The following is a 144,179-nucleotide window of genomic DNA, read 5'->3' as shown; positions in this document are numbered from 1 at the left end:
GTTGATTGATCTAGCGCTTTTTTAAAAACTAAAATTGGTAGATTTTTACCAAAAAAAGACTGACTGTTTTACCATAAGGAAAAGGTGCTTTAACAAAGTAGGTAAAAGTTAGTTATAATATTTTTTTAAAGCATAAAAAGATGATTTATGTTTATTTTATTTATTTCCTTGTTTGTTTATTTTTAATGTCACATTTGGCTGTTGCTAGATTATACATAGAATTATCTATTCCTCAAACAGATATATATGCGAATTTTCCATATTATGGCTGCCTAACCATGAATGCAGGTATTTTCCAGGAAATATGAAAGGAATGGCCAATAGCATGGTGGCTTCAGGATGATAAGAAGAAAGGTTGTGGGTGGCATGGAGGTGCAGCAGGTAGTGTCGTCTTCTCATGGCTTCGGGGTTGCTTGGTTACTGTTTGTCTGTAGCTTCTTTGCATTCTCCTCCCACCTAAAACATGCAATTAAGTCGGTTGGCTTCAGGTAAATTATCCCTAGGTGTTTATAGGCTCCAGATACAATAAGACCCTAAACAAAACTGATAGTGAGAAGAATATATATATGGCGGCATGATGACTTAGGGTCCTGGGCTTGATTCCCGCATCTGGTCTGTGCGCATGGAGTTTTCATGTTCTCCCCGTTCTTGGTGGGTTTCCTCCAAGTTCTCCTGTTTCCTCCCACAGTCCAAAGGCATGCAGATTAGGCTACTTGGTGTTCCCAACTTGCCCGTAGAGTGTGAATGTTGACCAGAGGTCCTACCAAATAGGAATAAATACACTGGTCCCCCATTGGACTACAGAGGTTCCTTTTGGATGGATGTGTGTGTATATGCATATTGGGCTAAGCTACAGAAGTAGGGTGAATATGTGGCAAGAGTACAATGGGATACTTTTTCCTTTCTGTCCCTTTCTAAAATGCCTTGCCAAGACCTGGCTACAGACATTTAAAAAAAAACAATTTATTGTCTTAATAAGGGCTAATAGCATGATGGCTTCAGGATGATAAAAAGAATGGTTGTGGGTGGCATGGGGATGCAGCAGGTAGTGTTGTCTTCTCACAGCTCCAGGGATCTCTCACTGAAAAACCTAAAACATGCAATTAAGTCGGTTGGCTTCAGGTAAATTATCCCTAGGTGTTAATAGGCTCCAGATACAATATCCCCCTAAATAAAACTGATAGTGAGTGGTATTTATATATACTGTAGGTTTCAATCATGAAAGCACATCCTAAATCAAGAAAAATTCATAAACTATTAATATTATACTAAGATTATAAGTGATAATAAGCTGCAACGTATTGAGCTAAGCTACAGAAAAAGAGTGAATGAGAGGCAAAAGTACAGTAGGATCCTTTTTCTTCCCTGTCCCATACTAAAAATGCCTTACCAAGCCCTAGCTGCTCACATTTTCAACTTTTGTTTGTTTTATGATCTTAATGACGTCAATGTCCTTTTCAGTAAGTGAAATGCCTGCATCACTGTTTAACTCAGAGCACTGGTCATTCTAAAACTTTCCACCAAGGAAGTTCTTTTTTTCTCTGGTTGCCATAGCTATGTGTTTTAGCTTTTATTTCTCTGTACAGTGAAAGGAGAATCAGTAGCTCTGGTGTATATTGTCTAATGGCCATTTAGATTGCATTTTTTTTTTTACACAATGTTTCTATTTTTAAAATAATTATAATTATTGTTTTTCTTTGTTTATCAGGAGAGAACACCCTCTAATTTATCTATTTTTCAATCTAAGAATTAATTATTTAACTTTTATTAGACAAAGTGTAGTGTTGCCTTTGTTTAAATTTCCATGACAGCTGTACACCACCAGGATACAAAGATTGTCTTCAGGTCATTTTTGTCCTGGCAGATCAAAAATTGTTTACACACCACAAAAACCAGAAAGACACACACACACACACACACACACACACTCTCTCTCTCTCTCTCTCTCTTGCTCTCTCCCTCTCACATGCACACACTCACTAACAAACACACACCAGTGACATCAAGATAGCCAGCTGCCCATGCCTAGGACATTGCATCAAAGTTCTGTGTGTTTATCACACCAGACATCAAAAGATAATCCTGGAAAAAAGAAGTTTAGAGAACCGAAGAAGGTAGCATCCATCCAACTATTTACATATTTACAGAAACCCTCCAAATTTCTACTGGCCTACATAGGGCTGCTAAGCATGTCTTTAGGTCCGAGACTACAACTCAGTACCCTTGTGACCGTATCCTCACATCTTATGAACTCGGGTAGTACCACCTAAAAAGGCATAATGAGATTGAGGAGTCAGCCATCAACTTGGAATACAATCAAAACGGAATCACAAAAAGACGTGGACAACCCCTGGTCTTTTTCCATAACTTCAGTGATGTTCCCTTGTGCAGTGCTTTTGTGATATGGAACAGGATCACCCCTACCTGGATGTCTGATATGAGGAACAAGGGGGAGCTATGTGGGGGGAACAAGGGAAGGCTACCCTATCTATTGTCGTGTTCAAAAGTTAGTAACCCCTTTTTAATTCGATGTGTTTTTGTTTAAAAACATAATAAAAATCATCTGATCATAGTGGGTCTCAGTGTTAAGCAGATCTACCGGCCCACATAAGGCTCAGACAAAAAACAACAACATTTTATTCTTTTTTTATGATGCCATTATTTAACAAATATGAATAAAAAAAATAAAACCATGTGTGCAAACCCCATGATTCAATAGCTTATACTGTCGATCCACTTTTAGCAGCAATAACTTGAAGTAATTTTTTCCTGTATCGCTGTGAAGGAATTTTGGCCCATTCTTCTACAACATTGCTTCAGTTTATTGAGGTTTTTGGGCATTCACTTATGCCATATCTCTCTTAAGGGCTTGCCACTGCATTTCAGTTGATGTTGAGATCTGGACTTAATAGACCATTCCAGAACCTTGACACCAAGTTTTAGCTGTTGGACAGATCCGTGTTTGGCAGTGAGTATGAGGTGTTTCTGCTGAAATGCTGTATTCACCAAACATGGTGATGTGTAACAAGGACTGTTCATAGAAATTTCGTAGAAAGTCCGGTGGTTTGTTCAGATGCCATTTTGTGAACTTTAGTTTTGCTTCCATGTGCTTTTTAAACAGAGGAGGCTTTCTTCTGGCAATCCTACAAAACAAACAATACTTGTTCAGTTTTCTTCTAATTGTGCTGTCATGGACTTTATTTAACATGCTCAATGAAGCCTGTAAGGTCTGAGATATAGCTCTTGGTTTTTTGTTTTTTTTTGTATTTTTCTGAGCATTTTATGGCCTGACCTTGGGGTGAACATGGTGGGTTGTCTACTTCTGGGAAGATTCTTGTATGCTTTCCATTTGTGGATAATCTTTCTCGCTGTAGAATGTTAAACCCCGGATTGTTTGAAAATGGATTTATAACCCTTTCCAGATTGAAGTGCAGCAACAATTGCTTCTCTAAGACCAATGGTTATGTCTTTCTCTCTTGGCACTGTGTTAACATGCACCTGAATGTTCCAGACCAGCAAACTGCCAAAACATTTATAGAGATTTGCAGAACTTCTGATGATCAATTAATTAAGGGCTGATGATAAGCGGCACCTGGCTGCAACTTACGTTCTTACATGCTGTGGAAGCAGTCAGGGGGTCCCCAGTTTTGCCCACATTTTTTTCCTTTTGGCTTCATTTTTGTTAAGTAAATAATTACAAGGTTAGAAAAGTTATATGTTGTTTTTCATCTAAGGTTATATTTGCTAATAAAAAGACTGTATTTCTTTTTAAATACTGATTTTATAAACTCAGTATCACTTTTAAATGAAGTGCCCACCACAATGTATAAAATAATCCCAATTTTAAAATAAATAAATACATTTAAACCTGAAATAAAATATGTCTCAAGGCTAATAATTGTAATGAGCAAAGTAGAGCAACTTTTAGAATGGAGGTATCAGCTGGACATTTCCTTAACATGTCTAACACTGGTTCTCTATTTACTGTATGTGCAGTCAAATAAACATAAAACACATGTGTAAAGTAAATGTAGAAATATTTCTAAATTAATTTTCTGTCAGTAAATATTAGACAGCAAAATATCCCTGTAAGTTGCATTAATGTGCTTCATGTTCTTTTTCTTTAATATAATTTTAAGTACCTTATTTAGGTTATATGAATAGATTTTTTTATTTTACTGTGTCTGTCTTATCAAGGTCTTTTGAATTAATTTTTTTTTGTTTTAAATGATAGCATTTTTGTATTGTATAGATACCCAAATCCTGCCCAGGCACAAACACGCGCACACACATTTGGTCAGGAGGAGCACTTCGTAGGTATACACAATTACTGAAGACGTGTCAGCTTCATGCTACACTTCCTGTAAGTGAGATGGGATAGTAGGGCAGTAGAAGCACCAATGATTAGATTTATTTCTTTATTGGTCAAAGGTGTCTTAATGGCTGTTGCTATGATTGTAAGTACTGTATATTAAATGCTGTAGCAGTGCAGGCCACTTTACAGATAACTTCACTGTTAGACATTACAAATTAATTTGTGTTAATCATCTAGTCTTACATGGATTATTGCCTTGTGTACTCTTATTTACACTACACACTACAGTGCTTTTTCAATGTTATTGTAATGATGAACATATGCCCTATTTCACCGGCCAGTTTACAATGTTTTCATAAAGCTTAGTATTATAATTACCATACTGCCTATATGACAGAAATGTGAAATGTTTATCTTTTGTATGTATTATTTAGCTTAATTTTTTAATCTAATGTGTGTATAAACGTGAATTATTTTAACAATTTATCTGGCTCTGTATGAATATAATGTCTGTTTTCACTTCTAGTATCTCAGCACAACAGGTGCCTTCCTTCAGTTCATAATTCTTTTGTTCATTTACTGATTTTCCCAACCATTTCTTTAATTTGATTTAAAGTGTAGCAGTATATATGTTTGTATGCCGTGAAACACCGTTAAGTTCTGTCACATATCCGTAGAAACTACCTTCCTCTTTTTAAGACCAAAAGCTTGAATATGTTTAAAAACCTGATTTAATATGTACAACATTACTTGTAAAAATCTCTTTGCCCACCCATGTTCTACTGAATAACAGTGGCCATCTGGGTCAAATTTGCTGTACCTGAAACCTACCATCAAAGTCTATTCAATGTGTTATAAACACTACTCATTGCACAATGTTTATATGAATATGAAGTCCAGAGATCTCAACCACTGAAATCTGAAGAGCCCATTACTGCACACTGAGTGGCCCATTAGCTTAATGGTTGTCTAAAGTTTCACTAGGGATGTACGGCTGTTATGGCTGAGAGCTTTGTGTTTTCCTTTTTATGACTCCTTTTGGATTCACAATACCCAAGAATAGGGATAAGAAAAACAAAACAAATGTAAAGGTAATGGGATACAAGTGGTACATAGCAGAGCTCTGAAGTGAGATAGTGGGCCACCCAAACACTTATGGGAGAGAGGCTCTCACTCGCTCACGCCACGCATGTAAATATAAAGTAACCCTTCTGATCATCCTGTGTTGTACTAAAGATTGCCTCGATTTTGGACCTACTCTCCAGAAGCTAAATGCAAGAAGGTTTTGTTGTTCCACGACCACATTCAGCCTGCACACCAACTGACTGCATTAATTTGATCTCTATGTGTGTCATGCTGACTCATCACTAATGACTCATCATCTTTGCTTTTAAGCACCTTGTAAAAGAGCAGCAGAATTAAAAAGAAATAGGTTATTGGATTTTGGACAGTGATCACTATGCTTATGTAAGTTACAGTATTTTCTACAATCTAATTTCTTCTGAACAGGCCTCAAGCATTATCCTAGCTATGATTTCAAATGACGTATTACATAAAACAAACAAACATAACTAATTAGCGATATACACGGTTTTCAATTGAGCATGTGTGTATCATTATTCACTTAGCGAATCAATAAACATTTTTCTCCATTTGCTTTAATGTGTCTACTTAAAATAGATTACACAGTGATTACGTCATGCTGACGCTATAGCCAGGTATATAATTAAATCTGACCTATGCAGTTAGACAGCTGTGATTTGCAGGTTTGTACATGTCTCATCTATCTCATGTCATTTCCTTTACTTATGCTCCCCTTAAATAAATGCCCAAAAGTAACATGGAAACCATAACCTGCGTAATTGAGCCTGCATATTCCAGTAAAAGAAAGCTCACTCTTATTATAGGTGACCAGAATGGCACTGTCAGTAAAGAAGTTTACCACATCTTGAGCTCAGAATTTTACCAGGTGAAAAGTGAAGAGCTCCTACAGATTGACCTTTCAGTTCTTGGGTCAGGGCAGTATATGTTCCTGGATGAGAAAATAATGAATCTATTATCATAGATTAACTAACACATTATTTACAAGCAGCAGAGGCGAAAAAATAAGGCTGAAAGAAATCGAAGCAGCTCTTGATATGCCCTGAAAAGTCATTGTTTTATGGAAACCTGGCTATGAAATCAGATTAACCCTAGTTGACGCACTCATGCCCTGATGTATTAAAATCATCATTCCTTAGTCCTGTCCCATGTCACTTCAAGAGAAATGGTTCAGCAGGTGATGTTCTTTCAGTTAAAAAAAAAAAAAAAAAAAAAAAAACATAACCTTTAAATATACTGTTATACTGCCTTTAGGTTTGATTGCAGCAAACATTCTCTCTAACACTGTTTTGACAAACATGTGACAATGTTTATTTTCATCTGAAGTTGCATTATTTTTTGGCTAACATTTTTTATTGATGATAGGAGAGTATAACCACCGTAAAGTCTTCTCCAGCACATATTTTACACATGTGTGAAAGTTATTCCTTATGCTCCCAGAACCACTCTTCTACATTTTGAGCATTGTCATCCTGGAAAATGCCATGTCAGCGGGGGGAGGGGGGGGGTCAATCTGGACTCATGAGAGGGCTCAACAAGATATTTTTAAATTGTTATGCTCTTTAAAAATTTTTCTTTTTTTCTGATTAGCCTCACTCCCAAGTGGTTTTCTGATGGACACCCTGATAGGCCTATTTAGCTATTTACTTTTATTTAATTTTATTATATATTTTATTTTATTTCTAATTCTAATTTTATTTGTCACATACACAGTCGTACAGTATACAGTACAATATGCATGACATGCTTGTACGACTGCGCATGACCTTAAAAAAAGATTATCAATAAGAAATAAACTATGAAATAAAATATAGAAAAAACTTTAGCTATAGAAGATAAAAACAAAATATAAAAAAAAATAAGTTTATAATCTAAGTTTATACTTAGTAATGATTTCTACTGGTAATTCTTTTATGATGCAACTGTTTATGTGATCTCTGATCACAGTCATTCATGAGTTTTTTTTTTCCAATTACTGTACCTTACTTCCACAAAGTTAACAGTTCAGCACGATGCTTCCAGGATCATAGTAATAGTGTTGTATTGTTTTTAACCCAATTTTAGGCAACGCAATTCCCTTAGTTGTTTTCTTTGCTTGATGCAGGGCAATAATTTAACCCTCTTAAAGCACAGTGTGGATCTTATCTGCAATCACAGGGTTAAGACATGAGAAGCTGCATACAGTTAGGGTTAAAATATTTGTTGACAGGTGTAACATATTAATCAATGCAGTAATTATCCAATCAAAGCCTCTTAAGTATTTGCACATTTAAATTCCAATGGCAACATTTTATTGTCTGGGCTGTGTATACCCATTTTAGTGTTTTATAATCTTAACTTCCTGTGCACTGCTTCATTTGGTGGAGACTCTTCTCAGGTCAAGAAAAAAAGTGCATCTTTTAAATACCCATAGTAACACAGGGTAAGTAATGTCCTTTAAGGGTCATTGCAAATCCTTCCCACCCTTAAGTGACTCTTCTACTTTCAGGGGTCGCCGCAGCGAATCATCAGCCTCCATCTAACCCTATCCTCTGCATCCTCTTCTCTCACACTAACTAACTTCATGTCCTCTTTCATTACATCCCTTAATCTCCTCTTTGGTCTTCTTCTAGACCTCCTGTCTGGCAGTTCCAACCTCAGCATCCTTCTACTGATATATATTTACAATCCCACCTCTGAACATGTCCAAACCACCTCAATTTGACTTTATCTCCAAAACATCTAACATGGGTTGTCCTTCTGATGAACTCATTCTTGATCCTATCCATCCTTGTCACTCCCAAATAGAACCTCAACATCTTCAGCTCTGCTACCTTCAACTCTGCCTACTGTCTTTTCTTCAGTGCCACTGTCTCTAAGCCGTAGAGCATTGCTGGTCTCACCACCTTGTGCTGTACACCTTCTCTTTCATTCTTGCTGATATTTCTTTATTGAAGAACACACTGGACACTTCTCTCCACCCGTTTCAACCTGCCTGTACCCGCCTCTTCACCTCCTTTCCACACTGTCCGTTGCTCTGGACCGTTGACCCTAAGTACTTAAAGTCCTGCACCTTCTTTACCTCTGCTCCCTGTAGCCTCACCATTCCACTTGGGTCCCTCTCATTTACAGTACACACATGTATTCCGTCTTGCTGCGGATAACCTTCATTCCTCTACTTTCCAGAGCATACCTGCACCTCTCCAAATTTTCACCTGTTTCCTGCTCTCGCTACAAAGCACAATGTCATCAAACATCATAGTCCATGGAGACTCCTGTTTAACCTCATCTGTCATCCTGTCCATCACCAGAGCAAACAAAAAAAGGCTCAGAGCCGATACTTGATGCATATCCACCTCCACCTTGAACTCTTCTGTCACACCAACAGCACATCTCACCACTGTCTTACAGATCTCATACATGTCCTGCACCACTCTAACATACTTTTCTGCCACTCCAGACTTCCTCATACAACCCCACAGCTCCTCACAGGCACCCTGTTGTACGCTTTCTCTAAATCTACAAAGACACAATGCAACACTTTATTACCTTCTCTGTACTTCTCCACCAGGATCCTCAAAGAAAATACTGCATCTGTTGTACTCTTTCTAGGCATGAAACCATATTGCTGCTCACAATGCTTACCTCTGACCTTAACCTAGCTTCCACTACTCTTTGCCACAGCTTAATTGTATGGCTCATTAGCTTTATGCCTCTATAATTGCCACAGCTTTGCACATCTCCCTTGTTCTTAAAAATCAGCACAGATACACTTCTCCTCCATTCCTCTGGAATCCTCTCACTCTCCAAGATCTTGTTAAACAGACTATATAGAAACTCTACTGCCACCTCTCCTAAGCACTTCTATACATCCACAGATATGTCATCAGGACCAACAGTCTTTCCACTCTTCATCCTCTTCAATGCCCTTCTCACCTCACTTTTACTAACATTTGCTACTTCTACTCTTTGTTCTCTTTCATTTTCCTCATTCATCAACTCTTTAAAGTACTCCTTCCATCTTCCTATCACCCTCCTGGCATCTGTCAGTAAATTTCCATCTTTATCTTTAATCACTCTGACCTGTTGCACATCCTTTCCATCTCTATCTCTCTGCCTCTGTACAGATCCACCTTACCCTCCTTACTATCCAATCTAGGATACAAGTCCTCATATACTCTTTGTTTGGCCTTTGCCACCTCTACCTTCACCTTATGCTGCATCTCCCTGTACTCATGACTTCTACCTTCAGTTCTTTCTCTGTATACACTTCCATACTTCCTCGTTTCATCACCAAGTCTCCTTGTCCACTTTGCCCTTTCCTGGTGATACACCAAGTACCCTCCTTCCTGTCTCCCTGATCACATTGGGTGTAGTTGTCCAGTCAACTGAAAGCACCTCCTGACCACCCATAGCCTGTCGCAACTCCTCCCTGAAGACTACACACCATTTTTCCTTTCTCAGCTTCCACCACCTTTTTTCTCTGCTCTGCCTTTGTCCTCTTCACCTTCCTCACCACCAGGGTCATTTTACACGCCACCATTCTGTGTTGTCTGGCTACACTCTCCCCTACCAACACTTTACAGTCACTAATCTCTTTTAGATTACAACGTCGACACAAGATGTAGTCTACCTGAGTGCTTCTGCCTCTTATATGTCACCCTATGTTCCTGCCTCTTTTGGAAGAAAATATTCACTGCTGCCATTTCCATCCTCTTTGGAAAGTCCACGATCATCTGTCCTTCTACATTCCTGTCCTGAAAAACAAATCTGCCCATCACATTTTCATCACCTCTGTTCCCTTCCCCATTATGTTCATTGAAGTCTGCACCAATCACCACTCTCTCACCTCTGGGGTGCTCTAAACTCACCCCAGATTTTCTACTTCTCTTCCAAATCACATCCTACCTGTGGGGCATAACCACTAACAACATTGAACATCACCCCTTCAATTTCCAGCTTTAGACTCATCACCCTATCTGATCCCTTTTTTTTTTTTTTTTTTAGAAAGAGCTCTAAAGCATTCCTAACAAACTCCTTTATTAGGATAACTCCCACTCCATTTCTTTTTCTATCCACACCATGGTAAAACAATTTAAAACCTAATCCTAAGTTTCTAGCCTTGCTACCTTTCCACCTGGTTTCCTGGCCACACAGTATATCCACCTTTCATCTCTGCATCATATCAACCAACTCCTTAGCCTTCTCTGTCATAGTCCTAACATTCCAAGTCCCTATCACTCCTTAACTCTTGCCTTTCCTTTTCTCTCACTGCTTTCAAACACCCCTTCCTCCTCTCGTTTTTTTTTCCACCAACAGTAGCCCAATTTTCACCGACACTCTTAGGCCAACAGCACCAGTGGTGTTCGTTGTTGACCCGGGCCGCGACCGATCCGGAACGGAAGTGATATTTGTGATTTGCATCATTTATTCGCAAATGTTTTTTACATCAAGCATTATGTCTTCCCACCCTCAGTGACATCTATTTAAAAAGTATGTTCGAGTAAATGTCAGCTAATTTTTACAGTTCTGAGACTGGTCGTTCTAAAAAAATAAAAAAAAATAAAAACTATCCTCTGCAGAGGTAACTCTTGGTCTTCCTTTCCTTGGAAGGTCTTCATGAGAGCCAGTTTCATCACAGCATTTGATGGTTTTGGTGACTGCACTTGAGGATTCATCCAAAGTTCTAGAGATTTTTTAGATTGACTGACCCTTATTTCTTAACTTTACTTATCTGAGAGTAATATGGTTTTGTACAGAAGTTGTAACACTAATTGGGCTATTGACTCTAAAGCACATTAAGAAGAGAAGAAAAGTGACTAATTAACTCTTGACAAGGGGAACCTGTGAAATGAAAACCATTTCACGTGACTACCTCATGAATCTGATAAGAAAATGCCATGAGTGTGCTAAGCTATGATCAAAGATAAAAATGGGTACTTTGGACAATCTAAAAATGTAAACATATTCTGGGTAACACTTTTTTGTTTACTACATAATTCTATCTTTGTTCCTTTATAGTTTGAATGAGTGTTATTGTACAATGCCAAAAATAATAGGAATTAAGAAAAATCAGGAAGGAATCAGGTGGAAAAGATGTGTTTCAACTTTTGACTAATATTGTATACATAACTATACTACAGTCATTGCATACGTGCAATTTTGATTCAGATAAGTTTGGAAATAATCCATTGCAGGACTTCATGTCACACCTGGCTGTGTCATTCTATATGCAGCAATTTCTTTAATAAAAAAATATTTAGAAAATTTAAATCTGTGGTGTGCATTGTACTATTGTTACTATTTATATTGAGTACTGTTCTGTCCCATTATATAGCACATCATTTAATATAAATACATTTTAATGTGGAGGCAGTTGGCCAGTAATATTTATTGCTATTTTGACTTTGATGTGGACATATGAAATAGAAAGTGAGCACTAAAAGCATCTGCTTCAAAACAAAAGCTCCATGTAAAACTTGGCAGTAAAACAATAAATAAATAAATAAATAAAAAATTCAAGTCAGCACACAAGTCACGGTTAACAGAGTAAACAGATCACTTAACTGGATTGGAAAAGACACTCCATTTAATTTCTAAGAATCCTGTATTTTAAATTAAAACCACAATGTGATTCAGAAAATAGAGTAGCTGCCATGGAACTAAATGTTCAGAAACCACCAAAAGCATGTATCTGGGTTATGTTGTTTGCACATTCATATGCTCTAAGGAATCAATGATTTGTTTCTTTATTGTTTGCCTATGATGTGGCGAATTCATCATGAAGTATTGACAGCTAAAACAAACAAAATCAATTTTAAGCATTGATGCCAATGCTAATTTCAACATACGTCATGTGGCCAAAGGTATGTTCACATTCACCATAACACCATAACTTTGTATACTATTGCATTAGGCATGTATCTGCATGACATCCGTGATGTAAATGTTGTCTTCTTGTAAATAAATGGGCACAAATTCCCATAGCTATATTCCAAAATATAGTTGAAAGCCTTCTCAGAAGAGTAAAGGCGAAAACCGCTGAGAAAAATCTCAGTTTTTAACATACCCGGCTACATGTGGACATGGACTTAATGAAGGGCCACATTTGTACTTGTGTCACCACTTGATCCAGTTTACCAACTTTCTTTTGTCTCTAGAACTTAAACTTTGGCAGATCAAATTGATCTACCGCTAACAGTCGACAGCCAAAAAGAACCAAATGTCCAACATATGCCATTCCATATGTGTTATTGTTCTTCCTGTGTACAAAACAGGTGATTTTACTAATTAGTTCTATTCTATCTAAAATAGAGCCTGGGCTCTTAATACATTGTTATTGCGACAAGCCAGACAATATTACATTCTGTCCTCACATTGCATTTGCCTTGTTTTCCTGGATTTGGTCTCTATTTGAAAATGGTGGTTTGATTGGGGTCACAGTTTTGATTTTGATAGTCACAGATCACAACATAAGAACTTGTCACCAGGCTCTATCTTAACTATGGCTTAGACTGATGATCAATGTTGGTGATTTAAACACTGCTGTGTTGATAATTTGGTTTGGTGTCTGCATTCCTTTTTTGTGGCCAGAAAATTGTGTAGGTGGAACCTAAATGAGACCTACCTTAAATAATAACCTTCAAATATTCAATCATCTTTGCACTTGCAGGGTACAAAGCTAAAGAAATTCAACCACTCATTTATTCCTCGCAGCAATTTACCATGACCAATCTGCCTGCTTGCATGGTTTGGACAATAAGAGGAAGCAAGAACATGAGGGGAACATGCAAAGCTCTGTACTAAATACTATTAAAACATTTAAGTGTTTTTACAATGCGATGGAAAACTAACATTTAAAATCGCATTAACTTTAACTGACAATTTAAATGAAATTTTGTTCAATTGTGTGTTGTCATAGAGACCTGCTTATCTCATTATTCCTTATTAGTGCACATAAAATTCACGCCAGGTTAAGCTGTTATTTTCATCAGCATTGCTTCTAATGCCAAATTTGTAGCCTAATGTGTTTTTATTCTTAAATACAACAAGGCTTCTGACACAACGTACTTCTTAAATAACACCTCACCATCTGCAACATCTGTGGCCCAGCTCTGCAAGGAGAAAGAAGGATTGTCGAGGCCAAAGTGAAAGAGTTCTCATGCTCTGTGTGTGTTTTCTGTGCAAAAGTGTTTTTACAGTAAGTGAACTGTGTGAAGCATGTGGCTGCCATTATCGCCAGTCTCCCCTGTGGTCACTGCTGAGGTGTGGGACAGCATCTGGGCAGTGGAGAGAAATCACTCAGACACTCATGCAAAGTTAGTGATCCCATAGTGCTTAGCATCAGATTTCAGAAATATGCAATTGGCATAAGAGCAGTTTTAATAAAAGTAAGTGTTGCCAACATTTTAATCGAGAGCTTCTTTTTTATCATTTAATCAAAGCTACAAGGGTAAGTCAAAAATTATGCACACTCTGGATTAAAACTGTTGGCCACACTGTCTTATCAGTGGTTTCTGGTCGAGGCTGCTGCCTCCCCACTCACTTGTTACATCAGTTCACTTGTAACTGCAGTGCGAGCAAAAATGGATGCCCCATTTTACATGATTTGCATGAAAAAAGAGCAGCATGCAGTTATTCATTTTTGTGTGTGTGTGTGCGTGTGGGTTTTGACGTAGTGCCGTTATTTATTAAATATCTTTTGCACAGTATGGAGAAAGTGTTTGAATATCTGGCATACAAATTTGAAATGATACACTAAGGAGGGTGACGTTTCTTAAAGAGAATTATTACTGCAATCATTACCATACATACTGTAGATGGCAGAATATGGAATGGTAACATCCCCAATCATTGACCACGAAAAAGTTCAAAAGTAATCCATTAGCTGGAAAATTAATGCTTACATCTCAAAGCTGAAGCCTAAACTTTGGATTGAATGCAAAGGAATTTTTGTTTGGGAAACTACAAAAGCTAGTTGGCAGATGCTTAAAGTTTATTGATAAGCAAATATATTATGTAAAAAAAATAAGTTAATTAAAATAAATTGTCAGATTGCTGATAAAATTTCTGACTCCCCCTCATATTTAAAATGTAAAATTGAAAAAGAAAGCATGTCTTGGGGCTTATGTCAAAAAGATTCTGTATATAAAATTTCAACATGTTTTCCAGCCATATTATGTCTAATTTGATTGTTGGAAATTTTTTATAATTTGTAAAACCTGAGAAAATAAATTGTACAACATTTTTACCAGACTTAAAGTTTGCTGAGTTACCTCCCTTCCCTTTACTATTTTGTTACTCCCAGCTGTCTTTATCTCCTGCTCGTTTGTCTTCAAAAGCATGCTTTATTGGGTTGAGAGCAGTTGACTGGCTTTATCCGTGAAAAATATTAAATTTCTTTGCCTAAGAGTTTGATAAACTCTTAGGTAGCTTTCAGTGTATGTTTTGAGTTATTATTCATCTGCAATACCATGTGGAATCCTATCAGTTTCGCAGCATTTGCCCTCTAGTCCAATACACTTCAGCATTCATCCTGCTACTTTTATCAGGAGTCATGTCATCAATAAACACCAGTGAGCCATATATCCTTATTCTGGTTAAGTTAATTTTGGTTTCATCACTCCAAGGAATCTGGCAAAGTCTAATCTGGCATCTGTTTTTTTAGCATTACCAGTGGTTTGCACCTTCTTGTGAAGCATCTGTATTTACTTCGTAATGCTATCTCTTGACTATAGACTTTGACAATGACAAGCCTACTTCCTCAAGAAGTAGAAGTGTTTTGACATGGCTAGATGTTGTGCAAAGGGTTCTTCTTCACCCTAGACAGGATTTTGCAGGGATCCACTTTAGTTATCTTCTATGGTTTTCTTGGCCTTTTGCTGTTGCTGAGCTAAAACAAATACACTAACAAAAGCACATATCATACAGGTTAATGACCCTCTTAAGTAGACCAACTTCTCCTGAGTACACTGAGTGTAGTAAAATAATCTACTATCATCTGTTAATCATGGTTCACTAGTGTTAATGGCAACCCCTGTGGCATTCAGGAATGTTTTTAAAGACTAAGAAGTGACTATTTTCTGCTCTGTGGTTATATTTTATTTCTTTTTATTTGAATCTTACAAATAAAAGGAAAACAAATCACAAAATATATGGTTCATGTTGGCTCTGTCTGGAGCCTGAAAATTTGTGGAGATATCAACATACCAGATACAATACTGTGCAAAATTCTCAAGTCACCCCTCATTTCTTCATATTTTGTTTCCAAAGGGTCAGGCTTTTTTGTAGTTTTTAATGTAATCTTGAGGAATAGTTCTCCAGGGTCCCTGAAAGACTTTTTTGGCTCTTATCTTTGGCAAGTTTTTGTCTCTCATTTTCATTCCTGTCCATGTACCTGACCAGTTTCAGAGGAATGTTTTTGTTTGTTAAGCCACACAGCGACCTATAAATCATTCAAGAGCAAAAAAAAAAAAAAAAAAAAAACACATCTAACTTAAGGAATGAACCAGTGAGAAACATGTGCAGATGATGACAGATGATCAGGCAAAACAGGTTAGTAATATACTGCTGATGTTGAATGCTGAGTGTTTGGAACAGACAAGAGGGGAAATGAGGTTGCTGCTGGGGTTGGTGTAAAGGTTAAATAAATATTGCAGTAAAACATATGTTCTTATATCTCCTAGATTAGATTTCAACCTACATAACATTTGCACAGTGCTATACATATACCATATACCATAACATCACATAGCACTTTCACACAATGTTTACTTTTTTATTTTTTAGCAAATAAGGAGTTACCCCCAATGTTCATGAAAAAACATGGTGATAATTTCTCCTAGCATCCTCCTCATTGAACACCCACAAGAAGCTCTGAACTCTTCCAAATCTATTCAAACTTCATTTTAAATATACGTACATGCAATTTTTTTTATATTCATCATCTGCACATCTTGTTTAAAGCCTCCCATGTGTTTAAACCCTCTTTTCTGTGATAGAGCCTATTCCATTAATGTCTTCATGTTATATAACCTGTCTTATTACCTTCCTTGGTTTTTGCTATTCTTAATATAATATGACAGGATTATGGCTACAAAATGAGGTTGAGCAAGATGTGTGAGAGTCTGGTTGTGGCATCTTAAACTTGCTGTCTGGAACCTATTTGAATTCTTGAATACAATTGTATTCTGGAAACATTTCTGATCTGCAGCCAGTAGAAGGATAAATGAGGATAAATATTAAATATTGTGAAAATAAATTTACTGACTGTCAACATAGGCAGATTTAATGTTGTGCAGTTTTTGTATACACACACACACATACCAATCAGGCATAACATCAACACCATTGCCAGGTGATCCGAATCACATTTATAATTAATATGGTAAACAGTTCAGTACTCATAATAATCAGTAAACTCAATGATCAACAATATATTGGTGACAGGATCATGGCTATACAAGGCTTTCCCATGCCTACAGGGATCAAAGGCTAGCCTGTCTTGTCCTGTCCCACAGAAAAGCCAAAGCAGCACAAATGGGCAGAGAAATGCCAGCCCATTGTTCTTGGAGCCTGGCAGTTTGTGTGTCTATAGTCTCTCAATAGTGAAATTAAATTGTTGAGTAAAAGTGATTTTATGAACAGTTATATGGCAGATTTAATAATCTACTTTAAAAACTACTTGCTCAATGTAAACAAACCTGCACCAATAGATATTAATTAGAAAAGCTAATCTGAATATTCTGGGATTACTTATCATTTTCACAGCTGAAATAGCAATGCTTAAAGTTATTTTTTTTCTACGCTGAAGTCCTTTTAAGACATACCTCAATCTTGATCCGATTTACTTTTTAATTTCTTCTATATGCATCACTCTCCGATTACAGAACAGGAAGTGTACTTGGCTAATGACAAAAGAAGTACAACTTAATAGTGCAAAGTGTAAGATACTCAAACTTACAAAATTTTGTTTCTTTGTAATTATAAGTTTGTTTGAGAGTTCTACCGTACAGAAAGCCAGCAGACATGTACGTGGGCTTCAACCTAAAATAATAATATTACTGATTACATTCAAGCTGATCTGCTTATTTTAGCTTTAACCTTTCAACTGTTTATGCAACCTCTTTTCCCAACTGGTCCTTTCACTAGTATATAACTGTAACAATAAAAACAACAACAACAACAATAATAATAATAATAATAATAATAATAATAATAATAATAATGGTAATAGTAATACTACACTACTACTACTAAATAATATAATAATAATAATAATTATAATAATAATAATAATAATAATTCCTGTTTGGATATTTTTGTCCCAAACCAAAATACAAAAGGGAATAATTTCACATTTCTTTAGCTTATATAAAAGGTGGTTGGACAGCATGCCTGACATATATGTTATTACTCTGTCTGGTCCTTAATTTAATAAGGCATAAACCAAATGGATGAGCTGCAATAAAGTGGCTATTTACTTTTCCCACTGTGAGGTTGTAATCCAATACAGCAGAGCAGTGGAATTTTAAGAGTTGGTCTGGGTCACTGGCAGGATATCCTGCCTGTGGTGCTACCTAATGACTTACAATCCACCAAAACTCAGCTTTAACTGCACTTTAGATGTATGAATATTTAGATGTGTGTGTGTGTTTGTGTGTATATATATATATATATATATATAATTCCTGCTGTGTCCAATAATATAACCTTTGACATAATTTTTTTGTATGTCAACCTGAAATCCTGCCCTCGTGCCAAATTGATTTTGCATGATAGCTGATAGCGATAGTTTGCTAAATAGCACCAACATTCAAATTTTTTTGTGTTGACACTGATTGTGTTTTTCACTTAAATATAATTTATTTATAATTTATGTATGTAATAAAAACTCATTAAACATAATATAACTTGGAAAAACTCTAAAAACTATAACAGGTATAAGAATATTTTACACAATCATGCGCTGATGGGAAGTGATAAGCAGCATTTGTTCGCCAGTGACTCGTCTCTGTCATCTGTAGGAAAGAAGGAGCTCATTTGTTTGTGTACATTGTCAGACTACAGAGGATGGAGGGGTATTGTCTGAAGTCAAGCTTTTTAACTTTGTAAGCCCTATCTTGCATGGTCATTTCACACCTAAAGGTAGCCCTGCCACTCAAAACACTGGCAGCTAGACATGTCAACCTATGTGGATACTGTCAGTAGGACATTTAAGATGTTAGGAAGCATCTCAAGTTTCCTCAGTGAATCTTCCAAGAATACTGGTTTAAAAACAGGACTAGTATATTTAATAATAATAATGTAAAACATTTATTTATTTGTATTTTATTGTATTAGTAGTTTTGTCACTAAATAATTACTGTGTTAATATTAATTAATAATTACTGTGTATTAAATAATTAAAGTGTCCTTGATCTCTGGAAATGAACACTCACGCGTACACATAGTGTATAGTGGTCGTTGAGCCAATAGTCTTTTATTTATTAACCTCCCAAATATAAAGGGTATATGCAATTCTTAGTTCAATTTTAAAGATACCAATTGCAACTAACTAAGTTTATTCATTACATTATTCAATTCATGATTGGCAAATTATGATTACCTTTCCATTTTTACACAAAAAAAAATATGACCCATGCATGTAATGTATGTGACCAAATAAACCAATGCATGAGAGTCTCTTTGGTGGAAAACATAGAGTAGCCCCTGGCAGCAAGTCAACAGTGAACTCCCAGGCTCTGTGAGGCGGAGTGTGGTGGCATCATGCTTATTAGAGATCTATGCCAGATGAGGGTAATCAGTGGGCACACATTCCATATGTGTAAGGGCTCACTATTAAGGTGGATTCATGAGTGACCCACTGAAAGGGAAATTTGGTAAGTAATGAACACAAATTGTGTAAACTTGTAAATAACAGGGAGTTCTGCTTAACACCTTGACTAAAGTTGGCTCATATTCACAAACATCAGTAGGACTTTTTGTTGTAGCTGTTGGGTTTGATGTTGTTGATTACTAAAGAACAGCTTTGATGCTAACTGTTTCCATTTGTACACTAATCTTATTTTCTGCTGCATCTGATGGAAGCTGCAGCAATTTGTATTGAAGAGTTGAATTTGAATCATTGAAACATTTTCCTGGTCTGGATTTAGTATGGCACTTGGAACAAGGGACACCATGACATCCATGAAGGTGGGAGACCATGAATGGGATGCAAGCACACTGCTGGTCACCTGTACATGCACATACGTGCACACACACATCGACAGCTAGAGGCAATTTAGCATAGATAATAGACTTACTGGCATGTTTTTGGAAGGTGGAAATAAACTAGACAAAGGAATCTGGACAAAACTTTTGCTGTTGGATGAACAAAAGAATAAATGTCAAACAACAGAAGGTTTTAAGACTGGCATAAATGCATGTATTTGCATAGTGAGGATTAGGGTATAAATTGTCCCATATGAGGGATAAAGTTTTATGATACTTTATGAAAACCTAATGTGTTTTTTTTCCCCATTTTATATAAATGACTATTCTGTTCAAACTATGTATGAACACCAATCCCTCCTCTTACTTTAACTTTAAACTTTATAATAAATTGATATTAATTATAAGCCTATGTGCATATAAACATAAAGAAATTCTTGTTATTTGGCATTTTAAATGATTTTCACTGACAACAGACAGAGGGTAGAATGCTACAAACTGTCCTTTGAAAATTCCATATGTCAAAATCATTTACACTGACATTTTCTGCCTGTTACTCATTTCTAAGAGATAGGACTTTTCCTTTGTTCTTGTTTACAGAGAAGCATGGAGCAGTGTTATAGTCCTGTATGATAATTATATCTGACTGATCGCATTTATCCCAGATAGTTCGCTAGTTAAAAAAATGTATCTTTATGCAAAACAAGGAAAATTTCAAATTATCTCTCTCTCTCTCACTCTCTCTCTCTCTCTCTCTATATATATATATATATATATATATATATATATATATATATATATATATATATATATATATATAGATAGAGTAGATAGATAGATAGATAGATAGATAGATATATGGATATATATGACAATTCCTTTGAAAAGAAAGCAGATATATTTGAATATCATATTATTGAGCATACTAATTATTAGGATGATTATATATTCAAGTAATTCATTTAATCATTCACTGTTAGTAGCTACTCTATCCTGATCAAGTATGACAAAATCCAGAGCCAATCCCTGAAACACTATGTATGGATAGGGTGCCAATCCATCGCCGAGCACACAGACATACTCACATTCATTCACACACTATAGGCAATTTGAAAACACCAATTAACACAACCTATATGTGCTTGGACTTTGGGATTGAAACCGGAGTAACCGGAGGAAACCCACCAAGCACAGGGAGAACATGCAAACTTCATGCATACAGAGATGGGAATCAAGCCTGGACGGGAATCGAACCCAGACCATGGAGATAAAAGGCGACAGTGCTAACCACTACACCACCGTGCCATAGGAGTAATTTTAAATTAAAAAATATATATATAATTTATTCCCAAATTTAAGGGCACCAATTTAAGGGCTTGGGTCACATATTTTGAAAAAGGTTTTTTCATGACATCTTTGTCAGACTAAAATAGAAAACCAAAGCACATTCAGAACATCATGGTGGTCAAACAAGCTCTGATTGAGTAACTGAAAATCATTGCAACTCCTGCCAAGGTCAAAAGAATGTTTATATAAACGAAGAAAGCATCCCTTTAAATTTGGAAATAACTTACGGTGCCCAGCTTTACTTAACCAATCATCCAACCCTAGTTTCAGGTTAAACAAGTGTGGGAAGGCACACTGCTTGATTCATCACAAATTCCTCCCCCCACCCACCTGGATTTTATGACCTAAATGGCTCCAATTACCCAGTCACTGACAGACAGACAGATGAGATGCTGCTCTGGGGGTCTGTAGGTAGGACAGCCTGAGAGATTGACATAAGAGGGACGAGTGAAGGATGAGAACGAAGCATAGGATGATGGAAAGAATGGAGCTGATGGTAGAAAAGGAGCATACAGAGAAAGAGGGCCCTGACTGGGCTAAGATAAATCTCTCACCAGCCAAGATGGAGCGAAACCTTTGTCACCCATTAGCTGAGACATCATCATTGGCGGTTTTCTCCACCTTGTCAAAGTGCATGCCTTCTTTGGCCTCGAGGTTCCCATCAACTCTTCAACCCTTTGTGCCACTGAGCTTTTTCCATAGCTTTTAGAAGAAATAAATATGTGTGACCAACAATGTTGATGATGTTAATAAAGCATGTCTAATCAGAGTCATTATACAATGGAAATATATTAGGGAGAAAAAACATCTGATTTTATTTTAAAAAACCTCTGGGCATGTTTTTTTTTTTAAATGAAGGGTTTAAGTTAGGAGCAACCATTTAATTGAGCTTGAAATGCAACACAAGAAGAAGGAAGCTTTATCCAGTGATTTACTGCTCTCTGATATTATAAATCCATACTGTAAATTTTTTATAGTTTTCATAAAAATATTGCTAGCATTTTTTTTTTTTTTTTTTTTTTTTTTTAGAAAATAGGGGCAGGGCACATCTGGATTTTGTTTCAATTAATAAAGGGTTTCAACTGACTGTGAATTAGGTGATGACAGAGAAGACTGTGTTGTGACATGCAGAAAAGAGAAATCTCATAACTCTTTGGATGGATTAAAACAGTAACTACATTCATTGTCTAGCATCAATTGCCATACCATGCTCTCTACTGTTTTCATATAACTCATATAGCATACCAAAGCCTTTCAGCACTATATTCTTTCAATTATTTTTATGCAAGAATCAGTCATGTAAGACCCCTGCATTGCCATGATACAGCTATGAAATGAACCTTGAGAATGAAATTAATATAGTGCCAAAAAGATAAAAATCAGCAGCATACTTGTGGAATCAGTCAAAACAAGAGTACAAGTGAGAGCAGAAAATCACTTGGTAATAAAGATTATTTACACACACTACAGTAGGTGTTAAGTCTTTACAATTTAATCTGTGCTGCTATCAAATACACTTCCTGAGAAAGGTTTATGACAAAACTCATATAAGTTATTTTATCTCTCAACGCATAATGCTTCTCTACAAGGCAGGAAGTGCATAAATTAGGAGAGTCATTAACACCATTTAGCAGCAGGACTGTACTCTGTAAATTAAGTGTGAGAGCGAACTCAATTCCATGCCACTGCTTCCTATCCATTTAAGCATCTGTTATAATGCTGTCTTTCCTGTTTATTTAGTTAAAGAATAAGAGAGCAAAGGAGATCTTGGCTGGTCAGCCCTTCAACAAGTTCAACAATCAGAGAAAAGTTCTTCATTGGAAACAGATGACGGTTCTTCTACACACTAACAGGAGTTTGATGAAAACAAAATGTGGTTAGCTGAGCTGCTGGAGACCAGAGCAGATCATTTAAACCTTTCAACCAATATGTCTTTTCATCTAATTTAGATTTGTGTTCTTTTATCTAATCCAGCCTTGGATTATGGAACTGTATAACAAACCTTCTTGTGCAGAGTGTTGATAAACAGTCTTGGTCTGCCTTCTACTGATGTACTCAAGTTTATTAAACTCTCAATCAAACACAAGTTATTGTGAACCGTTTAGTAACTGAGATCTTTCAGTCAAAAGTTAGGCTTGAAAAAACATTAAGCTTCTGTTGTGGCACAAACCTCCTGCTGTTCTTTTTATCTTTGCACTAATACTAGAAAAAAAAAAATCATATAAAATCTGTGATGGAGTGGCACCCTATCCAGGATGTACCCCCCCTCGTTCCCCAAGTCTTCTGGGATAGACTCCATGCAACCCCACAACCCAGTATACAGGATAAAGAAAGAAAGGTATACAGTATAAACAATGAGTGAGTGAGAGTAGAAGAAGTAGTATTACCATCTTCACTATAGGCTTAAACAGCTCATCTTTACACTCTACACTTTACACAAATGACACAAATTTGACTTCCCAGTTTTGTCCAGTTGTTGCTCAGCATTAACACTGTAACACATCATGTTACTGTAAATTACTTTACATGCATATTATAAGGTATAGAATACAGTGGATTTTTTTTTTATTAAAAAAATCTCTTTTAATGGAATATGTAATAGAATAAGTTACTGAAGTGGAGGATCAAAATGGACATGAATCCCAATATAATACTTTGAGGCTTAAAACACTAATGCACTACTTGTATATAATGGTTTATACAATTTATGAAGATTTCCAGTATAATATACTGCCTGTGTCTGTGGTTTATGTTACGTTTCATAAATAAACATACTATGTGTTTAGTAGGCAAGACGGAGTGAGCTGTTTAATAATATGACTAGTGTTTTCTGAAGAACTGCACTTAATTTAGAGGGCAGGACAGTGGAGAGTGACATTCCAGTTAGAGAAATGTTTCCACTCCCAATGTTAGCTAATGTAAAGATACAGACCTTGTGGGCACAATTCTTGTGGTGAATATTTTTCTTTATTTCTTTTCATGCCTGTTGACAAAATGCTGTTCCAAAATGATATTCCCACTACAGTTTTGACCTTTTCCTTTCAACCACACTATTGACTAATCACCCCTCTGTTGACTAGCATGACAGGAAACAATGAATGAGCTGTTTTCCCTCACTCCTTTTACCTCTCTCCCAATAATTACTCATCTACAGAAAACAAACACAGGTTCATGGCGTTGTTAACAGTGTTTTACTGCTTAATTCTCCTGTGGGGCATAATTGTTATACTCACCAAGGGGAATCAGATGGTTTATGGCTATGAGCCTCAGCCAGCCATACAGTTCATCTAAGTCTACCAGCCTTCTTAGCCCAGCTGTTTTGCTGGTGCTGTATGAGTTGAAACTGATCAACATGTCTCCATACATGGCTCCCTCTGTCCCTCCCTTTCTCATTAACTTATCTGGAATGTCTGGCATCTCTTGCTCCATACAGCTTTTTGTGTGTATGCCTGTGTGTGAACTTTTCCTTAACTGCATGTTTGGACTGACTCCCAGCATTTAAGCAATAGCACTGAATAGGAAAAGGTGGAGGGGAAGGTGTCTAAACAAGATGCACATTGTTGAGCAACTATACATGCTTGGCACAGCTGCACTACAGCACTGTGCTCAGCACAGAAGCTCAGATGTTGCTGTGTGGATGGGTGCTTCTGATGGAGATAAGCAAGTATTTGGCCCTGGCCTGCTGAATTTTGAATGAGCTATGCTGGCAGGTAAGGGGGATATGGCTTAACAGACTATGTCCCCGTATTTTCTCTTTGGTGTGCTTCTCACATAATGTTTAATAGGAAGAAATGTTGAATGAACCAGACTCAATAGAGAACACATCCTTATTTGGGTGATAACAGATAGCGCAACCATAAGATAAGATAAGATCATTCTCATTGCCAGAGTGCTCCAATTTATGACACAACATGAATAAATGAAACAGGTAATGCAGGACAACAAGTTTAAAAACAATAACAAACAAACAACAACAACAAAAAACAGAACAAGTTTTCCTATTAATTTATTGAGTCTGTCAGTGTCAACTGCATTCACCCTGCTCTTGAGCAGAATCTGAAGTCAGAGGTGTAAAGTGTGAACTTCAATATGTGGCTGGTACAAACAGGGAGTCTAATAATGAATCAATGCCTAATGATGAACCTCAAAGCCACCAGTCAATAAAGTTTTTTCTGGGGCACAGGAACAGTACATGACATTTTTTACAGGTGAGTAACAAAGATAAGGCTTTGTGGCATACTGAACTGAACTGCACATCCTTTCATAACTCTAAGGTTGAGGTTATCTGAGCCCTAAGTCCTTCCTGGATGTAAGGGCCATATTTCATTCTTGTAATTTGTTGTTGTGTTTATTTTATTTCAGTCTATTAGTTAAGCATTAAGCATTAAGTGTCATACTCGTAATTTGTATTGTGACATCATTTCATGAGTTGTTCTGTGACATCATCTCACAGTTATGTAGCTGCATGTCTACCACGCACGTTAGTTGTTCAGTTGTTGTTAAGACATGGAAGTATACAGTAAGGTGTGAAGAACACAAGCTTTTGACCAGGAGACTGTAAGCTATAAGATAAAGTAAAATAAGTTGTTGTAATTGTAATCTATCGAAGCTACAGAACACAGCAAATGACTTGTCGTGACTACAGTAGATTTATGCAAGAAACTGTAACAACCGTTGTACTTTGATGTTGAAAATAAAACAAGAGACAAAGAAATCAACGAACGTCTGGAGTCGTGAGTGACTCTGTGTAACAAAAAAGACACACGTCAGAACTTGTGAATAACATGCACATACACTGGACAAAAGTGGTTATGGTCACCATAGGTTTTTTATTGTGAAGGCCGCGAACACTTTTATTGGAGATTATATTGTCCATGCAAAAGTTAGACTAAATAAACAGTTATGCAGTCTAATATCCTCCACATGTGCATTACAAAGAATACCCTAGTCAGTCACCTCAAAATACATGTAGCCCTGGAGAGTTACAGTAACCTCCTCTGGCCATGTCCGAATTGTTCTGGTGATTACAGGCCTCTGGATTGCAGGTATATAAAGGGACTTAAGATTGGTCAGGTCAATCACAGTCTGCTCTGTCTCCGCAAACTGTTCAAAAGTAGGCAGTGTCATAAGCTCTGTTCTTCTTGCTGCTCTTGCTGCAACTCCTGTCCTCATGCACCTAGTGGAAGACAATAAAGTCTGGTAAATCATCACTCAGAAATGTTTCCCCAGAAGCAAAAACAGAACCCCCATGAAACAAACTTTTACTCCTAGTGATGAATTTTGTTCACCAGTCATCTTAACAATCCCCATAATAATTTAGGAAAGCTATGGTCAGTATCTTTTCTTACTGAGCCAACATCTCCTCCAAGCACTGTCATTTTCTCACTGACCATGCCAGTAAGTTGGAGACTGATGACTGGTGTATATCACTCACTCACTCATCTTCTATACCGCTTTATCCTGTATTCAGGGTCACAGGGACCTGGACCCTATCCCAGGAGGCTTAGGGCACGAGGCGGGGTACACCCTGAACAGGGTGCCAATCCATCGCAGGGCACACAGACACACACATTCACACTCTACGGGCAATTTGGGAATGTCAGTTAACCTTACCTACATGTCTTTGGAATGTGGAAGGAAACCAGAGTACCTGGAGGAAACCCACCAAGCACGAGGAGAACATGCAAACTCCATGCACACAGAGACGGGAATCGAGCCTGGCCGGGAATCGAACCCGGACCCTGGAGGTGCAAGGCGACAGTGCTAACCACTACTGGTGTAGATCAATGGCGCTAATCATTGGTGTAGACAATGGAGCCCCTAATCATTTACTATAGTATCTATTATAATAGAAGTACACCAAGCATGAGAAAAAAAGGAAGAACATGTAAAATCACATTAATCTACTGAACAAATAATTCAACAAAACATGATAAACATGATATAGAAAAGTAGCTAAACAAGACAAGGAACAATTAGGGCAGGCTGTTACTCAGGATGATGCCAGAATAAATAAATCCCTTCTAAAGTTAGTTAACTTGAAGTACATTTCTGGACATGGGAATTAGATGGAGAACTTGAAATAAAAACAAAAATATAAAAATTCTGTTCTCAAACTATCAGAGCAATTGCAGTCATAGGCCATTATGGCAAAACTGTCTGTATCAAATGCAGTTTAAAGATATTTGCATGATTTTAAAGTGTAACTGTCTTCAGAAGTCAAACACTTCTGGTTGGAGTTCTCATTACATGGAAGCCTCTGGCTGCTGCTGAGGATGGCCCCATATGGTCTGCTGGGATGGCTTGGGATTGTGGTGGATGGGTTCTCTGTTGAGGTGATGTGGTTCCTCTCAAGGTTTCTTCCTATTGTAATCTCAAGGTGCTTATTAGCTTGTCACTGTTGCCATCAGGGACAAACTGATATGCAGTATATAGTCTATACTTTTTATTTATTCCCATAAATTTGAAATTCTGTACAGCTGCTTTGTGACAATGACCACTGTTAAAAGCACAATACAAATAAAGTTGAATTGAACTGAATTGCAATTAACTGAGTAGTTACTTGAATCTGAAGTGAGTGGTCCCAGTGTGGTGAGAACTCCAACCAGAAGTAGGTCAAAGGAAAACTCTGCTCCCTGCTGTAGTTTTCATTATACAAGGTCCCAACAAATCGCTTGTACATTTTGATGAGAAAGCATGATGGATTACATGATTCTAGCAGTTCATCCAGGTACTGTGGGGTGAGGCTATGATCAATGCAAAATTTCACTTAGACCCAGTGCAGTGTGAATAAGAGGTGTGATATGGTCAAATGTCCTAGTTCCAGTTAAGATTCTGGCTGCTGAATTCTGTAATAATTGGATCTTGTTAATGCACTTAGTGGATAATGCAGACAGTAAGGCATAATCTAATTTTAAAAAATCAAGAACTGTTTTTAGTAATTGCTAGTAATTTTAGCAATATTTATAAAACAAAATAAAAATATCCTAGTAAGATTATCTACATCTCTGGAATCAATACACAATAACACCCCTCCTCCTTCTCTCTTCTCTCTCATTTTCCTCACACCAGTTACAATTATTTTCAATGCTAAACTTCAGTTTAATTTGTTTTATTTTATTTCTATTTTGTATTAATTATTCTTATCTAAATATTTTTGGGCTGTCGAATGAATAACATGAATTTCCCTTATTTCTATGTGGAAATTTGCTTTTATATACGAGTGCTTTGGATTATAAGCACATTTCCAGAACAAATTATGCTCACAATCCAAGGTTTAACTGTATTCCTATACAGGCATGAACGTACATACCTATGTAACTGCGAAAGATATTTGATTGGCCAACAGCTGGAAAGCTGACGTCAATGTCGATTCAAGAGAAGTTCAGTTATTTCTGATATTATCTGTTTATGTGTAGGTACAGGAATTAATATTCAATTCAATTCAATTCAATTTTATTTGTATAGCGCTTTTAGCAATTTTCATTGCCGCAAAGCAGCTTTACACAGTCAAAAAAATTATTTAAGTTTGTATGAAATGTCAATTTGTATGAATCAAAATGGTCAGTTTGTCCCTGGTGAACACGCCGAGGGCGACAGTGGCAAGGAAAAACTCCCTGAGATGGTAATAGGAAGAAACCTTGAGAGGAACCAGACTCAACAGGGAACCCATCCTCATTTGGGTGAAACAGAAAGCAGTAAATGATCTGCATTTATACAGTGTGTAGGGTGGGAGGCAGTTCAGCTATAATAGCTGATGTTAATTGATGTTAATATGGAGTCCAGGTAGTTATTGAAGACCCAGGTAGACTTGTAAGAAGTTCCAGTCATGAACTATCGAACTGTCAAGTCCCCAGAGAAACAGTTGCCAACACCAGTCAAGGCCAGAACCGTCTTCTAGGTAGAGAGAACCATCCCCAGACACCAGACGCATCCCAGAGAGACACACGGGGCATCCATGTGATGAGATCTTCAGCCAGAAGCGGGGCACCAGGATGGGTCAGACAGGTCCGGAGGGCAGAGGGAGTCTGGATCACTGGCAGCTCAGGAACGACACACAGGTTAATACACAGGTTAGTGAAATTAGTTTGGTCCCTTGAAAACAAGTAAAACATTCTTGTTGCTGATCTGATATAGTTATATATTATGGTTTATCACTGAAAAAAATGTAATCAATACTAGATATTTTACATGTTTTGCATCACTTCAGGTTTCTGTGATGGTCTAATAACTATTTTAGTTGCTATAGTATTAAATAAGACTTAAAGATTCGTTGTGTTATCTTCTATAATAGTAGGCTTGGACCAAGTGATGAACAAACAACAGCAAAATTGGAATCCAAATGTTAGGTCAAAAAAACAAGCAAAGATAGAATACTTGGCAAAGAATGAACATTCAGGGTAAGCTTAAGTGGGTCCTGAGATAGGTAATGCAGCTCAGGTGTGAATAATTAATACTCAGGTTAACTTTAACATGAGCATTATGAGTTCCGAAGTTATTTTTTGTGCATTATAGAATAGGAGTCTATGGTAGGTGACAGCTGTTAATTATTAAAGATTTATGAAAAAAGACATGATCTGCACAGAAGCTAAATTATAAAAAATTGTGTCCCTGCCAAAAACTTACAGTAAATCATATTGTTTATGTGATGGCAAAGGCTTTGGGCAAATGCTGTCTTATTCCTATGACTTATTTAGATGTTTAATGCCAAAAACCTAAGTTCAAATTCAAATCAAATTCAAATTCAAATTTTATTTGTCACATACACAAACATACACAGTACGAAATGTAGTGAAATGCATTAAAGTTTTTGGGGAGCTGGGGCAGTGGTGGGCTCAGTAATGGTTCGAGATCCAGCTTTGCCAGATTGCTGCTTTTGGGCTCTTGAGTAACACCCTTAAAGTTGTTTGATTCAGGGGTGCTGTATAATGGCTGACCTTGCTTTGTGACATTAATCTATTAAGAAGAATAAAGAATTTCACTGTGCAGTAATGTATATGTGATGAAAAAAGGCTGAACTTAATAGATAACATACTGTTAGATAATAGATAACATACTGTATGTAATGATGTCTATTTATCTTATCATTGTGTATACAACGTTGCATGCTAGTAATTAACAGACAGCAGACAATATTCTACCCTGTAGCAAACGTTGTTGTTCTACTCAATTCAGTACTACATTCAAGATTTCATAAATAATTATAGTTGTTCTACAGACAAAACCTAATCAACAAGAGTCCATATGAAGAATATCTATATAAATAAAAAACATAATAAGTAGTAGAAAGGTTATTGTGAAATTAGATGTTGATTAACAGATATGTTAATGAAAATAGAGCAACAACATTTGTCAATAATTGTTTCGTATTACAAAATAATATATTAAATAAACCAAATATTTTAAAATAATTTAAAATCACTAATTTTTCATATAAAAAAAACATTAAATTAATGGTTGTTGTCAATAGTCTGTGGGATAATGCATGAAATTTGGTTTATTATAATTAATCTATAATGGTATATATATATATATAAATATATATATATATATATATATATATATATATATATATAAATATATATATAAACCTTTGCCATATTTAAGAGTAAGAACATCTATAAAATACAAACTTCCTTTACATAAAAAAGTAAATACCTTCAGGAATTTATTAATGTAGAGTATGTTACTTGGTTTTTTTTTTTATCTATTGTCATGAAAACCATGCCATGTCATATGTTTTATTTGACATATGTCACATCTTTGCTTCATTGTCGTTTATAGGAGTTAAAGTGCTCCAAATAATACTTATTTTCTTTTCTGTGACAACTAACAGCAATTGGGTTTAGTGTCAGGGCTCTGTACAGACCATTAAAGGTGTTTCACACTCAAGTTCATCCACTTGTCATGCAAATATTTTACTGTGAAAGAAGTAATGTTAAATTTGGTTGTTTATATAACAACCTTAGCAGTGGCCTCATACCCCTCTTGTTTGTTTCACCCAGCATTCAGCATCACCAGCTTGTATACATGATCATTTGTCATCATTAGCACCTGTTTGTCACTGGTTCATGCCTTAAGATGTTTTTTTTTATACTTAAATGACTCATCAGTTACTGTGTGGCTTAACAAAAATCCCTCTGAAACTGGTCAGGTACAGGGACTGAAATGAGTAAAATAATCATGGAAACTCAAATTATTTGTTCCACAGCTCAAAAAAAAAAATACTCAAAAAATAATTAATGCAAAAGATAAGGTAAAAATAAAATAAATTAACCTGCATCTTACCTTTAAAAATACATAAAAATAAATCCCGACAGATAAGTGTTTCTGTTTATGCGTGCAGATGATCTGTGTGTGTGTGTCTGTGTGTGTGTGTGTGTGTGTGTGTGTGTGTTTATGTATGTGTGTAAAGCTAAAGTAAGAGGAGAGGAGGAATCAGACCCTCCCCTCTTCTCATCTTACACAGTAACCATTTTTCTTATCTTATATTTTCTTATCTTATTTGAACTTTTTTACACACATAAATACACACACAGAAAGACTTTTTTATCAGTAAAATTTACAAGGAACATCGCTAATGACACTCACATGCGCGCATACTAGTTGCGACAGAGCAGTGTTTCCATTAGAGAGAGAGAGAGAGAGAGAGAGAGAGAGTATGTGTGTGTGTGTGTGTGTGTGTGCACGCGTGTGTGAAGGTGAAAGGAGGAGGGGTGTATGTGCGTGTGTGCGAGCGTTACTCGCAATCCGAGGTTCCACTGTGCTACATTAAAAATTAAAAAACTATTGAGAATGTCCATCTCTTTTGATTCTGCCTATTTTAGGCACAATTGCCACATTGATGTAACCCAGACAAATGAGGTATAGAGAAAATAAATAATACCTTCATGCCTTAGTTTAGTGGTATTTAAATCTTCCCTAGCTTGTTCCATGCAGGGGGACTTTGTGGAACTGTTTTACTTTATCATGTTATTAAAAAAAAAAAAACATTTAAAGCCTCAAATATTAGAGAATGAGATTAGTAACACTAGTATTCTAGTATTTTGTAAGTAACCAAAACTAATGCATTGATTTTAGAAACAGGTCAGTAGCTGCCATACAGTTGTCTTCATAGATGAAAGACTGTTAAAAAAGGTCCCTTTAAATATTTATATTGTCACTAACAATATTATTCCCAACATGACTCAGTCTGTAAAAAACCCAGCTAAAGGCCTTTACCTTATTTCATGTGGAAAACAGTGAATCACAAAAAATGACTTTAGTTGGGTTTTCATAGACTGAGTCATATTTGGAATATTATTAGGTCACTAACCCTTTGCGAACATATGTTTGTTTCAGTGAGACTTTGAGCATAATTCCAAATTATAATTATTACACAAACAACATAAAATAATAAGATTTATACACAAACAACACCATACTTATGATGAACCTTAATATAGGCAGCAGCCTGGGGCTGCTTATCTTCAGCTGTGGTTGCAGGTCTATTCAAGATATTCAGGAGGATATCGGGGGCGGAAATAGCAATCTATTTTGATTGGCACAGCACTGTCACGGTTTTCCCCAGTGTTCTTTTTTTTTCTTGTTTGCATATATATATATATAATCCATACCTAACAAAAACCTGCAAGTTTCTTTTCTACATTCGAAGCATAATAACCCAAAGCACAAATGCAAGTCAAAAAAGAAATTGCTTTAGGAGAAGATGGTCAAAGTTTTGAAATTGACAAGATCTGGATACTATCAGAACCTGTGGAATGAATTTGAGAGGGAAGTACAGGAGACTCCCTGACAATTTGATATATCTGAAGTGGTTTTTTTTTGCACCGGATAATAAAATAAAACTTCCAAATCAAAATGTGTTGATAGGCTAGATAGGTGAAATGTGAGATTTGACATAATTTGGTGTAGCGTTTTTTTAATAACCTATCTGTCTATCTATCTATCTTATAATTTGTAAATTTTAATGATTTAAATGATTCTCTCGTAATCAGCTACCTGTACAAACTACTAAAGAACTGGACACATGGAGGTTCTTTGGAGTGCATGTGTGGCCTTTAAAGAACAGAAAAATCTTATATGTGATCAAAAGCTATTGTAGACAGTACAACATGAAGTACAGTTTAAGACTATTTTCTAAAATTTGACAAGAAAAACTTCTTGCTGGCAGCAATTTGTAGACCCACATCCTCATGAATTTCCTGACTTGCATAAAGGCCTTAGAGACAATTATAAAATGTGTTACTGTGAGCCTCAATGTAGCTGGATGCTGCTGGCTACAACAGTCATGGATTATAAACATATATGGAACTGATACCGTTCATGAGTGAGTGTTTAAACAGGTCACAGAGGCTGCCAAAGTATAGTTAACCCATATTGCCAATGGCACACATCTTGAAAAACTTAATGAAATCCATAGATTGTGTGCAGGGACTGTTGTGGAAAATAATAGGTTGGGGTAACAGTACCACTGGAGCGCAAATGAAAACCAGTACAATGCTACAGGTTTATTCAGGAGTACCCGGTACTGAGAGGTAGAGTAAGGGCAGGTTTTTATAGGCAAATCAACTTTTACATTGCCATGAGTTCCTACAACTTTATTGCTTAAAAAATACATTATTTACAAAAAAAAAGAGATACATTAATAAACCATGTTAAGCACATCAATACTTATTTGGGAAAGCAATCATATTGACCCAGGAATCAGTGTCAAACTGCATTTCTCAATTCCACAGCCTACAACACACCATAACCTACAAGTATGGCTGCGAGGGACAGCAAACTCCAGCCATCTCACTCACTGTCACATTCACAGTTTCCTATTACTGATTACACACACCTGGACTTAATCACCACTCATCACTATATATAAATTGTAGTAACTCCATACAATGCAAGTGGTTGTTACTTAAGTGCTCTTGTATTTCTGTAAGCAAGAAGGAACTGCTGTTTAGTTAGTTTAAAGTGACAATTTATTAATCTCCTTGTGGACAAAGCTTTCCCTCACTGTTTCCTTATTACATTCATCAAAGACACTGGCTAAATGGGTCTCCAACCACTACTTGCTTGTGGTAAGCCATTTAAAATACTTATCTCCTTAGGTTTTTTTCCTACAAAGAGACCTTATCTGAGTAGCTGGCTCTGGCATGGCTGAACCTTCATTGAAAAGTTCAATGTCATTTCCCAACCTCTGCAAAATCCTCACATTTAAGCCCTGGATATAGGCAAAAGGCCATAAGCCATTGTACCAAGTCCCTCCAATTATAAATAAGCATTATTTCAATTCTCATAACCAAGACTATTTCAATTCTCATAACCATCATGTCCAAGTAGTATAGTTCTCAGCTTCTCAGGCACACAATCCCCAAATCTCCTTGTTCAAGAAAGAGATATTAGCCAGTCACCACAAAAGTCTAAACATGTCTCCACATACAGTGTTCTGAAGGACTTGACCTCCACTGACAGTCCAACATCCCTAAATTTTAAGAACCCATCAAGTGTCTAGCAAAACCATGGCCAGTGTTCTTCCTCTCAACTGTATCTCAGAACCCTCTTCTTTAACAGTCTGAAGATAGCATTTGGGCCTCCACTAGAAACATTATGAGGACAATTTTGCTGAAATCTAACTCACCACTACGTTGGATCACATAAATTCCTCCAGCGCCTCAACAAAGCAATGTATAACCCTGGATTTACACCACAAGTGAATCTCTGATTTAGTTGTTTCACCCTCTGTGTGTTTAAAGCATTTCAGTCATGAAGTGCCTTGAATTGGCAATGAAGAATCATCAGGAAAACAATCTCAGCACAAAAATCTCAATGTTTCTCATTTCTTAAACAACCATGTCAGAAGACATATCCTGTGGTCATGGCAAAGACCTCACTCAGTCAGAGGGGTCACATTATTCTTTCATTTTTCCAAGCTTGCCTCATAAATCATAGTCCAAAGATTTCCAAACATTACCCTTGCAACCCATAGAAGTTGAAGGGCAACCCACCTACAGAGCCAAGTAATCCTGGACTCCAGGTCCTGAAAGCACAAGCTCCAACAAGTGAGAGGGCTGTGGCCTTTAGGAAAAAATTAAGATCCCAAGATGCATAGTCCTTGATTCTCTTTTCTTTCCCTACTCCCAGAGGGATGTGGGACCCTGTCCACAGGAAAGGGCTAAAAGAACTTTGGTCCCAGAGTGAGGTCTTCAAGAAAGTTTTGTTCTGTAATGTAAATGTTGGAATTGGCACTGAGCTTCAGAACACACCCTGGCCTACAGGCATGACCGCTAAGAACTACAACACCCAGCCATCTCTCTCTTGTTCACAATAAATAGATTACTGATTACAAACACCTGGCCTCACAGTCACTATATATAAGCACCCAAAGATCTCATTCATGGTAAAGTATATGCTCAACAATATTATTAATCTGATGTACCAAATATTGGATCTATGTTGATTGGTTGTTGATCTGTTTTGTTTTCTTGTTTTAAAGCCCTTGTCTTGGGTACAGGGAATTCCCTTACTCACTCACTCACTCACTCATCTTCTATAATGCTTTATCCTGTATTCAGGGTCGCAGAGACCTGCTGCCTATCCCAGGAGGCTTAGGGCACACCGTGAACAGGGTGCCAATACATCAAAGGGCACACACATACACACTTTACAGCAATTTGAAAACGCTAATTAGCCTAACCTGTATATCTTTGGACTGTGGGAGGAAACTGAAGTACCCAGAGGAAACCCACCAAGCACAGGGAGAACATGCAAACTCCATGCACACAGAGACGAGAATCAAGCCTGGCCGGGAATCGAACCCGGACCCTGGAAGTACAAGGCCACTAAACCACCGTGCCACCCCCAGGGAATTCAACCCTGCCTTTTTTTGATAATTAATCAAAGGACAAGGTTGGCTGGAATTTATTCTACATAATGTAGATTAACAAATTATATTACTACTAAAACTAACACAACTAACTGCTACCTGAATAATGCATACCTGGAAGCATGTTTGGGAGCATAATTAAATTATTATATTTGTTTTATAATGATAATAGATGTATATAATCATTATAAGGCTTACATAAGATAAATGTTCTCACTAGCATGCATCCTGACGAAGACATGAACTGAGTGATTAATTTTTATAAAAAATTTTATGTTCAGCATAAAATATATACATTAAAACATCATGAATTGTATTATCATAGCAGAAATGATGGCAGATTGTAATGTAACGAATAATGTTTTTCAAACATATACAACAAAGTCCTGCAAATTGTTTTGGGATTTTGTTACTGTGGCACATATGATGTTTAAGTAGCTTAAAATCAATGATGATTTTTGTACTTTATGAATTGGTGCAAACTGAATTGCGGTGTCCCATGGAAATCTGTACTGTACATCTGCTCAGTTTATTAGTACTACTATAATCTCCATTAGCCAAATCCTTATTATAATTTTTACACAGCAGAAATATGGCAGAATGATATATCAGTGGATCCTAGAATTCACAAACAGACTGGTGGCCTTCTCAGACACAATAAGCTCTGAGCATTTTAAATACTATTTAATCACATTAAGCAGTGTGCCATCACTTAGGCTTTTTTTCCCCCTCTAGCTTTTTAGTAATTGAGAACCACTTGATGAATGTGTTTAATAATGTCAGAAAACGAGAGCACTTACACAGCTCATCAATCTAGTTGGAGGTGAAAAAAGAGGCAAAGTTTCCAAATCCAGGGTATTTGGCTGGAGTTTTCTCAAAGGCTTTGCCCAGAAACAAATTGGGATAGGGAGGGAGGTTAGAAATAAGGGGCGATATCTTCTGCATAAAAAAGATTCACTTATTTCAGAGCAAAGGGGTCATTTAAGGTTTTCAGCCTGCAAAGGAGGATAACATACATAGTGGTTATCTGTCCTGTAACTGAAAAAGATTTCAGTAAAATAATTGCCAAGTATACAAATAATAGTAGAAAAATCAGTTTACAATGTCTTACTGTGGGGTATCATTAAATGGAGCTACAATTTAAATAGGGAAACAGATTGATTTAAGATGAAGCACTGATATAGTGCACTAAATTGTGTTTAATTATCTGCACTGAATTTGTCTGTTCACTTAAGCTTCAGTCATTTTGTATGTTTGTTGTCGGTTTATATAATTTACCAGATACACTGGTCTGACTATTATTTTATGTACAATGATATCTAAATCTCTGTCCTTCATTGATCCACACTTGAAGATTTGTATTTACGTATACACCTATATTCAAACTTAAAAACAGGTGAAGAGGCCAAGGGTTATGCCTTGGATTACCTTCCATGCTACTGTAGTTCCCAAGACATTGTTCACAAAATCTAACCAAATCCAATCATGTTGTTCTTTCCCTGCCTGAGTTCAGAGTGAGGCAACTCTCCCTATGTCAGGTTCAATTTTGAGAGCTTACATGGATTAACTTATTTCAGACACATCCTTTATATTCATTAACTGGTTTGCCTCTGTTGCTTCCATGAATAGCGTGTTGTGTATGTGCTAAACCTTCATTTTATTGTGACATCTGTGGAATGCTTTGCTTATACTTCATTTATCCAAATGTAAATCACCAAGGTTTTCGTAAAGTTTTCAGTTAAATGCTTTAATGCCCTCCGTCGTATGCGCACCAGTTTCCCTCTGTCAAAAAAACAGAGCTTGTGACAGCAGGAAATATGGAAGAAACTGGTGTTCATTTACTAACTTTGTGTTCTGATTCCAAAGAACAGTGTAATGGCATTCTTTTGTTTATGATCAGCAAAGTGAAGCAAAAAGTTGTGGCATTTGGTTCAGGTTGAATTTAGGCACAGCAACAACATAAAAGAACAGTGGTTGAGAAATAAGAACAGAAAAGATGGATGAACACCTGTTTGCAATTTTGGAAACAGAAACTCCGTGGTCCGGCTGGCTCAGACTTGGGTAGTTTTTAGATAAATCCACATAAAATCCAGAGCATTAATGCAGGAGCAGTGAGAGCGGCAAGCCAGCATAGGGACATTCTTGACATAGGGCCAACAGAATATGAGAGGGTCCACATGAAAGAAAATTGTAATCAATTATTTTTCAGTTTCCGTTTTCACAAGATCCATCCCGTCAATCTGGTCAATATGTGTCATGTATTAGAGCTGTGATTTGTCACATAGGATTTCCTTACTTTATTTTTATGTATTATCTTTACTTTACAGTTAGATAAATGATTGGAAAGACCTCACTTTGGGTAAACCTCAATCCATTCAGTCATTTTGTTCATTCATTTTTTTCCCTAGCATGGATTCCTGTTTACAATTAAAGCTGGAAATGGAAGAAGTCAGGCAGGGATATTGACCAAGTATCCAGTGTTAAGCTATATGCAGGAAAATTCCACATGCACACACATAATTGCTGAGGTCTGCAGTTTTATATTTAATCAAGATGTAATTCTAGAATTCACCTCACTTGTGTGACAGAAAAACATAAACAATAAAGAGTGGTCTTTTAATGAGTAATGAATTGGCAGAAGTTTTAGCTGCCAGCTTCTTAGTGAGAGGAATTTAAAAGTAGAACTTTTTTAAAGAACACATTTACTCTCCATTCTTTTTCCATTTTTTTTTCTTGCATTCAGGTATTCAGTTCTGATTTCCCAAATACCTCCAGTGAGACACACATTTTTGCCTGGTTATTAGTTTGGTATGTGTGAGTTTTTTTCCTTGTGCTGTACCTGCTTTGAATTTGATGCAGATATCCTCTTACCAAACCACACAGGCCTCTGTTGTCCTGATATATGGCTGGGAGCTTATTCCATTCCTGACCTAAAGAAATATCAAAGAACTTACGCCTGTCTTTCTTACTATTTTTCCCCTTCATCCTTTTTTTCAAAAGACGGGACTGTTTTTGTGGTCCACTTACCACGGAATTGTTTCTGACCTCTTAGGGTTTGTATGTGAGGCGTTGAATGTTGGCACAGTAGGCGCCAGTGTGAGGGCACATGCTTTTTCCCCTTAGTGCCAAAAGTAAGATGTAGAAATGCTTATGATTTCTACAGGGTGTTTTTTATAAGTCATAAAATAACCGGAAGTTGTCAACTCGTCTGTTTTTACTGTATTAAGATTTTAAAATTATTTTATATATTAAAATAATTTGCTCGATACAGAAGATACAGAAAGCTCTGTATGCACAAAAGAAATATATTTGCACACAAAAATATGAAGAAAAAAAAAAAGTCTAGGCCAGAGTTACAGTAGAATAAAGTTTCTATCTCAGTATTTGTGGTATTATGAATAGTAATGATAGTATGGAAGGTAAGGTGGGGGAATTGAAGGTGGGCAGCAGCTGGCATGGCTGACAGGGCAGACACGCTGGGTGCACATAGTGTACATTTCTGCTGCTGGAGAGGAACTGAGGCAGGGCATTGCACTCTTCGAGTGATAAGAGCAATGGAACAGTGCCTCTGATTGTGCACCTAAAGCTGTACGGCTGAGTGAGGAGCCGTGCAGGAATGCACACAGACATCCCTGTAATGAAAACAACAGTTTTCGCGTTTATTATCTCATTTTACTCTGAGTATCTTCTTGATAATTTTGGTCCCCGTATACACAGATCTCCAAGTCTCTCCTTTTCTCTATACATTATTATGACTAATTGCTATTATTAAAACCATCATAACATATCAAGATAAATGTGCTATAAAGATCATTGTAAGATTATATTTACTTACTGGACCTTTGTGTGGGGGGGAAAGAAAGAAAGAGATCATGACAAAATGGGAGAAACAAGAATGCATGAAGATGTGATCTAGGTAAGCTGGTGCTTCACATTCAGAAAAACAGAAAACTTTCTTGATCAAAATTCTTAGCAAAGAGGCCTAATGTGCACATCTTTGTATATTTCTTTGACTTCATTTAAAACAATAAAATTGTTTTCCACATGATAATATAATAAAGTTCATAGGCCACTTAAAGGTTTCTCTATAAGTGTAAAGAAGGAGCGCAGATAAGAGCATAAAGATAAAACTATCATGTTTCTTTCAGTGAGACCCCAGAAACAATTTCACAACAGTCACTACAGTATAAACATTTGATAAAGAGACATATTATCTCTCCCATCCAACAATTCTTTTGTATGTCTATGATAATGTAAAATGCTCTGGATGTTTTTGTAGGACTACTAAAAAATAGATAACTATATATACTGTAGTCTAGTCAGTTGTAGTGTCACTCTGCATGTTTCTAAGCTGTTGCAGCTTGGTTATATTACTTTAATTGAAAAAATAGGTAAAAGAGGGCAATGAAATAAAAGAAAAGAGGAAACTGATCCTGAGCGTATCAAGTCAGCCTATCAGAGACCTAGTGTTTTACTCAGGAAGGTAAAGGAAATGGGGGAATATGGGCATAGTGGAGCAGAGAATCAGTCACAGCAATGCACTGATTCACACTGCAGAAGGCACATACACATATACACACACACCCTCTTTCATACACACAACACACATTATTATATAACAATTATATACACTGCTTAAGAATCAAACTCTGGTTTTAGTATAGTCCAGTTAAAAATCTTTACTAATGTACGTTGTATATTTTTGTCAGAGCAAAAAGATATAACAACAGCAATAGGAACCTAATTTATCAGCCCAAGGAGGAGTGTATTTAAAACTACACATCCAAGTTGCTTAAATTTCATTACAGCAACTAATAATGTGATTTAGAAGTGTGTACTGTATGGCCTCTGCATGCCTGTATGCACTCCAACAACATCTGGGCATGCTCATGATGAGTGGGCAGATGATGTCCTGGAGATCTCCTCCCAAACCAGGGTCAGAGCATCTGTGAGCTTCTGGTTAGACTGTGGTGGTTAGTGTCAGATACACTGATTATATATTTTCCCATTGGTGTTTAATAGTTTTTTGGTCAAGTGAACATGAGGGCCAGTCAAATTCATCAGTGTCATTATCATCCAGGAACTGCCTACAAACTCTTGCCACATGAGGCCAGGCTTTGTCCTGCACCTGGAGGAACGCAGGGCCCCAATGTACCGGCATAAGGTCTGACAATCACACTGATGATTGCATCCCAGTAACTCACAGCAGTCAGGGTACTGTCCAAGGATATGCCTCCCCCAACCATTACTGACCCACCACCAAATTGGTCATGCTTGGTAATGTTACAGGCAGCATAACATCCACCACCATGTCTCCAGACTCTTCCACACCTGTCAAAAATGCTCAGTGTAAACCTGCTCTCATTTGTAAATAGAGCATGGTACCAATGGCAGACCTGCCTATTCTGGTGTTTAGACTGTTGAAGGTTATTTACTACTTAAAGAAATTACAAGAAATGTTTCCTAATCAAGTTCAGGCTATATTCAAGAGCAGAGCTAGCTCAGTGGTTAAGGCATTGGCCTATGGTCTGAAAGGTCCCAGGTTCAAACCACCACCAAGTTGCCCCTGTTGGGCCCTTGACTAAGGACCTTAACCCACGAATGTACTATAATGAAAAATCTAAGTTGCTCTGGATAGAGTGTCTGCCCAATGTGTTGCAGAAAAATGGTGGTCATACTCCCTTTTTATGCACAGTAAACTATATTTACATGTATGTTCGCATATACATAAATCACTATAACTATTGTTTTATTACCCTAGCAAAATGTAAAGAAATAAGGGGTGTCTGAAGACTTGCACAGTACAGTATACTGTATACAGTGTAGAAAAAAAGTGATAAAAATTGTCTTGCAAAATTAATTAATTAATTCCAGTCAATAAAATCTAGTAGGATAAAATACCATGCAAAATATTATCGCAATTTCTTGTGTTTTAGCAGTTACTGATAGCAAGTCTGCCTAACAGCTGGAGGCCCTGACATGCTACTTCACAGTCAGTTCCACTGATAATGGTGATTGGTGAATGTTCACCCTCATGTTCTCAAGTATAACTGCTTAGGTTCAAAGCAGCAGCCGAGGCAGCTGTGGAGATAAATGTAGGTAACCTCTGAGAGAGACCAGTCCACACAGAGACCAGACCGATGGTACAGTTTGCAACAGGCACAAAAGAATTTTGGATCTGTTGCAACTTTGCCCAAGATGTTTATAAAAGCATAGGCAAAAGAGCATAGCAAGATGAATATGTTGAGGAGCTTGATGAGGGCCTCAAAATCCATCCTATACTCATACGGGTACAGCCGTCCTACATCTGTGCCAGCTTATAAATCTATTTACAATGTTGTAGTCAATTACTGCTAAAAATGTCACACTAATAGAACATCCATACACTTGCCAAAACTATCTAACCACATGACAAAATGAGGTATGACAGTTATTTATTTACGAACAAAAATTGTCTCTTCTGCCACAGTGAAACTTTTAACACTGCAATTGCTTTTCTAGTGAAACAGAATATTTTACCTTATTCTGTCCTTCACATCAGGTTCTCAATGTGCATTATCTCAAAAGAGAATTATGCATTCGCCAACTAGTGGGCTTGTGTCTAGATACTGCATGTGTGGTTTAGGGGTTTTCCTTGTTTTACCACACACTGAGTCTGCTACATTGAGCATCACTCAACACTGAACCATCTGGGTTTACTTTTCTTCACCCCTGATTCTCTATGGCCTTCTGTTGGCATGGTGATATCTAATCAGAGTAACTTCCCCATAAGGTGGAACATTAAAACCCCCAAAATTATCTTAGAAAAAGACAGAATGTATGTAGCTTTCTTGAAGAAGGATGGCAGAAATGAAGAAGTTGTGTATGGGAGGGGTCTGCACTAAGGAGAGATAGTCAAGAAGAATGCTCCTGGCTGTGGAGCAGTGTGGACACAGGGTCACAGAGGCATGTAGACGAGTGGTGGGTTGAGGTCAGAACTACACTGGAGGTGTAGAACATTTGAGTTCTTTTACACCAGCTTTATTAAACCATTTCTGTATAGATTTTACTTTGTCCACTGGAGGATTGTCATTCTGGAACAAGTTTGGGCCTTTTAGTTTCAGTAAAGGCAAATTTTATTACTACAGGATACAAAGACAATTGTGTGCTTTTAACTTGGTGGCAACATTGTGGGAAATGGCCTCATATGGCATAGAATTAAGGACAAAAATCTGTGATGTAGGCCTATCCTTTAAATTATTATTATTATTATTATTATTATTATTATTATTATTATTACAAGTCGTTGTTTTTATTATTACAATTTTTAAACATTGTTGATGAGGACAAATGTATTTTCCCAATGCTCTCTATTAACATGTTAAGCATATTGTGTTTAGCACAAGGTAGAAAATGATGCATCCTCTTTGACCATTATCATGCTTTCTTTATCTGTATAGGCTGACTGACACTTCTTCATTGCCCAAAGACACTTACTATCAGATGCGTCATCCGGCATGTAATTGCTATTCATTCAAGAAATAACATAGCCCATTACGGAAATAGCAGCATGCAGGATGCTGGTGGTGTCTCGGCTCTGATGCAAAATAGTGATTATGCCTACTAGTGCTTGTTCATTAACAATGTAATAATGAGTCTAAATATCTCTCTAATAAGAATTGCTTGCTCAAACATTAGTAGCCTCTTTCTATCCTTTACACGTAATTCTTAATTAGAAGAAATTATAATCTTAAAATTGCTAGGCATAAATAAACTTAACATAACATGTAGTTGTCTAATTTGATTTTATTATGTTTTCTTGTGGGTTTTTTTAACTTGTGCTGAAAATGTGGCTTAATGGCCAAAGATGATAAATGCCTGTAAAGTATACGCTGCAGGTAGGATTTAGTTACAGGGCTAGTTGGCAGAGGGCTGGGGAGAGTCTGAGGCAGATTAAAAGCTACACAGCAAGGGCAGGATGTTTGTATTCCAATGAGGCATGACCCTGGGAGACTGGGCCAGGTCTCAGCATCCCAACAACATTGCCTTTAAAGTCAGATAAGCTCAGCACAGAACACTCTCCAGCTCCCTAGTGTCTTTGCTTCTTCTTCCCCTGTTTATCTATGAGCAACTTTTCAAGTTTTGCTATAAAACTTTTTATGGTTTTACTTTTCACCTGACCTTCATCTGTGCTTGTCTGGGCCTCTCCCTTCACTCCACAACTTTCTCACTTTCACTTGTTCCCCATCTATCGGCTTACTCTGGGGAAACAGTGTGTTTTTCTCTCTGCAGCCCAGCATTGTCAACACCAAAGCTTTTGACTGATGACAGTTCTTGATGGGCACTGTGAGACTGTACTATCTGCCAGTGTGCACAGTGGTAGTGAACGTCTGTACACGCTAAACATTTACGAGAGAGAGTGTGGTTGCTCAGTAGGCTTTGAGTGTTTATTTATTTGTTTTTGTTCTGTAGCTCTTTAAACAGTGTGTGAAATGTCAGCTGCTGTACAGGGATCTACTTTGCTTTGACAAGCCTCACATGTTTTAATGTCCTTGTGGACCTTCTTCACACAAGGTACTCATGATTCCCACATGAAAGTATGATATGACTGTGGTGTCCATACATCCTGCTAGTGCAGGTCTGGGGAGAATTGATGTCAAAAACATTTTCAAGAAAAATAACATGTGCCTTGAATGAAAACCAGAAATCTTCTGTTATAAAAATATGAAAAAAAAACCTGGCTTATCTGAAAACATGAGCAAATATTGGTTGAAATCTGGGAATTTATGACAAACTCTATCTTTACCTAATAAATCTGACGAACCTATTTTACTTTTCTTTTTTTCTTAAATATATACAAACTTTCTGAATGACAAAAACAGGTCTTTATTCAGCATAATCCTCAAATTTTTCTAACCAAAATCTTTTTCATTTGTGATTGTGTTCCTAAACTGGCATTATCTTTAGATTTCCCTTGTTTTCTTTCAACTAAAGGTGTAGCACTTACTATATGTATTCATTGTATTTAATGTAGGTATTTAGATTTTATATATCTCCATTATACAACACCCCTGTGAGAGTTAGAAGGAACATTGTGCTGTGGTGCACTTCAGGCCATGTTTTTCCATCTTCATGCAACACCTCTCAGCCCCTGTAAATCTCCTCTTCTTAACAACCAGCATTAAAATGTCACTGATTAAATAGCTGGAGGATGACTCCATTGTTGATGCTGATGAGTGGAAATCGGTCTTTATGGCTGGTCAGGCTTTTATCGAGAGTGCTTGTGAGATCTAAAAGAACTTGTATGAGATGTGATGGAGAGTAGGATAAACTTGCTAAATAAGGAATTTCTTAAAGTTAGCTGCCTGCCATTTGAATTTTTTGAAGTTGAAATATTAAAGTATGAATTATGGTATGTATTTTAATTCTGGACCTGACAAATGGCCTGTTGCTGTTTGAAGCGTGCACATTCACTGTAACAATTTCCTAGAAGCTAATATATGAGCTCTTCCACAGTCAGCTATCCAGAGGGATCTAGTATCCAGCAAAGTATCCAGTTATTATGCAATAGGCCATAGATCTATGGCCCAGCGCAAGGTCTGTTTGCTGTTAGATTGCTGCTTATAGCAACATCAGCCGATGTCCAGCTGTCCATTAGGTTGCTGCAGAGAGAGAGAGATAGTCGATGAGATCATACAGTTTTCACAGATTTTAGTCATGAATAGCATATAAATAGTTCTTTATTTAGTTAGAAGCCAAGTCATTAGAACACAATACAGAGGATAAAAAAAGAAGTCTCCCTTTTTAACAGTGCATAATTCTTTTTTGTTAGAATGAGCAATGCAGGTAAAATCAGAAGCGCAGAAAGTTTACTCATCAAGTCAGCCAGGAGACTATAAACTTACCCGGCCAATTGTAAGCTATAAAATGATTAAAGTTCCGTAACTTTAATAACAAACATATGCATCAGTTAATACATTTCCCTCAGCTTCTGTTGGTTTTGTAACATGGTAAATAGTTACAATGTAAAAGAAACACACTGTCAATCCTGGAAGCAGGGCTTTTCACTTATTTGTTTTGTGGAAAGCGGAGAAGTTAGTTTTGTGAATCACATGTTGACAGATGTCTGCTCATTAAGTTGCAGTGCTCATGGGCCCAGCAGCATGGAAGTTGTTGTTGGCTAGGGTGCAGCTGACAATGCTAGCCAATAAAATGAAAACCCTTAAAATGCCATGAAAACACAAATGTGATAGGGTGTAAATTAACCTGTTGTGTGGGAAATCCTCAGGCCGACTAATATTTACAATACCATGCTGACTTTTTTCACCAAAGGCTTGTTTTAATGGCTATGGATTCCAATGGGATTATACAAAACGTTACAGTGGTGAGAACAGTGCCCGTGTGCTTTCCTGCAGCGGTTGCGTGTGTGGCAAATGCGATTTGTGCTGGGAGGTCAGGAGGCCAGAGTGTGTTTCCCATCATGCCACAGTTCAGAGGGCTTACCCACACAGCTGAGGAATGACTCCATTGATGGAATCTCTCTCTCTCTCTCTCTCTCTCTCTCTCTCACACACACACACACACACACACAATTATATGCAGTGTTGTATGTTAAGGCGTGAATGCTTCCATATTTTTTGTTGCATTTGTCCTTGATTTTCCATTTTGTCCAGCTTTCCCTGTTTTTTCCATGTGTTTGCTATTAAAGAATTTCAGTACATTTTCTGGATAAGTGAAAAATGACTTGTCTGTTATGGAGACTATTGATCTGCGCGTTGCACCTAAAGGATGCCTTCAAACCCCAGATTATGGTATTAGATCATCTGAGCTGTTTCCTCTGTGAAAGCTTTTCCAGTCTGCAGACCTTCAGCTCTACAGGGATTCAGTTCTCCCTCAGGCAGATGACTCCAGGTGGTTAAACCACTTTCAGTTTTAGTGTTTGTTGAGGTTGATGGGGGTAAATCCAAATGTGTGTGTGTGTGTGTGTGTGTGTGTCCTGAAAGATAGACAGATGGACAGGCAGGCAAGCAGACAGACGGACGGAGGGACGGACAGATAGATAGATAGATATATAAATAGATAGATAGATAGATAGATAGATAGATAGATAGATAGATAGATAGATAGATAGATAGATAGATAGATAGACAGACAGACAGACAGATGGACCAACATATTCACTTCTATGTTGATGTCAGGTAAGCATTAAAAGGGTTGATTGTGTGAATCTAGTTCTGCTGTGCACAGAATCCTTACAAACAACATAGATTAAAGTTACATTATTTGTTGTTTAATAAAACATTATATTATTTTAGTGTTTCTGTCATTTTTCATTTTTCTTTCACCTTTCAGTTAAAGCTGCTTGTTTATTGCCTTTCTATGCAATTTTGAAACTGAAAGTGTCAAGTTCAACAAATTATTTCAGACATCTATCTGTTCCTGTAGTCTATTACTTTCACATACGCTGTGTTCAGTGCTGAGTTCGCTTTAAAAAACCTCTGTCCACAATGTTTAGGCAGACGAAATATAACCAAATTTACTGAACAGACTCAAGTCTGGAAATACAGTGCAAATAACTTTGAAAAAAAAATGCCATCAAATTCATAGACCATTCAGGACTGTAACACGAAAATCATGATTTTAACAGAATGATTAACATATAACCAATAAGATCACATATGTTTATTGTTTATTAAAACAATGTGTATTTAATGACTGTTGAATTATTAATAAACAGCATTGTCTTTATATTGGTAAGGAGGATGATAGTGACCACTATGTCCACCATGATCACAAATCCCATGTAGTATAATAACAAACATATTGCCAGTATACGCCTCAGTTTAAGTAAGCAATTTTCATGAGCCATTTGGGTTTTTACGGTAACAGGGTTGGTGTATTGGCATTTCCGTAACTGTGTCCAATGAGAACAAGAATAATTAGGCCAGGGTTTGTTTTATGGAGGGACCATTATCACTAGCCATAAACAGTCCAACATCTCCCTGTCCACTCCAGCACTTAGATATGTTTTTTACAGGCCCCATGTGCCCAACACGCGGCACACACCTGTTTCCATCCAGCATCAGCGTCCACCAGCACCCAGTCATAGCCAACAGACAGCTTACTGGCACGAGTGGAGCCAGTCCTGTGGCCATTAGCTTGAACACCCATCGGTTTTAATTATTTAGTAGGTTTGGTCATAAAAGCATGCTTTGAATCATACTGTTTTATATGACCCAATGCTTTTTATGTAATGGGTTTTGATGTTGGGTGTTCATGTTCAGTGGATGCATGTAATGTCTAATTAGCACAGTTTAAATTTAACAACTTTTCTTCAACTCTTTTTAACTCAAATATTTCTTCCAAAGTACATTTTTATCAACACACTTGAAAGGAGGAATTTTTGGGGTCACTATATTGCTTAAATACCATATTTGGCTTTTTGGTCACTAGTCAGAAGTTATTTCAGTGATCTAGTACCTGACAGCTTGTATGGAATTGGACTTTTTTTTAGCTCATATTTATCACCACTGTTATGGAAAGTTCTATCATTTATACAAGCTCTACAATTACAATATTTTAATTTAAAAATGTTAGAAAATATGTTATATTGCTGCATCAATAATGAAAATAAACCTTACATATTTCTGTAAGTACTGTACATTCAGTGCACGGTGGTTGCCATCTGTCCTGATTTTTCCAAAATACATTATCTGGACAAGTAATGTTTTATTTTGTATACATATGGTTTATACAGCTATATTTTATATTTATATTGCATAAATGTAACACAATCTCTTCAGAACAAGGTGCCAATGATCCCACACACACACACACACACACACACACACACCAACCAGTGTTGTAGTGGCCTACTGGTAAAAGGATGAAGAAAGAACCAATTTTTATGTTCATGCTGCAACTAAAAAGCACCAAAGCCTACTTCAGGCTAAATGCAAAATGAAAGCATTTCCATGTTTATGTTCAAAGAAGATTCCATTAAGGATTATGAAATTGCTATAGCTGAACTGTTTTTATAAACCACAACATGCACCATAGCTACTAAGGCAAACAATTTTTGTTTAAATAATAATAATAATAATAATAATAATAATAATAATAATAATAATAATAAAAAAAAAAAAACATAGCCTTACTCAAAATTAAGTCCCTAAGAGACAGTCAGTCGTTTTGACTGTCAGTCATGGTTGTGTAAAGTTTTTTTCTAAATCAAAGCTGGCAACATTATGCATGACTGGAAGTCAGAACCATTCCTAATGAGCAGCATTTGTTTGACATGTACTGTATAACTACATTTTAAGCAAACAGTACAATAAATAACTCAGGTTCATAGCTCATATATATTTTAAAATAAAATGAAATGCAGATGCTTGCATAAAAGCCCCACGGCCAGAACTTGAGGATGTTGCTACAAATGTGCATTTTTTTAGTCTTCCTACAGATTGCGTTAACTATTTGGATATTTGCTGAAAACACTGAATGTCCTGAACAAGACAGCTTTTCCTAATCACATACTTTGGGTGTGATTACAAAGTGGGAAAAAAACAAAGTATAAAAAAAAGATTTTTAGTGATTATGATTTATTTATTTATTTATTTAAAGTGACCCCAAAAAGCCTAACAGGTCTATATTGCTGTCAAGTACTGTTGATTCTGGATCCTTTAATACTAGCCTATTTACGGGTGTGCACTGAAAGCTTCATTTGTATTCCAAGGTTACACTGCTTAATTAAGCAATGGATTTTATTTTCAACTTTTTAATGAAAAGAAATGCTGCTTAAACTATTTTAAAAATAAATTAAATTTGTGAGAAATGTCAGCTCTTCCTGCTCTGGTCATAAATAATTTTCCTTAGTTTGTTGCTTAAATGTTATGGTTTATTGTTCTGTTTACTTATTACCCAATTTATGAACTAAACTGAATGTTTTGTTTTCTTCAAAACAATGTACTTTCTCCTGCATAGTGACCTCTTGAATAGTTTTACAGCTTCAGAAAATCATGTGGTACTTTTTGTTTCCTTATGCAATAAGTACAAATTTTGAGTGATCATTATTGCCATTTGGTGTTCATTCTTAAGATGTAGAGTATATGGCAGTAGATTAGATTACATTCAGGTGTGTGGGTGAGTGAGTGCTCGATTGCCTGTGTGTTTGATCCAGTTTATACATCCCGTGCACATTTGCGTAAAGTAATTTAAACTTTTTAAACTGGGGTTCTTGACAGTTTGATGACTTTCCTATGGCACATTTATGTCTCTGCCAAATGCCATGGAATACTTGAGTCAGATTGTAGCAGCTTCATCACCATCTAAGGTTCAAGCAGTCCTTGTGAATTTAGATTCAGTGCAGCTGTTTCATTAGAGTTTTCACCTGGATAGCATTTTAAACATCTTAGTTTAAAGAATGAATGGTAAGAAAGAGATTATGATGGAGAAGATGGCTACCTTTAGTTGGCATAATAATACTTCTTCTACTACTACTACTACTAATGATAATAATAATACATTTTAAAAGAATTATGCAGGATAAAATAAGCATTTGGCATCTTGCTTGTGTTTGGTCATTGTATGTATATCTGCTCCGATTCCAACTGACTAAACTGACAAGACAAACTCATTTAAGTCCGAAATTTCTGAATTTTTTTACCCCAGCCCATTAAGAGCCATAAATAAAATTATTGGGGGTTTCGTTTAATCACAGCTGTATTACATGTAGTGACTACATGTGAATAAATAGATACAGATATGTTAAAGGCACTTGTGATAAAATACCTAGCTTCTCCTACTTTCCTGGACTGGCAGACAATCTGCAAACTAACACACATTGAGGAGGTTACTCCCTATCCCATCCAACCCTGTGCAGAGCAAATAGTGAATACATGGGACAATAGCCCAAGCTGGTCCAGACAGACCACCTGCCAGCAGAAAGAAAAAGCCTTAATCAAAGTTAAAGAATCTCCCAGCATAGCACAGATTAATATAAACCTCCAGGCTCTTTATAATCTCCTAACTCCTCACTTGGAACACCTAGGGTCAGAGCCCAAGTTGTTCAGCAAGAAGAAGTTGAATGAGCTGCTAGAACTGCCTTGATTAAATCTCCAGGGGGGTTTGACTCCACTGTACACGGCTCTTGGCAATACACAGTCATGCAGTGGGTCTCAAGCATGTTTAGTTAAGGAGGCTTTGTTCAGTGTGTTCTCAGATTAGAAAGATGTCATGGAGCGTTTAGCTTTGATTCTTAAATTCTGGACAAGTGCTTAACTGACAGCCCCACATGCCAACATGCTAACAAAGGAAATGTATATCTGATGTGTTTCTAATGAGGCAGATCGCTCTATTTCCAACTCATGTTGCATTTATTTAAACCTTTGGTCCACACACCAAGGGCATACCTCAGGAGGAATGTGTAGTTAATGCCATGGAAATGCTCAAATTAGTCATGCTTACAGAGAAAATATTTTAATGGGGATATGCTGTTATGCACCTTAGTGCACCTTAATTATCTGAAAAAAGTACTATATTATTTAATTCTAAGAGCTTGAGAAGAGCAGTTGGTCATGTATTTATTAAATAAATTAAAGAAACTTTAAGTGAGATAGGCTTTCAATTCTTAGTTAACTACCACTTGCCTATTACTCTTTTGCCTTGCCAAAAAAGGAAATATGACATATTTTTCAAATCATTAATAATCCTTTATGCTTTATAATATTCATCAGTAAGTATCATGATGGCCTATCATGTACAGTGACCACCTCACAGCTCCAGTGTTCCTGCTTCATGTTTCTGTGCATGTTCCTGTTTCTGTGCATGTTCTCCCCTGTCTGGGTAGGTTCCCTTCTTGTTTTCCTTGTTTCCTTCAAACATCCCACTAGGTAGACTGCCTAAGATAAATTGCCCCTAAGTGTCTTAATGGTGCCCTGCGATGCATTGTCTTATCTACCATGTAGTTCTTCCCCAGGCTCAAGATTCACTGTGACCTTGTCAAAGATTAAGCAGTCAATAAAAGTGAGTAAATGAGTGAGTAATCATCAGGTAAGTAACATTTTAAAATATCATCCTGTACCCTCCTGTGTTCTAATTTAACACATATGCTTGCTTAATGAGAAGGGAATGTGAGAAAAGCTCACAGCTGGTGGCTAATACTCTGCATGCTTAAAATTAGGAAAAGTAAACTTTGTTCTGTGTAACAGAAAGTGGGCTGGGATTGATGTTGTCGGTATTCCTTTCATAACTGCATTGAAATCTAATGTCTAGACTCCACTCAATTTATTAGATGCATAACAGATTTTTACCTGTTTTTTTTTTCTTTCTGGTTCCCACATATAACTTGTTCTGCACTCACATTTTTAAGAGAGGTGCACCTGCCCAACTTCATTTCAGGCTGCTGACGGCTTCTCTCAACGACTATCACATAGAATGACCAAATGACCTCACCTCGTCTCCTGCGTTACCTGCTAGTGTTCTTCCCTGGGTCTTATTTATCAGCAGGGTGGGGGCACAAAGACAGGCTTTATTCTGCCCCCCACCCATGTAAAAATGAATTCTTTTGGAATTCCTACCTCCCACTTTGATGACGATAGGCTTTTATAGTTTTTTTTCTTTCTTTCTTTATTGAAGTCCTGATTAATGTTTGGGTACAATGATGAATATTTAAAAAAATAATATTCTCTCTACAACCTTCATGGGGCATTAACTACTTTGCCTAGGAAGAAGGGACAGTCTGGCATTTCTCCCAGCACCCTTACTGTGATTGATAGAGTAGCCACAAAAGGGGAAACATTGGTCTGGTCATGTTCTTATAAACATCAACACACTGCTTAGGAAAAGCAGGCCTCTGCTTTCAGTGCCAGACGTGTAAATAAGCTTCCCTGTGGGAAGAGGGGAAACTACTGCGCCTTGCATTGCTCTCACGTACACCAGTAATCATTACCATTGTTTATACTTCAGAGCATGCACACAAAAAATGCAGGCATTTGTCTTTATGTGGCTATTGCTGCATATCAAATGAAAATGCGTCTCAGGCCTTCCGGAAAGAAAAGGGCCCACAAATTCATGAGGATGCAGCTTGCAACCAAGGGCTGTGTAACCAATTATAGCGTTGACGCCCTCTAGAGGCTAAGAGCAGCGCTTGTTTTCATTGCGCTAAGAATACTGGATGAGACCCATGTCGCCAAAGTGGTACAGCTCGATGGCTGTTTATGGTTTTGCACACGTTCCTCCTCCTCACTGTCTCCTTCTACCTAAAATATTCGAATTTAAAATTTACATTTTAGAACATGTTCATATTTTCTATTATCATAAAGACCATAGTGCCAGCAATGGTATGTAAAACTATTGTATTTTATATGTACAGGTTTTACCAATTATATGATAGATATGCATCTATCTATATAATCAAGGAATGCAAAATATTCCACCTTAATATGACCTATCGTTTCATATCGTTATTTTGGTTGTCAAATTGGTCATGCAACATTAATGTTAGCCGCTTACACAACATTCATGATTGGACCTTGTCTGCTTGGCAGCTGAAGAGAAAGGGATTATGTTTCTGTAGTATTTCTACACCAGAGGTATACAACTAGATGCAATTCTCTCTCTTGCTCAATTTTCCCAGAGAGGTTGACAGCGACCAACTCCAAATGTTATCTAAACATTGTACAACATGTAAACTCTAAGCATATGATGAATAACCTGCTGTACTCAACAAAACTAATTTTTCCCCTCTCCGGGCGCGGTGTAAGTATTTTTTCTTTACTGCCATAGATATTTAGTTTCTTGTTTTGTAATATAAAAATCCTTGTGTGTATTTTTTTGTATAAAAAAGATTTATTAGATTAATGTGATGTGCTACTGTGTTCATTTTACATATACTTATTCGTAGTCTTAAACGATTAAGTAAGGATTGTAATAAATTCTAATTAATCACTATGAAAATGTATCACTATGAAAATATATGTATTTTTTCCGACAATTGCTAGACTCGCACGATTACAATTACAGTCTTCTTTAAACTGCAGTCAAAATTTGTATTAACTTTCCAAATTATTTTTCTATTTGTTATCTCTGCAAATTTCCTGGCTTAGGTGATTGTATGATCATGATGGAATCGAGCAACACTGGTGACTAGTCTAATCAAATTAATTAATTGTAAGAGTACTTTTAATGGACTTTGACAGATATTCGCATCATATGATTATTATACTGAGGTTGGCTTTTCTTCCCTGTCAGTGCTAGAAAGGGTGGGGGTGACGTTGGGGGCTCACCCTCTAAATAAACTTTGGAGTTCAGGACTGGGGGAGAGAGACGGCGGAGAGCTGAAGTCATCAGTTATAGCATAGAGAGAGTGTTGCGCCGTGAGCGGAGAGCGAGAGAGAGAAAGAGAGTTGCTCAACCGTGAAACTTTGAGACTCCGTCAGTAATATATGTGTATAAAAAGCGAATTTAATTACCTTTTTCAAGACGAATTTCTGCGACGGTTCTAGTTAAAATCGTGAGAGATGCCGCGGAGACGCGGACCTCCTCCTACATACCGAATCCGATAAAGTTGCGCTCACGCACCTGGACACACCGCGCGCTTTCCACCGGGAGTTACACAAGATACAAATGCAGAGTGGATAAGCCACGTTTCCAGCGTGTCAACATTTCGTCCCACTTTCTAGCTTTAATCTTGATTAGTGGTGAAGAAGAACTAACAACTGCTTTTTTTATTGCTATGAAATCTGCGCGACGGACGGAAGACTAACCATTTGTACATTCCGATGAAATGTTCTACACCGTGTGGATAGCGAGCTGCCTTGCTCTCTTTTATCGGCTTCAATGAGGATCTTTTTGCAGGATGGTGGTGTTGCCGAACTGGCCCAGGTGTTTTTGGGCCATTGTAGATTTGCCTGAGCAGAGTTGCGGCTTGTGCACGCTGTAGAAAGCGTGCGTTGCAACACATTTTCGGCGCAACGCGTCTGTCGAGGACATTACCATTGGCGAGACAAAGCATCGGTACCTCGGTTACTATGCAATTGCAACTAATTCCCATTGTATTGATCTTGCACTGGATGGAGTACGCAAACTGTCAGCATCATACCTCCAGGCACCGGCAGCACGATCGTAAGTAGCGCGCGCTCTGGGGCGAGGGTTCGCGCGCACCTGCACACACTCTTGTTGCGCGCCGTTTCACGCGCTAACCTTCTTAGAAAGTTTATTTAAAGTTGGTTGGGCAGACACAGTTCCTCTTAAGATTTGCTTTAAGATACTTAAGTAAAAAGAGTTGGGTAAAGGTGGTTATAGGTTTTTACAAGAAGAGACACGTACATAAATATTCTTATATATTATTGTATAAATAATTTATTATTTATTGACTTTATTGTACAAAGTCTTATCTTCTTATCTAAAATATATAAGAATATATTAAAGGGTCACACGTGATCACTGTCCAAAATGACCAAAATGATACATACTGTTTTATCACTGCGCTCAAGTACTTTTTTGTTTTTTAATGACATTTAATGTTTACATTATTTAAGCAGAAGATCGAGAATCCGGATCAAAGGCGGCAGTCGGATTAAATATGTAGGCATGTAAATTACATTTGGCTGCAATTTGTGCTTATCGGTTTTAGTGAGCGATTAGGGCGCACTGCTCGGCTCGCTCTCTAGCGGCCAGTGAAAAATAGAAAACTATCGAAAACTATCACTCAGTGTTGACTGGAGCCAAAGTCACTTTCTTCACATGCGTAATGCACAGCTAGAGTGTGTCCCAAAAGTCTCCATACATAAGAGAAATCAACATTTGTTTTCAAAATGTCTCACAAATATTTTAATCATGTATATATTTTAGATAGACTTTAACGAAAGAAGAAATTACTGAAAACATTCTTATGCTTGGAACGGGAACAAAGCACGAAGATCATTTAAAGCAACGCATTAGACGTGCAATTACATGCATAAAACCATGTGTTAACACGAGTACATCCTGACCAGGAGAGACGCTGTGTGTGTGTTTACAAAGAATTGGCAATCATGTAGGCCAGTTGTCCATTTTGATAGAAAAAAAATGCTTTGTTTTGTTTTTTATTTCTTTGTATGGAGGTTTTTGGACATCTTTTATTGTCCGAATATGAAATAAAGCAAACATGTGGATTAGTAGACACAGATTAAGAGTTTTTTTTTAAGATTAAGAGAGTAAAAAGATTCTACAAAACAAATAAATCACTGCAAATTTACAGTATACGTATTTAGCAGTGTGGAAATTTCTTTAGATGGGAAACTGGTTCACGTGTTCAAGTTCAAATGGCTAAAGGCTTTACAAAATCTGACTAACTGCATAGTTGGACTAATTGTTAAGGAAGCCTAAAATTATATGTAAATAAAACAGCTTTAATAAATAAAAAAAAAAATTAAAAAAAGTTTGATGGACACACATGCAGTTGCTGTTAGTGGAAAATAGCCGTATGAAATATGTGGAAAATGTGGATATTGACCCATTATGACCTAATACTTATATGTCAGTAAGAACTGTGGCTGGGGAGTTTAACTTTCAACATGTGATTTGTGGTTTAATGCCCAGAAGAAATATCTTTTCTTTTCTGTCAGGAAGCTATTTAGTTCATCAACGGCACATCTATGGTTTAAGTACTGTATTTTTCATGGAAAAAAAGAAAGAAATGTAGGTTTTAACATATTGCAGTGCATTCCTTTTGACCTCTCCTGAGAAAGGGTGAGAAAGGAAATACATGTAAATATAATACTGTATATTGTCCTACTCACTGCACCAAAGTCGAATGGAAGGTTAGTACCACTGGAACAAATCAATACTATCTTCAAATAAAAATTCATCAACAAATTCAAGACTGCATTGTAATCTGTTTTGTGAGACAGAGATTACCATATGAATTTACAGTAAATGACCCAGCGGACGCCTGACCTCAAACACTTCCTGCCTCCTGCATGAGCCGTTCAGTGTCAAAGTGCCACAGAATAGTCTTTTGCATAAGCAAGCAGCACATGCCAGAACTGTCGTAGTACTATTTAGTGTGACCATGCATTAGTTGTTACTGCTTAACTATATTCCTCAGTGAGTCATGTGGACGTAACTGAGCCTCCAGATGCATTACTATCCTTATGCAATCTGCTGTTTTATTTTTATATCCATGTTATACCAACACACACTCCCTTTCTACTGCACATTAATGAGCTTATGTAAATTAAATATGCCAAATGAAGGCAATATTCATCAGTGTAACACATTTATTTTGTTTGCTTCATTTTAACTAATCAACTTTGTGTTTCTGTGTGTGGTCACCTCATATAATTAATGTCTCAGGAAATGAACTGTGTTCAACGATGACTCAGAGCAGACATCTCTGGCCATAGTTCAGTGCAGTGCCTTAATTCCTGAGTCTGAAACACTGTGATTAAATTAAGTTTAACAATGCTGCTAATAATTCTGGGAAAGCTTGTTTTTTTAAGGCCGGATTGGAAGAGATTTTAAATATTATTATATATTAGTGCTGCTTGTGCTTCACTTGTGCAAGTAGGCCCAGAACTTGTGGTAGCACGAGGGCAAGCTAAATTCCTCTGAGTTAAGAGTTCTGTGAATCAGAAGGTCTTGGCAGGAACGCATGTGGGCAAATGGACAGCAGTTGTAAAGATCGCAGAGATATGTCAAACAGAATATCCATGATCTATTGCAATCTGTCAGCCAAGGCTGAACTTAGGGAATCAGGGAGAAAAAAAGATGCTCTAGCACAGTTCAGTGGCATGGAATGCAGGAGCTTGGAGAGAACAGGTTGAAAATGCCTCTTCGCTTGTATGGTATGGTGGGGATAAACCTTCTGTTTATCTCTGTGTATTTTCATGTAGATGTCTGTGTACAGTTAGAAGAGGAAGGTTACATACTACAATTTATATTCACTGTAGACTTAGAGCTCAAGAAATGACAAAGTTTTATCACTGTATCACAAATAATAGAGTAATAGAGAAACGTTTTTCAATAAAAAAAAAACTGTTAATTTAATAATCAGTGATTGTCTTTAACATGATTTTTGTCAGGTCATTTTGATTTAATTAATGTAAAAAGCTTTAGAATATTGCATATTTTTCCTACCTTTGAAGACTGGGACAGAGCTACTCTTGCCTTGTCCACAACCTCTCCTGGTAGAACCTGTATATTCAGGTCAATCTTTCCTACCATCTGAGCCTCTCACCTGCAAGAAGCACATGGAAGCGATTGACTTCAATCAGGAGTCCTTTCTCATGCAGCCAAGGAGCATCATGCATTTTTAGACTCAGGAATTCAATGAGGTATTTAATGTAAATCAGTCACTTTGGCACAAATCTGTAGCCTGCACTGTTAAGCTGATGTAATCAGTGACCATATGCTCTATGCTTTATTCTTTAACTGACTGTTGTGCTGAATGCTTGACTGTTTGACATTAGTCTTTAAACTAAAACAGTTAGACTCGGCATTGCGCTGCTATTTGCACTGGCTTTGGAAACTGACGACTTGAAAGACAGTTTACTCTCACTACTAAAACTGCTTTATAGTATATACACAGCTTTCGTGATTCTAAAAATCATTCCATAACAAATCTGTGCCCTGTCTGTTCCAAGTCACATCAATCGTGGAATAACACAGTGACTTGCATGTTGAGCTAGCACAGGAGTCAATGGAAGGAGGAAGCTTTCATGTTTGAGAAAATGTTGGTATAGCACTGCTCCAGGCAGTTCTCATGCTGGCATAAGTTTATTTCAGTATTTTTTTTCCACAACAAGGTTGTCCTGTTATTAAGGTTTTGAACGCAACTGCTACTGTGCTGACATTTGCGTGCAAACCCCGGTATGCGGCATGTCTCTGCTGATTAGTTTCCATGGCAGGAGAATGCACAGATGATGGTGCTTCCTGTCATGTTTATTATTATGCTGTATTATGGTCATTGTCGCAGCCTTAATTAATAGACTTGCCCTTTCTTTTACCGAACCTGGAACTATTTAACTTTTACAAACATTCTTTACGCTTCAAAATGTGGAAATGAGCCAAAGTCCCACTTGTGGCATTTTCTTTTGTTGTGTTCTTCAAAAACATTGAGGTGTATAAGTATTATACACATTAAAATTTATCGTATCCTGGAGTTGATTTGTTTAAATGTTACCTGGATAAATTTTAATCCATACCAGAAACTGAAATTACAATTAGGGACCACAAGACTATAAGCAAAGAATGATGAGCTCACTCTTTAAACTACTTTATAGGAAGGTAAAATAGTTAGAAAAAAAGGGTAAAAGTAAAACAAATTCAGCTGTGCAGTACTGAAAATTTTTTTGGGGGTGTAGAAATATATACATCTGGCAAAGTGCAAGAAAACTGAGAAAGTGCAAAAAAATCTAATCTGTGTACATTAAACCAAGTTTTAATTTTAATTAAAGAAAAGAATAAAATAAACAGCCCCTTTATGGACCTTAATTTGAGGTGCAGGCAGTAAACTGTAAAAACCGTGAACTTCCTCACGGTCAAATCTGCACTAAAGCTTAATAAAACCTCTTTCTATTGTCTGTGTTTTTAGGAGGTACGGGATGCCAGGCAGGCTGTCTGACCTGCTCTGCTTCAAATGGCTGCCTGACATGCATGCCCAGGCTCTTTATTCACCTGGAGAGAGACGGCATGAGGCAGATTGGCGTGTGTCTGGCTTCCTGTCCCAAGGGTTTCTTTGGCACCCGCTCACCTGAAAAAAACGACTGCTCCAGTAAGAACACTTACTAATTGCTGTCTATAAACAATCTTGAAGATATAATTCTAGTGATCTAATAAGCACCATGATGATTACCAGCTCTGTGATGTGTCTTTTAGAATGTGGCTCTGAATGTGACACCTGCTTTGACAAGAATTTCTGCACACGCTGCAGAGCAGGATCATATCTTCACAAGGGGAAATGCCAAGAGAGCTGCCCAGATGATCTAGTGCCCAATGACATCAAGAGGGAGTGTGTTGCGCGTGAGTACCCTTCTCACATTGTGAAGATTTATTGCAACTCAGTGTTCTAAGAGGAAATGAAGTAGACACCCATTATAGTAGTAGCAGTTCTGCTAGGAATATGATCTCATGCACAAGTGGTGAAAAATTATCTGTTCAAGGCAATTTCATTTGATTTTATGGTCGGGTAACTATAAAAAGTCATTACGAATTTTCTTTTAAGAAACTGTAATTGAATCACTTTCCATATTGCATTGTATACAAAAAAACACCTAATTAATATGATTTTAAAATCATGGATGAGCACTGAACAAAAGTAACATTGCACAATCATGCAAAGTTTAATTTATGAATTTAGCCTTTCTTGAAAATCATTACATAATCTTAAAAGGAGTGAGCTTTAAATTTAATCTTAATAAAAATAAAAAGTAACAGAGCTGGTTAAGTGGTTCAGCATGCTATATTATTAGATGCTTAGACAGATTACTGTCAAAGGAAAGTTACTCCTCAATGGAAAGTTCCTTCAGGCTTAGGCATAGTTCACACATCTCCCTATTGCTTTTTTATTGCTTTTCCAGCAATTAAACATAATATAATAATGTAATAATACATTCTTAAATTTGCCCTTAGTCATTTTAAAATGTAAGCTACACTCTATAAACACTGGTCACATTGACATCGTCTGTACCAGCACATGCAGGCTCAAACAAATATTTTAAAGGCTACAAATTTATAAGCACTCTGAGTTAGTGATATTATTTGTTTATAAGCAAAGTATTGAACTTAGGTCTATAAGTTTAAAGTGTGATTTACCTACAGGGAAGTATGCTCACCATCCACTTTGATAGTGATACCTGTCCACCTGCTCATTGCATATAAACATATGCAGTTGTTTATTTAGCCAATCATGTGGCCTCATTTCAAATATTGCAGTTACAGGGAAAGAGATTTAGTAAATGTCATCTTCATACAACAGAGTGGGAATAAACGTTATCTCAGTAACATTTACAGTGGCATGGTAGTTGGTGCCATATGCGCTGGTTTAAGCCTTTGAGAAATTTAACACACCACAGTTTCTAGAGTTTGCGCAGAATGATGCAAAAAAAAAACATCCTATATGTACAGGCTGAAACACCGCAGTAAGTAGAATAATCGAGAATAATCAGACTGGTTCAAGTAATAAATAAGCACACTTTACTACCGTGCAGGGCAGAAAAGCATTTTAGAATACATTAAACCTTGAGGTAGATGGGTTACAACAGCAGAAGGCCACATACAGTAAGGTTCCAAACTTATACTTACACAAGTCAGACAGTCAAAGACTGGAAAAAGTGATTTATTTACTATTCTTCAACTGTTACGTTTGGGTCAGTCTAACCCATTAACCTACTATATATTTGCTGGCAGCTCTGGCAACTTTCTGCCAATGTCTCTTGTCAACAAGGCTCATCCCTCACAGGACTTTCACTAATTCATTTTTTTTATGCCATTCTGAACACCTCTGGAGACTGTTGTGTTTCTTGAGATCAGCGGCAATAATCAATCCAACACATCCGGCACCAAAATCCATGCCCTGGTTACACTCACAGAGATTATACCATTTTCCCATTCTAAATTTAGATGTTAATAGCAATGACAGTTATTGTCCGTTATCTGCATGATGTTATTTATTATGCTGCTGACATTTGATTGACTGTTTAGATAACTGAATAAAAATGAGCAGGCTTAGAGTTGTTTCTATTGAATTGGTGGGTGAGTAATTTAATGATATTAATGTGCTTATGAATGATATTGTAAGCAATGGGCTCATTTGCCCCACTGCTAACCTTCTAACCCTATCCTGTTAATGTTTTATACAAATTAAACCATCCAGATCATTTCTTGTTTGCATATGTGAGGTCAAGCCTAATCTATATAAGGCTGAATTTGATGACAGACTTGTTCATGATTCAGTTGCATCCATGAGTGCATGTTTTACTATTTGGATTGCACTATTTGTTTTACCTAGTAGGGTAATTTATCTAAAACTATAGATTTGAAAACTCAGAAGGTTTTCCTTTAGCTATTTTTTTGAGGTTAAGGTTTGGGTTAGATTTCTATTTATGTCATAGAAAGCTCATCACAATAGAAATAATACAAATGCACATATATGTGTGTGATGATATTACAGCATGCCCAGTGAACTGTGAGTCCTGCCTGAACAGTGACACCTGTACAAGGTGTATATCAGGTCATTATCTTCTGCATGGACAATGTCACAGCACCTGCCCTGAGGAGTTTGAGCCCAGCGAGCAGTCGATGGAGTGTAATCCTAAAGGTGTGTGTATCATCTAATATCTTATAGAACAAAGTTTTGTGTTTTTCAATGAGAATTGAATGAATTATGTTGCTTTGTTCTGACTGTCTCTTGTTTCAGTGCATTGTGAGGTGGGAGAGTGGAGTGAGTGGGGGCCATGTTTGCGGATAGGGAAAAACTGCTTTGGAGAAGAAAGCCGCACACGGAAAGTTCTGCAGCCCCCCAGTCCTCGGGGCAACCCCTGCCCTTCCATCTTAGAGAAGAGAGAATGCCTTGTTAAGAAAAAGAGATGTGGTAAGTTTCAGCTGATATGAGGATGTGACATAGAGAACTTTAAAACCTTTTGGTTCTGGGTGGCCTTTTTAGATTTTATGGACATAGTTTTAAAATTACATTTGGGCCAATTACTAGAAATTGGAAAACAAAACTTTACACCTTGTAAAGTGTAAAGTTTTTTCCCGATTTATAATAATTATTACATTCTATTGGAAATTCAAAATCACTTTTTCCCTCATCAGGGTTTATAAATTGTCCTGTAATGGCTATATTTAATCTGGAATTACCATCAATAACTGTAAAATGAAATTTTACATTTTTTAAATGTTTAACTTTATATATGTAAAGAACATTTACTGCCCAGGGGCGCACTTTGAAATAACTACAAAAAATGATGCCAAAGGTCAAAAGCTTTTAACTTTTATCAGTATCAGCTTCATACCTCATGAAAACTAAAACACTAATAAATGAAGGAGCATAATTCCTTCCTTACCCAAAAATCTAAACATGGAAAAAAAACGGCTATGTTGTTAAAGCATATTTATATGATTAAGCTCTGGATGTTCGTTTGGTTGGACTGCTGTGTTTAAGGCGTAGAATTGAGCTTTGTGATAGATAACAGACCGGTTTCGTGACCACATCCCTCATTAACTCCCGCTGCCTTGTGTAAATGTGCATCAAGTTTCCCAGACCGTGCACTGGTTTACGATCCTCTTTTGCCTTTTATATACTAATGAATTAATAGCATATTTCAAAACAAAACCAATCCCAGATCCTAGACTTAGAATGTGACACAAAAAGAGTGGGGAGATAAATAACAATTCTGTCACTCCTCTAAGCATTTCTCTCACTAAAAGGAAACACACACACACACACACACACACACACACACACACACACACACACACACACACACACACACACACACACACACACGCACATCTTGCCTGGAGGGGCTTCCATGGCACATTAGCTCGTAGTAAGGAGTCGGCATGATGTTGATCTGCTGGAGCCGCCAACGAGGGTGCGTGTTACACACTGCAGGCTCGGTTATTGACCTCGTCTCCGACTGTGATTACCCAGCTGCCCCTGCTCCTGGAACTTCAACCGAGCACTAATTATCTGCCAGGGCTCTGTCCCATCCATGTTTATTTTCTGCGTACCCCAGCGGGGTCAGTGGTCCGACCTCCGCCAGCCCTGAGTAATCCCAAGCAACCCTCTGACACTGATACATCCTCCCCTCACCCCCATATACGCACGGCTTTATTTTTCCTCCTGCCAAGTTCTTCCTCTCTGCTTTCCCCTAACTTGTCATTTGTTTTTTCACCCTCTGAGTCTTCATGACCTTTATCATATGCAACCTCTTCCAAGCCTCAATCCTGTTCCCTGGTAATTTATTTCCACCTCATTGGTTTTATTTATTTATCTTTTCACAGCTTCGAATGCAATTAAGCTCAATACAGGAATCATGGGTATGATTTACATTAAGCTATCTAGTACATTAATATGATAAGTTTCCAATTCTCATTATTCGACGTATGGATATAATTGTCCTACTAAAAACACTCTGTTTGAGGGTTAAGTTACCCTCAAAACACTGTTCCTTTAGGACAGCTAGGACAGACACAACAAGGTGTCAAAGCCCGAGGCATTTCTCCTATGGGACGGAACAGAGCCCTTAATCCCTGCCTGGCTCCTGCCAAAAGCCCCCAGACGACAGCATGCCTGTCCACATCCTCATTAATGTAATTCTGGCACTCCATGTCATATCTGGTCCAAGCTATCCCCTGACACAGTGTCCTAAGCACCATTCAGGACATTACCAATCATGAACAGTTCTTGAGGCCAGAATTATATACAGAACCATCTGTGATTTTGGGCTACTCTACTAGTTATGACCTGTGACAATTACATCTGGTTTCTTATGTAGTCTTTAACTTCCTCTTCCTTCCTTACCCTTTTTCAATCACTCTTTTGAAAATTATGAACAATCAGTGCCAGATGATGCCTATGTTGAAATATTGACATGAGCTGAGAAACATAAGCAACTCCAAGCCAAGCTTCCTCAGCCAACTTGCTTTTAAGGGTTGCAACATGTTTTTGAGGACTGTAAGGTTCAGGCACCGGCTAGTTTGTTGATAATACATGCATGATGAATAGATCCATTTTCACATGGCTGTTTTGTACAGATCCAACTTTAAATGGACTCCCCCACCAATCCCTCATCCAGATCATCTAACAAGGCCTTCCATCTGCTCCAGCAATGGTGACCAGATGCTGAAGAATGTGTTATATTCTTGAAGTAACTGGCTGTATAATGATATCCCATTTGGAATCAATGCATCGCTTGACAGTTTATAGAAATGGTAGACAGGATTCTAGCTTTGAAATAGACCCAATAAACATAGCCATAATGATCCGAGCAGCACCCTGATGGCGTTATGGCTTGGTTTGTAGGAAATGCAGAGATTATTACTAATCCACTGATCTCTAAATCGTTATGACAAAGAAAACAATGTGTGCAGTGGGGACTTCCTGTGTATAAAGAGCCAGGCGAAAGGGAGGGGTGTCAGTGTGAGTGAGTGATGGGCATGGAATTACAGTGTATGGGGGGGGAGTGTGTGTGTGCGCGTCTGTGAGAGTGTGTGAGAGTCTGTGACGGCTGATCAGTTGCAACTGAAATGAGACAGCTCTCTCAAAACAATCCCAACTGACTCAAGTCTGTGGGAGGCATGGTAGGGTCTGCCTACTCAAGAAGAGCGTGAGAGATAGAGGAGCAGTTGTGTCTCCTCACAGCCGACACTCTTACCCTTCATTATTTGTGCATATTTTTTTAAACAACCATAGCTGGTAGGGCCCTGTATCGGTCTGGCCGGACCCCAGGAATGTGCAGGTCAGTGTGGGCTGCTGTGGGCAGTCTGCCCTGATCCCCTCAGCAGCAAAGAGATCAGTGCTGATTAATCGAGTCCGAGTGGAGGGATGCAAGCAGGGGGAGGCAGCTGGGTGTCCACCTCAGCACTTTTCCAATCCTCCACACAACAGAGCTCAGCCTTGCTCCACTCATCCACTGATAAGCCTCCGGCAGGAATTGAAATTGGCTAGTTGGGAGTGTTAAGCAACACAAGATAAAGTAACATCAACAGAATTTTATTTTAAGGTCCTCTATTTTTGACAAATACAAATCAGAAAAGGAAAGGTTGGCCAAGGGTGCTGCTTAAAGAAAATGACCAAAAATGAGTAAAAATACATTGAACTAGACTATCATCTTGTGGTTTGTTGTAGCATAGCACTGCATCAATCACAGTGAGGATTCATTCATTATACATCTATATATGTTTATGTATATACAGTATGTACATTGTATATATATACACACACACTGATACGCCATAACATTACCCCCACATAACATTAACACAATAATATTGATTAACATTTATATACCAATGACAGGATCATGGGCACCTATGCCTAAAGGGTCCGAAGGCTGACCCATCCAGTCCGATCCCACAGAAAAGCCAATGCAGCACAACTCACCAAAAAATTCAGTTTTGGTCAGGAAAGACAGGCACCAGAATACTAAATGTGCCACATGCACTGGGCCCTCAGTCTGCCATGCACTGGGCCCAGCAGTCAAAGAGCCCAAGTTGCCCCCAGATGCACCTCTACTGATGTGTCAGATAAACAAGTCCGATCCACGGAGATCACAAACCACAGCACCCAAAGGATGCGCTGCCAATATCCACACCAGAGCACACCCCTGGGGTATTTTGGAGTCATGCCATGACTGGTGGACCAGGGGGAACCTACACAATACTGCCCATAATGTTTTGTAGTAAAATGTCATGGCTGATTGAGGCTTATCACTGAGAGAATAATATAAATAATCATCTTATTATTCAGTTATTACTTAGTTGTTATTCAGTTCTGTGAAGTTATTATTCCCTTTCTGTAATAATAATAATAATAATAATTATTATTATTATAATTATTACTACAAGTTTCCAGTTACAACAGAGATACTGTATTTTACAGTAGTAAGTAATTGTAAAACAGTTTGAGACAGTAAATATTGTGTGTTTCTATAAGACAAAAGCTTTATTTAGAGAAAAGCAACTCGATCAATGTGAACATTATTAATGCTTTTTTTATCAGGAAAAGGAGACAAAGGCACACGTAAAGGAGAGCGGAAGAATCGTAATAACCGAAAGGAGAAGACAAACAGTGAAGGTCGGCGAGAGAGGAAAAGAGACCGAGAGCGGGAGAGAGAGCTGGGCACTCGGGAGGACGAGAACAAAAATAAAACCGAACAACGTCGCAAAAGGACCCAGAGCAGAGACACTATAATGGAATAGAGAGGGGCTGCATGGTGATCCTCTTAAATAACCCTCTTCTGGTACTCCCGCCCCTCTGACCCTTAACCCCTAACTGTCAGGGGTGCTGCTGCTACCTGTATAATTTAAATGTATACTGTATATGCACAAGAGAAAGGAGGCAATGATCGGACGAGTGAAATGAACAGTGAACCTATCCCTTCTTCCTTCTGGCTCAACGCCCTGAATGGACATCTGTTGCTCATGTGGCTTATTTCTCGTGCAGAGGAGTCTGGCATTGAGTTGGGATGACATTGAACTTGCCGTAGTGGAATGGCACCTTTATGAAACAGCAGGCTGATGACATGCTGACTCAGACGCTGCCCTGGTACAGCATCGCTTTGTGGGTTGAATGTAGATTTGTGTGACATTATGTAGAGTTGCTGTTGTATAAACGTCTATCTATTTTTTTTTCTTGGCTGAGTAAATTAAAAGCAAGTATGCTGGAAGGTGTCATGGACATTGCCTGTTGATAAAGCTAAGACTGCATAGTGGACTGGTATAAACCCACTAGGTAAGAAGACAGGCTGCTGTTTTACTGGATAAAGAGGTAATGGTTCTCCCTGCTTTTTTTTAATTAATCGTTGTTTAATGTCCTCCAAATAAGGGGGAAGTTTGCCTGTCTGTAGTCGCAGAATCCAAGCTTTCAATTAAGCCATCTGACCAGAAACCAAAAGCACCTGTATGTTCAATAAATAACGATGTTTGTATGTTTTCCCCATTTTTGTCTATTCTTGGGAAGCAAGAAAGTGTAAATGCAAACATTTGTAGAAATCAACTAAACATGCTACATTTTATTTGCAGTAGCATGTTAGAATCATATACATTAATGATAACCATTTCCACAGATAAATATCTATATTACTACCACAAGAACCACTTGTTTTAGTGGTTACTTAAACGTAAGGTATTCTGAAGACAGAAGATGTAAGACATAATGATTTGCTGGGCCATAATACAAGCATAGTATACAGTATCCCAGCAGGAGATGTTTTGGGGAGTGGCAAAAAGAGAGCTTAACCTCTGTTTAATATAATGGTACTTAAAGGGAATGCCAGACCTTCACATTACTTGGGAGTATCATAAATCAGCAAAGTGGTCTAGATTGTAGCTACATTCCATAGTGTTGTTGAGACAAGGGCTGTTTACAAAATGACCCACATTGAAATGTGACCCCTCGACTAAGAAAAAACAAAATGCTGAAAATAGCACACGGATATTTCTTTTTTAAAGCAATAGGAAAAAAAAAAAAAACAGTTGCAAACCACTAAAAACAAGCATCATGCATATCGAAATAAATAGCGAAGCCATAGAAACACCTGGAGGAAAAAAACCCAAATAGGAAAAGCTTCATATACAGCGAGTCAAAATAATTAAACACACAAAGCCAGTTGTGCTGGAGAGAGTTCCTTTCATTGTCAGAGTTCCTCATGGGGTTATAAACAGTTATAATATTATGTTTCCTACAGACCCAAGATACAATTCAAAGCAAAACTTTGATGATGATAATAAATAACTGTAAATTGTCAATAGAATATTGTATATTGAATGAGGCAGAAGCATTTGTATTTTTAAATTTGTTTTTAGTTTTGTTTTACGGTTTTGATCTGGAAACCAGATTTAGAAAACATAAAACATAAATCAATAGGCATATCTTGCACAGCAATTACAACCACTGAAAAAGTAAACAAATAGTTACAAAAAAACATATCAGTAGTCAAAAAAGTTAGATCAGCTTGTTATATCAAAAACTATAATTTATATAAACAGCACTCATACATTGATTACAGTGATACATACTGTACAGTGATCCACTCAAAAGAGGCCCTGAATATTCTAGACTAACTCTTGCTAAGCAATCTGAATGAAACATACAATGAAGTACAATGTGCTTATCGGTATATGGTGCTTCAAACACGCCGGGTTATGAACCTATTGGTTGTTTAAGCAATGTCAGAGTGAATTTAGGAAGAAATATAGTGTTCCTGACAGACTCTCAAAAATAGTTATTTAGAGGATGGTATGGAAACTGGAAATGACAGTTGATCCCTTCTCATGGCGGAGGCTGTGCAGAAATATACAGTAGCAGAAGGTAACAGCGATGGGCAACATCGCTTGCAGCAGTTGTCTACTAAATCTCTGAGACCCCTCACACAGAAGACTGAAAAAAGGGCAAAATTGCAAGTGTATCATTCACCGTTGTTTAGGAGCTCAATGCACGTGATATGGAGAAAAGAGTCAGATATTGTCACTGGTTTCGATACGTTAAGGCACATGAAGGGCCGGGTCAAAAAGTATCTAGAAGAAAACAGAGATCAATTCCAGCATCGCATGTAATGCAATCGATTACACATACATCAAAGTATGTAGGTATTATTTTGGTTCAGATTGCTTCATCATACCCAGAGTTATTACCCAATATTCGGGGGCCTCTTTTGAGTGAATCACCCTGTATTATAACAATGTTATTCATTCAATAATATTATTTATTCATGATTCATTTTATCCTGGTCAATACAGAGCAATCCTGAGAACACTGGTGTCAGAATACACCCGACTGTAGATCAGACAGCAGACCATCAAAGGGCACCATGCACACTCAAGACACAGAGGCTATTAAAGAAAAGATAATTCACCAATTTAGAAATTTCAGAGAAAACTTAAGAGTCTACAGGAAACAGAAAAACACTGCATAGACGGTTACCTACACTGATAAGTCTGGAGCTGCCACGTAAAAATGCTACTCGCTATGTCCCCATCACTCCAATATAATTTATTCGTACCAGTTACGATCCAAAATGTCTGAGCAAAAACATTAACAGCTGCCTAAGAAGTTTTCAATTAATTTTGTTTGTTTTCCCCTTATTTTCTTAACTAGCATGCCATTTAAGAACAGCAACAGTTATTTAAAACATTTGCAGGATACATAAAAAAAGACAATTCAACCCTTAGGATTGAAACTAAAACACCCCTTTAGGACAACACAAAGTTCTTTCTCTCTCTCTCTCTCTCTCTCTCTCACACACACACAACACACACACATTAGACTAAAAAAATCATAATGTATGCACTGTCTGTGAATTAGAAGTTACAGTAAGTGAAAAATAATTTTGCTGCATGGAGTGGTTATAAGGGCACTTTCATTTAAAAAAACATTTTACTTGAGTGCAATTTTTGGCATCAATTTAAATTTAGTATGTTAATATATGCATCTTTTTTTCAGTGTACACAGTAAAATCCCTGGTGTTAATTTAACTCTTTAAGAGCTCCTGTGAGTCCAATAGGACCATATACAAGAGTGATAATACAGCATTCTGGGTGTTAATTCAATACTCTAAATTTAGAAATTTCAAAATTTGCTATTGTAGACATTTAAGCAATGGGACAGAGGAAACTGCATTGTGTAGAGCTGCAAACGGGGGTTAAGTAAAGTACAAATGAGTTCACAGTCCATTTGGAAATCCTTTGCTGTGGAAATTCAGCCTTTCATCAACAAATTCTTCACCTCCTGTATTAGGAAGGGCAGAGAACTGTGAAAGAAATAATGTATTGATCAATGACATCACTTGGCTGATTGCTTTTCATGACCACAATAGTATCAGAAAAAAAAAAAAATTCTCAGGTTACAAGCAAAATACAATATTGTTGCAGATTTGTTGTGAATAATCCACCATTTAAATGTCCATGTTTATTCTTAGAATTAACATATGATCTCCAGTGGCATCCTAAATATAATGACTTCCTGGACATCTTTCCTCCACATATTTCTTTGTTTCACTTTGGCTTACAGTTCCCTAAATTACCCACAATGCTGTTCAACTATCATTGGAAATTAGCCCATTTTTAATTCTACAGAAATGAGTGATGTAACAGTGCTTCTGTGCTTACATTCAGTTTTCTCACCTCCTCATCTGGACACTCTGTGCAAAGGTTTCACGCTAATACTTTCACCAACACTACTGTGCTTGGCATCTTGTAGCTTAGGAACTGCTCTAGCAAGTTGACTGGCTCACGTAGCTGCATTGCAGTCTGAACCTTTGGACCCAGTGTTTATTTTCTCTAACATTTAAAATGTCTGCAGTAGATTTTTCTTATAACACTGAAAACTGTTTTAAAGAAGTGGGTGAGAGAAGAAGTGTAGACATAGTAAATATATATGTATGATTCCAACTGGTGATCAGTGGCACGTTTTACAGGAATGTAAAAAGAACAGATAAGTGACAAGGATAGGACAGAAAGATGCACTTGGAAATACCATCACGGTAAAAACATGCATTAATATTTCTTAAACTCATGATATACAGTTATGTGTAAAAAGTTAGTGCCCTCTTTTAATTCTAGTTTTTTTGTATTAAAACATAATTTTAAAAAAATCATCTGATCATAGCAGGTCTTAGTATTCGGCAAATACAACCTCGGGAAAAAAACTATGTATATATTTTTTTCCATGTGCCATTATTTATTTAACAAAAATGAAACAAAATAGACTAAACATGTGGGCAATACTAAGCACCCTCTTACTGCTTAACATGATTTAAGAGAGTAAGTTGCATCCAGGTGCTACTAATCATTAGCTCTTGATTAATTGATCATCAGCAGGTTTGCAGATGCCTATAAAAGCATTCTGGAGCATTCAGGTGTGTGTATTAACACAATGCCAAGTGGGTAAGACAATCATTGGTCTTAGAGAGGCAATTGTTCCTGCACATCAATCTGGAAAAGATTATAAAACCATTTCCAGACAACATGGAGTTCAATGTTCTACAGAGAGAAAGATTACTTACCAGGAGTGGACGTCCTAGCAACATCACCCCAAGGTCATACAATGCTCAGAAAGAAAAAAAAAAAAGGCTACATCGCAGACTCCACAGGCCTCACTTAGCATGTTAAATGTCCATGAGGGCACAATTAGAAAAGGACTGAACAAGTATGGGTTGTTTGGAGGTATTGCCAGTAAAAAGCCTCTTTTTTCTAAAAAGACTGCAAAAGACTGAGGTTTGCAAAATTGTATCTAAACAAACCACAAGACTTCTGGAACCATTTCTGTGGTAGGACTGTTCAGGATTGTTCACATTTTTTTTCTTTTTGGCTTCACTTTTGTAAATAAATCATTGCACAGAAAAAAATATATATTGTTGTTCGTATTTGGGGTGTATTTGCCTAATACTAAGACTTCCTAGGATCAGATAAACATTAAAATTAGAAGAATTTAAAAAGGGGGCAATAATTCTTACATATGACTGTACGTGTAATTGCCAGGCGAAGGCATTACAAAGATATAACAAATAAGATGTTGTTATTTGTTATATTTCTTTCAGCTTACGGTATTATGGCAGAGTACGGTCAAAAAGTAAAAGGAAAAAGGAAAAAGATGCTACAGTTATTGAAATAACAGCTGGGCGTAACTGTTACAGGTATCGTTCTTTAATTTGGGGCACATTTCACATAAGTAGCTGTAAAATTTCTAGGCTTGAGAAATGGTCTCTATTACTGGGTAACACCGTTGACAATTTACTTATTGTGACCTATAATTTCAGTGGTACGACTTGCCTGGCTGACCACTTCTCATTTTCACGAACAGTTTAACAGCATACTTGGACAAATAAATTAATTAAAATCATAAAGAATCTGTTAAACATAGCAGTGCATATAACATAGTTGATGGTCAATTAATATAGTTAATAACGTGTTAATGACGAGCTATCATAAATAAAATACTTAAAAAATGAGAGAACACTTAGCACAGTGTGTTTAAAATTTATGCCACATAGAAGATGTGATGCTGGTTACTTGACATTGGGACAAATCATTTTCAAGTTACAGGACAAAGTACTGTTAGGAACTTAGTTGACAAAACATTTGTGAACATTAATAACTTAATATTTAACATATTTAAATAAGAAAATCCTTTTTTAAATAAATACTTTAAAAATAGTTGTTAATTCTGATGGTTTTTGCATCAGAGTTAGTTGCAAAAGCGAACATGGCAAAACCTTAAAAGAATAAATGTGATATTTTTAAAGAAAATATTTTGATTAAATATACCCATCACCAACAAACATAAAATTTACCCCCAAATTATAGAATGAAAGGTTAAAGGGGAGAGGAGAGAGAGTAGCTGTGGTGGTGTGGTTTTAGTGACACAAGGTAACAACATGAGTGCAATACTGTGGTTGCCAATAGGGTGTTTAATGAATATTCAATCACTTACACACCTCAGACCACCGCTCTCATAAGAGCTAGCAATGACAAATCAGAAAAAGATGAAAGAGCATAGAGTGGATAATAAAAAAGCACAACACTGCTGTTACAATTATAAAGTAAGAACTGAATGAGTTACCTTTAAGGATGTAGTCTGTCAAAAGACTGGGCACTTTGTCACTGTCATCCCTCATGGCTTGAAGAACTGTTGAAGGAAAAAATAATAAGGTGAAGATGTTTTGCTGATTCTTTATAGTACTGTTAAGGTTAGAGGTCATCAACTGGCAGTCTGTGGCCCGGATGTGACCTGAGCGCCTGAAAAAAATTGTTAAAAAAAGTATTTACACTCTCACACAGTCATGAAGTGGTCTTTACAGTGGAACCTCGGATTGCAAGTAACGCGTTGTGTGTGCGTGTGTGTGAAAAGAAGGTGGGTGGAGGAAGGGTAACTGTGTAAGATGAGAAGGGGGAGAGGGGAGCTTACTTTAGATTCACATACACACATACAGAGCGCCTGCACGCACAAATGGAAACACTTATCTGTCAGGATTTATTTTATTTTTTTTTTTTAAAGGTAAAGTGCAGGTTAATTTGTTTTATTTCTACTTAATATTTTGTGTTAACTATTTTTATGTATTTATTTTTTGGGTTGTGTAATGAATAATTTGTGTTTCCATTATTTCTTATGGGAAAATTTGGTTTACGAGTGTTTTGGAATACGAGCCTGCTTCCGGAACAAATTATGCTCGTAATCCAAGGTTCAACTGTACCACTTTATCCTGTATACAGGGTCGTCCGAGGCCTGGAGCCTATCCCTGGAGACTTAGATCACAAGACACCCAGGACCACCCAGGTGCCAACCCACTGCAGGATGCACACAAACACACACTCACATGCTCATTTACAGGCAATTTAGCATAGCAATTATCCAAATCCCCATGACTTTGTACTGTGGAAGGAAACTGGATGACCCAAGGAAACCCACCAAGCACAGGATAAATTCCATGCACATAGATCCGTGGTGGGAATCAAACCCGGACTCTGGAGGTGCAAGGCAACAGTGTTAACCGCTAAGCCACCGTGCTGCCAAAGTATTAAAAACAGTGATGATAAACAGTAAGTAGGATAAACAGATCCTCCACACAATCACATCCATACATATTAGCTCAGAAAGGGAACAAGATCTTACAGTTAGACCAATTTGGTCTTATTAGTAAAGTGATTACTTTTTTGAAGGTAATAATGAAAATAGAATATTTAAAGACAAATGCGCAGAGAAGATTGTGTTTATTGTCCCCACAGCAAATTTACAGATCACATCTCAATGTCACTAGTTAACAGTTTTAACAAAAAGCACCATTACAAAACCAGTTGATATTGTCTCCTGAACAAAAAAAATCTATAATGGTTAAACATTAAAAAGGTACCTGCTGCCACCACATGTATGTTGTTTGCTGCTCCAGATTAAAACATCCTAGTATTATAGATAATACTCACTTTTTGTAAGAACCTGAAGATCTTCGACTGATGGGGGAACATCTTTCTTCTCATAAGGAATGACTGTAGTGAGGTACTGGAAAAAAGTTTAAAAGACCATAGTGAGATAAATAAAAGTAGCTGTTTTGTTGTTCCTGAAGGTGGGACGAACAGATCAAATGATAAAAATCTTAACAATGTGAGTTTTAGCTGATATTCAACATCACAAAGGAGCGAGTGGAAATGAAGCAAAAGGCAACAGGCACCTGTTTTTCCCCTCCCATATTCCCGAAAGTTTGGCGAAAGCCATTTTGAATAGCAGTAGAGATGCTCTCCATGCTGAAGCGCTGAAACTCCAGAACAGGTACAGAACAGCAGAGGAAGTAAGAAGTAAGAGGAAGGTAAACAACAGGAAATTCTTGTTTTAGACAGAATAGTTACAGTAGCCATGTTTAAATGCCGCCTTAATGATCTGACTCATTGCTCACTCATGAATAACAACATTGATTGAGCAAACATCTTGGGACAAATTTTGAATGAAATTTCTAGGTGACTAATATATTTTATTGAAATAACAGCTGGGCGTTTATACAGTATACAGTACAGAATCTGCTACATTTACCTGTGAAATTTTGAAACATTAACAAGCTCAGTTAATTTACACAGTTTGCATGTGTTTACATTCAACATGGCAAGAAAGTGAAATGTGAGAAAACAAAGTTCAAGTTACACATTTTTTAAGATTTAAAAGCAGTTACAGGGTCGAATTAGATTTCTGTTCTATTTGATTAATATGGTGATTTGGAGTTAAAATATCTTTATGGTTTTGGAAGATTATTTCATATTTACTGACTGAGCTATTCACAGCTGTAAAACGTTTGACCAGGAATGTGCAGTTTTTGCATACCATTGTAAATGGGTCAGTGTCTGAATCGTGAAACTGAGGATGAATCAGTCTCCATTTTTAGACGCCATAGTGTTTAAAGCTGCTTTGAGCTAAAGCTATGGGTGTAATATATTACACTTCCTCCTTACAAATTTTATTTCATCATACAACAGCAGCAAATAAAAAAAGAATCAGTTAAAAGTGGATTTCATTGTGCATGACTTAAAAAGTCACGCATCAAAAGTCTCAGTGTTCACTCACATTTGCAGATACTCTCTGTAGTCTACTATTCTGCTCTCTGACTCCACTCTTTATTTTCCTCTTCTTTCTCAGGAGTTCTTTGTGCTCTTTCTGGAGGTTCTGTACATCTATCAGTACAGAGATGAAACTGTTCATCACTTCCTTCTCGAACTCGAGCTCGTCTCTAAGTGCCAGGTGACGCACAAGCTCCTCGGAGTGGTGACAGATCGCCGTCTCCACCTCCTCCAGTAACTCATTCAGCTCTGCAACGTTGAGATTCCTTACTCCTGCAAATATATGTTCTGTAAAACACTCGAACGTGCCAAAACCCTGTTTCACATTGACATTTATGCAGAAATTCAATAAGCAATTGGAAAGCAGTTAAGTACAATTCAACATACTGTAACAAACTTGGTAGTCATTACATAAACATTATGTAAATCCCAGAATATAAATAAAAATGTGTGTAAACAAAAGCTAAAGTCAAGTCAAGATCCTTGAGTGTGTGTGTGTGTGTGTGTGTGTGTGTGTGTGTGTGTGTGTGTGTGTGTCTGTAAGCCTTTCAATTCTTGAATACACTGCGTGCCCAAAAAAGGTCACCATTTCATTTCATGGGTCAAATTATTGGGCTGCACCAAGCAAAGAAAACACTTAAGGACATTTTTAATTACTGAAACTAGGTTAATAACCCTTCATCGTATTATCAACCTGGAAAACTAAAAGTGCTGAACTTTGTGAAAGAAACGTTGTTATAAAAAAAAATCATGAATGGAGATCACTTAAACGTTTGGTGAAGCTGCATGGTAAAGATTCAGCATTAAAAACCATAGCTATGTTTAACAGTAAAAGTAAGAGCTTTTCCAAAAGAAACACAATGTGATGAATCAGACAGTTCAAACTAGTGTTTTCACATCCTGCTTAAGTTAGCACACCTATTCTGTTCCAGTCACCCGCTCCTGGCTCTCACACAGACCATCGACACATTCATTGCAAAAGCACCTGCAGTCAGTTTGTCAATCATGCACCAGCACTTAAAAGGACACTGCAAACATCATCCACCACTAAAGTATCCATCTAGGAGTGCCAACGGTCAAGCCGCTCTTGGTCTTTCTTCAAAATGTCAGGATTATTGTGTTTTTGACCTTGCCAGTTTCCCTTAGATCACGTTTTTGGTTCTCGAATTGGACATTACTCACATTGTGGATTTTCTGGTTTTCGACCCTGGCTACTGTTCAGTAACACCCTTCGCTGTGGATTTACTGGATCTCTGATCAATGCCTTTTTTATGCTACAAGAAAAAATAACACATAAACCACTTCCACTATGATCTCAGTCTGCCTTCCCCGCCCCTTTAATCTGTGCCCTCACTTCCGATTCAGGAGAACTCCTGAATCGTCTGCCTCCAGGGGTAAATTTGTTTGGCTGCCTGTATAGAGTGGCATGGTTAACCTCGCTCTGGAAATCTCTAAACAACCCTTGTATTAAAGAACTCTCTTAATGGACAGTTCTTCAATTCCTTCTCGCAAATCACCAAACCAACACTTTTTCTTTAGCCACAGCTGTCATTATTGCTGCCCTGACTTTTCATCAAACTATTGAACTGTACATTATCTGGTGTCTGCTATTGAGTCCTTTTGCAACCCGTTCTAGCTGGCAACCTTTTAAAGAAATCACAGGATAGGGACTTTGTATAAGCAAACCACCTGTTAGCTACAACCTATTCCAGAGCAATGGCTGCACGAGGGTAAGAACAGTACAGAAGCACATGAAGAGAAGCACCCATCATGCATAGTATCCACTGTACAAGCCTCTGGAGGGAGAGTTATGATCCCGGGTTGCTTAAGGTCTGGGCTCAGCGACGTATGTGGCAATAAAATTAAGTCAGCTGATAAGCTAAAAGTACTGAATAAGCAGGTTATCATATCTATTATACCACTTGCTCTTTCTGCACATGTGGGAGTAACACCAAGTGATGTGACAGGTTTCCCGGAAGGAAATTTTGCTTCCAAAACTCCTGTAAACTTGATCTGTAAACTCTCTAAGAACAATTCCCCAACCACCAATCAGATTAAGATCTAACCACCAATCATAGACAAGACTAAATTCTTGTCAAAATTCATAACACAGAAGGCAGAATTTGGAACGTATACCATAGACATCAGTATATATAACTAACCTAACCTTAACCTTTTCTCAATTATAGATCCAGTAGATTAAATGCTTTACATCTGAATCACACTTTGGACATGTAATTATTATATTCTATAAACTATATTCTAATGAAATGCTTTAAATGTTGAAACGCACATCTTATTGGGTGAGTGGCCATCCACACAGCTAAGCTGAAATCTCGAATCACAATGATTTGAGTCAGATTGAAGAATTATTGTCCATGTAACTGCAGTGACTGATGAAACAACACCTTTTCATATGGTTGATTAAAAACAATAGCCTTTTCAGGTAAGACCAGTACAAAAAAAAAAAAAAACTAAGCAAGCCCAAGCATCACCATAATTGCCATGGTAATAATGTACATGAAACACTATTACACCTGTGTTCTGAGACTTACTCTTCTCATAGATGTCACTGGTGGATCTGCGAACCAGGTTTAACTGAATAGGATTCTGCTCTGCTTGCATGTCTGGAGAGTCCTTCATCATCTCCTCTATCTCCTCAATCACCTGAAAAACAGAGTGGCCTCATGATGAATGTGAAATCCTTCTGCCTCAAGATTTTAAATTGTACATGCTGGTAGAGTAACTCATTCTCTATAGTAAATCTTTTTTCTGTTCTTCTAACATTGAGTTCTAAACAAAGGATGCTGTCTGATATCCACAGAAGACCACCACAGAAAGTTCATTGAGATGACACCACTGACTAGAGAAATGTGCACAGATGCACATTTGAAGTTTAAAATGGGGAAACCAGCATTTAAAGCAAACCACGAAGTGGGAGACCAACGACTGCAAACATTAACATGAAAGTGGGTTCAACAGTGCACACCTGAAATTTATTCAAAAATGGTTCGCGAGTTGTGTTTAACGATGGTGCAAATGTTGAGTAGTAGCTTTTGTGTATAGGACATGTGCAGTTTGAATAACGTGTGTCAGTTAATAAAAATATGCCCTCTTTTGCATGACTTGTGGTGTAGCCCTCGTAATTCAGTTTAATTTCCGTTACATATTGCTTTTAATATTAGCTATTGTTGCAGTGTAGCATTACATATATCTGTAAATAAAACAGATTTATATTTAGAAGTCAGAAGAAACAGTGGCAAGTGATACCCATCCTCTTCTGAATGACACCAGATAGTGTGATTATAAATCAAACACAACTAAAGCATTTGAACAGCTTATCGCTATGAGCACATTGTGAGAAGGAATGCTATAACAAACACAAAAAGGAAAGCTGCTGCCCACATGTTTTACTTTGACTTCACAGGCAAGTAAAGCCTCAGATCAGAAATCATCTCTCTCAAACAGCACCTGCTCTGCAGTGACGAACGGCTCATTGCTGAGGCAGGACACAATGATGGAGTGCATATCCATCTGCTCTCTCAGGTCTTCATCATCAGACACGTCCAGATTCACATTATCCACCTTCTGAAAGAACAAAGGAAGAAAAGTGTTTTACTTCGATCGGAAATCTTGGAAACTCACTTCGGGTTTTGAGTAGGAGAGCTGAGAAAGAGACGAATGTTCAACTCACCAGGTTGTCCTCAATATTCAGCACGGGGAGATGAAGCGAGCGGGTACGAGACTGCATCCAGTCCACTGCCATGACATTTCCGTAGTTATCGCTCAAAGCATTCCAGATCCTAGAATAAGTGGAGGATGTCCACTATTACTATTATAGTTATAAAATAACAAAAAAAACCTTGATGCAACAACAACAACAAAAAGCTATAAGAAACAATTTTCTTATTTGATCTAATTTATTTGTTTTGTCCGATTTGGAGCTGAATCCAATGATGAAAGTGTTTTCCCCCAACACATATCACATGTCATTTTCTTTTAGCACAGAGGATGTATTGAGAAGTCACGTGACCCCTGTCAGCCTGTCCTGGAGATGCTGGTGATGGTGAGAATTCACTGGTCCACTGTAATGTGTAATGCTTTGTGTGTGTGTGTGTGTGTGTGTGTGTATTCCTGACTTAATAAATGAACATGAACCACGGATAAACCCAAACACTCAACATCAAATTCAGAGATATGCACCGTTGTTAATGCTGTGGATTGCAAAGTGTCACATGACGTGTGAATAAATAATAAGGTTCGCGGTCTTGTTCAGCGCTTTAGTCTTATTAACACGCACTCCCATACAGTACTAGTCTAATATTATGTGGCAGGGTTTCTGATGTCAGGCGAGATAAAGGCCAGCTCTGTGCTCTGTCCAGCGCTCTTCCACTTACTCGTCGTGTTTCAGCAGCGAGTCCTCTGTCAGAGGAGTCACTCCGTCTGCGAGCTCGGCTTCAGCCTCGAAATGTCCAAAACATGCGTTTAACTTCACGTCGAAGTCTCTGAGCAAATCCTCCGCGGATCTGAAATGCAGTCCGTCTCCGCTGATCTCTCCGATTCCCGGGAAGCTGAGCAGCTCCGTTACCGCGTCCGCGTCCAGCCTGCTCCGCTCCGGCCGCTTCTCCTGCAGCACTGTAGGCTGTACCGCGCTCCGGTCCTGCGCGCCAGGAGCCGCCATCATCCCTGCAGAGCGGCAGCACCGACTTACTACACACACACACACACACACATAGGCAAACGCGCGCGCTCGCACGCACGCATATCCATTACAATGTAGCTGTCCGAGTAGTGGATTAATTATATCCAGCCAAATGGTATAATTAATTCAGTTAATTAAATTAACTAATTAATTTAATGAACTAACGACCCGTAGTGTGTGCCAGCTTATTCACCGTTTTCTTATTTTGAATGCTCAGATCTTCGGTCCACTATAAAACATTTCCGCAGTAGCTACTCATCGCCGCTAGGTGGAGCGCTAATAGGTGTCCTTTAACACAAACTCAACATTATGAACTTGTCAGATAGATCATTCTGAAGAAAAAGCATTTTTTTCTTTTAGAAGTTACTCCACAAAAAGTAGAGTTGGTGTATTTTTTTCATATAAATCTAATAAATGGTGTTAGTTCTCTTCCTTATAATTAAAATTATAAATTAAATAATTCTAAAAATTAAGGATTTACAAAACTATTTACAAAATGTCTTCCATGTGTAAAACTTAGTTTTTATGTGCAATTTTTGTCAGTTATTTTCATAAAATGAGTAACACCAATGACAGACTAAAATGTTTAGCATAAGATTTAGCAGTATTTACATTTCAAAACTAACGATTTAGCAATAATAAAATTGTAAATTTTGTTTTTCAAAGTCTAATATAATTTTAACTTCTGAGCTCTTAACATAGTAATGAAAGATATTTGCCACTATGTGGCAGTAGCGCTGTGTAACTTCTAGAAAGTGCAAAGACGCGAAAAAGAGGCCCGACCGGAAAGAGACTTCGTAACCGGAAGTAAGCGCGGACTGGGAAGTTGAAAATGGAAGCTGCCGTGTTTATCTTGTCGCTTGTCGACTGCTGCGCCTTGATTTTCTTGTCTGTGTATTTTGTATCCTTTTACAGCATTTCACTTTAGAGGTAATGAATCGTTGTATTGCACTTATATAGATGCAAAAAGAACATGTTTGCCTGCGGCTTTAACCATATTAGGAGCTGCTGTTTGTAGCCGGTTGGTTTGGTTAGCATTGAGGCGTTATAACCGATATTGCGAAAGCTGCATTGCTTCAGGTGTTTTATTTTTGAAATCAAGTCCGTATTAATACGATATCAGTTAAAATGTAATATGTTACTTTATTCTATCCTATCAGTGTCGTGATATTTAGGCTAGTTTGCAGATTGTATGGTACTGTGCTGTGTGATGAGCTTATTAATATGGCGGGGTAATTGCTAACTTCCTTATATTTGTAACTTTTGTCTTTTAATAAAGTCTTTTTTTTCACGCAACAATGACCTTAACTCTAAATGCAGATAATCACTCTATCTGATCTTGAATGCGACTACATTAATGCCCGAGCTTGCTGTTCCAAGCTGAACAAAGTAAGTATTCATGAGCTTTTTCCTTTACATGAATGAAGGTGGAACTATTTTGGGTTCCACCTTTCCCTTCTTTTACTCCCCTACACTTCTTATTTGTCTTCCAGATACTTTTTACTTTCATATGTGTCCTGGCACACATGCTGACTCTTTTTTACTTGATCCAACTCCTTTAGATCATTAAGTTTGTCTAAGCTTTAGTCTTGTGTTCTCAGACTGTAATGTAAAGTTTGTAGCGTGGTTAGTGACGGCAAGAAGAGGGAAATGACCTAGTTGTATTTAAATATTCAAAATTTGTCTGAGTTTTTACTTGTAGTCTAGATCCCCAGATTACTCTCGCTTCACTGCTAAAACTAAGCACAAGCAAAGTGCCTAATAACATGACTAATCATTATTTTTTCCCTTTGTGTAGTGGGTCATCCCGGAACTAATCGGCCAAGCTCTGGCCACGTTGCTAATGCTAGTCTCCATGCACTGGTTTATTTTCCTCCTCAATGTTCCTGTGGCAGCGTGGAATGTTTACAGGTGGGCTGCTCAAGAGGTCAAAAAAGTGTTTTTGAAAAAACTTCAATCCATTTAATAAAAGAGTGTTCACTAATACATGCTTTCCTTTTACAAGATATCTGAAAGTTCCTATGGGTAACATGGGAGTGTTTGACCCAACAGAGATCCACAACAGGGGACAGTTAAAGTCACATATGAAGGAGTCCATGATCAAATTAGGTTTTCATTTACTCTGCTTTTTCATCTACTTGTACAGGTAAAAAGAAAACAAATATTCTTGGATTTGTTTTTATGGGAATGTATATACAAATGTGGTTAAAGAACAAGATTTTTGTCCGTATGTGCGTCACACTTATGTCCTTGTTGAATCCAGTGTAATGATAACCTTACCTTTTCTGGGAAGGCTTTCCACTGGAATTTGGAGCATGGCTGTGGGGATTTGTACTCATTTTCCACAAGATTATTAGTGAGGTTGGGTAATAATGTTAGTCCAGGAGGTCTGTGGGGTTGTCAGAATTTCATTTCATCCCAAATGTGTTGTGTGGTTGAGGTCAGCGCTCAGTGCAGGCCAACTTCAAGCATGCCATGTCTTCATGAACTTTATCTTGTTCATGCTGTAATATATTTAGGCCACTTTGTTCCATAAAAGCAAAATCTTAATGCTATAGCAAGGAAGAAATCATTCTGTACAATTGTGCAAAATACATTTGGGTGTGATGGTCATTTGTCCATAAATGTGTAGCGTATCAGCACTTATAGAATGTTAGACGTTAAGCTCTTATACATATCAAAATATCATTAGCTAGCTCAAAAGGAAAGTGAGGGTTCCAGTGTGCTAGTTCACGTTTATTAAGCAGGTAAGTTATGTGACTGTTTTGTGTCAACCTTTATTTATTTTTTGGCTGTATTTTTGTTGCCACATATGTATGTTCATGATTTTGAAAACATCAGATTATTTCTTTCTCAGTTACATGAAAGCAGATGTATTATACATTTCATATATTACATGATTAACTACATCACCCAGGATAAAACCTGTGATACCACTGTCTGCATTGTATGGCAGAGCCATTTAAAAAGACATCAGATCTATAAAATGAGTTAAATGACAACAAATAGGCAAGGTTTATTTTTCTAATGAAAAGTTAAATAGCAACTATCCAGAAATCAGACCCTGCTTTCTGTTTAGGGTTTCTGTACTAGTTACGTCCTGGTTTAACCTCTGTCCATTTAGCCCCTTGCCTAGATAGAGTCACACTCACTAACACTCTTGCTCTGTCTCTGGTTTCACTTCTAGCATGATCCTGGCACTGATCAATGATTGATGCTGCAGAGTCGCAAGAACTTCAACTGCCAAACCATAAACTGTCCAATTCGAGCTGTGAATACAATCATTACTTACAGCTAAAGCCAATCAGAAAAAAGGAGAAAAAAAAAACACCCACACTCCATCAAACATGTTATCCTGGTATGTGTTCTTCGCTTGTATATTTGCATTAAGGTAAAACTTTGTCGTTACTTAATTTAGCTGTTTGTTCAAAAGGCTCTTAAGCCGTAGCACAGCTCCCATCATGTGCTGCTTCTCAGGGCTGAATCAACATGACAAATGAATCAACGGGACAATCTCACTGACTCATCAGAACACCTGATAAGCTTACAGCTCGTGAGCATCATGTCTCCACATGCTGGTCTTAAGTGTGCTGTTGGTGTAAATGCATCCAGATTTTTTCCCACATTTTAATTATTTGCTAAAATATGCAGTGTATGGTTTTAATGTTATTCTGTTATTGCTTCTACTATTTACTACAAATGATTCCAAATTGTAATAAGCACATTTTTAAATAGTGGACTTGGCATGTATTTGGATGAATTTAAAATGAGATTTTTCCCCCCTCTGATTTATGCAAAGGTTGTGTTTGTTTTCTGCAGTATTATTCCTTTGTTTTAGGGGGGTGCCATAGCTCCCTCTGTGCCTTCTGGATTTCATTTTAACAAATGTTTCAGTTCATCTATCAAGGACCAGTTTTCATGGGTTTTGATCTGGTATTCAAATGAAGAAATATTAACTCACAATGGCATATGAGTTGATAATGCTGCCTACTGTTACATTCGGTAGGAATGCTTAAAACACAACGGCTACCAACCGCGGCGGCAGACCAAACAAAATTTTAGGATAGATGTCCAGTTAGAATGAAAAACACAATGCTCAGGGGTAAAAAACTAAGACTCGCTGCTGAGCTATGTTGTTAAAGGTTTGGTGCAGCATTTTTTATGGCAATGATCTGTCTGAAACAAACATGATATAAATTTACCCTTCCACATTGTTGGGACTAGCTTAATTCCAGAAAAGTTTTTAATGTGGGAAAATGTAAAACGCTGCAAAACAGTTGTGAATCTTTCATAATGGTTATTTCTCCTAGACATTGCCCTGATGTATGACTTTAAAAAAATTAAATAAATAAGTGTTAAATCAAAGTAATTGCCACACAACTCGGGAGTGATCCTAGTGAAAGATCACTGTATCCTATAGCCATGTAAATGAAAGCCCTGCATTGCTGTGAGGGTGCAGTTTGTATTTATTTATTTATTTAATTTGCAGTTTGCCTTAAAGGTGCCAGATAATTCAAGCTGTTCCTTTAGAAACAGTGCTTATTTCCAATCAATATTCTCATACAGCTTTCCCTTACATTGCCATAAAGACCAAGGTAGGTGTTGGTACACTGTGCATCCAATATAACCTAGTATGCACCTAAATTCTGCAAGGTTTCCTGGGATAGATGGCGATGTTAAGGGAACTTACTTGAATTTGATGGATTTTTGCAGGTGTGCTGTTATCTCTGAAACACTAACTGCCAGCTCAAGGGCGATTTACTTATGACAGGGTCATTAATTAAAATCTCTCTGCAGAAGTATTTGCACTGTTCGTTGAAAATGTGTCTATTTGGAAACTGTTTCTCATAGAATGTAGTACCAGGGCACCTGAGGTTTGGTTCACTGAAAGTTTTTCTTCATATAGTTGTTACCCTACAATGACAACAGTTTGTGTACTGTGATACCTCCTTCCTCAAAAGTAACAGGAGAACTGCATGGAGACTTAAAAAGCAGGAGATGCCTTTTTTCCCTTTTTAATCTAAAACCAATAAAATTTCATTATAAAGCTTATCATTTCCCAAGGAGTTTAATGTGCTGTGCTACCAAGGAGAATGCCAATAAACGGATGGCAACTTGTGTTTGTGTTTTTAAAACCCTGAATGCTTTATTGAAAATATGCATATGTAAGACTTATCCTACACATTACATAACGGTACAATCACTTAGAATATTAACACAGTTAAACGCAAAACGGATCTTTCAGAACCTGATGCAAAGCAAACTTTTTGCCCGGTAAATGTACCCTGGGCCATGTGGTTAATGTGCTGGCTCACAGCCTTACTTTCACAGCACAGGAAAGCAAAAACAAGTTGTCTGAAAATGAAATACAAAGTCAAAAAAAAGGTCATTTGCATATGCAGAATATTGAACATAACATGGGTGATACAGTGTTTAAACATTAGACCTACGGTGTGTGCGTGTCACTCCTCAGCGACCAGACAGGTTTGGCTGGTGAGGGGAGGGATAACCTGTACAGAGGAGCTTACCTGATGCAGGTGGAAACGTACGTCATTCGGAGGGAAAGATGTGTTCAATCTAAATATTTTTGACCAGTCATAATACATGCCATAAAATACACACACACACACACACACACAAAGCACATACTACAAGCAAATAATAATAGTTTTTTTTATGCTTGATGACCAGACTGTAACACTCTGTATAGTATAAGAACATCACATAGAGAAAAAGAAAGGTAGTTAAGAGGCCACTTTTGAAGAAAGATTTTTCGTTATAGTCGAGGAAATCATAAGTAAAAAAAAAAAAAAAGATCAAAATAACAAACAATGAATTAGGCAAATAAAAAGAAAAATCCGACTGTAAAGATTATTCGATTGTATATCTAAACAATGTTTAAAAAAAGAAATTAAATCAAGATAAAAGAATCTAAATAGGACAGCTGACTGACATAAGGGTATTAGTACATTAGGATGGAGATTGCAGTAAGCCAAAACATTAAGCAAAGATGATCTGAAGGCTTGTTTACAGCCTAGCTTGCTTACATTACCCTTAAACTGTGTTCCTCTCAACCAGGTTCAACACTTCTGAGCAATTCATCATTTTATATATACGAAATCTTGTCTATTTTAACCCCATCGCACATGGTACCTGGTTTTAATATCAACACCCGATTAATTCACTGAAAACCTTAATGGCGAACTTGCTACAATAACAATTCAAATAAGACTGACATCTATAAGCCATTTACAAAGGTGAAAGCATTCTTTCTTGCAATAATGATGGTTGATATTTACATGTGCTCATAACCTTGTAAATAAGGTCCAAGTCTTAAATGGTGTCCACAAGGACACCACAAGCAGGGAACAAGGAGCATGCGGACAAGAGAGACCGGCCATGGGCACCTAATTCCAAATCTCATTGATGAGTTTCATTAATGGGTTATTCCCTCTCCGACAGATTAAAAGATTCAAGTAAGGTCAGCTTATGGGACAATACACTTGCTGTCTTACCCATAGCAAGCAATGCTGTCAGGAGAAATCTTATACACCTTGTCCCCTATCTATCTTGTTGCCTCACCTCTCACTTACCCATCATACATAAATGATAGAGACTTTAGAAAACTAAATTCCATAAACTTTGTGGGGAAGGAGTCAGTTTTTAAGATTTTCCTCAGAAATCAAAATGATCTTACTGTTAAAATGCCTGCAAATTCAGTCGATTAAAATTATTGTCTAAACATGGAAAATTATTACATTCTGCTGGTGAAAATTCTCTCAGGCACACAATCACACAGATGCCTGAAAAACCTAATGTATATACGGGTAATGATATAATGCACGATCTTACGTGGACCCCTCCAACATCTTGATGCCCTTGATGCCCCCAGGGGTCTCTAGGGAAATTGCATGAGCTAAACTGATTAAAATATTTATAATAGTAATAATAAAAAAAAAAATCTTCAGAGTGAATATTGTAAATAACAGAAAATTTGACTACGACTCAATCCTGATGCCTGAATTGATATACAGCAATAAATAATAGGAGTAATAAATAATAATTTGGTGTATTTTGTGAGGCTGCAGCTCCTCAAATATCAGACTGAGGTCAATTAGCCTCCTGAGCGAAGCCACGCAGATCTGAGGGCTAAAGGCCAGCAGCTAGGTGAGTTTCATTCAAGTGGTCCGACTTTACTGCTTAAGCTCAGCCTTTCCGTTGCCATTGGGGGTTAACCTCCAGAAAAACATCAGTGTGCATTTTTTTCTTTTCTACTTCATTCATCCTTAATTTCTTGCAGTGTTTACTCAAATTTTCCTCCTGCTCCAGGGCCAATATCAACTGTCCATGCTACAGCATTCTATAGAGAAGGGAAAAATGTAGGGCTGTTTTAATGAGTTTAAAAGGGTTCAGTATTCATGAGCTAAAGAATGGTATACCAATGCTTACATAATGTCTAGATATTTACATAGATTCATTGTGCAACATACTAACTATTCTTACCACCTAGCCTCTCTGCTTCCTGGGACTCGGTGAAGGGAGCAGGACCCCAGACACGGACAGTGCCATCATCAGACGCGCTGGCCATGAGTCCTGGCAGAACTGGGTTCCAGCTTACACAGTTCACAGTACGTGTGTGGCCTGTGAGTTCAGCGATTGGCAGCTCACTGCGCTTGTGCCAGATGTACAACTTGTGGTCTTTAAAAAAAAATAATACATAAAAGCTATTAAAGCATAACACTTCTTATAAACTTCTTGTAAACTACAAATAATTGAAAATATATACAACAATAATAACCTATTAGTATAAGCTATGAATATCATTTAGTTTAAAGTTAATATACTTCTGTTGCTTGCACTGGAGGCAAAACCTCTAATTAAAATTTGTAAGATCAATTGAACACTTGTACTCGTTAATTTTTAAAATCAAGACAACACTCCAGAATCAAAACAGAAAACAGGGCTTTGCTGCTTCCTCTTAACCAATTATGCACTGTGCAAGGAGGAGGAATTTTTATATTCATCATTTAAAAAATACACCTACAAAAGCTAACCAAAAACAAATGATTTAAACGAACCCAATTAACTTAATATGCACTGATTACATTGCTGGTCAGCTCAACTTTAGGGAAAAAAATCTGTAATGCATAACTTCCATGAGCAGAAAATTAGAAAATACCAACAGAGCAGGTTCTTCATGATTTACTTCTTTAACATTCTTAAAGAAATTATGTGTACAAAGAATTGATGTAATGCACAATAATTCACCTTCACTCCCACTGGCAATAAAATCTTCATTATGGCCACCGAAACAGGAGTGGATGGTATAAAATCCTTGTGTCACACCTTGGTATTTCCTGACCAGAACCCGATCATGTAGGTCCCACAGATGAACTCCCTACACACAGCAACACAGCAGAGTGAGCAGCAATGTTATTTCCTTTTAATCTAAAACACAGACATGCAGCAGTGAATAAAAAGGAGTACCTGAGTTGCGACATTTAATAGGGCTAATCTGCCATTCTTTGACACGGTGAAAGACATTATAGGGTGATCTTCTTGCACACTGCGTAACATAATAGACAGTTACTTATGAATGGTACAGTATTTCCAGTTAAACTGGTTCTAAATGTAATGTCAAGCCCTTACATGTTTCTGTCTGTCAGATCTTCGAAGTTGTATCCCCGGATACGCTGATGCGTGTCTGAAGCCAGTACTGTTTTGCCGTCATTCAAGCACCACAGGCACTGAACACGAACTCCTTCCCATGAATCCAACAGATTCCCATCTAGATCCTACTCAGTCACAAATAACAATAATTTAAAAAAAAAATGTAGATGCATGGTAGGTCAGCAACTGATGCTATTTAATTTCCAGTTATATTAGTATTACATACAACTCCTGGGATACCTACACACTGATAAAACTGCCCTCTCTGACCCCCAGTTACAAAGCGCTTCCCATCCGGGTTCCAGGCTACACTTGTCAGGCTGTCTTCATGCGACTGGCTCATTTTTGTCCTCAACTCACCAGTCTGAAAGACAATAATGTAGGTTTAAGATCCATCATGTTTAATTACTGCCTATGAGCCGATTAGAAGAATTTAAAGCAGACACTGTAATTGTAGCAATACAGGGAAAACCAGCACCTGAACGTTCCAGAGCCATAGCTCTGAGCAGTCATCTGGGCCACAAGCTATCAGATATGCATCATCTGGGCTCCAGGCCAGGTAAGACACCCCATAGGCATGGCCTTCGAGAGTCCTCAGCTGCTTCAATAGGTGTGTCTCCTAAATAGTCATGACAAACAACCAAACAGTTTACTACCCCTTCCTTTCCTCAGAATAGAATGGAACAATTTCTAAACTAACAAGTTTATTGTTTTTATTTATTTAAATACACAATTATATAGATCATATTGTCAAGAATTTTTGGAGAGAAGCACACACCGGGTCAACCTGCCAAATAATAACTGTAGTGTCTTTGGAACCTGAGGCCAGTTTGGTGCCATCATTGGAGAATTTACAGAACCAGACCTCATTGCAGTGCTCTGTCAGGATCTGCTGAGTGTAGCAGGGAAATTGTTTCCTGGAGATGAATAGAACACATTTCATAAGGGCCATCTGTACAGCATCCACAGCTAAAACAAATGTGTATTGGCATGGGCAAGAAAAGTGTAACAAAAATAGAATCAACAGTAGGATTGCAAATCAAGACAAATGTTAAAGGGTGGAAGCAACATACAGATCTCTCAAACTTTATTAAAAAGAGAGAGCGCGAGAAAGAAACATTTACCTGCTGCATACATGGTCCACCAGAAGAGAGACAGAGTCCAGGCTGCTGTCAAGTTTGGTGTTGTGGTAGAGGCAGCGATCTCTCTGCAACTCCACAGCCTGACGCAACAGAGTCTGTAGCCTGCGAGGAGGCAGCATCACTGAAGGAGGCAGATATGCTGTAGAAATAAGAGAGAGAAATACAGAAAGAGGTCGAGCAGGAGTGGCAAGTCGCCAAATAAAAGAAAGTAGAGAGACATGGCTGATTACAGACCGTAGTCAGGGTTAGAGCCAATTCCTTTTCAACTCAGCCACTTCAGGAGATTTACTGAATTCTGTTCATTACCAAAAAAATCTTTATTTAAGGAATTTTTTATTTAACATGTTTTCTGAATTCACTTTATCTCCTGAAATGACTGAATTACAATGATACTGACCCAAACCCTGTATGTGAAAAGACAAAAGGAAATTACATGGCACTGACAGAGAGATAGGAAGGTAAAATAAAAAAAGAGAGGAGGAAGGAATATGAGAGTTTAACCATGGTGATGCAGACATAATACATAACACTATGTGAATTAATTACATGTGTATAAACAGTCAAGTGCAAAGGTATTTGGACAGTGAAACATTTATTTAAATAAAATTGCCTCATACACCACAAGGGATTTGAGATAAAACAAACAGGAAGGGCTTGAAGTATAGACATTCAGCTTCAATTTAAGGCGTTTAACAAAAATACTCCATTAACCCTAAATATTATAGCCATTTTTCATACAGTTTTCACAGGCCCTATTGTGGCCTGTGTCTTAATTAATGATTATTTAAATTATGCAGAATAATGTAACAGTTAAGAGAATAAAAATTACCATACTGCTTGGACAATATCATGGTAGACAGATTTTTCTCAGTATGCTGGAACCATGATCAGACTGCCTGATTCATGTCTAAAACACTGGCCTTCCAGTAACTTCTTTAATGGTCCAAGCATGTGTAAATCGCTTAAAATGAGGTTAGGACTGTATGGGGGATGCGGCGGATTGACGCACCTCCCAGCTGAGGGTCTGTAATGTGCAAGTGGTGTTCGTAAATGATTGTGTGTACAGTTCCCACAGACAGATGTGTCTCTTTGGCAATATGTTATCAATTGATAGTAAAGGATCAGGCATTCCACACGTTGTATGCTTACGGGGGGACACATTCGCACCCTTCAAATGTTTTACAGCAGCTAGGTCTCAACACCGTACTGTGCCTGAAGTCTTATCAATTGACATTTTTAAATAATGTCAACTGATTTTATGCCTTTAAGTAACAAGAAATTTCATCACAATTCTCATTACTTTTGATTGAAAAATCAAAAGATTTTTAATTTTATTTCTAGACATATTTTTAAGGTTTACATTTTCTTATTTGATTGACAGCTAATGTTTCTTCCTTCTAGAAAGGAATACTTAGAAAATTAGCAAAATATCTAAAAAGACAACATGAAAATTATGCTTAAAATTGTTTTAAAAAATTAATTAAAAAAATTAAATTAAATATCTACATAGGTATAACAGTACTACTGTGGTAATTTTACATACATGAGTCAACTATAACTGACCACATAATAAAATATTGAACTGACTTGATAAATACAGAAAGGCCCAAAAATATTTAGACACCTTTAAACATAAAAAATATATGCTTTTCTGTCAGTCACATCATAGCATATGACAGCTACTGACATCTTTAAAGAAAACATTGCTGCACGCTGCTGCCATAATTAAATTTGAAAAAAAAAAAAAAAAGGCATAGATAACAACTGTTGAACTGTATTTACATTTTCAGGGCTGATGGTGGAGAAAAATTCCTGAGCCTGAACTTTTTTTCCTTGCCCCCGAGCTGAGTAGGGGTACTATGTATGTGACACACTTTTAAACACATAACTTGTTGGCCCCTGGGCCCAAATATATAAACAGCCTATGTATAACCCTGATCACCATTGTCAAGTGGCTCTTTTTTTTTTTTTAAAGATATTTTCATATTTGCATTATGCCCCCAGGATTATTCAAGAAAATACAGCATTTACTACTCAATATGTTCAGGGCCTAGATTGACATTATTAGCCCATAGAAAGACAGGTCAGTAAGTGGCAATAATAGTACTCCAAAGTACACAGAAATTGATTAACTAATTGATTATCCTCCGCTAATTTCTTAAATAAAGTGACAAGTGGGTGGGCGATATTAAATACCAGGTCAAGCTCAGCAATGAAGGAGCACAAGCAAATTTTTAAACGAAAAAACGAACCTGATTTTTTTCCCCGCAGCCACAGTAGAAAATTATATCTTTTCAGCTGTTCCAAAAACCTAAAACAGTTTTTGCCTTTGCTCTTGTATTTATTGTCCCGCTGAAAGATTACGAGCATCTTTTATGCTTGAGTGTTATCTTGCATATAACTCAATGCGTGTGCTTGTGTTATTAACCAAACAACACCTCTCTGTCAATAATATTGTTGGGGGCTGATGTATACTTGTCTGCCATCAAGAGATGCCTTTATGAATCCAAGTACAGACGGGTTACCTCATGGTGCAAACCACTGGTAACAAACAACAAAATACCCTCTAAAAAAGTCCTGATACAAGATTAACTTGTACCAGAATAAATGGATGAGAAAAATATGGTGAAGGAAAGGAAGCGCTCATGTTCCAGTACTTACCTTATCATTATTAAACATGGTGAAGACAGGGTTATAGCATGGGCATGTACTATACTTTCTGCTCATAGGTCACTTAGTTCACTTATGCTAGACTTAGAGGTCTAGCATGGATCATGTAAAAACAACTTAAATTTTAATATAGTTTTCACAAGTGTATTTGGGCTGAGCTTAAATGTAACATATAGGCTTTGTTTCATCACAATCGACTCACCGCAAGAGAAGGTATGCTACTTTGAAATTTTAATGGAAAACACCCTTACATCATAATATATATATAAAAATAAATCAACCTATAATTTTTTTAAATCATTAGTTCATCCCAAAATTCAACAGATAGCACTGTACATTCTTTAATACTTTAATTGCCTCTGTTGTTTTGTTCACTGATAACAATGCTACAAAGCTACCTAGCGTCTACCACAATCCCAAATCCCGGGTTAACACCTGATCAAGGGCACTACTTAATGTACAAAGGATTGTACATCCTAGCACATTAGCTCTCCATCCTATGCTATTTGTGATTCAACCCCAAAAATGAATGAAATGGATATTCTAAAGTGGAATAAGGGAAATAAAAATAGAGGATTCATGGGACTCTCCACCACCTCCATGGTTTATCATCCTCACATTTTGGTTACATTTTACTGGTAAGAATTCGAAACTAATTTCACCTGTTAATTACATTAACTGTTGGTCAGCAAATCAACGCTCGCTCTGCCAGTTGTGGAAGGATTTGTGCTGGCAGACAAAAATAACTGTTAAAAAAAAAACACAAATAAATAAATCTGTTGATAATAAATGCCATTTGTAAAAATGTTGTATGAAAGCCATATCACACGAAATATCACACTTAACATTGTGCTGTTGTCCTGAATATTAGCACGGCTGCCTCTATTTTCATCACTGTGGCTGATATTCAGTACACCAGCATGACTTCAAGTGTTATATTGCTTTTATACAACAGGTCTACACACTGATAAACAATGAAAGCAATATTTTTAGTTAAACTCCTGGAATCAGAGCTGTAAGGATACGCTTTAGTCACGTCTTTATTGCTTCATTTCAAATCCATTTTGATGGTGTACAGAGGAAAAAAATATAGTTATAAACTGTGTCCCTGTCCAAATACTTAACTGTGTGCGTGCGTGTGTGTGCGTGTTTTGCACTCACTCTGGAGTTTGTCAAGCAGCTTGGAGCGAGAGGATGTACCCTTTCCCTCCCACTCAGCCTTGGCTCGGAGATCATCAGAATGGCTGCACATCAGGTACCTAAGCATCCAACAAATGTGCTTTAAAACACGTTATTATCATTAGCTTCATTAAACATTTAAGACACACTACACTACTCCGAACATGACAACCTAAAAATTAATAATTCACTGTTTATATTTGCAACATGTGAGGCCTTACTTATGTAAAATAGAAACACATCAAGTAAAGATTTTACTAGTTATTTTCAAGCATTATGATAAGCATCAGCATTTCTACTAAGCAGAAACTGATAAAAATAAAAAATAAAAACTTTAATGTGCAACAGGAGGCACTAGTACTGTACCCGCTAAGAATATGGATGCGCTCTGTATTGTACTTCAGAGGAGTCAGTTCTGCTCGGAGAACATGTAGTGCCTCCAACACCTTTCCATCCTCTAAATACTCCAAATACTTCTGCTGCAAGAGCAAGAACTTCATGCGCTAAAAAGAGATAGAAACAGATATGCATTAAACAAGCAGTGGAGTATAATATAAAAGAATAATACCTTACAGTAAAAGCACATGTAGGGAAATCACTGTCTTACCACAATAGCATTTGGTGAATGCATCAATGCTTTCAACTCATTGAGATCACTTTCAGCCTACCATGAGAAACAAAAAGAGATTTTGAAAAAAGGCAATTCATTAAGGTCACACACACACACACATAAGACTGATTAATCGGAGTTTTGTGAAACTAAAGTTAACACTGATTTTGTTTATAGAATCGACATGAAATGTGTATTCATACCACCAAACTGAAAGCACATCAGACATCTGCTGGTAGAGAAAGCGGTCAACATGATTATGATTTTATTACCTTGTCCCACTCTCCCTCCATTACATGGTTGCGGAACTTAGTGGCAGCTGGATGCTCGAGTCTACAGCCTGATTCCTGCATAAGCAAGTCCACTGTCTGACTGGGGGAAAAAAGAGACATTATTATTATTTTTGCATTTATTTACATACCTATTTAAATAGTCACAAAGCAATTATAAAAACACATCCCCTGATGGATGATGTAAAATATAAATATGACTTCTATAATTCTGAAATCGTTCCATTGCTCAGTTAGTTGTTATTACATCATAAAAGCAGAGACAAGATCTGGTGTATTTAATGGTGGCCATACAGCAGTATGAAATGTAGTGTCCGAATAAGATCGTTTAAATCATCAGGTTGCTTGCTAAACTCGATCTCTATATCTCTTTTCCGAGCTAGAAAATGAAAATGCTACGGTTCTGTTTAACCTGAATGTGCTTGACTAACAGGTATTCAGTGTGCACATTTGTATGTAGTCTTTCCGTCTTTCTCTACTCTGCAAAATGGAGCCCCCTGCGTCCTGTTTTGCAGGTTTGTTTATCTTACTTCTATTTTCATTTTCTACTAGAAACCCTGAAAAAAAAGATATAAAACAAACAAACAAACACTCTCAATACTCTCATAACATTATTGCTTTCTTGAAGCAACACATTCCCTGTTAAATCTACACTCTGGCGTTAAACCTAAAATGACTCCGGCTACTTACTTAAGCCCTAACCCGTGTAGATGTTGTCCTATTAAACGAATCACATCCTCATCAGACTGAGACAATCGTTTCTTCTTTTTCATCGAGCCTGTATCTGAGCCCAAGGTCGTGCCGGTAGATGTGGCAGGGTTGCCCGGTGCCGGGACTCCGTTGTTTGCGGTGACAACAGTGCCGTTGTTTGTGGAGGACAGCAGCCCGTTTGAATGCGCTCCTCCGACCGCTGATGATTCGCCGTTTTGGGCGCTATTTAGGCAGGACAGCTCGGAATCTTGTCCCTGTCCTGCCCCGTTGGCCTGCATGTTATAAACGCTGGTGTCAGTGCCCCTGTGCAGGTTAAAGCTGAGAGCAGAAATAGCGCGGGGGCTTGGGAGAGAAGCGAAGCCCAAAACAGCCGCAGAGAGGCCCGCGGTCCCGGCAGAAGCCCCGGTCTCTCCTGCGCCCTCCGCCGCCGACACTCGGGCTTTCTTCCGCGGTGGCGAAGCTCCGCCCGGTTCAGAGTCGCTGGAAGAGCAAGCGGAGGCCAGAGTTACTTCACTGGGAACGTCGGTGACAAGACGCCCGCAGACTTGTCTCTTACTGTCAAGACGTCCAAATGAAATTTACTGCAGAACTTCACTGCAGTATTCGTACTTTATTTCGCCAGAGAGTGCGATCGCTGCTGTTGTTATTGTTTGTCAGAACAGCTGCAAGTCCGTTATGGACGTCTCTACGTGATGACGTCACAAGAAAGCCCTGAACAACCTTGAGCGTTATGCTGCCTTCAAGAGTCTGCGCGCTTTAAAATTCACCAAAACAATAGCCCGATACATTTGCTCAGTAAAAGATTGATTAGATTCTGTTTTTGAATTTTCTCATTGTCAAATATAGTTTCCCGAAGAGGTAATTACACCCCAAAAAAATCGATTAAGCTTGTTATGCTAAAATTGATCACCTTTTGAGAATCGCTATCTTGAACGCGGCATTTCCTTGTATCGTCAGTGTGATGATTTTCCAATTGCCCTATGTAAGTGAAATGTTTAGTCAGAAGTCTAAAAAGTATCAAAATAAACTAACAATCAGTAATCATGCTGTATTTTCTCTTTCCATCTTGGTTAAATTTGGTTGTAGAAAAAGATCTTAAGCTCACTACAACTTAATTATGCTTAGTTATGTGGTGCATTAATTACAAATAACAGATCGAAGTCATTCAAAGTGCCATTTATTCCCATGTCCTAGGATATAAAAAAAATCAGTACAATCCTGCATCAGGCCAGTGAAAAAAAAGAAAAGAAAAAACACTATGATATTCCTTCAGAATCCACATCAACAATCCAAATACCCTTGCAATTTTGTCTGTGGTTTCTCATTCAATATCCCTGATATCTGCAATAAATTAACAGGAGACTTAGCCGGACACACCGCTCCAGTCTTGTACCTGATACAACTGCACAATACTCTTTTTTAAATGAAACATATACAATATAAAAATATGACTTACTGGATAGAGAATGTTTTTGTTTAGTTTTTTGCAAAGGGTGTTGGAGAACAGAACATTGTAAAAGAATAAACTATTGCACATTCATCTAGTATTTTAGGAAGGTCATTAAGGGGAATATAATCAGAGATCTGAGTGACATCCATATCTCCAATACTGCACCCAAAAAAAAAACCTCTTGACCCTAACTGCACTTTTATCTAGTGCATGCATGCTGTACATATAAACTTGCATTTCACCTGCTCACAGTGACACGTCGATCACCCCAGAGGAGCATATATACAGGACATAATTATGTTATGGCACTTCTTGTATGGCACACGAAACACTTTAAACTGGGTGGAAAAATGGGTTGACCATAAAGGGCTGTGAAGTCCAAAGCCACAGAAATGAACAGGGTAGATAAAAAGATGCAGAACAGCAGGCAAGAACACACACAATTCTGCGTGCATGCATCTGCACACACATATTGGCAGAGAGAGCCAGTGTGCTTCCCTTTATATGCTTTAAATTTTGCTCTTCAATTTACAACAACAAAAAAAAGTCTTGGATGTACAACATTTTTTTTAACAATAAACTATATAGGATCTGTTTAAAAGTCAACATGTACAAGCTTGCCTTGCATCCACTGGGTCTACAAAATCTACTGGTTGTAATCTGTGTTGTACACAAACAACAGTTTATCAGATTCAGCAGATAAAAAAATTTTGGAAATCCATTCTTTCCATCCATCCACCCATCCATCCAACTAGCTATTATTTAAAGGATCCAAGTACAGTATGACCCTATATTTCTCCTGAGTGACCAGAGAGAATCTCATTTTACGCTCTGTGATCTGCTTCCCTTTTTTATATGCAACAATATTTTTTAAGGGGAATTCCACAGATATCTAAAATGTCTACCTTATTCCACCTTTTAAGAAGAAAAGAACGTTTTTTTTTTATTCTTTGATGAAATATGCACCATTTCTTTTAAGTATTTACAATGGCAGTGATAGGAACCAGCAGTTTGAAGTGCGTGAAGCCTCTAGAACCTACCTCACAGAAAATTTGCACAAAATGATCTAAATACATGGCTGGTACACTATAGGCAGTTTTAGGATTTTTCTTTTTTTTTTTTTTTTTGCAACTTTTTTCTTTTTCTACAAACTAGCATCCTTTGGTTACTTCTGTGTCTTGTTCTCATTCTGACTCTTGCTTAGAGCATGCAAGCATAACTTCCAAACAATGGCATTTTGGCTGTTAATATAGCCTGTAAGCTATAGCCAGTGAAAACATCAAACAGGAGCAGTATTCCACTCGTTTATTTACTTTTTACCTATTAAATTGGCAGCATAGAGAATATTTTTTAAAATCTGAAAGGGGTATCGATTTTAACGTATGAACACAGATTTAAAAAAGTGCAACTTGCAAAAAAAGATAAAGAAGGATAAGGAAGAATAAATAAGAGATAAAGAAAAAGAAAAGACAAGGACAGGTGAAACTTAATGTGTAAGTACAATAAAAGTTTTTTTCCAACAGAAAAAAAAAAAAAAAAAAAATATATATATATATATATATATATATATATATATATATATATATATATAAATCACTTACATGCCACTTTGTTTAAATGACCCCAGGTTCCTATCACACATGTTAGGAATTTTTCTCTTCTATTCAATGTCCATGACTTGGGTTTTCATCAAGTGAATTATAATAGATTTTTAAAATCTGTGAAATTCCCCAATAAAAGGTTTAACTTAATATGTTACATATATTGAGTGGGCGATGGTTAGCTTGAAGTTTTGTATTTGCAGATTTTATGTGCATGTCGGTCAAGAGCTGTCCACCACCTGATGGGGCAGTGTGACAGAGGAGCCATTGATGAAGGAACCCTGTTTTTCTCGTCCTTTTAGAAAATAAGTGAGCAATTCCCCCTTTCCTTTAACAAAGATTGGTCCTCTTCTCACAAAACGGAAGCCATAGTCCTTAAGAATGTTATAGCAGTCTTCCACCACCTGGGGGCAACACACACTGAGTTACTGACAATTTTAAACAATGATCATAATTAAAAAGAAATTATAATTGTTATCATTATGACATCCTCCATTCATATATATATTCATACTCATGTAAATGAACACATGGACGAACAATGCCATTTGATTCACATCTTTGACAAAGACGTGACGGGAGAAACTAACATTTTCGTTTCAGTATAAAAAGACCTATCATACATTAAAACATGTCACCTTGTAACAGGGATGTCAAAATAACTTAAACAAAATTTAATTTAACATAAAAAAGAAAGCAAACATGTCGCTATTAGTAAAAATGTAACATGGGCCACTTCTTCCCGGCCATTTTTTGTTTATTTTGTTGGCCTGCTTTAAATTCTGAATGCAAATGCTGTTCACCTGAATGTTTCCCATCACTCCTGTGGACTCCATGCGACTAGCCACATTAACGGTGTTGCCCCAGATGTCGAAATGAGGCTTCCGAGCCCCTATGACCCCAGCCAGAACAGCACCCTTATTTAGCCCTTTAGAGAAGAGATGGTACTCAATGATTTTTGTACATTGATTCTCGTATGCAATACAATGTTTTACACCTACCAATGCGAAGCATAAAGTTGTTAAAAGATTGATAATTAATGTTCATCAGAGTAACTTTCATGGCCAAAGCAAAATCTGCCAGATCCGCCAAGTGCTGCCAGCGCTCCCTATCAGACAATTCCTCCTTTTGCTGAGAAGAAAAAACATTTTTAACATCTTTCACATTAATTATAAAAAAACTTCTTTTAAATTTAATAACCCAATTTGGATACCCTCACCTTCATGCAAGCATAGCCATTAGCATTGGTGTCAGGAGTGACTCCTGATGCTGCCATATAAGTGCTGCCGATAGTCTTAATCTTGGTTATAGAGCGAAACTGAGGCTCATCCAAAAGCTAGAAAAACCAGAAGACATAACAAATTGACATATATAGCATATACTGCCACATATGGAAAATCTGTCTTTTGAATGATGTAAAAATAAATTCGCTTAAATAAGGAAAATATGAAAAACACAATTTGATACTTACACTATCAAAGTCAGAGATAATTTCATTGAGGAACCTCAGACACTCAATACCCCCATTATTAATGCTCTCCTCTGTGTAGAAGTCAGAGAAATTTGGGATAGATGCAAACATGACCCCAATCTCATCATAGGATTGGCTGTACAGTTCCTGTAAGGGTAAAATATTTTTAGACACTTTCTTGAAAACTTCTGTACTTTTAATTTTTTTTTCATTTGATCTTCTCAAGCAGCCCAGACAGATTACTCCACCTCATCCCTCTTTTTGGAGCCCAGAAAATGCCGGGCAACATGCTCCGGAAGCATGTTCGTGACCAGGGCCTCGTTCCAGCGTCTCATCTCGTACACCTTCTCCTTCTGCTCATGTACCTCAATTTTCCACAGAAACAGCGTTCGGGCCAGTTTTTCCACCTAAGATGAAGTAAATGAAAGAAACACATACAAGACAAAATCAAGTAACAGAGAAGGACATTAAGTCACAGACAGTGTGACTCTAAAGTCATTACTGAGGTTAAAACATTGAGAGAGGAATAGAGGAAAATCACGTACATGTCGTGCAAAGTAGTAGAAACTGACCATCATAATAAAAATCATCACAGTCATCGTATATTTGGATGGCACGAGGTATATTCTGCTCAGGAACATAAAAAAAGCATCAGATTCTGATTTAAATGAGAAAATAATAATAATAATAATAATAATCGAGCAATGCAATAATATGATACTGTTCAAATAAATTGTGCAATTATATGCTTTACTGAATTTGTTCTTGTTTTAAATTATTTCTAAATAATTTTTGCTATAAAGTAACAATAATAATAATAATAATAATAATAATTAATTAGTATTTTTCTTTTATATTGTGCTCCTTGTACCTGCTATTCATTTGTTCCAAAAATATTGTTGCCCTGTGTACCATTGTAGAGCAACCTCTTTAGATGTTGTGAAAAATTTCTGCAATAACTTTCCCCCAATTTAACATTTTACATCATTGTATATTGCAAAACATTCATTAACGTAATCTAAAATGACTCAGTACACACCTGTACTTCTTATAGTGGGTTACATCATACTGATCAAAGATGTCCCTCCAACTGTAAATATTGACGATTCCCGAGGCTACAGTGATCAGTAGCATCAGAGTAAGTTTTACCATGTGGCTGACCTGCACCAGCATGGTAGTAGCAATCAGTGCTAATACAGCAATGTAGGTGTAATATTTTGGGTTCTCCAAACACCCGCCGTGTCCACCTGGGGCTGGAGGAACGTCCCCACCAGGGTGTGGAGGCTGGCAGCTTAGCTACAAGTGGGATACACAAGTTTGAAACACAGGGTGAGATTGAGTTGTCTAATATAAGCAAGACTGGATCAGTGTCAAAATCTTGAAAACATTTTGTTCCTCCATCAGTTTTCCTGTTGGCCTAGAGACGATCCCAGGCCCAAGCCCAATTATACACAGACAATTTGGAAATACCAATCACTCTACAACAGATGTTCATGAACAGTGGGAGCAAGCAGAGGGAAACTGAACATGTAAACTCCATCCACTGAGCCATTACTCATTCAAGGGAATCCATTAGGTTTTGGAAGATCTAGGTTTTCCCTTTGAATGAGTAGCAATTCACCTTAAAAAATTTGATACCACAAGTCCAGTCAGCTTGACTTAGTATTAGTTTTAGTAAAAATTTGATCTGCACAGGTTATGTAAGTCACCCAAGTCTCACCATGTCGATTATGTCAGCCAGCGTGAGGATGAATATGGCTGCCATGGCCCAAGTGTTGCGAGCCCAACGTGTGTGATCAATCCATGTAGAGAATGACACCAGTCTCTTAGGAAATACCTGCGCCATTGAAAGAAGTAATTTATCCCACACATCAAATTCTTTTAGGCGGAACATAAACAACATTATTGAAAAAACAAGCGAAGTGATATCGGGATTGGCTTAATGATATCAGAATGCAGAACTTTATTTAGTGACTACTGTAGCTCACTGGTGCTTCAATCCTTATTAAAGTGACTGAATTACAGTTAGTAACATGATCATTACATGTGTCCCGGGGGGAATGTACGTGCTAAAAGTTGATTTATGTGACCATTATGTGACTTTACAGTGCAAAGAAAGGTAACAATTTTACAGAGCTTAATTCCCATGTCTTCAGGCAGCTACTGAAAAATAAGAAATCCATGTTGCCATGGGGCTGAAAGCAGAAATTTTACATATTTACCGATGACATGTTGTATAATAAGTGATACCAATCAGATAACACTATATTAAACCCTTGAAGCCCAAGCGACACGGATACGTGCCAGCAACTCAGCACAGGTCAGTGAAAATAAAAAATATACAGTATATATGTACTTATGTAGAAGCCTCGCCGGTGTGTGTTAATGGGGAGGCTTCAGACTTCAAACTGCATATTTGGGTTTTCAGATATGTCAGTTATCATAATTTTTACAAGCATTAAATTTTACCACTACCCAAAAATATAGAACTCACAAAATGAACATAGTATTATTATTTTTTGGTTATAGAAACAACCTGAAAACAACCATAGAAACACGTTATTGTTCTATTTCTTTGCCTTTGTGACCCAGTTTCTAATTTTTCGCTCAGTCGTGTTTGGGGAAGTTGGTTAAAATGTAACTAATAACTAGTTCATTAATTTTGCCTATTTTGTGCTGAAAGAGTGTGTCATACTTCATACTGCACAATCCTGAGCCCTATATATCTGTATAAAAAAAACAGCAAAACAAATAATAGCTAAAATGCCTTGAGCTTTAATGGCTAACTGATATAAGCTCATTGTTTAAAAAACCTATAGAATAATCTTGTTACATTTGCCTTTGTGACTTAAATACATTATCCATCCATCTAGGAACCATGAAAATAAATGGTAACCATTGCATTTATTCCCATTTTGTACAACCATGGTAGGACCCTTGGGCAACACTCACACGCACATTCACATACTACAGGCAATTTGGGAATGCCAATCATCCTAATCTGCATGTCTTTTGACTGTGGCAGGAAACCGGCAAACCCAGAGGAAACCCACCAAGGACGGAAAGAACATGCAAACTCCATGCACACAGACCTAATGCGGGAATCGAACCCAGGACCTGGAGGTGCAAGACTAAACACTAAGCCACCGTGCCGCCTGTATACATTATGACCATGTTTATTCCTCTTTACACTTTCTTATGAATCATTCATTAGGGTATTTCATATTTTGTTCAATCTACAGTAAAACACTGTGTCAAGTCACTGCTTTCATGTTCTTGTTATACTTTTCTTATTATACTTTTAAAGACAAAATCCTCTGTACTGGATACGTAATGCTGTGTCTGGGTCCTCTCCTTAACTGTATCCAGTGGTGTTTCCATTATTAACAATGATCGTTTTATGCATGTTTAGTACAGTACCGTCAATACTGCTACAGACCTTTATTAATTAAAAGTGCAGTGACCTGACTAATAATGTTGGATCAAATGCATGTCAGTAATACTATATAAGTGGTCTACTTGGCCAAAAAAAAAAAAAGGTCAACTAACAATAAGTTCCAGATCCTAAAAAAACAACATGTACATGTGGTGTGTGTCTGGCTACAGTGCTGGGTCACTCACCCGTGGGAAAATGGCTGCCAGGGAGCAGATGGTGAGAATCAGCAGCAGCACTTCCCCCACAGCTAGAGTCACATAGTTGGCTATCAACCTGTCAAGATGTACAGCAGACATTAAGAGGCGATAAAGAGACAACTAGAATAGGAAAAGTCATTAGTATTAATTACTATTATAATTGCTCACTATTATCTGCATTCTTTTAAGCTAAACTTTGTAAGTGCAGAAAACTGTACGTAAGCATGAGCTGTGTTTTGTTTGATTTGCACGAAAACGGAAATTGCATTTTGACCATAGTAATTAATTAATGTTTACTGTTTCACCATATAGCAACACATGTCAAAGGTCACGATTGGCAAATACAAAACATTCATGGCTCTTTATACTGTAGATACACATCCTCCAATTATGGGAAAAGAGTTTATTTTAGGATGTGATCTACATCAGAGATTGTTATCTCTACCATCTTACTGTCTTCTATAGTTTGAAGCTTTCTGTATTATTGATCTAAAAAGCATGCCGGTTGCACACTGCCATTACTATATGGACGTTCCTTTTGTTAACGGCAAGCTACTTAATGCAGTCTGGCATACATGTACGTAATTGGTCCATGAAGAAAAGAAAATGTGCAGTGCGATGTGACTCACAGAGGGTCCATAAGTGCCTCAATTGCTGCTGTAAAAAGCAGCACTACACAGGAACAGCTGAAGGCGGCTCCGCTCTGCTTCTCCTTTTCGACTGAAAATCGCGTCTCCAGTTCAGGGTTCACAAAGCGCAATGAAAGGCGGTTAGTGTACTTTCCCTTTAATCTAAGACAAACATAAAGAGCCAAAGTGACAGTGGAAAACAGGAAATAATCCCTCAGTTACTACTGTTGCTGTGCTTACAGAAATAATAACAGAAAGGTTAAAACGAATACACAATACACAAGTGAAGCATTTTGTAGTGCAAATAGTAAGGGTGCTTTAAGGTTGCTAATAAGTTTTAGATGATTTCAATATTTACACTTTAACATGTTAAGCAGTTATTGCATAACGTGTGTCACATATTATCATTTCAAATCTAACCTGAAAATAATCCAACATTTTAGGTCAATATCGTCCCTATCAGCTTAATATGTGCAAAATATACGGCACATTCACGTGACATAAAAAATAAAGACTTAACAGTACTCACGCCTGCACTGTCTCTCTCTCCAGGAGGGCTTCATTAAGAAGTTTGTTTAGCTCCTGCTCATTTTCCTGAGCATCAATAACTCGCTCTGCCAGGTCTCGCAAACGAAGACGCCGCCGTGGGTTTGGAAACGAGGGATTCACCACCTAAACACACAAACGCATACACAAGTGCAGCCTGGTATAGAATATGTGGGGTTTCTTTTTTTAGTACAAGTGTACTGTACATCCTACCACTGTCATCAACAACTCCAGAATGGACAGAAATATCTTGTTTAGAACTGTAAGGTTACCCGTGTGTCCAGCTCCTCTGGTTCTTCAGGTGTGGTGCAGGCTGTGTGTACGCTGCCGTTACATTCTGTAGTGTTGATCAGTAGAGGAGAGTTCCCATTAGATGAGGTCACCGACAGCTTCTGGAAGAAAAACTAAGAATGAAAGACAGAAAAGGCAGAAAAGCGCAAACTGCAGTTTCACCAACAGAACAAAAATAATTGGATTGTAAATATGAAGTAACACTCACCACTCCATTAATGCCATTCTTGCTCACTGGCCCTTTGGGAACGACAACCAGGTACGTCTCTATGCCTCTCTCCCTCAGATATTCACAGCGTTCACCTCCATTCCCTGGCTCTACATCAAATTCACCATGAAGACACTCAAGTGTGCTCTGCGAGATGTGTACCCGCCTAGTGAAATAAGTACAAGGGAACAGGATACAGCCACATTTCTACAGTATAAAGAACACAACAAGTAGTGAACATCCTTCCATATGTAGGCTCTTTTAATTGCTGTTCGGGACTTACCCAGGTATACCTCCAGCCTCCATTTTATTGGCCACTGTGACATCTGTGGACCAGACATCGTACTGCCAGCGCTTCTGGCCCAGCACCCCGCCAAGAACCGTCCCAGAATGCACCCCGACACGCATGTCAACATCTGTCTGTGTTTTCTCTCGAACGTAGCTGAAATCGACATGCAAATGAACGGCATGTGAGCCTGTCATTTTAAGAAGTTATGTTTCAGCTTAAACAACACGTATACTTTATACACAAGAATGAATATTAAGAAGAGCACTCCTATCTAACAACAGTTATTTGTTAATTTATGAGTATCATTCAAAAGACATGGTGCTGGGTGACATACGAAATGGCTTCCACCATGGCCAATCCCATCATTATGGAGCAGGCTGCGTGGTCTTCCCGGTAATCTGGAAGGCCACAGATACAGTAGTAGCAGTCCCCAAGGATCTTAATCCTCAGTTGGTGATATTTCTAGAGGAGTAAAATTCAAACAGAAACTCATTGACACAGACCAGGCAGCATTGCAGTGTCTGTGCATAGTGTCACATGTTCTCATGTATCCAACTTGGTTTCTTCCATGTTCTCTAGTTTCCTCCAACCTGCTACAACTTTTCCTATGAAATAAGGCTTAAGTGTGAATAAGACGTATGAATGTTTGTGTGCATGGTGCCTTGCAACGGACTGGTATCCTAGCCAGAATCTATTTCTGCAACGCGCTTTGTGTTCCAGATTATCACTTAATTGGGATAAATAATTAAACAGGTCTTGACTGGCCCAGACTATGTCTTGAGAAAAATTGTGTTTCCTTAATATTGAAAAGCGCTTCAGTTAATGTCTGTAGTAAACTAAAGATGCACTACATTAAAAAGTTAACAAAGTTCACACGCGTTCTCAGTGGGACACATGTGGAGGGAAGCAGTCACTTACAGCAGCCAGTTTGTCAAAACGGGCGAACAGCTCATTGAGCAGCTTGACTAGCTCCTGTGCACTACAGGAAGAAGAGAGCTGGGTGAAACCCACGATGTCTGCAAACAGAATACTGCAAAAGAAACACAATATACACAATTGCATTTAGAAACTCCAGCATTAACTGTTTACCTTTTTTTACTTTTTGCTTTCCACGGTGTACTGTGATGGGTGTATGGGACTCACCTAACATTTTCATGGCGATACATGTACATAGTGTTGAACTGCTGCATCTCTTTCTGACTGGCCTCTTTTTTCATGTCATGTAGCATCTCATCTGCTATGTGCTTGGGCAGAATAGACAGCAGTAGACGTTGCTGTGTGCAGAGTAACAGCATCACGGTGCAAGTTAGAGCAAAGGCGTATGATCATGCGCACGGTCAGATATAATATCATCCTGAAGGTTTGCACTTGCCCTAAAGCACGACCTTTCAGCTTGTATAAGGTTGATGGACTAGCTATAAATCATTTCTTCCTTGACATGAATTAAATCTGCAGTACGACAATATTATAAATTGTTCAGAGCTAAATGCCCTGACCGTCAACCCTATTCAACAATGCATGTCCTTATATCCTATGGCAACAACATCAAATAACCAAGCCTAACATTATTGGCTAAATAAAAACATGTCGAGAACATTCAAGAAATTATGTTCAACAAATTACGGAACTGTATACACTTTAGTGTCCCTACTAAATTGTCGTAATATTAAAATAAATAACCTAAAAAAATAAATTAATTAACCCTGTTTCACCAAATAGACACACACACAAAGACTCAAACTTCAGTGCAGGAGAAGGACAGACTGTGTAACAGATCTGTATATTTTAGAGTCTAGCTGTAAAAAGCAAATAAAAGGCATAACAAATCAAGAGGAGATAGTCAGAAGTGTGATTACAGTTGACACTGTCTCAGGAGGCTTGTCGTCATGGCAACCTGCAGCCGCCGGATGCTCCTTGATTGGCTGGCAGGCTCTGTCTCCCAGCAGCCCTTGTTCCTCTATTAGTATTCAGAGGGGTTATGGTGCTATCAGTGCATTCCCCCCCTCCCTCTCTGTCTCATACACACTCCATACACACATTGGCACACATGCACACACACGTGCACAGTCACTCACTCACTCACTCACACACACACACACACACACACACACACACACACACATACACAGACACAAACAGACACACACACACACACACACACACACATACACACACACAGACACACACACCAATTCATACTTCCTTCCTACATCCTACGGCACCACCCTCTATCCCCCAACACCCTCCACCCCCCAAACCCTTGTTAGCAGCAACTGTTTGCACCATATATAGAAATAATCAAGAAAGCCCAGTGGCTACAGCTGGGAGACCAAAGAGAGGGAGGAATTGACTGCTGACTCTGTAAATACACACAAGCGCACACACATGCACATGCGCACGCATGCAGGCAGGCACGCACACACACATCCATAGTGTGCATACTCATAACAAGGCACGCACTCAGGATGGGGAAAAATGATCTAAGATGCAATGTATTTCCCAAACTCTAACATTACCAATACCCACCATCCTCTACCTTTCCACCACCTACGAATCGTACACATACTGTAGTTCCTTAGTAAAGCATAAAGGCTGTCACCATATCTTTTCCAGCTGCAGCTTATACATGAGGAAGGTAGAACGTATATGTCTCTCCCTGAGAGCACTGACTGTTGCACTTTTTCAGCCTTCCAGCCATGGAGCATGGAGTTATGAAGACTGCTTTACAATAGCTCTACTTCAAAATAAACTGTTTATTTTTTGACAAAAACTTAAATAAGTACCAGACAAATTCTGACATATCCATAAAGTCTGTGAAATTTGCATTTTCATTTTTATTATTTAAAGATTTAGAACTAAAACTAAATTTAATTTGTACCACTTCTCATAAATAAAGTAGACTATGTGTTCCTATCATAAAAAGTTTAAAGCTAGATTTTCTTTTCTACAGCCCCAACTTTTTCCTTCTAAAACAACAAATTCAGGAAATGTTTATTTTAGAACATCAAAAGACCTCAATTACCAAGATGAATGAAGATTTATTTTAGAATCACATTATGACACCTTGGATCGAAATTAAACCAAACTGTGAAGTGTCTAGAGATTCCCACCCCTTGTACAAACACGCTGAGCACACAGTTGCAATACCAGGAGAGATCATGTGGTTTACAATACAGGTAACAAACACAGTACAGTACAGTACCCCTGGTGCAACATAAAAAACTAAATCACCATTTTGTACATTCATGATTAACCCTTACCCCTGAATTCCCACAGTTACTACACTGTTGAAACATACAGCCGTTGCACCACTCACAATCAATCTCTTTAACATGATCGTTCTCAAATAGTCCTACACAAAGCAACCGAAAAAGACAACCTCACACTTTTTAAGATAGTAGTTGACTAATCAGCTTCTTCCAGACTACGACCTATTCTCAAGATCATACCTAAATGTCCTTCATGTTTATCTAAACATCATACAGCGCTCAATACAGCTTAATGTTCTAAGGTTCTAAAACAGTAAAGAGTTATTTCTCACTGAAATATTAATCCCCTTTTAATATACTTTAATATCATATTAAAATATATTTAATGTAATTTAATTACTTTTACAGATAAACTAAATATTAATTGTCCTCCAAAGATTTGCAGTTTGAAAAGCACCGCCACAGGAAAAAAGCTTACCTGCTGCTGACTCTGTTCCTCTAAATTCAGCTTCACCTCCAGAGACTGCCTGGCCTCCAAAAAGGCCTTGCGGTGTTTGCGATCAGCCATGTAATATGACATGAGCCCCACAGTAATTGCACAGGTGTAGATCAAGATGTTGGCCAAAAGCTAAAAAAAAAGAAAAGTGTAACATAAATACCTTTTGACCTAAATTACAGCACAATCACATTTTTAATAGAAACACATTCTCATGAGAAGGCATGCACAATAATCAATGTTGAACTGCTTTTAATTTGTGAACTCTTGCTTGTACTGTATATTCAGTGTATAACTCTTCAGATTATTAAGAAACCTGTTCCTTAGAGTGTTGTGTTGGCTATAGTTCTTGTCTTGTTTGCATAAACTTGAGAATATACTGGGAATATATTTTCAGTTTCACAGGGAAATGTAATGATCTTCAATAAAAAAAAATCAGCAAATGTCGAGTAGGTTTTACCATTCTGCAAACAAAATGCACAGAATTTATTCCCTAATTCAGATTCTCCTGCTGCAGTGCATTCTAACCCTGGGGGTTTTTGTGCCAATTCTCTTGAGGCTGCAGTTTGCACCAAAAAGAGTTTAGACCATAAGTATCCAGCAGACACAGCTCAATACAGTATAAAAATGTCAACTTATATAATTTAGTAAAATATACGTCTGTTTATGTGCTTATGAATGGCACATTTTCACTATTTTTACAACTATATAATACCAAAATAAATACAACTATAACACCATTACTTTTGTATCCATAAAAAATGTAACTGAGTAATGGTACATATCACTCAGTGAAAAAAAAACATTCACTATTTCCAAACATAACTTAAAAATAAATAGATGGTTAGATAAATGAATAAATAAAATTACAGAAGCATATTTGCATGCCTGTAAAGAAAGCAACGTGACAGACCAGTTTGTAGATTGAAAAAAAAAAAAACCTGCTGGGTGTTGCATGAAAATTTAAAGGAGCAAGTGTGTCAAAGTTACCTGAAGAACTCATGTTCTCAGGAATATTATCTAATTACTGTGCAAAGGCACATCCGAACAAAAAATCCTTTGAAAACATTTCCACATAAAATAAACTTCTGTAAAGAGCATTAAAGAGTAATCAAATAAAATAGTCAATATTTAGTATGAAAACTCTTTGCTTAAAAATAATCATTAATGTTAGTTACAGATTTGTGCAGTTTTTAAGTAAAACAGCTGTTAGGTTTTACTGAGTGTGCTGGAGAATATGCCACAGCACTCTGGTAATTTTTTCACATTTGATCCTTTTTATTTTTATGCAAAACTCAGGAGACTAAATTATTTTTTAGTTTTTTAGTTTTTCACCTGAAAACTGGTCTGTCATGTAAGATATTTTCTTTACAGGCATGTAAATGTTCTCATTTGTTTATTAATTTATAATTCATGTTTGGATATATATATATATATATATATATATATATATATATATATATTTTTTTTTTTTTTTTTTACATAATAATTCAGTCATGATAAACATATACAACAACATTACTTTTGCACAGTACTGTATTTCCAATGAAATTTCCAATGTCATTTCGTCAATAAAAACAATCTAAATTTTCATTATGATTATCTTTTTAATATTATTGTTGGACTTTAATTTCGATCGGTCTTATATGTTCAAGCATCTCTTACATAAGAGTTTATCAGGCTAGAAATTGTTAGCGCTTTTAAGCTATCAATTACTTATCAAAAGACAGACACTACAATTGGATTATTAGGTAATAAATCAGGATGGTTCTAAATTTTAAACATCTCTACTTTCTCTCAATAAGAGCTAATATTAATTACTTCCAGTAAATTCATCTGCAGTTAATATGACCGACAGTAAATATTTGGTGTTTTATTAAGCTTGTTCATGCAGGTGATTTTATATAAAAAGTATGAAAACAGATGTAAGTACAAATAAAAGAAATTAAGCCAGCTTTAAGGATTTCTTCATTTGCTTCTTACCTGTAACACAGATTTTTTTACTGGTGGCTGGGTTTTAGAAGGCAGAATAAATCTGAGAGTACTAATTGTTATTAGTCATTTGGAACCCTCTGACCAAAAGTCCTATGAATTTAATGACCCATGACATTCACCAAACATGACACTACGATCTGGACCAAGTGCGCCACAGCAGATATCATTAGCCCGGAATTGCAGCTATCTATGTACTGTATGTAGTTTCATAACCAGGCTGGACAGTGTGACAGTATTGTTTCACATTCTAGGAGATATTTAACCTTTGCTAATACAAAAAGGATCAAAGACACAAATGTCCAGGAACCGTGATTTTAAGTCCTTGTCCTCATGGTAGATAAAACCACATAATAGATAGAACAATTTCCATCTGCTTGAGCCATCTCCTTAAGTATATGCAAATGGATGGATAACTGATGTCACCTGTATAGTGACAAATGGATGCATCCACGGACAAGGAAAAACCTATATTTTTTTTGCCTCGCAGTTGCAATGTAATGTTATGTGCCTGTATTGTGGAATGTAGGGAAAATTAAGCTCAGCTCAACCATGAAATGTATGCTGTATTCCTATCAAACATTTATTTTGACATAGTTGTATTAACATTTAGCCTAAAAGTGTCGGTATGGGGTAGCTAAGATGAATGTAACACTGAAAAGTTGTGTGAGATGTGAAGTGTGCTATATTTTGAAGAGCCAACTGGTTAATTGTGGTGATAATGTGATTAAAATATAAATTTCAAGCTCAAGCTGGTGCTTCAGCTGGATATTATTAAGTTTAATTTCCCCATGATGTTGAGTAACCATTACCAGTGGTTTTACAACTGATTAATATCTGACAAGAAACCGGGTGCTAATAATTGCTGAAACACATACTGATAGCCTTGTTGTTCAAAGCAAGTGTCGTTGTTAATGATCATTCTGATTAATTTAAATAATATGCTTACTCATACTTAATACACCTCCCAATTTTTTTGATCTTATGATCTCATTTTCAGAATGTTAGAATGACTTAGCCTAAGCAATTTAAACTTTCATTTTTGTCCCCAGTGCCCTGACCTGTCTCCCAAGAGCAGCTCCTTGGATGTCATCTTGCTGCTGCTGCGCGATGGTGACGCCCAGCGCCAATGTATGCACACCACATGAAACAGCTGTGATGAGCACTATAGGTGTCAATCGTAAAGGTAATGTCAAAAAGAAGGAGAAGCTGAAGAAGGCCTGCCAGCCTACTGTGTCACTGGCCTGATGGAAGCGGGCAAAGTTCAATCCTAAATAACAGAAGATCTGGGCATCTATGAGCACCCACAGGGCATAGGGCACTAGCCGGCGAGAAATCCGCTCAGGCAGAAGGCCATAGCGACACAGTAAGTAAAGCACAATGTCCACAGCTAATGCTACACAGGCCACTGCCACTGACGCCAGCTTATCAGTGGTATAGACCACAGCACACATAACAATAACATAGCAGTCAAAGAGGGCTGCAAACACCACCAAGACCAGCAGGGTTTCATGCCGCTGTCTCCGAAAATAGGTCTGGTAAAGGTTCTCTAGTGAATCTGGGGTGAATGTGAGACGCATAAAACGAGGGAGACACAAACAGCAGCCTGAGTTACGCACGGTGACCTCATGGGTTCTTCCCACTGCTTGGCCTGGATCAGATGGCAACGTGACCGAGCAGTCTGCCGAATACTCAGCAGAGTATTCTGGCTCGGAGAAGGCCCGGTTCCGAGGCATTTTGAAGACCCAATACACTAAATGGAGAATGAAAAATAGATCCTTATTGTTTCTGTTACTCTTTAAATAACCAGTTCCTAAACAGGACATTACAAGTGCATTGTGCTGGCTTGTCTGGCACCCTCTTAACACCCATGTCAAACAAGCTTTCGACCTGAGAATTACATCTGCAGACAGTGTGGTCTCCTGATCGTCACTCCCTGCAGTGGAACTGGATCTTGCACGTACATTTATTTTATTTCACACAAATTCTTGTCATCAATCTGGGTTTTTTTTGTTGGTTACTTGTAAGAATTAACACTTTGGCATTTGAAATAGTAGCCTAGTACAGAAACACTTTTTTTTTTCAGGAAGATGTGCAAAAAGCAGGCAGGCCACAGACTGCATCTCAGTTGTCCATATAGGGGAGGGGGTCTGTTTAGGAGAGATGTGTCCCTCTAGCCATGGTTGTTTACATATGAGCCGCTGTGTGTGCTTCCTGCCCGGTTTGCCATCATGGTCGCTCGCGCCAGGTTTCCATGGTGAAGCCTCGCGGAGACAATGAACGCAGGATTCAGGAAGGAAGCGATGAAATTATTCTTCTCCTCTTTCAGGTGTAACACATGCTTTGGAGAAGTAAAATTAAGCTCAGGTGACTGCGTTTTCCCAAGAAGAAGAAGAAGTCCAATGGATATGACTGAGACGCTAACGAAAACGCAATGCAATATTGCACGGAAAGCCTCTGCCGTTATCAAAATGGCCTTCGTGGTTTAACGTCGTATATCATCCCGCTTTCACATGACTGCTAAGTGAATTCCGCTTGTTTGCGTTCGTCGTGTGTTCGCTATCCGTCCATTACGCCGAAGGATCCACAGTCGTCCGTGGGAAAAGGAGAGGAAGAAACACTTACAGGAAATACATGTTGCGCTCTCAGGACGGACGGAGAGAGAGAGAGGCTGTGTGCATGGCGTGAAACGTGGAAATGCGGATTGGCTAAACCACAAATGAAAACAGACGCTTTCTTCCATCTGACACAGTCAGTAGCGCACATTGTGCCATTGTAGCCAGGCGTCCGATGTCCCAAAGTGTCACACTGGGGGTTAAAAAAAAAACAAAAAAAACGTGGTGATTTTCTTCTGCCCTGAAACGCAGTCTGTCACAGAGAGCAGTAAAATCCCAAATGCACCGATGCTTCCTTGTGGTTTTCAGTTTTGCTTTATTGAAACAGCACTCCAGTCTCGTTCACAGTGAGCTCCCACGTAATCTGCACAGGATCCACAACATGCCGACATCAGGGAAGTCTGCACCCTGTTCCCCGGAACGTGCTTTCGCGATCTGTCGTTAATCAGCATAAGATCAGTCCTTGATGTCGTGGGAATTTTATCCACAGAAATGCCACAGGAGATACGCCTTGCGATCTCTCTAAATCCAGAAGCCCATACTCATGATTGTGAGGGAAATGCCCCTGTTCTGTTTTCCCGATATAAGTCACCGCGTGTTGCGGTTCTCAGCTTTCAACAATTAAACAGGCGAAGAAAGTGGCTCAGACTCGTATATCCAGTCATCTCTCTCTCTCTCCCTCTCCCTCTCTCTCTCTCTCCTCCCACCCTCCTGCCCCATCTCAGTTCACACCCCGCTCTACATCACACGGGCACGGACTGAGAAGGGGACTGAGGATCTTCCATGGATAACAACAGAGCAAACTAAAAAAAAAAACAACAACAACAAGGCTTCCAGCTTTCTCAAATCCTTATTTTTTCCAGTTTGAATTATACCCTTTTTATACAAAAGCAGCTGATGAGAAAAACCAGGCCTAGAGCTTTTCCGAGTTCTTTCAGGGCTGGATGAGATAACTACAAGACAACATATATTTTAAGATTAATTTGCTATATATTGTTTTTATGCTATCCCTAATTCTCTCTCTCTCTCTCTCTCTCTCTCTTTTACACACACACACACACACACACACACATATTAGCCAGTGATGTTTGGAAAGGTGAAGGTGGTTGGCATTCAAACAAAGCAAAGTTGTGAAATATCAGAATGACAAAGCTTGAATATAAAGAGTTAAGACACTACTTGTTAGATTTACAGACATGGGTGGGAATCTCGGGTGTGGATGTGGATCCTGTTTTGTTGGTTTGGAAATGGGGCCTCTAAAGCTGATTCTTAAACTGAAGGTTGATATGCAGGACCTGTATGACAGCTGGCATGCAAAGTACCTGATATATTGTAATAAAATTAACAGTATGTACTAAAAAAATAATATTAACCACCTTGGGGTTAATATATATGTATATGCTCTTCTCTCTCTCTCTCTCTCTCTCTCTCAAGAGTCAAGATTGAGGATTCAATGGTGCTTTATTGGCATGACAAATATAAACATTTGTATATACTAGGCCTATATATATGCAAATGTTTATTATATATATATATATATATATATATATATATATATATATATATATATATATATATATATATATTAAAATAGCACACACTTTTAGCTTTAGCAAATAAAGTGACACTTGTGAAAACAACAACAATAATAATAATAATAATAATAATAGTCTCTCTCTCTCCCTTAATCTATACAACTATCTACAGACATAATATTTAATGTAGCTAATTAATACTGTGCAACACCTAGACCTATGCCCAGCCTTCGACTCAGGAAAAAAACAACAACGATTTAAATATTTAAATAAAAGCTACAGTAAAAGTTACAGCAAAAAAAAAAAAAAAAAAAAAGCTCAGCTAAATATCCTCACCATGTCAAAACTGTCAGATATTCCTATCCTTAAAACACAAACTCGCACACACACTGGCACGCATGCATGCATGCACATACACAATATCTGAAAGTGGAAACTTTCACTGACACCACCTTGGGGTTTTATTGATTATTCCACTGAAGTGCTGTAATGACCTTGCAGTCACTAAACTGCTGACTTTTAGAAAGTAACACACAGAGACACCCAGTCATCCCTCATTACAGTTCTGAAGGACGTTTCAGTGCTCAACCCACTCTTTATTCATTAATCTGCCCATCAGCAGTTATTCTATGGTAGAAGCCATAAAAGATGTGCAATGATATACTGACAAAAAATTACAATGTCGTCCTATTTATCAGTTTAAATGAACATAATGATTACAGTCATCCTATCTGAAATTCAAGTTGACTCAGTGCTGATTACACTTTGTTTAGCTACAGTACATATCTAATTTCCATGTCAATTTCTCATTAATTCACTTATTCATACATTAAGCATTTGTTTTCAGGATTTGTTTGTTCTTCTAACTCTCCTATTGCTCATGAATGTATTGCATCATATAGAAATAACACTGATCAGCAATAATTGCGATTTCTTTCATGATCTTGTTACTCTGTCTTGCGCTTTGTTTAGTCATATGTTTTTTTGTTGATGTGTATAGGGCCTTGTTTTCACCGACAGTGTTGTTTAACATTTAAACAATCTTTTGTCATTTTTATATCTTGTCATGTTTCAAACGAGTTTATGGTAAACTTTGTTAGATACGGATAATATATGGCATTTATATTTAAACACACGACCGATCTATTGGAACATTTACGTCTACGTTTTTACAGCAAACGGAAAGTCTTTTTCTAAAACAAATAGCTACTACATGTTTTATTGCTCATTTGGGTTCGCGCTATTATTACACGCATTACGGCTGACGTGGTGACGTACGTCATTCCGGCCGTGCGTGCAGGAGATATGCGCTGCTGACGTGTAGGTAAGGAAGTGACCAGATATTGGAGTTTTCTTTTGTTGCGTTGTGGTTTGCGTTGTGACACAAAGTATGTTTTTTATATTGATAAAAGATTGCATTGTTTATAAGTGGCATATCAGAAGAGAAGAAACGCAGAGAGTCTTCAAGCTAGCCACTAGCAGTTCGCTTGTGTAATGTTAGCTAGCTGGCTAAGACGCAGTGATAAGCTTAAGTGTTCAAAGCCATTGGTCGAATCGGATTACTTGATATTGCACAATACTGTCAGTCTGATTGTTTAAGTGGTAGGATCGCCGGTCTGATCACTCAAGTCTGATCACTCAAGCTGACAGCCTGGCAGAGAGCCAGTGTCAGTGCGTCAGTGTCCTGGTGGTGAGTGAATTGTAACGAAATGGAGGTTGACGCGATGATGTGGTGTTACGCTCGATATCGTGAATGACCGAGTGCAATGTAAATAGACCTGCCAGGAGTGGAGTGTTCCATGTAGCATATGTTGACCTGGTAGCAGTTTCTCATTAATGCCATATAGAAATTTGTTAACCCCCTGCTTGGGTGGTTTCCCTCGGGTTCTCAGGTTTCATTTTACAGTCCATAGACATGCAGATTAGGTTTATTAACGGCCCCAGATTGCCCATAGTGTATGAATGAATTAATGAATTAATGAGTGTGTGTGTGTGTGTGTGTGTGTGTGTGTGTGTGCTCTATGATGGATTGGCACCCTGTCCAGGGTCTACATTGCCTTGTGCCCTAAGTGTCCTGGAATAGGCGCCAGACCCCCCCACACCCTCCACCCTGTATACAGAATTAAGCAGTATAGACAATGAGTGAGTCAGTTTTATTTTATTTAAATTTTAATTATATATATTATTTTATGCTTTCTTAGGTAAATTTAACTTTTATTTTATTTTTCATATTTATTTTCTCTTCATAGTCTTTTATTTTAAGGTCATGAGCAGTTGTCTAAGCATTTCACTGCATGTGTATGACTGTGTATGTGACAAATAAAATTTGAATTTCATTTGATTTGAGTGAGTGAGGAATTTGACAGCATTTGTGTCTACGGCATGCTAGCTGACTAACATATACACCTGTCGCCTCATAGCACAAGTATAACATTGATGCTGCAACCTGTAGGAAGTTCATTTCAGATCAACCATCCATCTTTCTTTTTTTTCTTTCTTTTCCCTCGTTAGTTCTTATTTTAGTCTTGGTTAATGGTAGGTTGCTCGGCTTGCCATGCGGAAGGCCCGGGTTCGATTCTCACCCAATGTCCAAACCCCAGCCACTATTCCCAAGCCCGGATAAAATGGAAGTGCTCAAGAAGGGCATCCTGTGTAAAATCTTTGCCGATCAATTGTTGTGCAGATCCGATGGTCTGATGTGGTGACCCCTTGATGGAAGCAGCCGGAAGACCAACAACAATGAGACTCACACCTCCCAGACTTATTCTAACAGTGCTTAGCCTGCAATATGCTCCTACACCAGCACCTGTGCCAAACTGTCCCTGAATTACAATGCACATATTTGACTGCTCCAAGCAGTTCTAACTAAAAAATAATGGTTTCAACCCTTTTCATATTTGACTGTAGTAAAAGATCTTCAGTTTTAATTGATCGTCCTCAGCCTAAACTCGTTATATGTCAGCACTAATGTAAGTGGGTTTACTTCCCCTACCACAAACTAAAAAATCCTTCCCAAAAGTGTTTGACTGATGGTAGTCCTAGTTAGTAACCTAGTGAACCAGTGTAAGGATATATTTAATGATAATAATGTCAAAGCGCTCCGGATAAAAATGTCTACCAAATGGCGAAATGTAAATGAAATGATTACCTTACAATTTCAAATTACAGCACTGCAGATGCAGGAGATAAGAAGTATATCAAATTCTGCTTATAAACCTGTGTATGTAAAACATAGCAGCAATGTTCAGCTCCAGCTATTTCCTCCTTTCCTATATTGAATGGTAATTTCCAAACAAAATTAGTACAATAGTATAAAATAAAAAAATAGTACAATAGAGCACCATCTCCATAATTGGACCACTGGATTTTAATGTAACCTTCCATTAGTTAAAACAAATGTGCACCTATTGTAATTTAATGTCCCCTTTTTCAACTGCTATTTCCATATCAGTAATACTAGTAACTATAGTAACTAACCTGTTACTTAATATACTTTTATATAAAATAAAAGTATATATATATAATATATAAATTTACTATATACACCCAACGCACAAGTTTAATATGTTACATAGCAAAGATAAAAGTAAAATTATAGAAGCTTGATTGATTTTGGCAGAACTGCAGGCAAATAGTATAAAATACAGTACTTGTCAAAAGTTTGGACACAAAACTTTTTTACACATCTTTCAATGTTTTTTGTTTAGTGATTTATTTTGTACATTTTAGAACGGGTTTTCTTAAAGTCAGGACCCTGCCAAACCACACTTTAAACTAGCAATGCAATAATACAATGTAATAAAGTGTATGTTTCCTATTTTTAAATAAAAATGTGTTGTACCCTTCAATATTTTGTTAGTTTTGTAGTGTATTTGCAAAAAATGAAATCAAAACTATTGAAGTGTATAACACGTTTTTATTTCAAAGTTCGTTTGTGGCCTGAGATAAATATAATGTTTCCCTGTTTGATATCATTGTCATGGCAACATTAACAGCCTGCAAGCATATGGTGTTTAACAACACAGAGTTCGAGGATTGCCTAACATAAACTCGTTCAAAATCAGCGAGGTAGCTAATGGCTAACCGTTTGCAGTGAGGATGTCACAATCCAGATATACAAAGGAAGGGTCAGTATCTCTGTCTAGCGACCACACCTTTTTGTGCCAAAGTTTAAGCAGCTATTTAAAGTCAGATAAGCATGCTGTGTATTCAGGGCATCATGTAACTTTTACTTTAAAATCATTTTGTTATAACAGTGTCCTTTAAGGTCAGTTTGTTTAATTGGTTTATTCAGGCATAGAAATACAGTTCGCTTAATTACTTTAGGCATTAAATCACTCAGTAAATATTACTCGTGATTTATAAAAAAAAATTTTTTTTTTTAAATAATTTTCAATGTTGAAAGTTTTAGCTGTTTAGGTTCACAAACAATATTTTCCAGGTAAACAGTGGTATTTCTTTTGCACTAACTTATCTTTATATCTTTATCTTAATCTTTCTTGTTGCTTTGATTAAGGTTTATGATTACAGTCAAACTGTGTTTTTTTTCCACTAGGTTTTAATAATTTTCGTACGTTGCTGTAAGTAAACAAGTTTAATAAAAATAATTTGCTTATTACCAGTCATCCAAGACCTGCAAAACCCATTAGAACCATGATGAAACTGGCTTTATAAAGACCATCCCTGGAAAGCAAGACCAAAACTTACCTCTGCTGTAGAAGTTCATTTAAAATTACCAACCTCAGAAATCACCAATTAACAGCACCTCAGATAAGAGCCGTTATAACGGCTTTACAGAGCATAAATATCAAACACATCTCAGTATCTATTGGTCAGAGGAGATTATTGGATATTTTGGAATCCTTAAAAAAAATTATAGTATAGAAAGAAATACATTGTGAGGAAAGACCAAGGAATTAGAAGGTGTGTGCAAACTTTTGACTTGTACTGTAATTTGATTAATTAATCTTTAGTAACCACTTTGTAAGACACCAGAGGTTTATGAGGTGCACACATGGACACAGTATAATAATAAGACTTCGGGATGTTTGAGCTGTGATGGAGGAGCACTACTTTCTGCATCACGGTCCTATCCCACAAATAGCAACAAAATAGACAACAGGAAGAACTGCACTTATAAATGTCTTAGACAACAGATTAAAACTTTTTCCCTGTCATCTGTTTTGGTATGTTGCATAAATAAATAAATATTCCTTCTCTTTTAGACTTTTGCTGTGATCGTCCTGTGACATCATGGGCAAGCAAAGAGTGCCAGATTTGTACCGTGCCCCTTTCCCTCTCTACTCTGTTAAAATCGATCCTAAAACTGGACTCATCATTGCTGCTGGTGGGGGCGGAGCATCCAAGACTGGCATTAAGAATGCAGTGGTGAGTGTCTGCATTAAGCAATGTGTTGTAGCAGAGAACAATTATTTATTTACACTGCTTGTATTTTCTTTTCTTTTTTTTAAGTGTCTTCTTAAAGGTCTGCTTGCTTTAATTTCCTCACCACAGTAGTTATTAAGATAAATGTGATGCAGGTGGTGTGGCAAAATCTAGCAGGGCATACAGCAAAAGCTCATCTCACTTGACTGTTGCCGCATTAAATTTAACGAATCAGTGTGACAGCCTGTGGTGAGAGAATTAGCAAATAGACATGTACTGTTTTAAAAGTCTTATTTGTTTCTTCTCATACTTTATTGATGTTGAATAATAGTCATGATCTGCTCTTAAATTCTGTTCACAGCAATTCCTCAGTTTGGAGCTAATGGGAAGCCAACACAGTGCCACTATGCTGCACTCTCATGACACAGGGTCATGTGCCACCATGAACATTGCACTGGGAGGAGATGTGATCGCTGCTGGACAAGATGGCAACTGCCGCATTATGCGCTTCAGGCAACAAGACTCTGCGGAAGCAAAATCAGCAGCTCCAGGGGATGGTTGGTAGAACGTCCCTGTACATTATACTTACTATTATTGTTCTCCTTGAAAGTTGAATAAAGAAGTAATGATGCTCTGTTGTAGTAATTGGTGCTATTTTGGCAGGATCTAGGGACCAGAGCAGTGCCAGGAGGAGAGGGGCAAAAAGCAAGAATGGTGGTGGTGTTGGCGACGCTGTTCCTCAGACGAAGGATAAATCTGTTCAGATATCAGTGGACAAAGTTGGAGAGGTGCAGTCAGACTTTAGCCCGCAGGACCCGCTGCAGAAGTGTGTACGCTTCAGCTCTGACCTGAAGCTTCTTCTAACAGGAGGAGCCGACGGTTATGTGAGAGCGTGGGAGGTGAGCTTTGCCTAGCCCGAGCCCCGAGTCACTTGAGGTGATTGCTGCTTATTAACATGAGTCATTTGTTCCCTCCTCAGTATCCCTCATTGAAAGTGAAGTTGAACTTCAAAGCTCACAAAGAGGAAATAGAAGATATAGACATCAGCCCTGATAACAAGGTATTCATGTGATAATAACGTTTATATATGCAGATGGAGTGTAAGTCATGCGACAGTAGGAATGATGCATGTGCCTCTGTGTTTGGTTCAGTGCATTGTGACAGCAGGGCGTGATTTCGAGTGTAGTGTATGGAGTGATGATCAGCTCATGCTAAGTTTACGCTGGCATGAACACATGCCCCATATTACAGAGAAGATGTATCGTTACCTGGCCTGTCGGTAAGTTACTTCAGGTTTTATTTTTGGATAAATGTTTTTGAAGTTGTTAGAGAAAAAAATCCACCCTGAATCGCCTCCAATTCATTAAATTTTTCATCACTGCTGAAATACTGGCCTCACAGGAATTACATTAATGGCCCTTTCTGTTAATGGAAATAACAGCCTGGTTTATGGACCAAAGGATTTTTGCAGGACAGTGCAGGACCTTATATTGCCCACTGCACCACTTCCATCTCCTAAACACTTGTGACATCTCTCCGTGTGATTTCTTAATTTTCGGACCATTAAAGGAGTTCCCGGGAGGCCAGCGTCTCAATGGTCTGGTATACTGAGAAATCTTTCTACCCTGATGATATCCATGCAAGTCCCAGTTTGTCCTTAATGCCCATTATAGTTTATTTCTCATAAATATGAACAAGCGTGATAACAAGTCATACCTGAATGTAATATTGAGATCAGAGGCATTTTTAAATGTTTCCCTTTACTTGTGCGTTTCAGGGCGGAGTTTAACTTTAACAAAATTATTCTAATTAAAGATACTACTCCAAAATGTTTTCCTGGTGGTCATAGTGTTTATCTTTAGGTTTGCTAAGGTCGAAGACCAAAAAGATGCATTAAGGCTGTACACGGTCCAGATTCCCCACAAACGAGAGCGTAAACCACCACCATGCTACCTCACAAAATGGGATGGCAGGAGTTTCTTGCCTCTGCTAACTAGGCCATGTGGCAATGAAGTGATATCATGTTTAAGTGTGAGGTGGGTACAAAGTAATTTTTCGTCTTCTTTTCATTATTTGTTATTGTTGTCTTGTTTTGATGTTTGGCCAACTGATTTTGTCTCATTCAGTGATACTGGAACCTTCCTCGGTCTCGGTACAGTCACAGGATCAGTAGCAATCTATATCGCATTTTCACTGCAGGTAATTACGCATGCATGTGCACATGTACAATCAATAGTTTTAGTTTACTAACATTCTTTATTCATTAATAAAGTATAATTTTTTTCTTATCTATTTATTTTTCTTATCTATCTTCTTATTTATTATCTCCTGCAGAAGCTGTACTATGTACAGGAGTCTCACGGCATTGTGGTGACAGACCTGGCGTTCTTGCCTGATGCCCCTAAAAGCAAAGCTATAAAGGGAAATAATGAAGTAGCCATGCTGAGTGTGGCTGTAGACAGTCGCTGTCAGTTGCATACTGTGGCCAACCGGAGTAAGTGTGCTATAAACACAGCTCAGAACACATGGAAAGATGCACAAATATTAAACAAATATAACTTCAAATCATTAGGAAGGTGTTATGTGAGTGGGAGAATTTTTTTTTTACCAATTTGGAAACTTTGATGAAGTAAGCTATTTAATTGTCAGTTATTTGGTATTAACATTTTTTGACTTTGGTGAATAAATCCATTGTGTATTCATAAAATATTTGGAAAGTTATGTGACAGACATGTGACAGTTTTCACTAAATGCCTCTCCTGCTCCTTGCATGTTATGTAACAGACAGCAGCGTAATTTTTAGGAACTGGTTGTCTGCAGTTAATAATTTATCATCTATTACTTTAATTTACAGATAAATAAGCTTTCAGTGCTGTTCATAAGCAGTACCTAATTATACAATTTAATAGGTTTTGCTAGAATGTAATTAAGCATAAAACTGGTATGCGTCATGTCTAAGCAGAGTGCAACACTGACACTTCTACTTTCCCGGATGATGGCTCGTACTAGACATTCAAGCCACAAGCTGTTGGGTGGGAGTTTTTAAATAGCAGAGTGCTGATAGTGGGTAGCAGATGTAGAAAGAAAGAGATGGGAATTTGTGGAAAATTAACTTAAAAAAGAAATTTAGCTTGAGACATCTCATTCATCTCTGTTTACCCCAGGTTATGTCATATTATGTCAGGTGTGCATGGCACCATTGTCTTGAAGTGCTGCTCCAAATACTTCATCCAGTGTTTCTATGCGATATTAAGGTCAATAATATTTCACGTAAATCAGTATGTCTCAGTAACCCACAGATTTGGCCTTATGCACTCTGCAATCGCACCCTAGATGTCATGTGTGTCAGTGTTGTGTTCTGAATAAACATGCCCAGAACACAGCCTCGTATCCTATACTAAGTTTTTTTTTTTTAATCCTTGTGTGCAGCATATCGACACAAATCGCAAATAAGGATTTGACTTATTTTTTGTCTGAGGAGCTTATAATGTTCTTCATAATAACCTTATAAAGAAATCACATTTTGAACTCACTTGCATAGTCAAATGGATCTTTGCTGAGGGCTAAATTTGTTTTTGTCTTTGCTGTATCCAGGATCTGTCCCGATATGGCTGGTGTTGTTCCTGTGTATTGCACTGCTCGTGGGTGTCGTCCTGCTCCTGCAGCATTTCTTCCCAGGGTTCATTTAAAGTTGATTCAGAAAACACCAAACCTCTGTCGCCAGCGAGTATGAATAGAACACTATTAAACCATTAAATGTAAAATTTGTTTTAGTCCATATTAGTTATTATTTTTTATTTCATTTTTATGCCAATAATGACAAAGTATCATGGAAAATAAGACAATATAAAATACTCTGATATCAACTGATATTTTAAATACATTACTGGGGCTATGAACATGTGATCATGACATTGTTTACCTTACCTAATTTTAAAATAAATATAAATTGCATGAATATTAATATTTTCCCCACTGTAAACCTTATTAGTCTGACACACATAATATATTCCTACCTATTGTTGAGCATGGAGTACTTGTACTTATGGTAAACTTTTTTAACTGAAGAATCATCTCAGGGACATGCATTTACGCTCTTAGTAGTTACGAATGAAGAACTGGCGTTTTACTCTTTGGTGGAGCCATTATTGTGTGTCCATGTGTCTTTAATCATCTATGCAGTGCTAATACCTGCATGTACAACTAACTGAACAGTAATAGGAAGACTATTTTTGGGAAGATTGTCGATCTTGACTCTTGAAGATCTTGTAACTGTATAATGCCTTTAATGTAATACATGGAAAAAGACACATAATTGAATACTTTTAAGTATTTAAGTTAGATGCAAATATAGAATTATGGAAAAGAATCTTTGTGAGTCTGCCAGGTGCCTTGATCACTCTCATGCTGTTTGACCAAGTGTTAACTTCTGCTTTTATAAGGCTACAGTTCATGCACAGGTAGGAATATGGTATGTGTGTCAGACTAATAAGGTTTACAATGGGGAAAATAATAATAATATTTATGCAATTCATATATATTTTAAAATTAGGTAAGGTAAACAATGTCATGGTTACATGTTCATAGCCCCAGTAATGTATTTAAAATATCAGTTGATAGAGTATTTTATATTGTCTTATTTTCCATGATACTTTGTCATTTTTGGCATAAAAATTAAATAAAAAATAACAACTAATATGGACTAAAATTTTTTTTACATTTAATGGTTTAATAGTTGCTTTTATGTTTATTGTGGTTTATGCAAGCACTTTTCTGAGCCTTTTCTTTTTATTGTTTTTATATGTACTGTATAATAAACTACTACAGTACTGTATATGCATAATATAACATTTACAGTACTCCACTAGAGGCCAGTGTGGCTTCATTTAGAAGTCATACTGAGCAGCGCTAAACTGGGAGAATAGGAAATAAAAATTGATGAAGTATTTCACTTAATTTGTTGTTTCAGAAACATGAACAATTACTGACAGGTTGAAACATTGGGTAAAACTGTTTATTCTTTAAATGGACCAGACATACTATTACTATACTTCTCTAAATTATGAAATCTAAATGTCTAATAAAAGTTATTGCTACTTGCATCCAGCAACCAAACAGGTTGTTAGCTAATATACTAAACTTTTAGAAGTTACTTTAGACAGAAATCATAGGAACAATGTGTAGCATGCATGTAACATTTGTAAATCCTGGTTATGTTTTTTATGCAATACTTGATAAACTCAGTGGTTTATCAAGACACATAACTCAGCACATCAGTTAATATACAGCCTATTATAAGTTTAAAACCCATCGTAGGCACATTGGTGTCGTCCTTACTTCTTTGTGTTTACTGCCTAAATTATTACCCTTACATATTAATGCTTCTAACTTAATTTTTACTATGTTTTCATAGATATAAGATGCAACCGAATCTCCGAAAATACTGCATAGTTTAATACTGGGAAATGTGGTTGAAATGGTGAATCAAGTCAGGTGTTTTTGAGCATTTCCGTCACAGCTTTGTTTATTTTTACTTGTTTTCCATTTCTGTAAATTGTCTTTGATGCTTCAGGGCCACAGAATTGATGAATATTAATGAAGTGTCTCAGTAAAGGACAGGCCTGCTGGGCCAAAATACACACACACTCGTCCAACAGAAATGGTGTCTGATAACGTCTGTCTTTGTGAGTGGAAAGCAGCTGTACCTTCATAAGAAAATTATTAATTCAGTTCGGTCAAAAGACATTCTCATAATAATATTCAGAATTGACAATGTGCAGACTTTTTGTTTTGTGAAAAACTTTCTAAAACTTAAAGACTTTTGTCCAAGTTATCAGACAACTGAACATTAAGCCCATTCTTCCCAGCAGTTAAGTGAGAAGGACAAAATAACTAATTTACCAGTCCCTTCTTTGTAAACACATTCTATATGGAGCCGAGCTAAGTACAGTACTGTACATGCTGCTTTTCAATCTAAAAATGAATAAACCATCATTTACAACCCAGTAAATTCAATCAAAATTCTGTAGTTTAAAAAAAATCTTCACCTTTAACAAACCTTAATTTGCTCTGTCAAGTTAAACACTTACACGCCAAACTTGAAGCCAAAGCTTTTACTGGCCTTAATGGCCTTTTAAGTGCAAGTTATTTTCCCTCATTTTCTTTGACAAAACTTCACACTTGTCCAAGTAGATGAGTGTTTTTGTTGGTCACCTACAGTTCCGCTTTGTGTTTTCTATTTTTATCGGCACAGGAAGGCTTTTAACAGTTGCCCATGTTGCTAATATATGCCGAAAGAGTTGTGTCCTAACCCAGATTGCATTTTCTCATGATAAGGAATGAACTGTGGCTATACCTTACCAGGGTATATAGCAAAGAACGCTGAAGCAGAATGTAGATTATCAGCTATTATCTATCTAGATGTGGCACCTTCTGTTTAAACCCACCCATTTCCAGCGATCAAATATATTGGAATGTGACTGATGATGATAAATGTGTATTTTGGTGTCGTGGAACATTGCCTGTCTAAACAATTAATAGCTCTAAACGTTTGCTCTTGTACTCTATACTGGGAGGGAGAGGCCAGAAGACCAGAAGGCAACAGCTGATGACAGAAACATTGTAAAAGCTGTGGGAAAAAAACAGTGACTTCACATACAGCTTCCACTTGGCAAGGGTGAAGCTATCACAACTCACTGTTCAAAGAAGACAAGAAATATAGAGGCCACAATATGAAAACCGCTTATCAGCAGAAAGAATCAGAAGTTCAGATTTGAATTCACACAAAAAAAAAAAAAAAAGAGTTCTGGAAAATAGAATTAATCTCTACCAAAGTGTGGAAAAAGAAAGGATCGGCTCTTAATATAAAACATATGAGCTAATCGGTCAAAGTGGAAGGTCATGGCTTGGGTTTGCAGGGTTGCTTCTTGTACAGGATCACTTATCTTTATTTATGATGTAAGTCATAATAATAGCATCCATCAATCAGTAATAGGAGGGTTGTGTCAGGAATTCAAACCGGGCATCTGGTGTAAAACCTGTGCCAAGGTTTTGTGCGGATCGAATAGTCCACTGTGGCGACCCCTTGAAGGGAGCAGCAGTAAGACTAACAGCAACAAAGAAAAAAAATCCGTCCACCCTAATTGGGAGGAATTTATCATGCAGCAGGACAATGACCACAAACACACTCACATCACACACACTCACGTCACACATACAACAAGGAGAAAAACATGTTTTAGATACACCAAGTCAGTCACTGGACTTGAATCCAGTTGAGCATGCATATTATCTCCTGAAGAGGGACTCAAAAAGGTGAGTAAAAAAACAACAACAAATAAAAGAATCTCCAGTACAATCTGATCAAAAGATCGAAGAAAATTGTCCTTGTCATTCCAATATTTTCAGACTGAACTAGTCTCAAAATACTGAAGTATGACATTGTTAGGTGGCATTCTAGTATTATTACAAGTCTATTGCATTTTTCTTACATTTGTACAGGTTGTGAACTCTTAAATGTAATACTAGTCAAAATTTAGATTGCTAAAAGAGTCCAAAATAAATTTATTTATTTATTTATTTATAGAGGGTTAATTCATATGTAAAATATCCCATATTGTTGACTTTTTCTGATGACCATCTTTGGTCTAAACTATTGGTTTAATATCTGATGACTGTGAAGGTCATATGATTTATGTAATTTTCTTGCACACTAAATGGGTACATTTTTGAAAATGGGAGTCACAGCACATAGAACAGAAATGTCAGAATAATGGGTCAGGATAGAAACGTTTTATGTTTCGGGAATATTTCAGGATAAACATTACCACTTTTCTCTTTGTTGGGCTTAGAAAGAGAAAGGGGGAGGGGGGGGGTCATTGAGGACTGGTTTTGGAAACACTGATCTAAGTACTGCTTAAAAACATCAGTTTTTGTACTCGAACAAAACGCTGTGCTGTGGCGTGCTGTGTTAACAGAATGGAGACTTGTTGCACTAGTGAAAGGCCAAGATGCTAAATCAGCAAGCTCATGCCCTACAAACATGGTTTGTGCTCAAAAAGGTTGTAAACTGAGCCCCTTGTGTAGGGGTTACATTTCCAAATGCAAACCTCACCTTCTAAATATTTTTCCTGCTGCAACACCCCTAATCCAACACCTGGGCAGTCAGTATGAATAGATAAAGAATGGGATTTAGGTGTGTTGGGAGGAGGGAAAATGCAGGATTAAGACTGGAGTTGTGATCTGAGTTACCCTGTCATTTAAGTTATAAAATGGGGATATGATACTCCAGCAGGGTCACAGAAATTCAGAGCTTAAAAGTCTTATTTAACACACGTTTTAACACATTGGGTCATTGTTACTAAAGCATTTATAGAATGGAAATTATGTGTTAATTGCAAATCCCTGCAGGGTATCTGCATGTGCAAGACATTGGAGATCCAAGAGTCATGCTGAAACTTAGTGGAAAGATGGAGTATAAAAAGTACAATGTTGGTTCCTGCCATGCTGGTAAACCAGGAAGAAGGACTGTATGCAAATAAATAATAACAACAGACAATCGAGCCATTATGTAGCATGTTGGTTAGCACTGTCGCCTTGCATCCCCAGGGTTGAAGGTTTGATTCCTGCCTCGGGTCTGTGTGCATGGAGTTTCCAGTTCTCCTCTTGCTTGGTTAGTTTCCTCTGAGTATCTTGGTTTTCTCCCACAGTCCAAAGACCTACAATAATTGGCCTTCCCAAATTGCCTGTAAAGTGAGATCGAGTGTGTGTGTTTGCATGAGTGCGCTTTAATCGATTGGCACCCTGCTTATAGGGTGTCCCCACCTTGTCTCCTGGGATAGGCTAAGGAGTATAGAGAATGAGTGAATAAAAGCAAACAAACAAAAGTTAACGTATGGCTTGTAGACATGAGCACTCAATGAAGCACATAAAATACATGTTCATTGGATAGTTAATGGTTTCTAAAAGTGGCAATATTAGAAACAATTGCTGGTTAACACAAGACCCTTACCAGGTGTATAATCCGAAATTCACTGGGTACCTCTATATACCTATACATTTGGAATGAGTAACAGGGTTAACAAATGATATTACTGTTTGTACATGGCTGGGAAAAGAAAAATCTCACACAGGCAGAAATCTACAGTAACCCAACAGATGGCACTATAGACCAGGCCTGTGAATTGGATAGCATCACTATAATATTGACCTAACCTATATTTACTTACAGACACACAAGCTCCTCACACACACACACGTAGGTGCAGACATGGGAAAGTTCCCTTTTGACCAGAGGTCTGTGGTTTGTGGTGTGATGTCTAAAACCACCTCTGTAATACAGGGTTACACTATGACACGACCACATTACTGTCTGCTGTGCTTGAAAGACGTGGAAAATGACATTTGCAAAGTTCAGTGGCCGTCACACAGGCCGTTTTTAACGTCATTCCTCTGCAAACTGCGAAGCCGATTTAGATGCTTTCTAAACTCACTCCTATTTTCTCCACTTCACCCACGGCCTTCAGCAGTGGGCAGGAAACACCCACCTCTCACCTACACTGGAGCCCAGCAGGAAATGAACACCCCAGACAGCCTATACTCTCAGACTCCACAAGGAACAAATACTGTCCCTTTTTCCCCTCACAAATACCGTTAAGGCCTCCAGACCAGGCTGGTCTGTAAAGGAGATTTCTATTTGTTAAAGAAGTTAACACTGGCATGCTTGAAACCCCAGACAGTTTAAATGACTTATTCTATGCATTAAAAATTACACTGTTCGAATGCACAGTAACTAATGCTGTTGGACATAAATCTCCTAAACATTAAACATTTTTTTAGTTTTTTGTTTTTTATGCCAGCAGTGTCACTGATTAAATACTACATATCACAGAGTTACAGGTCTTTCAGTATCTGAGCTCATTAAAGCTTACACCAAGTTTTTCTTTATTTACACCACATTACATTTTTAATTCAAGTTGCTGGATTACTGAATAAGTTTATACAATAATTTACTAGGTAGCTTCTGAATGAATTAATAGTTGCTGATACTAGTTGTGATCAGTTCCCGACATTACTGACCAGTTTACAGATTACTGACTAGTTTCTAAATTACTATCCAGTTGCTGAATTAATGAATACTTTCTGCATTAATGACCACTCTGTGAATTACGCATCAACATCAGAAATACCAAAGAACTGAATTTACTGACTAATTTCTGGCTACTGATTTGTTTCCAAATTACTGTTCGATTTCCTAATTGCAGATTGATGTATTAATTACTGACCAATTTCTCAATTCATGACTAGTGCTTGAATTAGTGACTTGTCTCTGAATTACTGACCAGCTGGTGATTTACTGACCAGTTCCTAAACTACTTAACAGGTTACAAATTACAGCCCAGTTATCGATCCCAGCATGTGGTCAGTTCTTGCTTGGTGCTGCTCGAAAGAATCGTTGTCCTGGAAAGAGATACAAGTACAAAGTGAGCGGTGCTTGTGATTTCAAAGGTGTGAGATAAAGTTCATAAAACATGCATCTTTCCACTATAAATACAAGCCTCTGATGTCGCCGCCTCACATGCACTGCAAGATCAAGCATTTAAAATTAGGGAGAGAAAAAAAAAAAAGATCCATTCTGCCAGATGAAAAAGGTTTCCTGGGGTCAAATTCACATAAAATCTCCTGTTAAATGTAGAGCAGTTAAGTAACCATGCAAGGTAATATAAAACAGGCAAGGCGCTGCCATGCATCCCCAACTTTTGCTTGTGTCAGCATCAAACTGGGATATCACAGAGACGCATGGCACTCCCGCTCTCTGCTTTCATCTTTACTTCCAACACCGTATCCCTCTCCCACATTTCATATCCTTGCCAACTCTCTCAAACTTGTAAAATGCACACCAAAGGCATGGTATGACAAACATCTACAGTCCACTGTGTTTCATTTAGACATTTTGCTCACAAATAAAAATAGTGAATATTACTGTTTTACCTTCTCTCTGTGCTTAATTACTTAAATACTTATTACTTTTAAATGTTGTCCGCTGAAGAAAATATTCACAGGTTAAAATAAATATGTACATTTTGCTATTAACATGATGCCTAAACCCTGACAAATTAGGTGCAAGGGTTAGTTAGGGTGGTGCATGTGGAAACAGAGGTTATTAAGGGGACCAGGATGCTTCGCCATAGTTACAACATATCCGGAGAGCTAAAAGTCAGTGCAGGTCAAAACAGTGTCCTCTTTCGCTTGTGTTCATCTCAACCACACCTTTCTCACACACTGCCCTACTGTGTGCTGCTATATGTCTTAAAACAGCTGCAAGTGACTCAAATCTCCTGTCTCCCTCTCTCACTAACGTGTCAGTTGTTCCCCATGTCCAGTGCAGAGTGGGGAGAATTTCTCATGATTTCACTTTAATTTCTCCTTCTCACAATCATATATGTTTTATACGTTTGAAGTTTTATTTATCCGTAACCGAGAGCAGGCAAATAAGGCACACACTCAAACAAAGTCCCTTTTGTTTTGATATGACATGTAATATCATATTTCTGATTATATGAACTGCAAATACAAAATAAGAAATTTGTTGATGCAAGAAAGATTTATGTACCTTTATAGGGATAAATAAAATATGATAAATGAATAATAGAAAAATCATATACAGTATATATATTTTTTTAGTAGGGAGGAGCGGCAATTGTGTGGGAGAGTGTGTGTATAGGGTGGGGTGACTTTGTGATTGTATGAGGTGGAGGGGTAGCCAGAATGGCACCAGGTACAGCACTTCATGGGAGATGGAACACATTATTGCTTCAGTATGTTTTAACCCACACTATATTTCACTATCACCAGCTTCTGTTGCAACCACTTTGTATTGAAAGGGTTAGAGGTTAGGTTTAAATTCCACAGATAAAAACTGTACATTTATTTTCATTCGAGTTCAAGCCTGTCTAATCTGTGTGTTTATGTGTGCGCACTTGTACGGATGAGTGTCGCCCTGCTGTGCACATGGAAACTCCAAATAAACAGAAAAATACTGCTAACTAGATTGTTGGTGGTCGCATGTACAGTTAAAATGTGATCCACACAGCTTAATTTAGCGGTAGGGCAAAAGGCTGACAAGGGAAAATGGCAAGAGTTTGTTTTTGACAGAGGACTGCGGGGATGGGATGGAAGAAAATAGCAAAAATGTGTGTCAGATGAGTTTAATTGCAGGGCCCCTAATCTGAAATGATTCAAGCCCACGTCTGCAAGGCAGACAGTGACTCAGCCCTGAAGTCTGGACCAGAGGCTTGTCTTTGCCTCTGACTGGCTTTGATTGTTCTCATTTGGCCCATACTGACCGCTCTGAATAGAACCGTACCTGGCCAATCTGATGTAGCAGTACGAGCTATATTGGAGTGGTAAGAGGGAGGAAACCTTGCTGTGATTCAGCGCCAATGAGAGCAGTGAGTAAGCTCGCTGCTCCAAGAGAAAAGCCCCGTCCTCAATCCCACCACAAGCGTCTGCATGGCCCCCTCCACTCTGACGTAAGTTTGTGGGTCGCCACGGCCCCAGTGGAAAGCTGCCGTATGTGGCTAAAAGCAGTGCGTAAACACACCAGGATGAAAAATACAGGCTCGCCAAAAACACTAAAAACAAGCAAGAGGCTCAAGTTTCCTTTCACTTCTCTGTGAACTCCAGTGAGCCTTTTATAGTAACCATAATCATCAATATGTGCATGCTGTTTTCCTGAAATATACTGTACACAATAACACGGCAAAAAAAAAAAAAATTACTTCACTCCTGAAAAACTTACAGGCACTTTATTAAAGCGTGACAGCAAAAAGTAAGTCTTTAAAAACTTTTATGACAAACATTAAATAGCCCTCCCTTTTGTCTAACAGGCTGATGTGAAGGGCGATGTTTTGGCTTTACAGTAAAGAGATGGGATATGTTCAGTGACAGATGTGGCATTTTCAGAGGCAGTAGCTGAAATCATTGTGCATGTCATTCCTTGTGCTGACATGATATTGTTTCCGTTCTGGTCCATGACTGCAGAAGTGGTCTGACCACATGAAAGCGCTGAGCAGGGTGCTCAGCGGTTCTTGCTCAGACTCAGCTCTGCTGTCTGGGTTTGTCTGTGCTTTCGGCCGCCCCAAAGTCTCCAGAAGAGCAATCAGCCTCCAGTCAGAGGGGGCACTCTGTGGCCTCCCACCCCTCAATTTGTCTCTATTCACTTCTATTTCTGCTAATGACTCAGAATCACAAAATCGCCACGTGCAAGTGTCAGTGACTAAATTACATGGATGATGAGTCTGAGGTTACACACATACCCAGATGGCATTTTAGCTAATAAAAGCCAAAACAAAACAGGGAAAAAGAAAACACATTTGTGTTGAGACTGAGGGTTTGTGTTTTTGGACAAAAAGGGGAACGAGACAAAGAAAATGACAGGGGTGACTGGAACAAGCTGGAACTCCTAGCTGTCTGAGTGGCTCACACCCTTCTCTCACCTCACTTTCTTCCTGGCGAAAATTCTTAAAAGCAGAAAATATCATCTAAAGCCAGGCTGGTGGAAAAATGATTTGGTAGGATACAGGATTACCATGCTCCAGGAACTGTCATATGACATGAGGTTCAGGAAGATTCTTCTTATGGCATTATTCAAGTTTTAGACGTAATATTTACACAACATTGCCTGCACACATTTTTTGTCTATTGATTTAAAGTTAATAAATAAAATCAATAAAACTAAATCTGTATAGTATTAGCCAAGAAACACTTAAGACTCTGGGAGGTCTTAATAACTTCAAAAGTTTGACTTGTGACTCAAAAAACTTGTATAGTGTGAAAGTTGAAAGAGGGGTGTGTGTATGGTGAGATGGTGGTTTTGAAAATAAGAGTCTCAGAAACACCCAGCGACATGCAGTCTGGTCTGTAATACTCCCATCAGTGAGGGGTCTGAGTTTGGGGGAGGGGGCATTACAAAGTACGTTCTAGCCAGTGTGTCGAGGGGCTCCTCTCGCTTCGCTGACGCCATCATTTCCCCCACAGCCGACTCATGCGTACACACATGAATAAATGGTTCAATAAAATTTATACATCTGCCCTTCTGAACCAACGCAGTGTGATTCACTGTGGCATGTTATACCCCACCAGAAGGATTTGATGAGCATGTGCAACATGTGAGTGAAAGCAGTTAAACGTGTGAGAAAGGTGCTCTGGTGTGTGTGTGTGTGTGTCTAAGAACACTAGCTCTCGTACCACACCATGGTTGGTTGAGAAAACACGGGCAGGGGCAATTTCAAGTGGATTGAGGTGAAATAAATCAGGGGCCCTGTCCAGCTGTTCTCTGCTCCGTCCCTGTGGAGCATACTCCCAGATGGTGGACTTTGCTCTCTCCTCTCACATGTGGGCAGCTTCATTATCATGAGGTGAATTACAGTAAAACATTACCAATCTGCAGTTCATGATGAGCTTCACAGCTGTGGCCCACACTTGAGGTAATGCGTCCCACTGAGCAGAAACTGTGCTTGGACTCAAAGGAAAGGTTTGCTCAGCTCGGGCTTTAAATGTCTCGTGGGATTGCACAAGGTATGGAATAAAACAAGCACAACACCAGAATCTTTTAAAATAATTTTTGGGCATATGATCGGAATAGATGGTCTTCATTCCACGTGTATTCCATTCCAGTCCAAATGACTCATTTTAATTTCTCTTTTTCTAAACAAACATGCATCATTTTGATTTAAAGTCACTGAAGTTAAACCTCATGGTTATCTTCCTAAAGAAGGATGGCTATCTGAAGATGTCTTGTTGGTTCAAATTTGACCCCTTTAACAGGATGATGGGAAAACAATGAACAATCTGTCCACTTTTCACTTGATTTTCATGTATCCACTGGAAGTCAGCTTGTACTTAAAAAACTCAATTCATCAATGCAACATAGTGTTGCATTGAAATTGCCCCTGCCCAAAAGTGGATTAAACACTATTACACATCATTAGTAATATAACCTGGGGCCCTAGGGTGTTACCTTTTTCAACATCAGACACCCTCGTCAGGCAAGTCTAGCCTTATGTTGTGACCCAGTAGCAACCTTCAAGAAATCCACTTTCTTGGCTTAGAGTCATACACTTTCTGTGGTCTCTGTGTTATAGTAAATGGTCTATCTCTTAATTTTTCCCCCCTAAAATTCTGTTCACAAAAGTAATGCCTATCCAATGAAACCATGGTACCCCACAATCTCCTGTGATTGACATGCAAACCACCTAAAGTGTTTTGTGTGAATAACACAAAATATCCAGTAAGCAGTAGTTCTGCATGTGTAAATGACTTAACAGATCAGAGCAGAATGTGCAAGGCTGTTTTAAGGAGACAGCTAAAAGGACGACATCTTCACAGGCATGAAGAAGAAAAAAAGTATCCCTGTCTGCACAGCACATCCAATCTTGAGCCAGGTATAGTAGGCAACAACAAGTGGAGACCACATTAGGGTCTACTTCTGTCAGCCAAGTACAGGAATCGAAAGCTATAGAGGGTAAACTAAAGTTTCTTGTCCTTTGCTGTTATAAAATCCCCCACTTTTCTGAGATGGCATAAAACATAAATGTGTAGGACAAGAATAACTCCAGGGCCAGGGCTGAAAACCTGTGACATAAGGTCACATCATAAGGTCCAATCAACAGCCTTTACTACCCTCTAGGTTTCTTATTCAGTAGAATAAAGACACAAACGGGCCAAATATTTAAAAAATCAGGATTGCATTAATTATAAGGAGCTTTGAATTAAACATCTGTTTTTACAAAAAGTTAAAAAAAGAAAAAGAAAAGAAAAAAATATTTTGAGTTCTAGAGCACACATGGATCAAAATACAATTTGAGCTTGCGATTTGCCATTATGAGTGGAGTTTACACGCATGTATGCTTAGTCAATTCCATTCTACATTACGTTATTAAAGATGTCAGTAATCATCTCTTAACATATGAAAGGCATTAAATGGCTTTTCACTTCGTTAGATTTAAAATGGATTAAACAACTGCTCACTTTTAAGAATGTGTTACATAAGAGTTTGGATTTTTACAGCACTTCTATAAATAGAACAAAATATAAAAGAAACTTCTCTGTTTAAACAATCAGTAGCCTCATAAACAACACACCCTTGGATGCCTCGTGAATCTGGCACAAAATGTCACAGCTCAGAGGACCTGGCAATGCTGACTATCAAAATGCATGTCAAATACAAGAACAGTCTGTCTGTAATGCAATGCTGTGTATCAACCACTGGATGGATTCTTACTGCTCCAGAATGTCTAGTAGTTTTGGGCACATACATCATGCCATCAGTTAAACGTTAATACGACTGGTTTTAGGCATACTGTTTTCTCACTAAGAGCATCATTTCAGATAAAGTCATTTCATAAAAATGCACATAATGTGTCTAGCTGTACAAAATGGTTATATTTTATGAATGCAAGCATTTATGGAAAACTTAAAAGGAGATAAAATGTGAGGGTGAAAGTTTAATATAACTACTATCAATTAAGGTATAGTGTGCTGCTAATGGTTTCAGAAATATTTTTTAAATTAAAGATTTAATAATCGATATTTAATATTATTAATGACTTTTTTTTATTCATTAAAAAGTACTAACATAACACATATGGATTTCCATCCTTAGAAATCACTAATTAAATCTCCAATTAGAGCCATTATGTAGGGTTTACGGAACATAAGCAGCAGACACATCCCAACATCAGCTGTTTAAAGATTTTAGCATATTCTGGATGCCTTCAGCATTTTTCACAATGTAGAAAGAAATAAAAATCAGTAAAGGTTATGGAATTGGCAGGTGTTTCCAAACTTTTGACTGGTGGTTAATATCCTAAATTATACAACATTTAGTTCTGACTGAGCAATCTGATTGGACAAAAGGCTATTAACAAACTATGATAATGGCCAGTAATTGCAATGGGGTATTTAACTATCACTCCATGTTTCCCAGGTGTTCTAATAACCTTTTATTACTCTAACAACTCTGTCAGTTGCAGAATGAGTAAAAGTAGCTCTGTACAGTCTGTTGAACTGTGGAGAGAGCAACTACCTGACAAAGCATGTTCAGCAATATAAGACATGAAACAACACTTTGTTTCCTCAGTAATGCCTGGCAGAAATCTCTTCTTGGATGACGGCACATCAGTAACTCATCCTGTAGCTGCCCGTATCAAATTCAACACACTGATGCTTGCCTACAAAGCTAAAAATGACACCCCGCCTCCCCCCCCCCAAAAAAAAAAAAAAAAAAAATTATAAAAATAAATAAAAAAATGCTTCCCAACATTGTTTGACTGATGGCACTCAGTTAGTAACCTGGTAAGCAAGTGTAAGGATCTATCCAATGACGAATAAGAGCGTCTAAATATATGCCTAAATATAAATGTAAATGTAACTGCTTCTAAGTCATTCTAAATTGTCTCTAAAACTTTTCTGCTGTCTTATTTACGCCTAAACTACAAAAATAACTGGCTACTAAAACAAGGCTGTATCCCAAATCCTTTCCTGACCTCCAAATCAATGCACTACTTAGTGTGTGGAACAAGTGATTATACACCCTTGCACTTTAGCTTTTTAGCCCTGAAACATGGACATTCAATGTGCTGATATTCTAAAGCAAAAATATTTGAAAAATTAAAAAAGCTTTTAAGATTTACAGGACTGTCCACCCCCTCCATGGTTTACTCTCCTCACCTTTTGGCTACATACTGTAGTTAAAGTAAGAATTTAAAACTACTTTCACCTCTGGTAATTACACTAACTGTGCCATTCGTGGTTAGTTAGTTCTGCCAATTGCAGAAGCATAACGTATGTGTTGGCAGACAACTTGAAGAAAACCTCCTCGCGCACAACCTAATTTCAGGGGAACAGATCTCTGATGACGTGTGTGCAAAATTATTTTCTTTTATTCTCTGCATGGCTTAAACCACACTGGTAGCACTTCAATTGCAGATTGGCTTGACTGGACATTTGGCCTATTATAAATATTCATGAGGTAAGCATTACCTGAACAGACTCGGCTCATGGTTGTTGTCATCATTCTTTGACTGGTTGGATTCTATATATTAGATGGCTTGTCAAAATTAGTATCATATTGTTACAGTATGTAAATATGCCCATGACATTTCATTTAGTCATGTCATGGTTGTGTAAAACAAAATGGAAAAGTTTTGACAAAGAAAAAACCACTACCTTATTGTTGGGTAGGAGCTTTCAGCCGCATCTCAAAAGTGGCTTCCTGGCAAAAATAGAGGACTCGAAGTATTCTTACAATTAGTGAAACAGCTGGGAGAGCCGATTCTAGGGCACTTCAGAAACACACCAGAACACACCTGGTGGAAACACAAGCATTGACTAGAGTGGCAGTGATTAACTCTGACGATCACGTCATAGTCAGAGCTCCCGGTGGAAATAGAGAGTAAGAGGGGTGCAAAGGTTTACCATTCAGTATGATGACTAGAAATCATCAGCTAAGACTGATGTGAGTCAGCTAAGAATGTAAATGGCCCAGACTCAGTGGCAGAAGTGTTACTGTTGCTGTTCAGGTCTGTGGTGGTGAAGCCAGAACTCTGATTGTGTTTGACTGTGTAAAGCTGCTTTGCGGCAATGAAAATTGCTAAAAGCGCTATACAAATAAAATTGAATTGAATTGAATTGATTGCAAATCTTGCCATTTAGCGTTACTTTTAAGTTTCTATTCTCACCTATTATCATGAGCTCTGAGTATTGCTTAAGAGAATAAGGTCCCTCCACAGAACGGAGACAGACTCTGTGGCTGGGGACAAAAAAATCTGGTCTGACCTTATCCCACTGTGACACCCACCAGAAAAATGAACACTACACCAGTTTGTGTCACCTAACGGTTGTTCTCTGTTAATTTCTGCTTTAAAGGATGCATTGTCGATAATTAAAAAGACAGATAGAAGAGGCCTTTTTTATAGAAGCTACAAATACAGTATACAACACAACATTAACAATAACTAATGAAAGACAAGGAATGTTGCGAAGAATCCTGAAAAAAGGTCATGTAGATATGGAAATGGCTCTGTCTAATAACCGGGGGTGAAAGTACGGACCTACTGTATGTTCATGTTCCTGTTCCATTCAAGTGTGTTTATTCACACCATGATGATTATTAAAGAGAAGCTCACACTTGAATTTTCAACCTCTTTTATTAATGAAACACTCTACTTTTTTATTAGAGGTCTTGTGATGTATTAATACATCTATCTATCTAGAAAACATACTATAAATATGCTTGATCACTGAAAATAAGCCAAATTGCTTCCAGATATGTTTGTGGCTTGAGCCTGCTCTGACTTACCTTTGACCTTAAAAGGGGAGAGCCATGGATGGCATCTCTGAACACAGCGCAGGCACTGCGTCATGGCAGCATGGATGTTAGGATAATATGTTTGTTGGATGTGGGCCCACTGTTAGAGATGGCACCTACTCAAGGAACTTGTGCAAACTTTTAGGGACTGATATTGTCTAAGTGATATCAAAGATTTAATTTAAAATATTAATGATTAATCATCAAATTATTAAAGAGGGAGGTAGTTAACAAAACGTTCAGATAAATTACTTTTTCTTATCCTATTGGCTTCAAAGATGAGAAAGAACATCTTAAAGCCAAAAATAGAAAAAAAAGAAGAAATAAAAGGAAATAAATGCACTTGATGATTTGATCATGCTTTGAAATGTTAAATGGTGTAAAATTTGAACGTGATCTCAATTCAAAATAAGCAGCACCAGGCAGCACATATTGTGATTGGAGAAAAGAGTGTTTATCCTTGAGCTAGGCCTTGCGCGCTGAAGTGAGAGGTTTGCTCTGGCACTGACGGCACTGCGAAGCCCAAATAAAGCAGCGGACAGTGAAAAAAAGGCTGAGCAAATTTCTGTCACTCCAGCTGCCCAGCCCCTGAACACCACACAAAAACAAGAGTGTCCCCATGGGGCCCTGAGTCAACAGCACCTCTTTCCGCTGGCAGACGCCTGCAACTGCTTTTCTAATCACAGGAAAACCTATCAGAAGCACTGTGTGTCTGGGCCTGACTATGTGTAGGTGAAACAACAACAGATTACACATGCATACACTTATGCATATACACACAGAATAGTATCGTCCTGCAGTTCCATGATAACAATCGCACAGTTCCAATAATAATCCAAAAATGAAACATTTTTTCTCTGAACCGATATCTGAAAGTGCAGGTACTGCAAATGATTCACAAAACAGTGATGATATCACCGAGTTTAAAAGACAGTATGACTAATCTTTCTAGACAACAGGGCCATAGTGACATCATCATCTCGAAACCGAAGTCTGATCTGTTGTAAGGTATTCAACATCTTAATTCCAAAATTTTATACCATGTGTTGACTGTCTCAGAGAAGGATGAGTGTTCTCTTGGCAAGCCATAACGCTTTCCAGATAAAATTCACATAAACACAAAAAAGAGAGAGTGAGAGTGCAAAGCGAGAAGGAGAGAGGCAGACACACAAATGAGTCATAGTGCAATGACATTACCACATATGAAATATATGCAGTATGACTCGTTACAAAGATTCGTCTGAAACGAGACATGAGTAAATTTAAGAGTGATATCACATCAAGCGAGTCTGCATTTATCTCAATGTGGTGCTTTTTAAGCACCCACTCACTCACTCATTCACTCATTCTTTATACTGACATTAGGCTCGCAGGAGGTCTGGAGCCTATATCCCAGGAGACTTGGGGCATTAGACGGGATGCCAGTCTATCGCTGGGCACAAATGCTCACACACTCACACTCTAAGTAATTTGGAAACCCCAGTTAGCCCAACATGCATGTCTTTGGAGTATGTGGATAAATCGGCATACCCAGAGGAAACCCATCATTCAATGGAGAACGTGTAAACTCCACACACAAATTTCCGAAGCAGGAATTGAAGTCGACCTTGGATTGGCAAGGCCACAGTGCTAACCACTACGGCACAATGCTGCCTCCTTTTTAAGCAATTTAATATTTTTTGTCATTGATAATGGTATGGCACTGAACTATATTTGTATTACTGGTGAATATATAAGTAGGTCTCAAAAACCATCTTTTGTAGATTATTTTTTTCTGCTAATTGTTTTTGCATTACAAATGATCTTTAGGACTGTAATGCCAAATACGACTAGACAATTGCATTCATTTACGTACTACTGCATACAGTTTTTGGCAAACACATTCTATGGTCTTGGCAATGCTGTGCTAATGGTTTATCAATAAAAAAGCATGAAAAGATCAAATAAATTAGGGCAATTCTGAAGAGCTATGCAAAACATTTGCCTAAAATGCTCTAACACCATAAATGGTCCCAGGGCAAAAGCTCATAAAGTGTGTACTGCAGGTCAGCAAGCAAGGAGGTCCAACGATGGTGGTTTAAATGTCCAGAGGCACCTGGGTGCAATAAGCATTCACTGAGCCTAAGTCAACCGTAACAGACATTACAGCATCTCACCATATACAATTCTAAGAAGCCCCATACGGTCATTAACAAACAGCAGTTAAAAATAAAAAGCATAATAGTCTTTGAACCCAGGGGTGGCCGAGTAGTCTTTTTGACTGCTTTGTCAGCAATCATAATTAAGGAGGAAGGGGAAACAAGGAAGAAAGAGAAATATGATAGAGACTAAGGATGTGCATTAAGTCAACGGTAAGGTGAGTCATTACAGGCGATAACATACACATACACACACACACACACACACACACACACACACATAAGACGCACATAGGACAATGTGTTAACAGTGAAAGCCAATATGATAACACTAAGCCAAACTTCCCCTAGGGCCTGAGAGGTACAGAAAGACTGGACTGTATTTAAGACTGTCAAATGAACCCAAAAAGAGAAAAAGAACTGATAATTCACATTTTAAATGTGTTCAGCATTGATAATATGTTAGATTTACAAACATGGGCAGTCTTTAAAAATATGTTTAAAATTAGACTATGGGACAAATCAACAATCATCCCAAGTGAAACTTGCTACATCCCTAACAGCATAACTGTAAAGCATAATCGACTCCACTAAATGAAGTATCATCTAGTGGTATATTATTTAAATGTTTCTGCTTATTTCCTCCCCAAGGTCAAAACTCTCCATAACCAGTGGGGTAAATTATTAATATTATTATTATTATTATTATTATTATTATTATTATTATTATTATAGCAATCTGCTTTTCTAGTATTATTGAGGTGCGGAGATCTAATTTCTCTCTGGAATTCGTTGTGAATGTACACAGATATGTAAGAATGTAAAAAATTTACTGCATAAACATTGGCATATACCTTATGGTTGGTATATAATATGTAATGGTATATTGTCATTTGCTTTTAAATGTCTTAAATTATGCCACTGTACCTTTATATTAATTTTTTTTGTTTTTAATCTTCTCCTATTACTTAATGTTATCTCTGTTATCAATGTTATTTTGCTTTACTGTTTAATTTATTTGTATCTCACCTGAAAGGCGACCTTGGGTGACCAGAAAGGCGCCTATATAAATAAAAGGCACTATTATTATTATTATTATAAGGGTGCAAATCTCTAAACTTCAATATTACAAAGCTGTTGAATTCTTTAATTTGATTCGTTATAATATTTTGATTAATTTTTCATAACAATATGGGTAATAAAAAAAAAATCAGCTTTGGTGTAGTAACACCATCCACCCCATTGATGATCATCCTTTGACAGCACACTCCCTCATGTTTTACTGCTAATCTAGCTGGTAAGAACCTCAATATGCAGTTTATGAGATGACTGATTATAAATAAACTGATTCATATGGTCTACACTCTACTCAATGCTCTTTTACATTCGAATTGACATGATTACATTTCCTGGATGTAGTCTGTGGGCTCTCTTGTTCCAAATGAACAAAGTGAGGTTTTAGGTTGGGGGGTCAGTTGTCCAGTAGAGCCTGACCCTTTAAAAAAGCAATCTGGACCCTGTCAACACCTTTGTTCTTTAAACAGGCTTCTCCAGGCCTCTGGAGCGGCACCACATGGAAACTAGTGTGCAGTGGAAACTGGCTGCCAAAAAGCCCAAACTCCGCACCTCTTCCAGATTAGCATTCTTTCCATCTGACACATGCGCTGTGAAGCGGATTATCATCTAAGTGGATGAAACACAACTTAAAGAAAGGTGGGCTTGTCAAAGGAAAAAAAAAGTAAGTTTCTTAAGATACGTATACTGAGAGGGTGTAATATGAGAAAATATAAGGAA

The 144,179-nt window shown here is 37.6% G+C and overlaps 6 protein-coding genes across 13 annotated transcripts; 3 read left to right on the top strand and 3 right to left on the bottom strand.

The window, feature by feature from the left end:
* Window positions 1–53,462: 53,462 nt before the first annotated feature.
* Window positions 53,463–67,449, top strand: rspo3 (R-spondin 3). 2 transcript variants are annotated; one of them, XM_053493792.1, is made up of 6 exons: window positions 53,463–53,567; window positions 59,386–59,565; window positions 59,670–59,813; window positions 61,963–62,109; window positions 62,209–62,382; window positions 66,520–67,449. In XM_053493792.1, exons 2-6 carry the CDS (start codon window positions 59,448–59,450, stop codon window positions 66,717–66,719), a joined length of 783 nt encoding a protein of 260 aa, XP_053349767.1. In that variant the 5' UTR covers window positions 53,463–53,567; window positions 59,386–59,447; the 3' UTR covers window positions 66,720–67,449. The 2 variants fall into 2 exon arrangements, with proteins under 2 accessions (XP_053349767.1, XP_053349765.1); XM_053493790.1 differs by lacking the exon at window positions 53,463–53,567 and adding an exon at window positions 54,148–54,932.
* Window positions 67,450–68,297: 848 nt separating this feature from the next.
* Window positions 68,298–80,245, bottom strand: fez2a (fasciculation and elongation protein zeta 2a). 3 transcript variants are annotated; one of them, XM_053493787.1, is made up of 9 exons: window positions 79,952–80,245; window positions 79,249–79,357; window positions 79,026–79,142; window positions 78,110–78,221; window positions 75,562–75,827; window positions 74,681–74,767; window positions 74,436–74,511; window positions 73,078–73,143; window positions 68,298–70,267 (listed from the first exon to the last, which is right to left on the bottom strand). In XM_053493787.1, the coding sequence occupies exons 1-9, from the start codon at window positions 80,236–80,238 to the stop codon at window positions 70,251–70,253; spliced, it is 1,137 nt and encodes a 378-aa protein (XP_053349762.1). In that variant the 5' UTR covers window positions 80,239–80,245; the 3' UTR covers window positions 68,298–70,250. The 3 variants fall into 3 exon arrangements, with proteins under 3 accessions (XP_053349762.1, XP_053349763.1, XP_053349764.1); XM_053493788.1 differs by having other exon boundaries at window positions 74,681–74,761; XM_053493789.1 differs by lacking the exon at window positions 74,681–74,767.
* Window positions 80,246–81,051: 806 nt separating this feature from the next.
* cnih4 (cornichon family AMPA receptor auxiliary protein 4) lies at window positions 81,052–83,586 on the top strand. Its single transcript, XM_053493803.1, has 5 exons — window positions 81,052–81,157; window positions 81,577–81,645; window positions 82,055–82,167; window positions 82,262–82,402; window positions 83,444–83,586. Exons 1-5 carry the CDS (start codon window positions 81,089–81,091, stop codon window positions 83,469–83,471), a joined length of 420 nt encoding a protein of 139 aa, XP_053349778.1. The 5' UTR covers window positions 81,052–81,088; the 3' UTR covers window positions 83,472–83,586.
* A 1,785-nt stretch (window positions 83,587–85,371) lies between these two features.
* wdr26a (WD repeat domain 26a) lies at window positions 85,372–96,216 on the bottom strand. Its single transcript, XM_053493779.1, has 14 exons — window positions 95,508–96,216; window positions 94,800–94,899; window positions 94,525–94,581; window positions 94,284–94,420; window positions 93,900–93,997; window positions 90,051–90,207; window positions 89,705–89,843; window positions 89,405–89,545; window positions 89,171–89,290; window positions 88,906–89,051; window positions 88,744–88,822; window positions 88,525–88,654; window positions 87,760–87,954; window positions 85,372–87,616 (listed from the first exon to the last, which is right to left on the bottom strand). The coding sequence occupies exons 1-14, from the start codon at window positions 95,804–95,806 to the stop codon at window positions 87,594–87,596; spliced, it is 1,821 nt and encodes a 606-aa protein (XP_053349754.1). The 5' UTR covers window positions 95,807–96,216; the 3' UTR covers window positions 85,372–87,593.
* Window positions 96,217–98,520: 2,304 nt separating this feature from the next.
* On the bottom strand, window positions 98,521–114,753 carry adcy3a (adenylate cyclase 3a). 2 transcript variants are annotated; one of them, XM_053493778.1, is made up of 20 exons: window positions 112,405–114,753; window positions 109,334–109,483; window positions 106,790–106,920; window positions 106,565–106,676; window positions 105,981–106,108; window positions 105,641–105,799; window positions 105,358–105,523; window positions 105,131–105,247; window positions 104,842–104,984; window positions 104,313–104,474; window positions 103,672–103,759; window positions 101,771–101,887; window positions 101,090–101,346; window positions 100,596–100,677; window positions 100,299–100,457; window positions 100,051–100,197; window positions 99,799–99,915; window positions 99,581–99,710; window positions 99,383–99,507; window positions 98,521–98,983 (listed from the first exon to the last, which is right to left on the bottom strand). In XM_053493778.1, the coding sequence occupies exons 1-20, from the start codon at window positions 113,167–113,169 to the stop codon at window positions 98,801–98,803; spliced, it is 3,438 nt and encodes a 1,145-aa protein (XP_053349753.1). In that variant the 5' UTR covers window positions 113,170–114,753; the 3' UTR covers window positions 98,521–98,800. The 2 variants fall into 2 exon arrangements, with proteins under 2 accessions (XP_053349753.1, XP_053349752.1); XM_053493777.1 differs by having other exon boundaries at window positions 105,131–105,250; window positions 112,405–114,752.
* Window positions 114,754–116,776: 2,023 nt separating this feature from the next.
* Window positions 116,777–124,712, top strand: preb (prolactin regulatory element binding). Of its 4 annotated transcripts, none has more exons than XM_053493781.1 (10): window positions 116,777–116,817; window positions 120,719–120,881; window positions 121,240–121,435; window positions 121,542–121,777; window positions 121,858–121,938; window positions 122,030–122,157; window positions 122,741–122,914; window positions 123,005–123,077; window positions 123,213–123,372; window positions 124,473–124,712. In XM_053493781.1, the coding sequence occupies exons 2-10, from the start codon at window positions 120,747–120,749 to the stop codon at window positions 124,565–124,567; spliced, it is 1,278 nt and encodes a 425-aa protein (XP_053349756.1). In that variant the 5' UTR covers window positions 116,777–116,817; window positions 120,719–120,746; the 3' UTR covers window positions 124,568–124,712. The 4 variants fall into 4 exon arrangements, with proteins under 4 accessions (XP_053349756.1, XP_053349760.1, XP_053349758.1 ...); XM_053493785.1 differs by lacking the exon at window positions 116,777–116,817 and adding an exon at window positions 116,860–116,881; XM_053493783.1 differs by lacking the exon at window positions 116,777–116,817 and adding an exon at window positions 116,900–117,183.
* The last annotated feature ends 19,467 nt before the right edge of the window (window positions 124,713–144,179 follow it).

This window comes from Clarias gariepinus, chromosome 4, assembly GCF_024256425.1.
Source record: "Clarias gariepinus isolate MV-2021 ecotype Netherlands chromosome 4, CGAR_prim_01v2, whole genome shotgun sequence".
Classification (NCBI taxonomy): Eukaryota; Metazoa; Chordata; class Actinopteri; order Siluriformes; family Clariidae; genus Clarias; species Clarias gariepinus.
Note: the sequence above shows the minus strand (reverse complement) of the source record. Positions and strands in the feature narration are given on the sequence as shown.

Excerpts from the sequence above, each read along its gene's own strand:
- cnih4 (XM_053493803.1), top strand. The coding sequence starts at position 81,089 with ATGGAAGCTGCCGTGTTTATCTTGTCGCTTGTCGACTGCTGCGCCTTG. Across the intron at positions 81,646-82,054 it reads GCTGTTCCAAGCTGAACAAA|TGGGTCATCCCGGAACTAAT; the intron begins GTAAGTATTCAT and ends CCCTTTGTGTAG. Across the intron at positions 82,168-82,261 it reads GCAGCGTGGAATGTTTACAG|ATATCTGAAAGTTCCTATGG; the intron begins GTGGGCTGCTCA and ends TCCTTTTACAAG.
- preb (XM_053493781.1), top strand. The coding sequence starts at position 120,747 with ATGGGCAAGCAAAGAGTGCCAGATTTGTACCGTGCCCCTTTCCCTCTC. Across the intron at positions 121,778-121,857 it reads GTTATGTGAGAGCGTGGGAG|TATCCCTCATTGAAAGTGAA; the intron begins GTGAGCTTTGCC and ends TTCCCTCCTCAG. Across the intron at positions 122,158-122,740 it reads TATCGTTACCTGGCCTGTCG|GTTTGCTAAGGTCGAAGACC; the intron begins GTAAGTTACTTC and ends GTTTATCTTTAG.
- fez2a (XM_053493787.1), bottom strand. The coding sequence starts at position 80,238 with ATGATGGCGGCTCCTGGCGCGCAGGACCGGAGCGCGGTACAGCCTACA. Across the intron at positions 79,358-79,951 it reads TCGCTGCTGAAACACGACGA|GATCTGGAATGCTTTGAGCG; the intron begins GTAAGTGGAAGA and ends CACTTATTCTAG. Across the intron at positions 78,222-79,025 it reads CGTTCGTCACTGCAGAGCAG|GTGATTGAGGAGATAGAGGA; the intron begins GTGCTGTTTGAG and ends TCTGTTTTTCAG.
- wdr26a (XM_053493779.1), bottom strand. The coding sequence starts at position 95,806 with ATGCAGGCCAACGGGGCAGGACAGGGACAAGATTCCGAGCTGTCCTGC. Across the intron at positions 89,546-89,704 it reads TTATTTGGCAGGTTGACCCG|GAGACACACCTATTGAAGCA; the intron begins GTGTGTGCTTCT and ends ATGACTATTTAG. Across the intron at positions 88,655-88,743 it reads TATTAAATGTCGCAACTCAG|GGAGTTCATCTGTGGGACCT; the intron begins GTACTCCTTTTT and ends TGCTGTGTGTAG.
- rspo3 (XM_053493790.1), top strand. The coding sequence starts at position 54,839 with ATGCAATTGCAACTAATTCCCATTGTATTGATCTTGCACTGGATGGAG. Across the intron at positions 54,933-59,385 it reads CAGGCACCGGCAGCACGATC|GAGGTACGGGATGCCAGGCA; the intron begins GTAAGTAGCGCG and ends CTGTGTTTTTAG. Across the intron at positions 62,110-62,208 it reads GATGGAGTGTAATCCTAAAG|TGCATTGTGAGGTGGGAGAG; the intron begins GTGTGTGTATCA and ends CTCTTGTTTCAG.
- adcy3a (XM_053493777.1), bottom strand. The coding sequence starts at position 113,169 with ATGTCCTGTTTAGGAACTGGTTATTTAAAGAGTAACAGAAACAATAAG. Across the intron at positions 104,985-105,130 it reads CAGAGGAGCTGGACACACGG|GTGGTGAATCCCTCGTTTCC; the intron begins GTAACCTTACAG and ends TTGTGTGTTTAG. Across the intron at positions 103,760-104,312 it reads GAGGCACTTATGGACCCTCT|GTTGATAGCCAACTATGTGA; the intron begins GTGAGTCACATC and ends ACATCTTGACAG.